At 41.9% G+C, this 119,875-nt stretch overlaps 7 protein-coding genes across 22 annotated transcripts; 5 read left to right on the forward strand and 2 right to left on the reverse strand.

Moving 5' to 3' along the window:
* The first annotated feature begins 17,527 nt into the window (after positions 1-17,527).
* On the forward strand, positions 17,528-25,192 carry vstm4a (V-set and transmembrane domain containing 4a). 2 transcript variants are annotated; one of them, XM_034552184.1, is made up of 9 exons: positions 17,528-17,673; positions 18,952-19,407; positions 22,307-22,360; positions 22,471-22,578; positions 22,692-22,725; positions 22,916-23,061; positions 23,807-23,874; positions 24,638-24,799; positions 24,951-25,192. In XM_034552184.1, the coding sequence occupies exons 1-8, from the start codon at positions 17,625-17,627 to the stop codon at positions 24,788-24,790; spliced, it is 1,068 nt and encodes a 355-aa protein (XP_034408075.1). In that variant the 5' UTR covers positions 17,528-17,624; the 3' UTR covers positions 24,791-24,799; positions 24,951-25,192. The 2 variants fall into 2 exon arrangements, with proteins under 2 accessions (XP_034408075.1, XP_034408074.1); XM_034552183.1 differs by having other exon boundaries at positions 24,638-25,192.
* A 1,612-nt stretch (positions 25,193-26,804) lies between these two features.
* wdfy4 (WDFY family member 4) lies at positions 26,805-66,788 on the reverse strand. 9 transcript variants are annotated; one of them, XM_034552735.1, is made up of 65 exons: positions 66,553-66,779; positions 65,536-65,763; positions 64,022-64,270; positions 63,025-63,136; positions 62,118-62,245; positions 61,603-61,731; positions 61,291-61,480; positions 60,279-60,468; positions 59,900-60,060; positions 58,466-58,698; positions 58,245-58,384; positions 57,848-57,978; positions 57,480-57,581; positions 57,160-57,350; positions 55,278-56,005; positions 55,062-55,152; positions 54,764-54,978; positions 54,542-54,639; positions 54,158-54,386; positions 52,872-52,948; positions 52,564-52,782; positions 52,260-52,438; positions 51,946-52,177; positions 51,558-51,709; positions 51,367-51,478; positions 51,086-51,276; positions 50,816-50,968; positions 50,590-50,663; positions 50,110-50,271; positions 49,898-49,995; positions 49,701-49,797; positions 49,374-49,576; positions 48,535-48,701; positions 48,336-48,455; positions 48,076-48,255; positions 47,825-47,983; positions 47,220-47,346; positions 46,964-47,115; positions 45,960-46,198; positions 45,734-45,855; positions 45,410-45,601; positions 45,177-45,286; positions 42,733-42,810; positions 42,406-42,597; positions 42,248-42,323; positions 41,931-42,145; positions 40,280-40,428; positions 40,072-40,186; positions 39,828-39,913; positions 39,671-39,733; positions 36,402-36,444; positions 35,407-35,526; positions 35,190-35,313; positions 34,996-35,105; positions 33,736-33,886; positions 32,984-33,075; positions 31,582-31,791; positions 31,360-31,480; positions 30,055-30,212; positions 29,302-29,460; positions 29,036-29,215; positions 28,634-28,816; positions 28,156-28,243; positions 27,327-27,456; positions 26,805-27,162 (listed from the first exon to the last, which is right to left on the reverse strand). In XM_034552735.1, exons 2-65 carry the CDS (start codon positions 65,554-65,556, stop codon positions 27,099-27,101), a joined length of 9,762 nt encoding a protein of 3,253 aa, XP_034408626.1. In that variant the 5' UTR covers positions 65,557-65,763; positions 66,553-66,779; the 3' UTR covers positions 26,805-27,098. The 9 variants fall into 9 exon arrangements, with proteins under 9 accessions (XP_034408626.1, XP_034408624.1, XP_034408625.1 ...); XM_034552733.1 differs by having other exon boundaries at positions 54,158-54,389; XM_034552734.1 differs by having other exon boundaries at positions 50,110-50,268; positions 55,062-55,155.
* Positions 38,678-39,481, forward strand: lrrc18a (leucine rich repeat containing 18a). Its single transcript, XM_034552436.1, has one exon. It carries the CDS (start codon positions 38,678-38,680, stop codon positions 39,479-39,481), a length of 804 nt encoding a protein of 267 aa, XP_034408327.1.
* A 439-nt stretch (positions 66,789-67,227) lies between the features above and the next one.
* On the forward strand, positions 67,228-71,756 carry si:ch211-223a10.1 (putative ZDHHC-type palmitoyltransferase 6). Its single transcript, XM_034552761.1, has 10 exons — positions 67,228-67,521; positions 68,055-68,190; positions 68,339-68,449; positions 68,569-68,701; positions 69,139-69,317; positions 69,484-69,557; positions 69,708-69,870; positions 69,950-70,032; positions 70,656-70,846; positions 70,966-71,756. Exons 1-10 carry the CDS (start codon positions 67,401-67,403, stop codon positions 71,452-71,454), a joined length of 1,680 nt encoding a protein of 559 aa, XP_034408652.1. The 5' UTR covers positions 67,228-67,400; the 3' UTR covers positions 71,455-71,756.
* A 1,176-nt stretch (positions 71,757-72,932) lies between these two features.
* On the forward strand, positions 72,933-84,075 carry arhgap22 (Rho GTPase activating protein 22). 4 transcript variants are annotated; one of them, XM_034551714.1, is made up of 11 exons: positions 72,933-73,115; positions 73,420-73,518; positions 78,372-78,568; positions 79,319-79,406; positions 80,175-80,303; positions 80,480-80,690; positions 80,783-80,915; positions 80,997-81,070; positions 81,464-81,585; positions 81,690-82,671; positions 82,762-84,074. In XM_034551714.1, the coding sequence occupies exons 2-11, from the start codon at positions 73,422-73,424 to the stop codon at positions 82,979-82,981; spliced, it is 2,253 nt and encodes a 750-aa protein (XP_034407605.1). In that variant the 5' UTR covers positions 72,933-73,115; positions 73,420-73,421; the 3' UTR covers positions 82,982-84,074. The 4 variants fall into 4 exon arrangements, with proteins under 4 accessions (XP_034407605.1, XP_034407606.1, XP_034407608.1 ...); XM_034551715.1 differs by having other exon boundaries at positions 80,783-80,909; positions 82,762-83,305; XM_034551717.1 differs by lacking the exon at positions 72,933-73,115 and adding an exon at positions 73,930-73,970 and having other exon boundaries at positions 73,419-73,518; positions 82,762-84,075.
* On the reverse strand, positions 83,374-93,265 carry mapk8a (mitogen-activated protein kinase 8a). Of its 4 annotated transcripts, none has more exons than XM_034551722.1 (12): positions 93,057-93,265; positions 90,935-91,101; positions 90,533-90,662; positions 90,335-90,393; positions 90,066-90,204; positions 88,829-88,994; positions 88,301-88,372; positions 87,262-87,444; positions 87,022-87,146; positions 86,824-86,887; positions 85,985-86,062; positions 83,374-85,432 (listed from the first exon to the last, which is right to left on the reverse strand). In XM_034551722.1, the coding sequence occupies exons 1-12, from the start codon at positions 93,063-93,065 to the stop codon at positions 85,416-85,418; spliced, it is 1,209 nt and encodes a 402-aa protein (XP_034407613.1). In that variant the 5' UTR covers positions 93,066-93,265; the 3' UTR covers positions 83,374-85,415. The 4 variants fall into 4 exon arrangements, with proteins under 4 accessions (XP_034407613.1, XP_034407609.1, XP_034407611.1 ...); XM_034551718.1 differs by lacking the exon at positions 88,301-88,372 and adding an exon at positions 87,863-87,934 and having other exon boundaries at positions 83,374-85,427; positions 93,057-93,232; XM_034551720.1 differs by having other exon boundaries at positions 83,374-85,427; positions 93,057-93,232.
* A 4,495-nt stretch (positions 93,266-97,760) lies between these two features.
* Positions 97,761-117,207, forward strand: ptpn20 (protein tyrosine phosphatase non-receptor type 20). The gene is made up of 46 exons (XM_034552180.1): positions 97,761-97,884; positions 98,094-98,257; positions 98,809-98,874; positions 98,973-99,152; positions 99,309-99,384; positions 99,819-99,899; positions 100,071-100,146; positions 100,362-100,515; positions 100,714-100,785; positions 100,965-101,139; positions 101,393-101,528; positions 101,616-101,754; positions 101,855-102,007; positions 102,129-102,314; positions 102,415-102,577; positions 102,681-102,948; positions 103,055-103,134; positions 103,439-103,516; positions 103,638-103,745; positions 103,838-103,954; positions 104,055-104,263; positions 104,460-104,561; positions 104,757-104,850; positions 105,342-105,427; positions 106,066-106,237; positions 106,759-106,970; positions 107,535-107,633; positions 107,750-108,213; positions 108,637-109,261; positions 109,613-109,783; positions 109,918-110,092; positions 110,181-110,391; positions 110,474-110,511; positions 110,776-110,862; positions 111,629-111,690; positions 112,037-112,198; positions 112,280-112,529; positions 112,863-112,969; positions 113,114-113,196; positions 113,590-113,726; positions 113,823-113,971; positions 114,356-114,446; positions 115,539-115,873; positions 115,972-116,187; positions 116,935-116,997; positions 117,097-117,207. The coding sequence occupies exons 1-46, from the start codon at positions 97,761-97,763 to the stop codon at positions 117,205-117,207; spliced, it is 7,107 nt and encodes a 2,368-aa protein (XP_034408071.1).
* The last annotated feature ends 2,668 nt before the right edge of the window (positions 117,208-119,875 follow it).

Raw genomic sequence — 119,875 nt, forward strand, 5'->3', positions numbered from 1 at the left:
TATGTATGACTTGTTTGGAGGAAAACTCAATAAAACAATAAAATATCGCAAAGAACTATACAAATATGTAATCTTTTGGCACAATAAACTTACTTTCTAAAGCATTCCAACGATTTGAGATTATTTTCCTCCATCAAATACCATTCCATTTCATGTGGATACAACCCAAAAAGGGCAATAATCCTGCAAGTATCCACATAAACTTCAGCAAATATGCTAAACTGCTTTAAATTAAAAAATTGAATGACATCAGAGGAGGGGGGAGGAGGACTTGGAGGACTGGGAGCTTGAGCAGACGTTGTTTCCGTGATGTTCCAGTACGTGCAGTTTCTCCCTTTTTCTCCCTTTTTCGGGCCTGTATACTGCTTTCAGCCTGTAGGAGAAAGTATGTTAATAATTATTGTTATGTTGGTATATGACTGATGCCGATCCAATTTGATTGCAGCGGGTTGCAGTCAAAAATACTTGCCCACTCGTAGATTTGATTTGTGTCCGTATACTTGAGGTTCACACAGTTCTCACAAACACAATAGTAGTGATGGATAGTTGGATAGTTTACACATAAACAGATAGACGTGAAACTGCAAATGGTTTTAAAACCGAAAAAAACTAAAAAGCCTTTGTGCATTTACTTATTGGAAATTATTTGTGCGGCTCTTCTTTATTTGTTTACCAAATATCATGTATATTATTGATTGACAAGAGTCCAGTGTGCAGAGAAAAAAAGTGGATGAGATTGACATGTGGGGAGTTGGAGGTTGTTTAAAGGGGAGGAAAGAGATTAGTTCAAAAGGGATTACTTCAGCCTTTCCCTAAATTTAGTGAGCTGTATGCAAAACCATCTGTGCGTATTTGTGCGTTGGTGTGGGTGTACACGGAGGAGTGCGACTCCCTTAAGGCCCATGTGTGTGTGTCCATCATACTGCCAGGCCGGCTCTGCATCCGCCAAGAATCCCAGGAAACTATCTGCTCCAGCAATCTCCTATTATAGCAGTGGGTTGTGAGAGGGGCGGGGGGGTCCAGTTCCTCCCCTTCCTCTGCCTTATGGCCTTTTCTCCTGGGGCTAGTGAGGCTGTAGCCAGGCAGCTTATATAAGAATCCCATAATTAATGAACTATAATAAGTGAGTGTTAAATTCATGTTGAAATGAAACTCTCAGATAAGCACCTTGAAATGAAAAACTTCTTTCCAAGGAAATTAATAGAAAAATCTGCTATGGTCATGTAATCAACAGAAAGCTTCATTTAATGCTAAAGTGATGATAGCAGCTGGGTGATGAACAGGAGCCACTTGTTAACACTCCATGAAGTACTTGTCAGTTCTGTTCAACAGAGAAGGTGGATCTCAAGTGCGAGGCAAATTAGTTATTTATAGCTCCCAGAGGAGCACCCAAACTGCAGTGCCTTCCCTACCCGCCGACACTTTCAATAATAACACCCAAAAAAATAAAAATGTATACCGGTTTAGACCCCACAACCTCCTCAGCCAGTTGTAACACTTTCCAACTTGTGACAGTTAGCACTAGCTGCCAATAGCCAACAGTTAGCTGTCCAAATGTATAAATAGTCGAGAAGCTGTTTGTTTCATCCGTCTGACACTCGACACCAAAGGACCCCACAGATCCGCATGTTAGCTCAAGCCCTCATTCTGTCCCCTCGTGGTGGACACTCTCTCTGGGACAACTTTGCTATTTTTGTCTGGTCTCCAGCCCCGGGTCCTGCTGCCTGCCTCTAGTCAGATGCTCAAAGAACTGACTGTGGACTACAGAGGTTTTTGCTTTGGATTGTTGTTATTAGAAAGCCAGAAAAGGCTTGCGTGAGGTGAGAGGGCAGGATCAGATCATCAAGCCTGTTGAGGAGTTTACGATAGGGTACAAATTATGGACTATAAAACTGGAAGGTAAGACAAGAGCTTACTCTATATTCTTGATCATGTTGAAGGAGGGAAAATTCAAAAAAATATATTAAGCCTCTGAGAAAAAGTCAAACAATATATACTCAACCTTCCACACATGCATTGTCATCTTAAATGAATTTAAGTTTTTGTGCAGATAAATAAATGAACACATAAAAAAAATCCCTGCTTTAATCTCCTAAATAATTCACATTCACTGACGTAAGGTTTTGACTGACTGAATTGTATTCGATTCCACTGACTGCTAACAATTAGTCATATCCTTTCTGTTGTCAGATTTGACAGATTTGCTGCGGCTCAGTCTTCCTTTAGACGACAGTCCCTCTGAAAGTGAGTGAGGCCTCTTTGGTGTTAGGTTTTAGAGTGGGAGGCCCGTCACTGGACAAAAATAAGATGCCACAACAAGAATCACCAGAAATCACCCTGACAGTTTGACATGTCATCATTAAAAGGGATCAAATTAGGTACAGTTACCATAACTGTGCATGATTTTTTTTAATGCTACATTCCTGATATTTGCCGATTCTTCTTTCTCCACTGAACATAATGAGTTGTTTGGTTCGAGATAAAGAGACATCTTTGTCAATGCTTATAATGAATTGAAAGAAGATGCTTAAAGTGACTATAAAAAAAACATGCCCTTGCCTATAAGTTGTTGTTTTATGCTTTAAATGAAAGGTGTTGCATGACATCTTTAAATTTCCTTTTATTTCTGCATCAGTTTTATTTGATAAAAATGCTGTGAAGTTATTCTGTGGATGCATATTAGATGGATGACCTCCAGGTCAGAAGATATTAATGAACTACTGGATATTCTGAGCAAGGTGACGGCTGCCTGGCAGCTGCAGTTAATTTAACCAGAACATACCCATGACATTACCTTGTTGCATCTAAATGTGCAAACATTTTATTTAAAAAGCCCAGTACAACAGAGGCAATGAGAAGGCCCCAGTGGAAGGAACACATTATCTTATCACTGAGATGTTGAGCATTGTGTTTAACCATGAGGTTTATATGTTAAGTATGTTCTGCACCATATCAATTTCATTTGGAATCCAGTTTATCATAAGTACAGTTGTGAGGGTACTCCAAAAGCAATGCATACCAGCTAGCTAATTGGCAATGTGTCAGAGTCAAACGGCGAGGGAAAGCACTTTTCAGATTTACAGATCAGTAAACACAAATGTTATTCATTATTTTTTTTTAAAACATTATTTCAGATTAAAACATTTTGAATATTGGATATTGGACATTGTGTACTTTAAAATGTCAAATTGTACCTCTGAAGTTAGCAGCTCTTCTATGGAAGGATATTCTAACCTTCTTTCCACCTGCTCGCTGCACTGTTGTAAAGCCAAAGGTGTTGCACTCCAAGATTAGTTTTCACTGTAATCTCACAGTTGACTGCTCCGACTTACTCTTACACTGAAAAAGAAACAAGTTGATGGTAGTCTAACTGGATGGTCTAACTTATATAACTATTTTAGTTAGTCCCAATCTCTGGTTATTGTAAAACCAACATCAATATCTAACTTTGATCCAAAAGTGGTAAAAATCCTGTACAAATGAAATCTATGCGTCAGTATCTGTGCGCCATCTAAGTTTGTACGGATGTGTCCTGCTTTCCCAAAATAACTCACGTGAGGCTGTCTTTACTGTGCCTAGCAACCGTGTAGTTTTATTCACAACATGTCTCTGAAGGTCATAGTGATTGAGCAGAAGGATTTACAGGGCTGTTTTGAGACCCACATACAGTACATTGCTGCTTAATGCAAAGGGGAAAAGCTTCTTATGACGGCCAGCTATCATCAAATAAGCAACACAACAAACGGGTTACGGCTTTTAAAATTGTCTCACATTAAATAAAACATTGTCTATAGCTCAAGCTTTGAATCAAGGTTGAAATGCATCACACAAATCATGCAAACACTATTATAAAACTCTTATTTTTAAGATGATGAGATTTGAGTTAATGTATAGGACAAAGCTAATTCTTCTTTCTTTTCTCCTGTAGGAAAAGAACAAATTCCTTATTGTTTTGGATCAAGGCCAACTAAAAGGCACAATGCCTTAGGAGCTACAAGACAAATACTAGAAAATCCTGACCCACACTCTGGCTCCTGTAGCTCCGGCAACAGGCAGGGTGTGTCATTTTGAGGTCTGTGTTTGCTTGAATGACTGAACAAATGAGGACAGAGCTCTTTGCTGACGATCCTTCATTATGACTTCAGTTGAGAAGCGCCGCTCAGGCCGCAAGAGTGGCGGCCATCGAAAGCACAGCGATGGAGGCTACAGCGACACCTCAAGTGGTGGGTCCTATCTGGATGAGACTGACCGTGAGGTCAGTAACCTGACAGATCGAGCATTCAGGAGTCTCTGCATTGGAGACGAGGCGGTTTATAATGACTCAGACCTCTGTTCGTCTTCTCCCTGCAGCCAGAGAGACAGACAGCTGGCCTTTAGTCAGAGTGGCCAGGACAGAGACGGAGAGGACAAAGAGAGGGAGGAACTTAAGACAACTGCACATGGGAGATTTGACCTCAGGATGCAGCAGTATGGACAGGACTGGATCCATGGCAGAATGTGTGAGGCTGAGATTCAGAGAGATCCACAGTGGGAGGTTTATGGAGAAAGGACACAAGGGAGGGTTTCTGCCACATTCCAGCACTCCTTTGTGGAAACCTCTCAACAAGAAGAGTCTATGGAGGAAGAACAGTCTTCCTTCTTCAGCAATGGAACCACTGAGTTGAGTACGCAGCAACGCAGAAGCCGCTCCAGAGTTTCTTCTCTGATCAGAGCTTTTAACTCTGAGGGACATTGGGATGGAGCAGGGATGGATGGTAAACTCAGAGAGTGGAATGATGAGACAAGCTGGGACAAATCAGCTCTGATGAGTATCCAAAGGGAACTTTCTGAGTTCTCTACACCTTACCAGCAAAACTTTAACAGTGGTCATTTCCCCTCAGTTGGCTCGTTCTCATCGCCCAACACCAACTTCTACTCCTCTGACATAGCAGGAGTGGCTCAGATGAATTCTGCATCCTCTTTTATGAGATCTTCCCACAGTAAACACAGCATGTCTGAGCAGTTCAACTGTAACTCTAACTTCTTTATACACAGTGAATTTAGTCCCTTTAAGGCATGGAGGGACCATACCAGGTTTCCCTTCCAACAAGCTGAAGTCTCAGGGTTTATGCACTGTTCAGAGTTCCCTAAATGGTATGAGACACCAATGTACAGGGAGCTTTCGCTGGATGCCCAACCACAGGGTCCTTATCGGTTTGATGAGAGGGGTGTCAAGCACCCAAGAAATACCTTGGCGCCTGTGGTTCCTCCCACTCTTCCACACGCCACCTCAACTTCCACAATTCTGCAGAAAGCTTCGGCCGTTGAGAAACGCTGTGAGTCAGAGTTGACGGGTCATTACCCCCACAGGACGCGGATGCAGAGCCTGGGAACAAAAGGGTTTCCATTGCAACGGCCATCAACGGCATCACCGACCAGCGAGATGTCTCGACGTGTTCAGGAAACCATCAGCTCCGTCAAAGCCCTTCAGCAAAAAATAAAAATGATGACAGAGCATAATAACGCAACAGGGATAACAGCGAATCAACAAGGAGTGCTTTGTAGCAATACTCATTTAAATCCTTTATGCAACAATGCAAAAATAGTGGCATCAAATGCTGTCAGCAGTACCACAAGCATGACTCCCTTCAACATCAGCCAGCTGCTCACACCTTTAGTCCATGCACAACAAGAAGACGAGACACCAGAGGTCCGGCAGTCTGCAATTTCCCCTCAACCTATGGAGCATCCTCCAGTGCAAGCAGAAAGCAGGGGAGCCACTCCTGATGTTAGAATGTCAAGCTACAAATCCAGGGCCACAAACCTACTCTTCAATCTCAAAGACAACCGGAAAAGAGTGAAAAGCACCTACAGCCCAACCAAATTTAAAGGATTGGAGACACTGGAGAAGAACAAACGGTACTCTACCCAGGAGCCTAGAGACACTGTGATAGACATCCCTGATTTTCCAGACTCTCTACTTCTCCGGGTAGAGGAATCCATCAGGACAAATGCTGCCTCACATCAATACGTAAACCTGTATAACAGCCCTGGATTGTTTACAACACCAAATTCTCAACCCACACATACAGGCCTATATTCAGAATATACGCCAAGTGATTACCAAGGAGATCAGATGCCAAGTGAGCTTGTTCATCACTCTGGATTCACTGGCTTCATACCTGACAATTATGCCAGTTATCAGCCCGCTAATGGACAGGATCTCCATGAAGACTTATCATCATTTACTCCCTATAAGCAAGGCATGATCAATAATGTAGAAACTCTGGGAGGAGCTCCATCCAGGTTTAAACCATCATATACAGCTACAGAAATACCAAGACTAGATGCTGACAACAATCAACCAAGACAATATTTTTTAAGTAAGGCAAATGCTGAACAACATTTTAATGAAACAATGGGAAGGGGCTTCACACACGTGGATAGATATCAGCAGCTCAAAGAAAACAAACATGATTACAGTAATGTGTCCTCACAGGATAGCTGGAGACAAACAAACAGCCAAGGCACAGCAACTCTCAGTCTGAAAGCCATCTCTCCATGGAAACAAGAGATAACTGCTTTAATGGAAAAAGACCAAGATGCACAGGCTCACCAAAAAGCAGAGGCAGTAAAGGAGGAAGCAAATTCACCAAGCAACAAATATAGAGGAAGAAATCTGAAAAGTATAAATAAAGAACTTGAGAAAATAGAGTTTAGGGAGAGTTTTGGTGTTGGTAAACAATCTCATAAAAAGGCTGAGTTGCTCAATACAAATATTTCAAACCAACTGCCACAAAATGCACCATTTAGTAATGATACTATTGAAAAACCAGGAACTTTAAATAACAAATGTATACTTCAAAAGTATCACGGAAACACTAAGGAAGATGAGATGAAGGATAATTATTTGACACAGAGGTATAACAAATATCCTGAGCAAGAATACAGAAACCAACACACATTGTATTCTAATAAAGACAAAAGTATGGTCTTGCAAGAAACATGCCAGAGAAAACAATATACGCTGATTCCAAAGGTGTATGAAATGCAAACTCTACAGCCAATAGAAGCTAAACCACAGCTTCAACATAATATGCAGAAAAAATCATTATCAAACACTGACAATGCCTCGACCCCCACAATGGCAAAGCAGGTTAAAGACAGACAGTTTGTTGAGGTTAGGACAGAACAGGCCATGGCAGAGCAAATAAAAGCACAACACGCCCAAGCGACGCTGGCAAAGGCTCAGCACTGGGCTCAAGTGGAGCAGCCTAAAGCAGAGTCGGCTCGGTTAATTATAGCAGGGCAAACTGGTTCAGAGAAAGTCAAAGCAGATCCACCCAAAGCAGAACTAACAGAGCACGAGAGAGTAAACCAGGGTGAAGCAGAACATATTGAAGAGAAGAAGAGAAAAAAGGAACGGCCAGAACAGCTCACAGAAAAACAACCAGAGGAACGGAAAGAAACAGACCAAACCAGAGTACAGAAGGTAACAAAGGAGCCTAGAAATATTAAAGAGGAAGTAGGAGCCGAGCACCTGAGAGAAGACCGAGGTGAGCAGGTCGAAGTAAAGAAAGCTGAAGCTGAGAGGCTAAAAGAAGAGCACATACAAACTGAACTGGCAAAGACTGAACAGGCAGCGCAAACAAGATTTAAAAAAGTTAAACCTGAGGAGATACAAGAGCAACAAGCTAAAGAACAAGAAAAGACTAAGACAGTTGAAGTGGAAAAGGTCAAAGCAAACAAAGCTGAATCTGCAACAAAACTAATAGTGACACAACAGATCAAAAGTGAGCCAGACAAAGTTGAGAAAGTTAAGACAGAGTTGGCAAAAGCTAAATCAGAATTGGCTAAAATAAAGGAGAAAATGAAAGGAGAGCAAAAAGAAAAGGTCAGAAATACAGTTAATGGAAAGGAAGATGGGATTAAAACAGATCTTACTTTAAAGTTAAATATAAATATGAATGAAGAAAACAAAGATCAAGACCAGGCATCCCAAATGCATCAACAAAGGGAAGACATAGTTGTTATCAGCGGGCAATATTTAGATCAAGCTAATAGAGGGTCTGACGAGTATGAGCATCTTCGAGAGAAATATGGTTTCATTGATACAACTTCTGCAAACCGAAACAAAGTGTCAGACACTGGAAATGTTTCTTCAAAGGATGCCAATGAAACACCAGCTGTATCTCTTGATAAAGTTAAGACAACAAATAACGAGAAATCAAAAGACAATTTTAGTCCTGCAAGCAAAGTGGAGAAAGCAAACACAGAAAATAAGGAGGAACTCAGCTTTAAACCCCCTGAGTTGACGGAAAGCCAGTATGTTTACAATGAGTCATGCAAAGAGTTCAAATTATCTGATGAAAATCATTTACCTAAAAATTTAGATACAAGAGCAAATAGGGACATTGTTAGGGATAAAGTGAAGGATGACAATGTTGAAAAGTTGGAACAATGTGACCTCTTGAAGCACACTGATATTTCACAGCACAGAGATTCTGATTCAGCTAAACTGCCCCTCCCTGAAGGAAACCTCAAGTCAACTGAGCACAGTGCAGGTCTAGGTAAATATCAGCATGTTACCCCTCCCAGAGCATTGTCCAGTAAAGAGAGAGCTCAGGCCAAACAAGAGATTCTGACTTCCAAGATAAAAGCTCATGCTGAAAAAGAGATTTCTGCTATAAAAGAAAAGGGTTTTGCTGTACCAGAAGGGTTTATATCCAACAATTCTACAAAGCAATTATCAGGTAGTCAGAGTAATAATATAATACAGAGGCCACCATCACAGGAAGTGCCTGAAAAGCATGAAAGCACAATGCCCAGTAATATGACACCAAAGCACCAGATAGAGCCTTCAGGAATACAGATAGAAACAGTCAAGTCTGCTTTACCTCCCAGCTCTGCTCCAATACATGTTAGTTCTGCGGCAACCACCAGTCAGCTAGTAGACCAGTTACTCAAACAAGTCGGCAAAGAACCAATGAAGAGCAATGACACCGTGCCAAAACCACACAGAGAAGAAAACAACATGGGATGTTATACCATGAGCATAAATGAAGACTTGGTAGAAAATGGAAAAAAAGAGAATTCATCTGAAATGAAGTCAACAATACAAAGTAAAGAGCAAGCACCGAAGAACAAGGAAGGCAAACAGGAAGCAAATCCAGGAGAAATCTCTGGAAAACAAAAAGAAGGACTTAAAGACAATCCTGCTGTAAACACTGACCATTTGAACAAAAAGAAAGAGGATCCATCACAAGCTACTGCTCTGGTCGAAGCAGAAAGCTCAGAACGTATGGCGACAGAGAAGGCTGAGAGTAAACATGCAGTTCATGAGGACTCAGAACCTTCACTAAATATTTTCCTTGGTCAGAACAAGACCCCAGTGGACAATGACATCTTGCAGATCACAGGAATAATGGTAACTGTGCGGGAAAGAAAGCTCTCTACGGACAATGGTCAGAGCAAGAACAGCACCCAAGAACAAATTAATGTAAAAGAGTGCAATAATTCAGAACAAGATAAATGTCATCCAAGCTCAGGTCTGGAAGTAAGTAAAGGAAATACATATTCAAAGGAAGTTAGTACAGTACAGAACACTACAGTGAAGGAAGATCAAACTAGATTTGATAATCATCTTGAAAATGTGCAAGAAAATCCAACCCTGGAGACAAGAAAGAACAATGTGGCTGAGAACGTCACTGTGAAAAGGACTAATCACCAGCTGGAGAGCTCTTCTATAAATACTAGACCACAACTCCATGAACCATTTGCTGAAAAACATGTGCCTTCCTCAGTCGCTGTACCTCCTAAAAATAAAGATTTTGCTGAAACTCAACCCCTTCTCTACAAACAAGACATAATAGCAATTGAAACAAAAGACTGCTCAAATGAAACGTCCAAAGAAAACTCAGCAAATAACATAAGGAAAGATAAAGTAAAGAGTAATACTGAAGATAAAAATCTACAGAAAAGGCTAATAGCACATACCAATGACAACTTTATGGCCAAAGTGGTGACTACAGCAATCAGCTACACAAATCCAAACAGAGCTGATGCTGAAACTCTAATAAAACATGAAGTCCAGCCATCAGTTAAAGAAGACACGACAACTGTCACAAATCCATCCAAAAGCAATAACCTAGATGGCAAGAATGCACCCCAAGTGGAAAGAAAGGGATGTGACTCAACAACACCAAAGTCATTCAATAAAACCAGTCCATCTAAGCATTTAACTGAGAATGCAAACGCACAAGTATTTCCACAACATCAGGACATAGAGACACACATTGGAGGATATAATCAAATGGATGATACCGTGCATATAGGCAGCATTGCCATCAGAGTTGTGCCAGCAGTAACTGAGAAGGACAACCTGAAGATGGTGGGAAAACATCATGTCCCACTTGTCCCTTGTAATGTAGTTGCTGCTGATGAACAAAAACAAGTTGCATCATCTGGTCTTGAAAAAAAAGTGAACTCTTTAAACAATGAAGACAGAACCAAAGACCCAATTTCAGCAAGCAGTGAGAATCAGATCAAACACGGTTTGGAAGACACATTGGGAGTTCAATGTGTTTTGTCCAGTGTGAAAAAACTGTCCGATTCCCAAAAGATAAGCAATCAACAGAACAACATAAATGCAAACAGTGAGATTACTCCAGCTGAAAATGCAAAGCCTGAAAACGTAAATAAAAACATGAAGTCAGTGGATGAATCAAAGATACGACCAATGCTCCGAGACTACTTTCAAGTGCAAGGGGTAGCAGAAACAAATAATGAATCACACAATCATGCAAATGTTGACGATATGTCAGAGCTTGTTTCAACGGGAAAGGATCGTCCAGGATTACCACCAAACAAAGCAGCGATCAGCAATGAATTATGCTCTGAAGGAAACAATGAAGATTTTATGTTGGATCAAAGTAAAAGTAAAACAGTGGAATCAAGTTATGTGAGAAAAAAAAGAGAAACAGATGGTAACCTGGCTTCAAAACCAAGTTCTGGTCCCACAGAGAGACATAGTAATACAAATGAGAAGACAGAGGCAGGTCAAGCCAGTCATATCAGAAAACATCACACAGAGAATCAGTCCAGTTTATCAGCAAGGGAAAGACAGAGCACAAGAAAGTCAAATACTACAAAGGACAATATGGGTAAAGAAAAACCTGAAGTTAAACCAATACCCAAAGAAAGGGTATCCACAATCCCTGATATTTCAGCAATTGCAGACTATGCCAGGTTGAAAGTAATTGTTTCAGAAGACGAGGCAAACACAATTCAGGAATTCCCACCCAACAAAAAGGAGGGATTCTTTCCGCTGATACAAAGTCGTCATAGCAGACGTCCAGTGTTCACTGCTGACCCACAAGACGTCTCTATGAAAGATAAACGTTTGCCAAATAAAACAGAGGTCAGCCCTAAAGTGAACAAAGAGCCCAAACCCTTAGTATTTCCCATAACAGAGAAAGAACACAAAAGGACAGGGATGTTCAAACTGGCAGACAAAGACAGACAGGAGAAAATGCCTTTAGATGCCAAAGCCAATGAAGGTGTTGTAGACACAGGGGCAAAACATGCACAACATCTCAAAGAAAGAAACACGTCGCCAACAACTCCTCTTAAGAACCAGGGAAGTGAAGAACAAGTATCTGGAACGGATGCCCAAAGAGTTCATCAAGTAGAACAAAGTATGCATCAGTCAAACAAGCCTCTCTTTCAACCTGCAACCTCATCTTCTGCAGTGAACAGGCCAAGAAGCACTTCTGTGTCACAACACCTAAAGCCACTCGATAACGCCACTGCTCATGAAAAACTTGTGGGTCAAGTGTACAACATGGAGGGGTGCACAGCAACTCTAAGAAAAGATGAGAGGACTGAAAATGCACCGGTTAAGGTTGAGGAAGAGAGAACAGAGAGAACAGAAAGAACGAGACAAGAACGGCTTGCAACTCAGCATGAAGAAACCAAAGCACAACAGCAGAAAATAGCAAAACAGTTGGAGGAAAGACAAGCTTCTAGGATAGAAGAGGAGAACAGAGCAAATGTCCTCAGAGTAAAACACTTGATGGAGGAGAATAGAGCCTCTCTGGCTAAGGAAGAGAGAAGAGCCGCTCGGAGAGAAGAGGAGAGGAGAGCAAGAGAGCGGGAGACCATTGCTATGAAGATCAAGGAGAGGCGGGAAAAACAGAGAGAAGCAGAAAGAAAAGCAGCAGAAAAACAAGCTGCTCAAAAAGAAGAGGCGATGAGAGCAAAGCAAAGAGAAGAAGAAAGAAGAATGAACAAAATTGAGGAGAAGAGGAGAATTAAGCTTGAGGAGGGTCGTAGAGGAACAGTGAGAGAGGAGGAAGAGCGGATACAAGAGAATGAGGAGAGGAGGAGGGTAAGACAGCAAGAGGATGAGAAAGCTGCACAAGAGGAGCAGCAGAGGAAAGCTGATCAAGAGGAGCAGCAGAGGAGAGCTGATCAAGAGGAGCAGCAGAGGAAAGCTGATCAAGAGGAGCAGCAGAGGAGAGCTGATCAAGAGGAGCAGCAGAGGAGAGTTGATCAAGAGGAGCAGCAGAGGAAAGCTGCACAAGAGGAGCAGCAGAGGAGAGCTGATCAAAAGGAGCAAAAGAGGAGAGCTGATCAAGAGGAGCAAAAGAGGAGAGCTGATCAAAAGGAGCAAAAGAGGAGAGCTGATCAAGAGGAGCAAAAGAGGATAGCCGATCAAGAGGAGCAAAAGAGGAGAGCTGATCAACAGGAGCAAAAGAGGAGAGCTGATCAAATGGAGCAGCAGAGGAAAGCTGATCAAGAGGAGCAAAAGAGGAGAGCTGATCAAATGGAGCAAAAGAGGAAAGCTGATCAAGAGGAGCAAAAGAGGAGAGCTGCTCAAGAGGAGAAGCAGGTGAGAGCTGCTAAAGAGGAGCAACAGAGGAGAGACGATCAAGAGGAGCAGCAGAGGAAAGCTGCTAAAGAGGAGAGGCAAAGGAGAGCTGCTCTGATTGAGGAGCAAAGGCAAGCTAAACAGATTGAGGAGAAGATACTTCCTGACATTGAAGAGGAAAAGAAAAGAAAACAGAGAGAGGAGGGGAAGGAGGAGAAAGCTGCTTACATTTCAGAGAAGGAAAGGATCAAACAGGAGCAGAAGATTGAAGAGCAGAGGGTAGAAAGACATAAAAAGGAAAAAGGGATGAGAACTCAGAGAGAGAAAGATGAAGGTACAGCTGTTGAACAAGAGAAAACAATTATGAAACAAAGAGAAGAAATTCAAACAAGAGAGGAAAGGAACAGACGCCTTGAGGAGAGCCAATTAGCACTTAAAGAGGAGGAAAAGAGAGTAACACAAGAATTGATGCTAACTCAAAGAGAAGATGAGTTTCGAGCTAAAAAGAGAGAAGAAGAAAAAGAAAAAGAAGAGAAGTTATCAAATCACATAGAAAAGGAGAGAGACACTCGGGTGGGGGAGCAGAAAAAAGCTGCACAGAGGATGGATGCTCTCCAGTACTATGCCATCACCTCAACTAATACACAGAGGAAACCAAGAGAAAGACACAATCCATCAGGACTTGGGTCCAGTGAGGACCCAGGATCCCACACTAGGCCTTATAGGACACATGCTCCTGCATCTCCAGCTCCATCTCTGCCCCGCTCCAACACCTCATCTCCTGCTCTGGGAGGCAAGCCCTCAATGTTCAGGGTGAAGGATAACACCATTAGAGGTTCCTCTTTCAAGTCAGTCAAACCACGCTTCCATAAGAACTTTGGGGAAGATTTCCGAGTAGGTTCACCTATGGAAAGGGGGTCAGAGAGAGAAGAGGATGAGCAAGAGATAATGAGACGCAGTGCTGGAACCCCGGCCTATCCTGACACAGGGTTAAACCGACTTGCTGCAATCAAAGAATCGTCCACTTTTCAGCCGGCATATTTATCACAGGATTACTCAGCCCTTCTCTCACAATATAAGCCTTACACCAGGAGGAGCATTGCCCTGGAAGAAGACGACTCTCGCTCTGTCTTCAGCAATATGTCAGAGGGTGGGGAGAGTTTTGCCACCAGTGCAGCAGACCTGGCAGATTTACGAGGCCTATATGACAACGAGAGGCCAGAATCAGCCTGCAGTTTCAGCAGTGATGTCTCTCGTTCTTTCGGCAAGCCTCCAACTGTTCCCCCAAAGAGTGAAAAAGCCTTGCGCAGAGCGCAAAGGTTGACTACTCGTAGAATCAAGAAGGAGTTGTCCAAAATTGGAACTGACAGCCATGCTGGAGTTGAGAAATCTCTTCTAGATACCTCCAGTATTCCTTCCTCCTCCTCTATTGAGATACGTTCCTCCAGCCGCCAAACTGTGGCTTGCCCTCATTTTTCCTCGCCCGTCTCCCTTGCTCATGCTCCAACATTGGGGTCTAGCTTTCCATTTTCACAGACAGAGCACCAATCTTCTCATAGCGCTTTCTACGCTTCCCCTCATGCCACCGGTCCTATCTCCCTCCCAGTTGCTCCCCATCATGCTACTGACCCCGTTTCCCTCCCTGATGCCTCGCCTAAAGCTGCTGGCCCTGCTTCCCAGACTGCTGCTCCTCCTCAGACAGTTGCTCATGTTCCCTCTTCTCCCACTGTCCATCATGCCAACCACCAAGCTCCAGTGACACAGTACCATGTAGAGTCAAGCTACCCCCATTCATACCCACTGACCCAGCGTAAGGTGCTGCAAGACCTCGGCTCTGGTCAGTATTTTGTGGTGGATGTGCCTGTTCAAGTGAAAACAAAGACTTTCTTTGACCCGGAGACAGGAAAGTATGTCCAGTTGAATGTGAGCCAGTCTGGCCAGAGCACCGCCCTACCACAGCCCCAGCAGACATACTCACAACCTCAGCTCCAACCCCAAATGCAAATCAAGCTTCAACAGCAGCCCCAGGCCTCTCCAGCTGGCAAGCCCTTTGTCCTTTATCAAGGCAACCATAGCTATCCCCAAGACTACCAACCTCAAACGTTCACCTCTGTGCCCTGCCACAGGTCATCAGCCCCTTTGACTCTCCACCAAGAACAACTGCCGGTCGGGGAGAACTACGGATATCCAGCCCATGAAATGGAACAGAAATCCGAAGGGCATCGCTACAGTCCAGAGAAAACTCCATACATGGACACAGTTAATGACAAAGACAAAACATATAGCACAGTTTACAACACACATGGACCAAATGAGAGGTTCCCAGAGAGTGACACAAACAGCCAGCTTGCAGGAAGCTCAGTTTGTGAAAATGATAACTCAGCTCTCTCACAATGTCAGTCCCGAGATATAATAACCATGAGTGAGCTGGACGACTTTATGGAGATGTCCGACTGGTGAGAACAAACACTGGAAGCTTTTACTTTCTAAGTATTTGATCAAATAAGGATACCCAATCATGGATCATGATATTTAAGTATATATTTAAGTATTTGTAAATTACTTTTTCAAGTGAAAATAGTTTCAGTATGTTTTTGGTTTGTGGTTTAAAAAAAAGTCCCCATGACATGCTGTTAAATTGCTGCTGTTGATTTTGGAGAATCACAGTTGAGCTATTTATTGTGTTACAGAGAAATTCACCATTCCATTTGATGTTTAAATGTGAGAAGCTAAGATATGTTTCTTGTGTATAATGATCAGTATCCCGTTGCCTCCTGAAGCTAGAAGTATGTTATCATACACGAAACAGCAACTGTGTGTCAATAGTGTTGAGTAGTTTGAAGAAACATTGGTTTCTTCTATGAACATAGGCAGGTCTGCTTGAGTTTTTATTATTTTTGTCTCGCTGGGGAAAACCTTCTTCTGGCAGTTTGTGATGCATGAAATATTGTCAAACCCACAGCGTCAATCAAATATCGGCAGATGGTGTAAAGAATAGTTTGTGTATTCAACCACTGTGTCAAAGTCAAAAAAAAAAAGATGTGATTATTGCTGTTTTTAAGGTTTAGTTTCATACAGTAGTCCATTTTTAAAGTTGGAAGTTTGTGAGAATGTTTCTGTGGTGCTGTGAAACAGAGTAGAGTGGCATGTACTAATTCAGGCAATAAAAACACACCTAATTCAACCAAATAATTTCTCACCACAATGATTGTTTTTCAAAATCCCATTGTAAAGGTTATAAATAAACAAAAAGGAAATATAAAAGATTGCTTCTACATGTTGATTTAATTTTACTAGCCATATGGCTGTAATAACAATATAATATTACTACCACTGCCATCCTGTTTTGTTGAAATGTACCCAGGGTCTGAATGACTCACATTCTTTTTAGTGCTTAAAAAGAGTGCATAAGGCAATTACAAAGTGTTATTGAGAGAGCACAATGATATGTCCTTAGAGAGTTAGTTAACACACAAAGAGAAAATAACATTTTGTTAATGACATGTGTGTCTTTGCCTAGTATACCCATGGGATCCACTGAAGGAAATAATGGTATGAATATGTCTTTTATTTGATTGGCCTAGATTCACCAACTCATATTAAATGTACAAGGCTATGGTGAAAATTCCTGCTTGCAAATATTGTTGATCCACGGAGAAGCAGTAACCTGCTTTGACCACTGCAGGGCAGAAGAGAGCGACTCCTTCACTGGAGCAAGACTTGAACTTAAGACTTATGTAAAGGAAAACTTGAGGGAAACCCCAAGTAAAAGATGTAATTAAGAAGACAAAATATTTTTGTCCATTTTTACTCAATAGATAAAACTCGCACGACGACTTCACTGTATATACAATATTTCTTTCTTTTTTTCCAAAACAATATATTTTGTCAAGGTCAAAACAGATTAAACCAGCTTATCAACACAGCCAGTTCATTTTCCACATGATCAATGCTTTTTAAGACAATGCAACCTGAAGGGTTAAATCTGATGTGGAATTCCATTTGGCTTTGGCAGAGCTCGAAGCGCCAGCAGAAGCCCTGCCTCAGCAGTTTAGCCTGCCCAATAAAGCAGCAGGCTCCATACCACTGGGACAGGCTGACGACCACAGCCAGAGACAAGCCCATGCCACTCTGTCCAGCAGCCAGACAGGGAGAGGTCCCAGCACACGCACGCATGCACACATGCACACATGCACACATGCACACATGCACCTCCACATAAAACATATATACATGAAAGTTAGCATTTGCTCTTTATACACTTTATTGGGACATGTCAGATGAGGATTACTCCTAGACTTTGAGAGTAATTTGGGTGATGGAAATGCTTGTTCAGCGCTTTACTGTATAGGTTTTTCAAAATGACACACAATGTGACGGGCGCATGCACACACACAAACCACGAGACTTGACCATCGCTTTAGAGTTCTGGGGTTTGGGGCTGCAGTCCAAGACTCTTCACAGGAACACAGGAAATGACATTTCCTACGTTTTGCAGGACACACAGAGAAAGAGAGGGAGGGAGGGAGAGACAGTCGGAGAGAGAGAGGGAGAGGGAGAGAGTACTGGGAGAGTGAGTGGGAGTTTCTAAGAGGGAACAGAGCATTTACTGTTTCATATTACACAGAAAAGAAGAGAAAGAGGAGAAAGAGGAGAAGAGTTAATAGTGGGTAAGGGCTCTGGTGGGTTGTCCAGTCAGGCTCTGTTTTGAATGTAGCTGCTTCTGTAAGTGCTGTGCAGTTGTCTGGGTTTATGGATTCGCTGATTGTGGAAAATGTACTTCTCTATAGTGGTCCTTGTCCTGACTAAGGCTCTGGTCACAGGTAAGTTTAACTTGTTTACAGCAATAACCAGTAAGAAAGTGAGCAAGCAGGCAGGAAAGAGAGTAAGGGAATGTGTCTGAAGTAGTAACTTGATCTATCATCTAACATGCACCAATGTGCAACCATACGTTTTGAGTTTACTTTGTGGCATGAAAATTATGTCAAACATTGGAACAAAAACACATCCTAATAGTCAGCGTATCTAAAACAACCAAAAGTTTGAAGTGCAATAATTATCGGCAACAATATTGACGTAACAGAAGGTTCTTTTGCAGACTGGGCAAATATGGCTTTGTTTTAAATGAAACCAGTTGTGAAGTTAAGCAAGTTTGTTCCCTGTGATCAGTGAAAAGCTCAGTATTTTCATTCCATAACGGATCATTAAGTGGACCTATAACTCATATTTCCTGCCTTATGATCTTTTGATTTAGTTACGTTTTGTGTTTGGTTTGAGTCCCTCTTTCTGCTTTTGTTGTCACATTAAATAGTGTAGACAGAGCCTGAGGGAGATTCCCCAACTCACACAGCAACAAAAAAAAAAAAAAAACCACAAGGCAGCCCATATGGTCCCTGTTATCTTGTCGCGCTTCTCTTTGCCTGTTGCGTGCCGTACTCTACTGAAGACGAATGTTTCCCACCTGTAGATTCTCTTTGCCGGTCTGCTTTCACATATTGTGTCCAGACTTCATGTCTCTTCTAATCAGACCTGACCCAGCTGGAGGGAGAATAAAAGTACCTCAAAGGAAGTGAAATATGGACACACAAAGTGTGTTTTAGTTTTCGGACTCTCCCTTTCTAGCTGTAACAGACTGAAAATCTAGTGATGGAATGCCATTAAGGGAAACCAGTGTGATAATGAGAGATACAAATCATAAATCCCAGCAGCCACTGTGGGTGTGTATCTAAACATACTCTGATTTCCTGCCAATTAAACATAATTGTAGTATTTAGACAAACATCTTGCAAAAATAAACTCAGACTTTCCCCATGTGAGGCTCATTAGCAACTGTAGTTAATTACTAATTTAACTAGCAGCGAGGGGTCACACAAGCTACCGGATCACAGGATTCTGAGTTTTCTTAGGCTTGGAAAGCCTATGTTTTAGAGCTTGGTTTGGTCATAAAACAAAAAAGATTAACCATACACAATAAAACAAGCACACAGAGAAAAAAGTAACACATTCAATAGAGTATGTGGTATGGAATCTTATTTATTTCTCACTAAATAAATATAACAAAAACAATGACCGTTCATATATCCTGTGTCTTTTGCCAACAGAGGTATGTCATGGCCTCAATGTGACAGTGACCCCTGGGCCTGTTGTCATGGTAACAGAGAACGACAACGTGACACTCTCCTGCATGGTATCGCAGAGGAAGAGGAGCGGCAGCGTCCTCATCCTACGCTGGTTCTTTTCTCCTCTTGCTGCTTCCACTCTCGCGCCCCCTCCAGCCGCTCCATCCCCCTCTCCTCCTGCACTCGAGCCCTCTCAGTTTCTTATTGTGAAGATGGGCATAAAGAAAATTGAGCTGTATGGGAACTACACCCGTCGTTTCCCCCAGCCTAAGTTTCATCTGTACGAGGAAACGGAGGGAGAGATGTACCATTTGTGGATTCTCAATGTGACAGCAGGGATGGACCAGGGTTTCTACACCTGCAGGGTTCAAGAGATTCGCAAACACAGAAACATATGGAGAGCATCATCCAATGGTACCAGCACCACACAGCTGACAGGTAATTCAATGTTTAACACATGTCATATTGTCTATTGAAAGGGCCACAACCCCTTTTTGGCTGATAATGGGCTAAAAGTCGTTTTTTGTGAGGGTTTGAAACCCTTTCTCAGCGAGCATCTTTGTTGCCTAGATGTTCTTATGTTAAGCCCTTCTGCATTTGGGAGGTATCTCCTGATGGAGTGAATCAGACAGTGAAACAAAGCACAATAGGGGTCAGATTGCATTCACTTTTTAGCCTTTTGTCAGATCAAATGCAAGGGAATTTATTCAACATTAATCTTCGCTTGGTCAGGCGAGTAAAGAAAACCAATTCTATCTCTCATGACCACCTGGCAAAACAGAAAAAGTGTGCATTGTGTTGTACACCATTTGGCCTTTGACAATAAATGAATAAAGTCTTTAAATTTTTTCAAACCCAAAGGGGACTTCTGGGGTTATTAATCTGACAATGTTTTCCATGGAATATTCACTTCCAAGGAGTTCCCTTACAGCCACACACACTCAGCTGAGACATACTGTCCATGTTATCTGGCAATGGAAATAACCGCATAAAGGACGAGCAACAGTTTTATTAAAAAGACAAGGCCAAATAGAAAAGTGTTGCATGTATTTTCTAACACTGGCTGCGCTTTGCTGTATGTGTGTCGGAGTATGACCCCAATCCTCTGGCATTTCCATCTCAAAACAATGAGCTCAACAGCCAAACCACACTCAACAATATCACTCTGTGTAAGAGTGCAAGGAGTAAAAGGTGCTGCTGAGCTGGCTTTGTTCAAAAACTCTGCAATACATGACGTCAGCATTCAGGCTTTACTTGTATTTAAGCCTGAGTAGAACATTTACAGGAGAATTTGGTTGCAGTGGAACTTATTTAGTCTGTGCCACAATGTAATAAACAACTTGAACAAAAACAGGTTAAGAACTAATTAAAATCACATGCAGGAATATATATTGATTTACACTGTATGAGCCTTCATCTGCTTTAACTGGATTCATCGGAAGGCCACCTGTCTCAGTGGGATGCACTAGAGATAAAAGGGGTTCAATAGATATCGAAGACGATACAATACTGTGCTATGAGTGTGGCTTCACCTGACACCGTTTACCTTTGACTAGTTGTATCCCAGAAAGCGCAGTGGTTTGAGTCAGAGAGAACCATCTGACAACGCCCTGCCCTATATTCAGGGCAATGTCCCACGAAGGAAGCCACACAACCTCAGGCATCTCCGACATGCATTGACCACAGAACCAGGGACAAAAGATCTGACATTGTGAGGGTAAATAAAGAGAAAACTAACTTGTAACTGTCATCTAGGGAACCCCTGTCTTAAATTCAGTTTGCAGATCTCAGAGCAAAGACCACACGCCACTGTTATAATTGTATTTGAGACGTTTGTCCTCTTCCATAACTTCAGACCAAATGGTTGAGTGAATTCTGCTTTTCTAAACTGGAAAAATGAGCCGACCATCTGTACAGTTGAAATTAATCATATTTAACTCTTTGAGTTCAGGTTTCTAACCCTGCCAGTTTTAGCGGTTGGTTCATTTTTTCTGCGTCGTGTCTGCACTGATGGGGTAAAGCAGATGAGCCTAAATCTGTCCCTGATGGTTTTCAGCTTTCCATGAAAACATGTGCATTATAAACTTCAGCTTGTGTAGACACATCTGTAGAGAGCGTGTACTTTAATAACTCCCTAACAGCCAACCTGTGAACCTGGGGCTGATGCACCGATCAGCTGTGAGGTTTAGCATGCGGTTAACCACAGTGTAAAAGGTCAGATATGTGGCTGAGTTATACATTAACTGTTAACTTTTTGTAGTCAACAGGGGACACTATAACAGGAATGACATCCAACCTAAAGCAGTCTAATAAAACATAATAGATTGGCCCTCCGAAATGATTGTGACATTAAATTAACAATTCATTTAAGAATGAGAAAAACAGCATATTGCATGCCCTTGTATGGCATTGCATTGTGACACAGCCTCCTTCCTTGTTATGTCTATAATACAATTTTTGTTGTTTTTATCTTCTTCTTTTTTCTTGGACTGGATACATATTTGAGAAATAATTAGGTGTATAAAGATCTAATCAAACACAGTATATTGAAAAACACATGCCTTGTGTTGCATTATACGTCTTCTGCTTTTTCTGCTTGTAAAACTGATCAAACATCTGATCCAGTTTTACATTTTTGCTCACACAAAAGCCATTGTGTTGCTCCCTGACATTAATTAACATGATATTCAGACTGAATGGCCGAGACCACATTTGACAATTCTGCAGGCAGTTCAGCAGTCTGGAAACCGGCTAGAAGTCAATTAGAGTTAATATCTTATCATTTCTTATTAATATGTTTATCAACCTGTATTTAAAAGACATATTAAAAACCCATTACGGGGACACTAAGTAATTTATGTACATAGCCTCTGCTCACACTCTCCTCAACCTCTTGCTAAATACCCCTGACCTATATACAACCCATCATTCAATGACACACACTGACAACAACTTCCTTATTCATTCTCTTATCCCACTTATAAGCACACAAAAGCCAATTGCAACATTAAACGATTGGGAAGCAACCAACAAGAGGAAGTGGGGATGCAGAGCAATGGGGAACCCCCAAATACTGTCCAAGAACAGCAATACAACCAGGCCTCTGTGTGTGTGTGTGTGTGTGTGTGTGTGTGTGTGTGTGTGTGTGTATGTGTGTGTTTTGGCTGATGTTACAGTAGAATCTCCCTAAATGTGCAGTTTTGATATTTATGGAAACCACTGAGGCTGTCTGCTGTGTTGAGACAACAGCAATTTAAAAATGATACGTAGTCTGGGTGCAGTTTTCTTCCCTCAACGTACTTTTTAAAAAACTTTTTTATTTTTTATTTTTCTCAAGTGCACTTCACTGTCGAGGATTGTAGCAGTGAAGGACTGTGGCGTTTATATGCAGGTACCATTTCAACTCTAGTTTTTATTCTGTTCTACTTCAACACATACAATAATTTGACGAATAACGCAGCTGTTGACCATTTTAAGGAGTTCCATGTTTTTGTGTTATAGATGTGTATTTGTGTGCTGTGCTGATTTGCTCACTGGGCCTGCTGTCCATCTTCCTGTTCACTCTGGTTCTCACTTGCCAATACTTTCACAGAAGACACAGGCTCAAAGGTGAAACCATCATTTGTTTTCCGTCTGTAATTTCACATTTCTAACTTTATATTTCAGTTGTTCTATTCAAAACAATAAGTCAACATGATTTTTTTCTGCTACTTTCTCCACAGATAAGTACCTTATAGTAAAGTGTCCAGAAAGCAGGTGCAGTTATTTAATAAAAGCTACATGCTGTAAAATGTATTCATTACTTTGTCATTCTATTGATAACTTCTCAAACGTTTTCAATTGAATATTTTTGGTTTTGGATTGCTCGTTGGAAAATTATTATTATTATAAATGATCAAATAAATAATTGACAAATACATTTGAATACTCATTGATGTAATTGCAGCTCAGGAGAGACTGTGACCAGCTCCAGCAGTTCCTCCAGTTCCTCCCCAAGAGCCCAAAGGAAAGACACCAGACAGAAGCCTGACAGAAGAGCAGCACCAGCACCTCAACTCCCCCAGGTGCCACCACCACACATACCAGCCAAAGGTAAAGGGGGCATTTTAAGTGCAGAACATATCCTCTGCGAGAATATACATGTTTCAGTGCTTCCCCAATTTTTTTGCCTTGTGACCTTTTAAAAATAAAGCAAAGTTATGACGCCACATCATAGGTTAAATATGAGCTTAGTGTGGACATGAGTTATGAGCAGAGTATTTTTTCCTTTTCAGAATGTTTGATTTAAGGGTTGTTTTTATCATCCTGCAGAGGTACACGTGTCCAGTATTTCACAAGAATTGGAGAAAAAAACCCAACATCATTAGGACTTTGATCACTACATTACATTACATAGTCAACTTTGTTATTTTGAACCACGGAAATACTTTCACACACTTTTTTTTTCGAGGTGCTCAGTGGCTCAGTAATTAATAGTGTCACCCCACAGAAAGAGAGACAAGTTTGAGTTTTCACCACATATGGAAATACATTGCATAGACTCCAGCCCAACAAAAACAATTAGTGGGTAAAGAAAACTAGAAATAAATGAAGGTATCCAGCAAGTACAGAAGCAGAACATTATATATCCAGCAACATTTAATTGTCCTGACAGAAACAGCTTAGTTTGTTCGAGACTGAAATGTGTAACTGTATTTGGGTTGAAGCCAGCTGAGTATATATGATGTAAAATCAACACTGATGCTGAAAATGACAGGACAAAAGCTCCCTTTTCTGTAGTAAACTACACCGTGACGAGGTTTAATATAAAAGTCTTTTAAGATCATCTCTTTTTTAGTGCCTGTTGCTGCAAAGAGACCTCAGAAGCCCAGAAGGTTAAAGACTCAGCTCAGGAGTTCCTCCACTGTAAGTCTCCTTGTTCTCACCCATAATACAAACACCAATGTCAACTTCACCCATAAAATGATTTACAAAACATGTGCCCTTAATATAACAATTAAAATGTATTTGTTAACATTTTGAACATGTGTTTTTCCATGAGCAGAATTGTTATTGAGGCACATGCAAGACGGAGGGAATATGTCTCACGACTGCACGATTGTCTACAAGAGTTTATTGCCGTCTCTTTATTCAGTTATGAGCTTGATAATTCTATTTAGCTTTATTGCTTCTCACACACAATTATTTATTTAGAGTGCTTCGTTGGTTTTATATCTACAATAAAAATGTCAAACAAATATATAACAACTCAAACTAAGGATCATCAGTATTTCTACCGATGCCGTTCTTGTGATTGTGTGGTGAAACAAAGCTCCGGAGATGTGAGCATTCCTTTTGCCTGAACATATTGATTGGATTAGTGCAACTAGGAGGACCTAGGGATGTTGGGATGACTCTTATTGTACCAAATGTTATTCGAGTAAACTGGATGTTCCAAGATGTCCCGTAAACACAAACCTTCTGGAGCTGAAAAGAACAAAGAGGAGGTTTTCCATGGAACGTGAAATAATACTATGTTTGCTGAACAATATTAAATGCAGACAAGATGCATATACTCTCTATACACATCTTCTTTTTCCTGAAATGCTCATTAAATATATTTTGATATGATTTTGACTCAAGTCTATATTCCATCAAGATTCTCTCACTCTTTCCCTCCCTCCTCCAGCCTCGGGTCTCACACGAGGATAGTCTGACATATGCAGAACTGGAGCTGGTCAGACCGAGGCCGGAGCCCCCAGCCTCCTCCAGTCTGGACCCCACTGCCTGCAGCCCAGACACTGTGTACGCTCAGATCGTCTTCCAGGAAATACAGCTGTAAACACAGCAGGTCTGGACATGTGGATGGCATGGTACCTCCCAGGAGGGTTAACTGAACAAAGGACAATATTTATGAACTATCAGTATTGCATTTAGCATTTATGTTTTGGCTGTACACTACAACTGTTGGTAAATGAGGGTTTTGTATTTCCTCTGCACAGGTCCATTCCAGCACAGCAGTTTTGGGATCTTATAATTCTGTTGTTTTGTTTGTTGACATTGCTGGCCTGTGAGCCAGATGTTTATAGAACGCTCTTACTGTTAACTATTCTGTATAAACTCAGGAGACCATTTGGAAATAAACTGTTGCCCGGGCTCTCTTACTGCAGTACGACACTGCAATGTAACACTTTTTTAAATGCATTTATAATCGTAGTACTAATATCCCAAATTAATAAATATATGCCCTGGGCCTGACATTCTTTGATTCATATAAATAGTTTTAAATTACCTATTTAAAGTGTAATTTATCTGGGGTCATAACAAGCAAAATCTCTTTTACACAACAAAAGACAAACTAATGGAACATTACAAGCAACTGCAGTGCATTCAGCGGTGCTGGTCGGTGGATTTGGTACAACACGGCACAGGCATGAACAGAAAATATGAATCATGGAAGCAGCACACAATATGCCTCAAGTACCCAAGAAAGGTGAAGGGTGTAGGCCATTTTGTGAAGGTCAGTGAGTGAAAAATGGGATGAAGATAAAAGGGTATGGATGTGCATCAGTCTCTTTCTCCACGCTCATCTCTCTGTGAGTGGGAGAGATCGAGAGAGAGACCATCATCCCCCACAGTTCAGACTCACTGACTTGGATGAACCCGCTAATGACTACATTTATTCAAATTAGACTAATTGTAATCATGGTTAATAATTAGCTTTACAGTGCATTATAATTGGGTTAGGCTACAAGATGGTTCTGCCTAGGTGCAATAATTTATTTGATTTAATTATTCTGAGGAACCCAATGGTTTGACATTTAATATCATAAAACCAGCGATGTAGAGAGAATGGAGATGGCCGTTAGCTTTAGAGAAGGTCATTGCTCGCTCTCTGGGAAAATTATGAGGACTATTTTCCACTCTATTAAGCTACTCCACTTAGCACAATTAGCCACACACACAAAGGTTAAAGAGAAAGACCTCTTCCTTTATGATAGAGAGGGCTGGTGCATGTGCGTGAGAAAGCAAGAAAAGCAGTCACAGAAAGACAGCAAGCATCCACAATCTACCATAATTTGAAACACTGACTTATTTATTAGAACATACGTGCATTGATGAAGGAATGCCAGTATTGTACTTTTCCACTGAAAGATTATGATCAATATTTGTCTGTCTGATGTGGCTAAAAAGACATTTGTCCGTGGCGCACACACACACACACACACACACACACACACACACACACACACACAGAAAAGCAGTCAAATGCTCAAATACTAAATACCACATTAGAAAGCAGATTTAAAACACATTGTGAAAAACAACAAAGTAAGCCAAATAAACTATTCACAAGTAACTAAACATCCAGAATTGTTCATACCACAAACATGTACCAAAGCAAAGCGCTACAACCCCCATAGCACAACATGCTGACATGTGCATAACTAACTTTTTATGATCACGGATACTTGTTGTGCATTTTGTGAGAAGTGAACTGCTCAAGCTCTACAATGCTATCAAGAAGCTCCATTTCTCAGGAACATTGGTTGAGCACGCTCTTGTTCATCATTCACACACACACACTTCCTCTCGCTGTCAGCTTGAAGCTGCCCAGTTCCAGTGCACACCTCCGCTGTGCACCCTCGTTAGCAGCAAAGGTTCATTTGAATGATTGTTTTGAAGTCAGTTTTTAAATGCTTTTTTTAATGTAAATTCACCCAGCCGCTCTGGAGAAGTTTAGCCAATATCCTTCTGGATTCACCTTTATGAATCACCGATGAAAATAAAATAAAAAATAGAAATACTGGCCAACCAAGATTTCCAGTAATAATCAAAATCACTCACAGGAGAAGTATTATGCAAATAGTTGTCAATAGTTTTATTCATTTGTTGAAATTCAGTATTTACAAAGACAAATGCAGAATTAGATATCAATGTAGGAGATAAACTATTCCATATTTTCTGAGGCTTGAATGAAGCAAATATTGTAACAGTTCTTGTTGAATGCACACAGGAAACAGCACTGAAGTACAGCAGGTCTCAGGGCTCAGCTGGTGTCAGACCTGAGACACTGATGGATTTTCTGTGTCAGAGTCTGTGTAGAAATGGAAGCTGGAGGCAGGATGGTGTTCAATCATTGCCCCCCCTCACTCACAGGTCCAGGTGAAAACTCTTCCCCAGGCATCGCCTGCCAACAAAGTAGCATGGCTCCTGCACAGAAGAGAGTGTGCTTAAATGATGAAAATCATTGAAATCAGTGAGGTTATGTCAATGTTTTCTGTTATCCAAAAAGTGTATTTGAATTAAAATAATAATAATAATAACTAAATCCCTCACCCTGTCTGCTGTGATCAGGTGCATGATATGTACTGTACCTGGATATGGCCAGCGCTGTGATGGACGGATTTCTCTTGCTGCGGCGCTGTGACACAGCCTGACTTCTGTTCAGCTCTTGACATAATACCAGATGTCTCTCCCAGCCTTTAACCTGGCATGAGCTGCCCACTGTGGAGACATCATCAACACTCATTCATTACTAGATCACAGTGCAGGTGACCACCCTCTAACCCTGAACCAGTGGTCGACAACACACTCACACTCACACTCACACTCACACTCACACTCACACTCACACTCACACTCACACTCACACCAAAAATAATATTTTATCTGCTGCTAAAGGGAGAAAAATCCCTCGAATATAAATGCTTCAGTGTTACGTAAAGACTGGCCTCAATGTAATTTGCCAGGTATAATACCTCTATGAGGTGACGCGAGGCTGTAACCAATGTATGCCAAATTGGATCTGGGTATTATTGCTTTCTAAATTATACACGCACACACACGCGTCAGCAGAATTACTCATCAGTGTTTACTGCCTCTATGTTTAATAACTTTATAACAACATAATTCCTGCTAGCCCTAATGCTAGTGAGGGATGGGGTAAGCATTACAAGCTCTCATCTGGAACCACACTTTCTAGCTCCGAGATGAGCGGTTAAAAATCATCATCTCACACTTAAGGATTTATCTAATTAGATAGCAATGGGCTTCTTTTGAAACACAAAACACAAGAATAATTTCCTTTTGTGCGGTCGCAATAGTGAGTAGCACTGTTTCGCTACTGTCAGACACTCCCATATTCTGTGTGGTTATAAATAAAATACCTATATGTATATCCCATCCTACTGCCAGTAACATTACCGTCTTTCTCTGTTCGGTCTTGCCCCGGGGACACAGGCTCTTCTGGAGGGCCAGGTAATTGTGTTCTGGTGTACTCTGTCTTCCATATCTGTATGAGAGACACATAACGAGTAGCAAAATCAGACATAATTCGACATAACAATCACACAAGCACCAACGTGTGCGCGATCACACACGCACACACACACACACCATAACTCAAGGTAATAACAAAGTAATAATACCATTTGTGTGTGTTGTGCATGTGGCATGGGCACCCACTCCCAAGTGAAGCCCAATTTAGAGTTTGCAGCTTTGATTGCAGAGAGGCAGTATGTGCTTATATTAATCTCTCTCTCACACACACACAAACACACACACACACACACTGCAATACCATATAAAAAGAAAGCAGACTCTCCCACTGATCTATTAGTCATACTGTGTGTATGAGAGACAATGTCTATTACATTATTACAGGCATATAAAAAACACTCACCCGTATGATGCCGTCTGCACAGCCAGTGACAATGACGTTCTTGGCATCCCACTCGTGTCGCTGTGTGAAGCTGACACACAGGATGTCTGCCTGAGGCCCGCAGGACGAGTCAGTACAGGTCAACAGCTGACCCTTCATAGTCCACAGGTAGAGCAGAGGTCCTGCACATGATGCAATCTCACCCTTGGACAGAAGAATAAAGTATTGATGCCCATTTGCTCAAAGACAGAGACGCACACGAAGCAAAACACAAAGAGGAACTGCACAGTGTCAACAATGAGAAGCCTCTCTTTCAACATGACAATACTAAGCCAAAAAATGGCCAAGACCAGAAGAACAATTGATTTCCAGAGGAGAGCAAGTAGAAAAACACAAAGAAGGAGATCAAGAAGGTGGACTTACAGTGAGTTCATTGATAGCCAGTGCAGAGATGCTGGTCGCGTGTCCTGTTAACTGGGTGATGTAGCTTAGCTCCTCTGTATCCCACAGGATACAGGTGAGGTCACGGGAGCCACTTACTATCATGCTGTGGACCTCGGACACGGCCAGACATGTCACTGAGTCTGTGTGACCGTATAACGGCTAAAAGGAAAAATAGGGTCAATGTTCTACAGAGTGCGTATGTGCATCCTGGATGTCACCGTTCCACATTTCTGTTGCAAACTAACCTGTCTGAGTTTCATGAGAGTGAGTTTGTCCTTGTTGACGGCCACATCCCACACACAGACCACAGTGCTGGTCCCTGCAGTGACGATGGTTGTCTGGTTGGGACAGGCGGCGCACAGCGTCTCCCCCCAGGCACACAAACTCTCACACACAGCAACGGTCTGGAGATGGACATACATGAGTGGACCATTACGACTTTGTGTGTGAATTAAGTATCCGCGATGGAAGGAGTTTATGGGTGTGTGTTTTTATTTCTTAGTTTCATAAGATGTGATGCAGACACATTATTTTTTAATGTGTTACATTATCTTGTTAATATTACCCTTGTACCTATGCTCCCCAAAGTATCTTAACGCATTGGATGTATGATAAACTCATAAAAATACACAAATCAACAAAACAGAATTCAAGACAATGCTGAGACTTCAAGCAAGAGATGGCCAAGAGGTATTGTTTATAGGTATATAGTTTAATTACTATTTAAGTAAGTACGTATCTAAATAGCTGTCAAGGAATCAGTGGACACAGCTAACACAGCAGTGTGCAGCGCTCTGAAGTGAGTTGAAGCCCGGCAAATCAGAGAGATCGCCTCGCTGCTTTGATTGAGCATGACTAGTGACGTCAGAGGCAGCTGATACTGGTGAAATGCTTCATATGCATGTTGGGTAAAATGTAGTTTTCTAGTTGGAAGGTTGTGCAACAATACAATACAATACAATGTCAACTTGAACAACTGTGTCGGCTGACAAACATACCTTTTCCGTGGCACAGTTTCCAAAGGCACAGCTGTAGTCAGGGAAGCCCCAGCTGAAGAAGCAGCCGGACAGAGGAGGCAGGAAGAGACGGTTTCTCTCCAGGACCAGAACCTCTTTTTCCAGACAGAGTATCTGACCTACTGGGCCTCTCGGCAGCTCTGCAGAAAGGTTGACAATGATACTGAGATTTCTGCACCGTCAGCAGGAAATTGTAGAAGAAAGTAAGATGACTTGTTTTTTTTTGTTTGTCAGTTGAACCATAAAAAAAGTTAGTGTAAAAAATAGAAAGAGCCTGAATGAACTAGCTTTGCCGAATAAAGATAATGGCTCTTCAAAAGAATCACATTAAAGAGTTTGGTCGCTCAGTAAACTTGTGAAGAATTTCATTAAACTGACCACAGAAAACTAGGCAATTAAAACAGCTATTCCCGGGTCACAACAAGCTGAGGCTCTGTCCGGCGGGAACACCTGCATCCTGGACAGCACAAGTTATGTGTGTGTGTGTGTGCGTGTGCGTGTGCGTGTGTGATGCAGCGAGAAAGCGGCTGTAATTGTGCCTGTAAATGACCTATTCATGCAGGAACAGGCAGACATCATTATATCACATCGCCAGTTTGGCTTCTTAAATCCCAAGAAAGAAACTGTGTCTGCATCAGTTTTAGCATTCTTCCTCCTATTCATCTCTATCTGCTTATTGATCAGATCAGACACACTCAGATTTAATATGAAATGTAATATGCAGGAATCTCTCCCTGAACATTCGCAGATTCATCTCCTCTCCCTCAGTGGGCCTGTAGGGATATTCCAATTATTAAGTAGGGCTCAGCGGAAGAGCCATCTCCATATTGTAGCTCTAACAGATAGCTCCTTCTATCCTTCCATAGTGTAAATTAATCTATGGACATTCTTGCTCTGTTTCAACGATCCCCTTGAGACCTGGGCACATCTTGTATAGAATAATTTAGATCAAACGGTGTGAAATAGAATAAAAGAGGAACAATAGAAAATGGTGAAATTACTTTAGTGTACTTAGCAGAAATGTTAATTCAGCTATGTTAATTGAGTTGTTTAGAAATTACTGTTGTTTATAACGCTATGTTATAATTAGCTTTTTTTATTTTAATTTTGTCCCTTCATTTAACATTTTGGCTGAGTGTACGCTAAATATTCATAGACATGAGAGCGGTATCTATATTTTCATCTCACTTTTGGCAAGAAAGCATAATGGGCACAATTTCAAACAATTCCTTTAGGATAAAGACATAATTTGCTGTCTAAACTCCTCTTTTAATTGTTTAGCTGTACCTCTATATGGCTGCACAGTGGTGTTCAGATTATCCAGTTTAAAGAAAAATGGAGTCGGATGGGGTGGTGATGCCCCGTCTTTCTTAGTGCCACTGCGAGGTGGATGTGGCTTGGTGAAGAGCTATTAAAGAGACACAGATGATTCACAAAAATTATTTTCAAAAACAATATGAAACACTTACATGCAGGAAGTAATGTATTTTTGCAGCTTTTTCTTTTTACCTGTTTGGGAACTTGGCCAAAGTTGCTGACGTAACCCAAGATTGTGCTCTTGATTAGCGGGTCCTTACCATCCTGCCGGCCTCTCTTAGCATAGAAGTAAGGGTGGAACGTGTTCACACTCTCTACTGCAGCAGGGCCTTGTTGTTGGTACCCAAAAATCAGGTCGATCCACAGGTGGAGGTGGGCACTCACATAGTCACTTTCCAAGGCCTAAGAGAAATTGTGGCATAAACTAAGACCACCTCATCGAGAAATATTACAAAACTACTATACATGCACTGTGCAGTCTTAAAATACATCTGTGTGGAGTTATTGCAGTGGGACCAAAACCATTAGTCAAAACGTTAATATGAGAGTTTAGAAACACAAGAAACTTCTTCAAGTATGCACAACCAATCAAATTATTCAGGTACAGTATGATTTCTTTTAAAAGTCAATTTAGAAGTCAAGAACAGCAAGGCGCTGCACAGCTGTGTTATGAACATATCTTTATGTCTGAATTAAAGAAGGATTTGGGTGGAATTAGCCAGAGATTGGTTTTGAAGAGTTAATAAGGAAAAGTGGGCTTTATGACCAGCATGTGTATCCAAACATCCAATGTTAATAAACCCATCATGGAAGACCAGAAAACAGAAAAAAACATCATAACAAGGATATATTGTCCTGAGTTAATTTGTCTATGGAAGAAAAAACAATCTCCTAAAGTCACTAATTTTATGAGAATGGTGGGCAATATGAGTCGTTCAGTAGATTACAGAGTGATAACCATCATAGATGCCCCAGGAATTGAAAAAGGGAGGTTCTCAATGAAGAAATCAGACCAACAGAGAGAAAAAAATAACAGATATACAATAATACCACACAGGGAAAGAAAAGAAAGAAACATATTCAGCCAATGAACAGCTGGCAGAAATAATGTCATTATGAAAAATGGAGAGTCTTGTGCCTGCCCTGAATAACAAGAGAAGGACAGCAGGCCCTTAAATGGGCTTGCTGTCCTTCTCTGTCTGCCATCTAAACTTCAGATGCCTTTCAATAGAGTGTCTTGATAAGCAAAACAATCTGTCATTATATTTGAAAACAGTCAGTGCTCAAAGTATTTAACTGAACCAAGCTTTATGAGACAAGATGGCCTTGAGAGAATACAATGAATGAGACGGTGGCTGCTGTGAATAAGATCTGTCTCTTATACTGTGGTAGACAGAACGAAGACAAACAGACTGATGCCACCAATACGATTATAGTCCGACTATTACAGTAGAGACTTGTTTAAGATAACCGTGCACATGCATCAACAAGTATCGACAAACATTATTAGGTCTCATGGGAAAGGTTCCTGTATGCAATAGTCCAGACTGGCCAACTGTAACAGACAAGCCCGGTGAGGTCGAGGCTCACTGACCTCTCGATGGATTCTAATGAACTCCTGGGGGTCGCCTTTTGCCCACAGGGGCAGCTCCACATCTCCCAGAGTGGTACCATCCTCCATAGCGCCTATAGAGATATGGATAAAAAAGGAGTTAAAAAGATACCCATAGCGCAGTGTCTTGATGAGTGGTTCCCCGTTTTGTTTGTGGTTCATGTACGTGCTCAACTAGCACGCACAAAAGGACACACATGTACGTGCTTTAGCAATTGAGCAATAAAAACTATGTTTCGTGTAGTCGATTTAAACAATGCAGGTTCACACAATTACATTTTTCCAAATGTTTGATGAAGGAAATGCATTCCACACGTTTGTAAGGCTTCTATGTATTTTGTTAATTGAAAAACTACTGAATGTAAACAGATGTGTGGTTGACAATACCTGCTTTAAAAGTACCCCCTTTTCTTGTATACAAACGCTTCAGAGTTAGATTACATTCTAAAAAATTAGATTTGCTCAAGAATTAAAATAAATAAAAGACAATAAAAAGAAAGCATACATTCAATAACCAGCTATAGTTGAATATCACCACAGCAATCAAAACACACTATCATCAGGCAGACATGTTTTGCCAACACTTTGGACTAAAACAGACGGGATAGACGGACTAACGCAGTGTTGGTTTGGTTAGGATTTGTTGACAAATAAGTACAAAAATAAAATAATCATAATCCCAACAGTGCTCTAGCCATTAATTAGATACACAGAGGATAATTTGTGTGACTGACCCAGCTGGATGTGGTTGGAGTTTAGCAGGAAGTCAGACAGGTAGAAGAATTCTGGGATGAGCTCCCTGACGTCCCCCGTGTTGTCTCTGGAGGCCGACTCCCACTCCTTCTTCACACTGTAAAACATCCGCTCTGGGATGTCAAACCCTCCCTGTGGGAAGACAAGGCACAGCGCTGTCAGACCCCCCGGCGCACTGCTGAACCAAACTTCGCAACAGGCATATTAATAAAGTAGTTATGCTTGATTCAGTGTAGTGAACTATATTTTATATTCTGCATTGTATTACGCAAGCAGGAAACATTTGCTTTTCAACTTTCTGTAAAATTCCATAATCTATGATGGAAATCTCATGAGGAAGAATGTAATTTAAAGTAAAACAATTACCTCAATGAATGAAAATAGCATATATACTGGTAAATTCGGTTAGAGATGTAAATCCAGTTATGGATATTACTACACACCCGCTATGTGCTTCAGAAGACAAAAAGCCACTGTAATTCACCAGACTAACATCTTTATTGCTTTATTTTGACTATCAAATATGCATGCATTTTCATTATAATCAATTGGATGCTGTATTGTAATTTGGTAACATCTGGGGCTATTTGCATTGGCTTCTTTTCGATGCTTTCTGTAATTATTTGCATATATATTGAAATCTCTCTACAATCTGCTTTCAGACCAAAACAGCATTGAAACAGGATCTGCAGTGCTGAAAATAGCTCACGTTAGAGGCAGATTATCAGGAGGTTTGAAAGTAAAAATAAGTGATGAATATCAGTGTGCATCTGGAGCACTGGGTTTGAGGAAGGGCATTTGGATTTGTGGAAACAATTAACTATTCAGAAAAATCCACAGCAGTGATTACATTCAGAATTCGTAGATTTGTACACATAATGTAATTCATGTGTGTGAAGAACCGATACTGAATCTTTGATTCATCAACGAAACTCCTTCAAGTTCTAAAGGTTATAGATTCAGAAACACTTTATCCCAACTATCATCATTCAGTAAACTTACTGTATTATTTATATCATTCTAAGCTTTTATGTTTGACCTTTTGATGTTCTGATAAAAGGTTTGCTGTGATATAGTCGCACAACTCGTACTGCCTAATTGTTTAGTATTATAATGCTGTATTTTAGATTACATTTTTTATTTTACGTTATCCTGAACTTAAAAAGTTGAGTTGTTTTTCTCATGGCTTATTTATTTAAAAGGGCATACAAATGACCAAGAGTGAGTGTCCCAGGCCTAACCTGCAGTGCCTGGAAGGTGTGTGAAAACGGCTCCATCCTGACGAGGAAGGAGGATACGATGATGGCCGAGGAGTAGTGGGTACAGTAGTGGCATTGTGCCGTCAAATTTTCTACAGAGTAAAAGGTACGTGGAATAAAAGTTCAGTAAGCAGCAAAATACAAGAAGAATGAAAAGTAAAGGGCTGAATACATACCTTCACCCTCAATGATCTCAACCTCTTCATATCTTTGCATGAATACCTGTCTCCTCTTCTCTGTCTGAGCTCCCATTGGCTTAGACAGGTCACGGAAAGTTGAAGGATTTGACAGATCGAGCGCCTATAAGGGTAGAAATTAATCAAACACTTGCTTTACACCGCCCGCCTACAATATGAATGTTCAAGACAAAGATGCCAATGTGTGTGACCTAACCTCTGACTGATAGTCAGCTAGGACCCAGGGGAAGACTGGGTACTGCATCAGGTCATTATATGTCCTCCCAGAGATGGTGTTCAGATGCATCAAGTACTCAAAGTTACTTATTTCCCCTCTCTGGAGGACAGACAAAAGGAATATGAAGTAACACATGAATATAGTTATAAACTGTGATGGAGGAAGTACTACTAATTCCACACCGTATAAAAACATTGTACATTAACTGAAGTGATGTGTTTTCAATGCAGGACTTTTACTTTTAACATAGCACAAAATCACCCAACTTTAAAGTACATTTTCCTTATTATAGCTATTTTGTTGAGGACAATAAATCTTTTATTATAGATTTATCTTCTGGTTATTATTTCCATTAATAGATTGATTGTAAATAAATTACTGTCACAATGTTTGTTTTGTCCAACCATGATACACACCTCAAAATTATATATATATATATATATATATATATATATATATATATATATATATATAAATAAAATGACAATTATAATCATAATTCAAATAAACACATACATTTTGATGTATTAAAAATAATTTACATTTTCAAAACAGCTGCAAATAAATGTTCTGAAAATCGGCTAATTGATTAATTATTTCAGCTGTACTTGTACTGTTAAGTAGTTGAATTTATAACAAAACATGATATTTAATAAGCTCATTGCATGTTTTGTATATATCAAAATAATTTGTAAAGTAAAGGTGTCAGAAATGTAGTGAAGTGAATAGTACAATATTTCCCTTTGAAATTTAGAGTAGTAGAAGTATAAAGTACAAATAAAGTAAAGTACAAGTACTTAAAAATTGTATTTAAGTACAGTACTTGAGTAAATGTATTTAGTTGCATTACACCACTGGGATTGAATGGGTTAGTATCTGTTCAACATTGTGACAGTCTTTACTGATGTTAATGGAGTTAGTTTATCTTTAAACACAGAAAAACTCAAATGGCTGAAGTCTGTTTATTGCATTACCTGCCATTTAACCAGGGCTGCCTTTTCAACCACAGGAGTCTTCCTAAAGCACAATAAAAAAATAAAAAAAAATGCCATGAATTAGCATCAGAGGCTGATCACTGCCCACCACACAAAGTTGTGTGCTTGCTCTGTTGCCTAGCAACCCATGTTGAAAAGTAAAACTGAAGAGTTCCGAAGCAGCAGAGCTGAGGTGAGCGAGGGAAACTGAAACCGTGCGTGTGCACAGCTGTAGGAGCAGTTATGGGATTGAGGTGAGCTACACTTTGAAGCATGGACAATGAGTAGAAACGTGGAGGATGTAGCACACGTTGCCATCTGGAGGTTGTGACACTGTAGGTCGGACTCGCCTCCATCAGCACAAGAGGAAGTCATATTGTCCTCGTGCTAGGAGTTTTCAAATGACAAGCAGAGATTAATAATTACTGGTTCAACAACACAGAACAGTTCAAGAATAATTTGACTTCCTGCTTACACAAGCTACGCCAAGTCAAACTAGTTTCTTTTCCAGCTGTCTTGTCATTTAGTTGGTGTTAACTTAGGTGTTTGTTCAAAGACTGTTATAAGGTGACACAGACTCAAAAGTTTCTCTTTCACAAAACGCAGAGAACAAAAACTGCTCAATCAAAATATCTTCTTTCCAATGAATTTACCAGAACGTGTTTGACTAAACAAAAGATCGATACTACAGCAGATACAGGACAACGTAGTTCACTCACATAACACCCGTCTAAATGTGTTTAATCTAAATTAGTAAAGCATTCAACTGCTTCTTAAATCTCTTTTCCCTCTGTGGCCAGTAACACAGCAATAAAGTCCTGGCTCCAAGCACTCCAGTTGCTAAGTAACGATGTTAAACAAGAAGAAGCTTGACTGTTTGGAGTAGAGAGACCACGGAAATGGTGACATACACAACACTGCTTTCCTGATCTTTCCTTTTGATATCGCCGCCACATATAGAAGGATTACCAGGTATATTCTTCATGCAACTTCTATATGCTGACCAAATTGTAAGGTGTTTTATGTTTTGTTGCCGTCTCCATTGTGACGCCAGTATTGGTGTGCATTTGTGTTTTCAAGAGCGAGAGACTTTGAGCTGAATGGCGAGTTCACAGGAGCCAAAGCTGTTCTAAAACCGAAGACCCTCTCGTCATATAACGTCATATAACGTCATATAACGTCAACTCAGAAAAAGAAGATAAAATATGGTAAGTTTATATCTTCATTTATGTTTAAAATCTAGATACACGTTTTTAAACTACAACACATTAGAATGCAAACTGAAAAATTAATAAGGATGCAGATAGTAAATGGGTTGAGACAGCGAGGGGCTACTTGAAGTGCATCCAATAACTCCTCCTCTCGTCCAATAACTCCTGACCAAATTATTTTGCAAAACTACACTAAATCAATCATTGCATTTGGCCCAGTATGTGTTATCTAATTGCAGGCAATAATTTCATGCAATAGTTTTCTATAGGAGGTTATAATGGGAACAAGCACCAGTGGATAACCTCTCTCATCCTGAGGATGATGAATGAGGCGAGAGAGGGCCTTGGGGTGTAACACAGACACAAACCGTGCTCTTTTAGACAGGGAGGGAAGGAGAGCGCAGCCCTCATCGCACTCCCAACACTCCCCAACTATCATTTATCAAAGTCCTGATTTGACTCTTTGTGCATGCACACATGTACTGTAGTAGAGTACATCCATGTCTGTCAGTACACTGTGTGTGTGTGAGAGCGACATCCACATGAAACACACACACACACACACACCTTCCTTGAAAAGAGCCACAAAGATCAATCAGTTGAATGGTGAGGGCGCATCGGCACTCATTTGTATTTGCTGTATTACCCAGTGTCGCCTCTCTCCCATTGTTCCCCTGCATTAGCCTTAATTAGAGAGCTGTGCTCTTAAATACACCCATGGGCAACACTGGGTGAGCGCGCCCTAGTGCAGACATAACACTGCACACACACGCATGCACGCACACACACACACACACACACACACACACACACACACACACACACCTCAAGCTCTCATACCTCAGAGAGCATGCTTTCCTTACTGCCCCGGGCCATACATAAGCCCTTGTACCTGAATAAATCACATCATCCTTACACACACACAAAACACATTTATTTGCTGTAGCACTATGTGGTGGTATAGATAATATTAATTATTGAAAAGTAGCCTCTTGGGGGCAAAAGTGAATGCGAGCTGAAATTTTAAACTGTCCTGTTCAGTAATTCTATGTGCGTTGCAGTACCATGCCCAAAGGGAACGGAGCCAAAGGGGAAAAGCTGACCCTCAAGGTTATCAAAAAGGCAATATGGATGACCCTGGATGGACATCGCAGACTCAACCTTAGCAACATGGGCATAACCATCTTCCCAAAGTGTGTCCTAAAACTGACCAACGTGGACGAGTTGGACCTCAGCCGCAACCTGATACAGAAACTCCCAGATAACATTGGGAGCTTCTGGTCATTGAGATTGTTGGATCTACACAGCAATAAGCTGGAATCTGTGCCCGAGTCCATCGGCAACCTGGTGGGACTGACCCACCTCAACCTCTCCAACAACCGGCTAATCTCCGGAGGTTTACCGTCCACGCTAGGTTCTCTCACCAGCCTGAAGAGTCTCAATCTGGGAATGAACCAGCTCGACACCCTGCCTCCCACTATGGAGGCTCTAGATGGTCTTCAAGAGTTAGGTCTTTTTGATAACCTCTTCATCAATCTACCAGAGTTTTTAAAAGTCCTACGCAACCTCACAAAGGTGAACATGAAACGAAATCCTCTATCGTATGTTCAGGGGGATAGTGAGGGGATGCACAAGGAACAAGCAGAGGAAGATGTGTATCTGGTCCATGAGAGCAGCCTGTGTAGGACATGCCTCAAGAAATGTCAAGAGCAGAGGGAAGGATTTACAGGAGGAGGAGGAGGAGGAGGTGACGTGTTTGAGGAGAAAAGGATAAGGATTTATCACGGATTGATGGTGCCAAACTCAGTGGCTACAGTCAATCAAGATGTGTGGAGAATAAGAAAGGTGGAACACAAGCCAATCAAATGACCAAACAGTACACTATCGTACACATGGAATGAATGTCACTTTTAGGCAGCTCTAAAAGCTTTAATAATATTGCATAGTATACTTACTATATGTCACAACAATTTGATTTTCTGCAATAAAAAGAGTGACTACATGCAACTGCCTTACAATATTGCTGTTGGATGACTGTGACTAACAGTGGACACTTACCTGGCATTAGCAATCACCTCAGCAGCCCCTCTGCCTTTTAATGCTGGCACTACCATGCACAACCTGAAGGGAGAACAAGAAGGGAAAGAATAGAGATCAGATTCATCATAATGCTGAAAAGAAAAATGTTGAACCTCCAGTTTATATAATGTGGCACCTTTTATATGCAGAGACATGGTCTTTATTCAGGAATACAAGGAAGGCTGAAAGTCCGTTTTTCATGAAGACTTCGATAGCGTTGTCCTGAAAGTAACAGAGGCACAGTGGCTCTTTTGAAACTTACACTCAAGTTGCAAGTCAAATGCAAAACAAATCAGATGTATATAAAATAAATCCTGTGTAGTCTGAATATAGGATGCATGTTAATACAAGGCATCTGGTTGAGCATCAGGCTATCTGACCTCTAAAAGGAAACGTATGAAGCGAGCATCCTTGATATCCTCATAGAGCCACCGTCTGCAGCGAGCTGGTGGCAGCTCTTTACTCAGCATGGTGGAAATAAAGGAGTCCCTCACACTGGCAGAGACAGAAAGGGACACATAGATGACTGATCGGAACAACTGAAAAGCTTAATATCTGCTCACAAATGCACGGCACACACAGCTGTACCTGCTGGGGTGATGTGTCCTGCAACAAACGTCTCCAGCAGGACTAAGAGTGAATCCCTCACACAAGAGCAGGCTCTCTTTCCCAAACAGCAGCACCCCCTCTGTCACTCTGAGGCCGCTCACCGTCACTACACACATCTTAGCCTTTACCTACACAGACAGAGACAAGAGAGACAGGGACACGCATTGGGCCCTGAGTGAGAGGCACAATACACATCAGCACACTTCTCTCCCGGGACATGACATGGCAGCAACGCAGGCACTTCAGGCTTTACTTGATTGATCATTTTAATCACATATTCTAATCATTATTAAAAAGACACAGTTGAACACTTCATTATCAGAGCTGATTGATGGGGAGCGGTGTGGCTGTGCGTTTCATCCAGCCCCAAAGTGGACCCACATGCTGCTTTCAGCGCCGGTCGTGGCTAATGCTAACTGCATTGTGATAATGTGTGGCTAATTCTATTGTCTCCCCTCATTTCACAGTGAGTGTGTGCACCTGGCTGTCTCCCTGTGTTGGCCCCGCTGCAGGCCCTCTGGGACACTGCGCCCCAAAACCATATGGGGCCCCCGACACACCCACAGGGCCCACACAATTTATACTAATCAAATCAGACGCCCTACCCCCAGAAAACAGAGTCACACACTCGGTAGAGGAGGAGGCACTGCGAGGCCATTATTAGGAGAATTAATCCCTGCCAGACACACAATAGGAAACCTGCTAAGTGATCAGAAGCTCTTGTATGAATGCACACAGAGACATGCGATGATGAGTAATATTTCTTGTTGTGACGTGAAAGCGTTTCATAAGATTCAAGGTGAGCGGTTCTCAGCCTTACGGGATTCTTACATAGAGCTACAGTATATCATGGTCAGATTGTATGGCAGTATTCCATCAGTGATTACAACTTGCATCAGGACCACTGTTCCTAACAATGACTTCAGAAAAAAACGAGTTACATTTATTGTTGTCAAAAATTAAATATACAACAATAAACTTGTTTCCTTATCTCCTTAGTGTGCACTGGACAGATATGTGTTATCAGTCTGTGGGTGATTTAGCTGATGATGGGAAGAAGGAGAGAAAAGGAGGACTTTTATTGACTAAGAGCCTAATGTCGGACCATTGATTTCTCCCCACACACATTACTGCCATAATCACACTATTGGCGCTGGCAAGCTAATTATGAGTGGATCTCCCTTTGTGTGTTACTGTGTGTTACTGTGTGTGTGCATTTTTCAGAGCTAATGACTGTGTTGATTTGACAGGAAGCTCAGCAGGACTCACACTGAACCACTGCAAGACAACAGGACACACTTCCACACATCACACACTTACTAAGCTGATGCAAGACAGCTTGCATCACCTCCTACTGTTTTTATTAATACTTCTGTCAGAAACATTAAAAGCCGCCGCTGGTTGCCGGAGTGATGAGAGTCCCTGTCAACATGTTTCTAACTCACTGGAAGAATGAGAGGAGCTGAGCTGGGTCTCGATATTAAAACATTACACTAATGAGGAAAGATGAAATTCTGATAGCAGCGCTGGGCTATTGGAATCCCTTAGTCTACATCAGATAATTATGATTGTGAATATCAGCAGGGTGGGAAGGAGGCATGTTGTTTTTAACCAAGCACACACCCAGTACCTCCTCTCCATGGTGCATCTCCTGAAGAATGATGCGTATGTCGTGGCAGTCTCGTGTGTGGGAGCAGGGTTCAGGAGTCAAGGGGTCGGGGGGACCCTCAGTGACAGCAGGTTTCTCATTCAGGACAGGGAAGAAGGTCAAACTGTGAAAATCCTGTCGTCCCTCCTCTTCATCCTCTTTAGCCTCTGCTCCAACTTCACAAAGGATCTTGGGCTCTGTTAAAAAGGAAACATTTGTCTCTACTGAGCCAACATCCAAAATCCACATTCTGGTAAATGCAAAAAAAAGAAGAAAAAAAAAGAAACACTTTTCTTTACCCATGTCACCTTCCGGCCTATTTTTGTTCTCCTCTGACATGCCAGTCCTTAAACCCAGACAAAGCGTTCCGAGCACCTGGAACAACATACGGCACTGATATAGGTTCAACACTAAATAGGACCCCGCTCCACAGATCCCGCTCGAAACTGAAATATACCCGTTTGGAACGTCTCAGAGCCTTTCTGCGAATGCGTGATCTGGTTCGGTTGGGTCCTTCAGCAGCATCTTGCACCCAGTCTCGGCTCAGCAGCACCCCTGGGCCCGGGCCGAAAACAGCTCTCTCCCTCAACAGCTCGGCCTCCACACGCAGCCACTTGGAGCTCACTCGATCCCACTCACTGGCTCTCAACTGGGATGCAGAAACCGGGCCGGATAGAAGGAATACCCGGATAGAGGGAATACATGAGACAGAGATAAAACATGATTACAGATTTTTTTAAATCACATTTATTTCAGTATATTCATGGTCACATTTCTGTCAAACCTGTAAGTGGTTTGTCCTCATGTTCTCAAACATGCTCTGGCCTCTATGTCGATGCGACTCCATGTAGGACAGAAACTCCTACAAAGAAAGGAGAGTAACCCGTTGGGTGCAAATGAAAAGAGCAAGCGGCACAATCGCTCTTCCTCTAGCTCATATTGTAAACACACAACATGTTCACAGAGATTGTATATTCATAATGGTATTGTTGTTTCCTCATGCAATTACAATGCATTCATACAATTACATCTGTTCTAAATTGCATTCACTGGGCAAAATAAGCTAGTGGCTACAGTCTTACAATAACCCTGCCTGGAAATGTAATCATTTGTTGGTGTGATCTAATTAACATAAACATTAATATCACTGAGCCACGCCACAGTCAAGGGCAAGGCTAGTGTATGTGTGTCTTTACTGTGTGCCAGTGTGTGTGTGTGTGTTGATTAAGAAAAAATAGAAAAACCCAAAACAGAGCCGTGTTGACACTGCAGGATGCTCATGTTCAGCAGACACACTGGGATCATATTCTGACTGTTAACTGCTTCATTAAGCCCATCATCACAGCAGCGCTCGCTGAGAGACTAGTGAAACAACATGTGTCCATCCTCACAGCTGACCCAGGAAAGCCATTTCATTGACTGAATGAACATGCAGTAACTTTTTATATCTAGTCTTATTTACAGATGCTAATTCAGTGTTTTGCGGAATAACCTCATTAATGCAGTAATTGACTTCAAGTACAATAAAAACAAACAGCTACTTCAGTAATACTAGAGATGAATAAATTCAGAAAAAAAAACAATGCGTAAAAGTTGACAACAAACTTTGACAAGCCCTCTGGAAATGAAAACGGGTTCTCTAAATGACTGACTGCCTATCCAAATGAGAAGTTGTGCAGAGAAAGAAATAAAGGAGTAATTTGAGGGGAGATTATAGAAATATTAGACCAAAAAAAAAAGAAAAAGTGTAATAATGAAGTTTGCGAACTAGAGCCGTGTTGCGAGAGATAAACAGCAAGTCGGCGTCATCATCTCCTAATTTCATTCCTTCATTTGGACAAACATAAGTAATATATAGCATTAATTACCCTATTTAGCAGATAGGAGCCTCATTGGCTTTTTAAATGCTGCATTAAATACATAACTCATCTCTTGCCTCTGCAATTAACATCAGAACATCACACTCATTTCCATTTTAATGACTTCCCAACAATACGCCACCTTTGATGATAAGGCAACATAATGTCAACTTCATTCTGGGCTGGCAGTGAATGTGTAATGAACTTAACGTGATCATTAGTGCTGTTAATTATCTTTCTAATATGAGGACACAGATATGATTATGGAAACTGCATTCGCTGATGAAATAAATCTCTAGAAGAATTGCACTGAAGCTTGATTTAGGACACAGTCTGTCTACCAGCCTCTATATTCTCATTCATTACCTACAGTAGGCTTTAAAACTCTTTTTTTTGTTTAATAAAAGTAGATATCTGAAACTATGCTTGTTCGAAATACATCACTATGGCTCCAGTGACTGAGAAGAGACTCCCCATAAGCTCATGACTTGTCAACTAAAGGTCATAAGTTGATGATCCAGAAATTAATTAATGACTCACTTGTTTCTTTATGAAGATTAATGGAAAATGAACAGACTGACTGACCACTACTGATGATTTGAATATCATTTGTTGAACACTCACTGCATGCTGCAACCTATTCAGAGCAAAGTGGTGCAACACACAGAAGAGAGGCAGAAGGAAAACATCCCTCCCTCTTCTTCCCTTCCTCTCAGATGGAAAAACCATTCATCACCCTCTCTGATAGCCTGTCAAAAACTGATATGATAAAGAATAACATCAAATGAATAATGTTTTCATCAGATTGGTACCACTATAATTGCCAACCCGATTTCTGTCGGCAAGAGGAGCGCACAAACAAGAACACACACACGCTTTGTGGGGGTGAGACAGACACACAGACGTGGTAATTTCATGCCTGTGTGCCTGAGTAATATGTCCCCGCTCCCTGCTCCAGATGGCTCAACGTCTTAAGCGTTGTGGGGGAACTAATGATGTGGGCCACGTGTTTTGGGGGGAAAAAACAACAATAAACACGTCTTTAACCTTCAGCAGCAAACAGTGTGTTGTACTGAGTGTTCCTGTGGATAGGCCTAACAGATATCAATTACTATGCCCACTCAGGGGCAATCAGCTGTGATAATCCAAATCCATTTAAAGAAATAATCAAACACCCCCACAGGGCTGGACGGCCCACAACACAAATACAGCAGTGACTTTGGGTGTTTGGGCACAGCGCTCTGGGATGCTGGGGCACCTGGGAAAAGGTAACGACCCCACACTATGCAAACAGTCACAAGAATACAAATCTCTCAATACTGTCCTTTGCCAAATTCCAAACATGTAGGAAAAGTGAGTGTGTAATTACCTCTACTGTTGCTGACTCTTTGCCTAGTCTGCCCAAAGCTGAGCGAACTGCGCTGCTGATCATATCAAACTTCTTCTGAGTACTACTGGCCCCATTCTTCTTCTGAGACTCTGAGAAGAGAAAAAAAAAATATATATATATATATATGTTGTTTTTAGATTTTCTTCCCCCCCCATAAATATAGACCTAAAATGTAGGCATCTTCTTCTTCTGCAGTTATTAGTATAGTTGACCTGTGTGCAGCAGCCAGGCTTTGTGTGCCATCTCCTCCCAAAGAGGGCTGATGTCAGTCATGCTGACGGGCCCCTTCTCAGCCGTGTGGCTCGCTGAGATCTCCATCTTAGAGGTTTCTTCAAGCATGTGCTGCCTCTCCACCATGACCTTCGACCAGCAGGCCTCCGCTAAGGACACTAGTTCTCTGTCATCTGGAACACACACACACACACACACACACACACACACATTACTTCTGAACTCTCTCATTAAATCTCCATAGAAAATCTACAAAAACGTCAGGCTAAAGGGATTGACGTAAATAGACATACCGGCCTACGTACCTGTGGTAATGTCTGCTCCGTTGCTGAGACCTGCAGAATGTGTGGTTCTTGTTGCAAACAATTGGGATGAAGCTTTTCTGTTGAGCACTTTTTGTGCCACACATCCAAAACCTTCGGGGTAGCTAAACAAAAAAAAAGTTGGAATTGTTTGAATTAAAAAAAAAAAAAAAAGTAAACCCGGGTTTCAACCATATGTTTGTGTGTATCTTTTTGGTTCCGCCATTACCTGCCCGATCGTATCAGTAACAGACAATGAAGAAGGCATGTAATGAAGTTCCCGTTAGAGTTGTAAGTCGCCATGACAACATCCCAGCGTTCCATGAAGGTCTGCAATGCTCCGATGACGCAGTCCTTTTCTTCTTGGGAACATCGCGGTTGGGACAAGAGATAAAGCAGGACTTTATTGGTGCACGAGTAGAGTGCAGACACCGTCTTCTCTTTCTGAGTCTGGCCTTTCTCCAGAGCCTAAAAGCAAACCACAGTGTATCTGTAATCAGCATAATAATATAATGTAAAACTGGAGTGTTAAGTATTAGTAGTATTAGTGACCTGTGGGCAGATTTACACAACCCAGTGCTTCATTGGTAAAAAGTAACTGTCTCCAATGAACAGATTTTTACTTCAATTTACAGATTGACAGAAACTAGCACATTTATTGATGGATTATGAACTATTGGACAAAGAAACAAAAAATATCCAAATGGTAAAAACATACATAGAAGCTAAACAAAAATGATCATGTAGTCTTTCAATCAGGGGGTTGGCAGTTCAATCCCCGCCCTAGTCGATGTGTCCTTGAGCAAGACACTTAACCCTGCATTGCTCCCCGTAGCTGTGTCTACGGTGTATAATGTAACATGTAAAGTGTCTTTGAGTATCTTGAAAAGCGCTATATAAATTAAATGGATTATTATTATTATTATTATGTAATCCAAAAATGCGTCACCACAATTTAGGAAAAATACAAAACACCTACCACAAAAAACAGCTACAATCCCAATATCATTGCACATTTACAATAATCTGTTCCCCTGCTCCAAAGAAAAGCCCTAAAATGACTATTTTCATATTTTAAAGCATGACATGGACCATGATGTAAAACAAAATTAAATTTAAAAAAAAGGAATACTAATTTTCAGATTAATGGTGAAAACATGTTTTTCCATATTAAGCATCTATATGGAGGTGTGTGTATGCTGCTGTATGTTCATGTCTCTGTGTTCGTCTCACCACAACAATCTGATCTGCGAGGAAGTTGATCAAACTCTCCGGGTCTCCCAAGAATGTTCCGCTGTAAAGTTTCTGCTGCAGAGTCTGACTGAAGAACACCACGTTCTCCATCAGCGTGCCCATCTGGCCTTCAGGCGTCTGCCTTTTGCCGTCTGAGAGATCAGATGAAAAGCAAGGGATTCAAATGACAAAACGTCCTCTTCTTTTCTGCATGATTCAGTTTGAGCTGCGAGTAAAGCATGCATTGTTATTCTACCTTGTGAGATGAGATGAGTGTTGTTTTCTTCCTCATGGCTGAGCATGTGGATGATGTCCATGGTCAACTCGAGCAGCTCAGTCTGAAAACTCTGCTTCTGTTCCAGTGATGCACCTTCAGGCGAACACTGTGACATTTATGCAGTTTATTACTTTAAAAAACACGATTTAAACTGATCAAAAGAAAAGAACATTTTGATATGCTTACTTCTAATATGACTGATTGACACCTTTTTTTAATGTTGCCTCAAGTGTAGGTTTTAGTGTGTGTGCATGAAGGTTCATATAGCTGAAAAGACCTTTACAGAAATCTGTAGTTGTGGCAGCCTGCTGCTGCTCTCTCCCTCCTAGTGGTGAGCGATTTTATCAACAGTACCTCTGCTCTGCCATATTTAGTAGCTGAGCAAAGAGTGGCACCTTCTGGAGAAATTAGAGGTTTGCAGTGTTTTACAGTTTAGTTTACTGAAGAGCCTTTTATCCGTGGGAATGCCTTTTGACAACAATGCGACCCAGTGTGTTGCATGTATAACACTATTAGAGTGGGTTCCGTGAATGTGCAAAATACAGGATCAAATTGTTTTTATTCATGCGTGTCTGTGCATTTACCTCCAGCAGAAGAATGAGAGGATGTGTGCTGGTGTTGGCAGAGACATTAAAAAGACTGTCCATTAGCAGAATTCGGATGAAGTCGCACACCGGCTTCCTGTTTGCAGGACTCTTGAATGTGTCCTCAGCTTCACCCATCGCACGAGACTCAACCACACCCTGAAAGAAAGGAACAAAATGACCAAACCAGTGAATAAGACCATGGATGTGAGAACTGTTTGGGCTTCATAAATCCAGAATAACACACAAACCTCTGAAACGTCCAGAGGATACACAACTCCAGCGAGTGCATGGAGGAACTCTGGTGATGCCCACAGTGGGTCTCTGGGTCGCAGGTTATGGAGTAGACAAAGGAACTGCATCACACTTGCTGGGAGCTGCATCTCCCATGATGCATCAGTGCTTGAAATGTCCTTTGTTGGAGGAACAGGCTGTTAAAACATTAAAATAATGCGTTATACATGACTTTGTGGTGAAACATACTGAAGGAATACGGCTATTACGTTCTCACCCGAGTGATGATGGCTTTGACTAATGCCAGAAGTATTGTCGCAGCTTCAATACAGAGCTGCTGAGCAGGAGTTTCTGCTTGGCTGTCAATCAATGACTGTAGGAAATCATCCAAATGCACCTGCAGATGACACATTAGAGCATTGTGACAGGGATGATGAAGATGATTTACAAGAAGAAAAATGATCAAAATGACCCACCTTTCCCTCTGCAGTGTGACTGGTCTTCTTTTCCAACAGCAGAGAAGCCAGAGCTTCAAACACCTGAGGCCGGTGAGTGTGTCTAATCAGCAGCCCTTGGAGAACATCAAAGCCTGGGCACGTGGTGCTGAGGCACTCAAAAGACCAGGAATGGGCTCGAAGGTTGTCTGGTGGCAAGGCAAGAAATCAATGAGAGAAGTTGCTTTTTTAACCCTGCATGAGTGGAATATTGTCTAAAAATGCAAGTCTATCAAAAATAATCCAAGACATGGTATGACCCTGAGGAAGACTTATGGCGGTCGCAACGCATTAGTCATTTAAAAAACATATCGCCATTCAAATAACAGCATTTGGATTTCAAACAGCATTCCTTGGGAGTATTTTGGAAGGAGACTTGTATTTTATATTTTTGGAGACCATATTTTACCTATGCAGTAATGCCTCTACAAGACTGAATAAGCACACCTGAAGGATCCAAAGACCCTGCATTGACACTCAATACATTATTGCAGACTTAAATTGTATTAAAGTTTAAGATGTTTAATACATAAAAGCAGTATCACAATAATAAAACTATAATTTGCTAATTGATTTTCATATTCAAGTCATGATGAGGTTTATGTATGCAAATGCGTGTTAAGTGCGTGTTTATGTCAAACACCAACCCAAAATATTTCTTTCAAATACCATATTTAGTCAGTATGTAAATACAATCATTTTACACATCAGAATTGTGTATTAAAATTTAAAAATAACTTTATGTCCTCACAATATGACTCAAAATAACAACATTGAATTATTATCCTGCTTCACTTTGAGAAAGTATAAACTATATGTACCCAAGACAGCGAGGGGTTCCTCCATGCCTTCTACGAGTGTTGCTGGGAGAACCCCCTCTCTGAAGCTGCTCTGCTGGCTGGGACTCGACAGAAAGTGTGTGAGCAGGACGAGACCCAGTTTCAAGGTGGAAGGGTGAAGGTGGGGCTGAAGGAAGAGCAGGAACCAATCACTGCCCAGGGCATCGAACAAGGCCTTCTGCCGACTGGTGGGGAATAAGAACATGATCAAGTAATTCGGTTTAGTTTCTGCCATGACAAGGCACATGAAATACTGTGAAGTCTTTGTTCCAGTTTCGGTTCAGCCAAGTAGTATCCAATGCCACTCACTCTTTGATTAGAAGGTTGTCCGAGTTGAGGATTTCGCAAAGAGATCGTAAGAGCTGGTTACGGATCCAGATGAGTCTGGCTGGTTCAGACCTCTGAGCTACAGCACAGATAAGACAAGTATGGGTCAGTACTGGTGACAAGGGTCATGAGACATGTAATGTACTGTGTAAGCCGTAGTTGTGTGGTGTATGGTGTACCTGGTGTGTCCTGTGAAAGATCACCGCCAGATATCTCACTGCTGCCTTCATTAATGTTACTAAGAGGAGGAAGTGTGTAGACCAGGAAGAGCCCAACTCTGACCAGATAATGGGAGATATTTAAATCTGATAAACTTAATTGCTCTGATATCTTAAATGAAAAATGTATGACAGGAGCACTTATTGGGGGCTGGAGCATTCCCAGACTGTACCTGCTTGTGTCCAGAGGGGTCAAGTGAGCTTTTAGGAGGGATGTGATGACACAAGAAATGATCTGAACCTTCTGAACGGTCACAGCAGGATCAGAAAGCTCGAATAGCAGCGTTGGTAGCAGGCCCGTACTGTGCATGACCGCTGCATTCCTGCCGTCACTGCTGAGAAACAGAGAGAGCATTAATATCAATCACAATCTGTTCCCACAGACAGTTAAACTAATTCAGCAATCCATGCACAAGTTCAGTCAAGCTCTTCTCGTCTGTCCTCTGTTGAACATTCCTTTGAGGGTTTACATGTGCACATGTACATTTCTGTGATACTGATGACAGGCTGCTGCAGATGTTGACAAAACAGCCGACAAAGTCTGTCCAACACCCTTTTTATTGTGGCGGCTAACTTGTTGGCCATGTGACATAACAATTAATTAGATTAAAGCTACAAGCTGTTGGTCACACGCTGAGAGCTGTGGAATTTACCTTGAGGAATTCTGGAGTTCAGCGAAGTGTTTCAGAACTGAAAGGTCGAGATTATCTGATGTGTTCTGCCACACCTGAAAGCATGACATAATGAGAGAGAAACAACACGTTAGCAGTTAGCTTCCAGATGCCCTTAAAAACATGCAAAATAAATAACGGGGATGAGATAAAAAATTTGCCATTTCCTACATCCACTGAACTTTTATGCAATGATTTGGATGCTCACCTCCAGGTCACACAGCAGGGCCTGGAAAGCAGGTATGTTCTGGATGCAACCGGAACCAGAGCTCAGCTCCACTGACCTGGAGAGATACAGAACCAACTGAAAGGTTCTGTAGCTGAGCAGATTGTGCTTCATCTTCAGCAGGAAAGCTAGCAGCTACAAGCAGAGCAATATACTTTTAGGGAAAGATTACAACAATAAGATGGCAGATTTAGATGTGTGTTTCTACATAACGTGTAGCTATTCCATTCATTTTCGAAAGGTCCGACAGACCTTATATCCATTGATTCGGTGCATTTCCTGCTGCATGGCGAAGTTGGTCTCCAGCACAGAAAGAAGAACTTTGACAGCTGCATACAAAGAGCTATCATCTGGCGCCATTGCAACTAGACTGAGAACAACTGCTGGTCCGCCGACGTACAAGAAACCATTAGATGCACTGCAGGGGGTGAACGTACGCACGCCTAGAAGAAAGAGGGCCGAGAAGTTACGAAGTGTGCCTGTCAGAATAAACTAAAGTGCAAATAAACTTTTCAAAATAATGCGATATTTACCAAAATGTCCAACCAGGGCTGCTCCTATGGTCCGAGCTGTACCCCTCAGGTGCTGGCTGATGTTTGGCGCGAGGAACACAGGGGTTGATTGATCCCGGGATGTTATCCCCATCTACACACACACAGAGAGAGAGAGAGATTGCTACTCTGTATCAAGACAAACGCATCAGTTCAACATGGACTCATCTTACCTCTTTAGCAATCAGTCTGCAGTCCACCTCATTGTAATTTTCTCTGATCTGCACCACAGTTGTTAATGTCGAAATTGCTAGGTTGATGCCAAATGAGATTCTCTCCTCGGGAACCAGCCTGAGAGGGAGAGACTCAGCATCTGAATCATGCTCTGGGGACAAACAGAGGGGGGACAACACAGGTGCATGTAGTAGAATGGTCTTACAGATGGAACGTGTAACCATAATGATTACTATCACTAGCTAAGAAAAACTTAGATGTGCAATTGCATTAAATTGCATGTTATTTGTCTATTAATTACAACATATTTATATGTCAACATTGTCCTCACGTAACACATGTTAAGTTGCTCTGAATCAAATTCTTACACAAGATCTTGTGACTCACCTGTATTGCCCAGAGCCAGGAAGTTGCCCTGGTAGGCGGTGCCTTGCGTGTACATAACACTCACAGCCTCAGGGCTCAAAGCTTCTTCAAACAGGAACGATGGACCCACTCGCCACACTAGAGCAGCATGCTCCTTCCAGAGAGCTGGCGTTCCTATCAGTCCGTACACATCAATCACAGCTGCGGGGTCCATGGAGACATACTGACCAGGGAATGGCTGAATATACCTCATCTGACAGAAAATGCAGAGGCTATGATACACGAATACAATAATACCACACGTCAGCTCTTCAGTTTCCCTCCTCTTGTCATACCTTTCCTGTCCCCACTGCCTTGCCGTTTAAGTAGGCTGAAGCGATACAGCTCTTCTTCATGTCTTTGGCCATGACCACAGCCAGATGGTGCCACTGACCTGGGACCAGCATGCCGGAGCAGCGGAACCTCAGTGATGTTGGCAAAGAAGTGGGAGGGAAAACTTCTGGCTCCATCATATCTGTTAAACAAACATGAAGAAAAACATTTGGTCAATCTCTACAGTATAAGGTCGAGATGTAACTTTTATTGAATACATATGTATTGATGACAGTTTTCAAATGTTGAAACTTCTATCACTCTTGCCCAAGTATGTAAATGCTTCCTCCTCTGTGGAGATCACCAGACAGCCGTCATAGGCTGAGAAAGAGATAGACAGGCAGATGTACTGTTGTTCAGTCCGGGACATGTGGCGAACCACTGACAGGAGGTGGATTGGGTGGGAATCACAGGCTGAACTAAATCGGTTGATTTGGAACCAGCAGGAAAATGAGAGACCAGCTGAAGGGGGAAAACCCCGGCAGTCTAAAATATGAAAGAAGGAGATGATTAGACATTTTATTCAGATATATTCACAAATATGTGGGTATCAAACATTTAGACTCATCACTTACCTCCTCCAATTCCACCTGTTGAAATTGAATCAGCAGTCACTCCTTTCACTGTAGCCAGAGAGGGTAGGAAAAGGCAGCTGCAAAGCATACCGTCGTCACATGGCAAGAAATTAGTGAATGAAAAATCTATGGTTTTTTTCCAACATGTTTGCAAAACAAAAGGCTATGTTAGATATAATCAGGTGGTGAATCCCTGCAAGCCTTTTGCAAGAGAAGGTCCATTGCACCAGATTCAAATCCTTGTCCACTGCAGGCTATACACTGAAAAGAAAACAGGCAGCGGCGATGTGCGGCTGCAATAATTACATTCTCCTGCGGCTGGAAGGCGTGTTTATTTGTTTCAGGCAGACTTTGTAATTCAGGTCACGTGATTGTCAACATGTCACAGGACATGGTTTACTGATGGCTGCGGGTACCCCAACATCCCAAATTGCTCCGTAAAGGAATGTGCAATCTCTTACCCATCAACTACAGGCCTGGTGATGAATTAGAAGGTTAATCAAAATTACAAGTTAAAATACAGCCAACTTTTGGTCGCTGCAGAGTCAAAACAGCTGCAGCTCAATGAGCTATGAGTGGCCGACGCAGCTTTCCACATCGCATGGGAGCTCGCTGCATGCCACACTTTTAATTTTTTATGTTAAAAGTAAATTAGCAAAAAGGCCTGGATTTAAAGGCCAGAATAAATATGAACTTTGTCTTGAAGCTAACATCAATATGTTATCCTCAAACAGATCCCATATCACATAAATCTCTTTGTCATGCCTTGATTCAAATAAAGAGAGCCTCAAGACGGGTAAATATGTTTGATTAGTACATTAGTAGGAGACAGCATGGATTTTACACCCCGTCTGTCCACTCAGAGATCTCGTGCTGCTCTTCAATAGAGTTGCTAATGAATAGGTAATTCTTCATGGGTTTTTTTGCCCTACATGTCATTAAGCTCCACAGAGAATCCTGAGAGCATGCCCAAGAGTTCACACAAGTTTCAAGTCTAAGATCATGCGAGTGTACCACCTTTATCGTCAGGAAACTGCAGTGAACTGTCTTGATCTGTTACCATGCCAGATACATTTTGAGAAGTATCTCGCCTAGTAAATTCTTTTATTTTTCGTTGTGTTTTTATTCACTTTAAGGAGGGATTTCCTCACAAGCCAAACCTCACTGAGTTTATTTTTGCAGCACATATGTTTCAAGATGAATTTATATAGAGCATAAATAGAAGTTCCATCTAGTCTATTTGATACTGCAGGACTAAACAGGCAATCAGTAAATCAAGGACTCACCCATATCCACTCTCACTCATGTCAAACTCTACAAAAGCCGGTGAGGAGGAGACTCGATGTGGTCTGAAGGTGCGTGGCGACGTCATGGAAACCAGACTGACAATCTGGTGGACAGGGATTGCCAGACCAACACAGGATTCACTGAGAGTTGTAGACTTTAACAAGCTAAAAGTGCGCTTCAGTTTCTTCACTGAAGATCCTGATGAGACATCTGCTTCTGTACTGTGATCTGCTTTAGAAAACACAACAACAATGTGACCTGCATTCATGTCTGTGTCTGAAAGACCTAATTCAATTTTTAGAGGATTTAATCTAACATGTATCATCAGTAAAGAGCAGGCATTAATATAAAGATGAAGTTATTAGAATAAAACAAGTCTGTACCATTTGAAACAGGAGGTTTGAGTAGCGGGGCACATTCTAGTTGCATGGCTGTTTTGTCTGCCCAGCACATTAGTGGGTCCCCTAAACACAGGAACTTTCTGAGAAGGAAAAAGTAACATGTCAGAATACTGTAGCACAATTAAATTTAAAAAGCAAATCAAATCCAAAAGTATCTTCATCTTCAGTGCAATAAAGACATGGATGTGTCTGAACTGGTTTTACCTGAAGTTTGAAGGTGTGATGGCCTGGGAGGCGAGCTTCTCCAAGATACGAGTAACAGGTAGATGTACCGGATGGTTCGGAGCCAGCAACATGCTCCAACAGTGGGTCAGGAGTGTTGAGACCAGCCCCCCTTCACACACTATTTGGCGGTTTCGCTCAGATTTAACCATGGCCTGGACATGGAGCGCCAGTGAGAGCTGGACCTCCGTAGAGAGCTGGGAAAGAAGGAAAGAGGATTTGGCTCATACTGGTGTGTATTCGATAAGGGACAAGTGACATGTTCAGTCTAGGAAGTTACTTGTGGGTCCTCGGAAGTAAATACTGATGGAAGGAGAGTCATAATAACACGAATTGCTCCTGGATGAAGAATAACATGATTGCAGCTGAACCTACTGTAAGCAAAGCAAAAAACACAAAACAAAGTATGGGTTGACACTTACGAGATCACATATAGACCACATTCATCAAATACAATTTTAGCTTCCACCACCTCCAAATGGTTAAAAACATGCACCTGTACTGAGACTCTGTGCAGACTGAGGAAATACTGGGTGCTGTGTTCCTGGAGTTTCCGTGTGTGTCCTCAACGGACTGCAGGCCTGATCCCAAGTGGACAGGAGGGGACCCTGAATACACTCCTTCGTGACCTGCCGGTCCATTTGCTTTCTCTTTATCGCCGTCACACCCATCCTCAGGCTCTAGTTCCAAGTTTAATTCCAGAGGAGAGTAGGTTCCTGTGGCGAACTGGTCGAGATACGAGAGCAGCCTGATACATGTCCGAAGAGTGACCGGCAGATTGAGCGGTGGGGTGGAGGGAGAGGAGGGAGCTTCAGGGGCCTCTGCAAACTCTACAAACTGGTGAAAGCTTTTTCCAGGAGACTGGTTGTCCTCTGCAGTCTTGAGACAGGAGCCCTCGTATTCATCAAATTTCTCTTTCGGAGGGTCTTCTGCATGGAAGCAGCCCAGCTGGAGAAGAGCCTCTGCCAGCCTTTCATAAAAGCCACCGGTCTCAAAATGGTGTGCATTTACTGTGTGAAGATGCACAGGCAAGGCCAGGATATGGAGAGTGAGGAGGAGGAGGTCCAGCAGCGGCTGGTGCCCCAGGGACTTCCACACTTCTCCCTGGGGAGGGTCAGACAGAGCTCCTTCCATGTCGATCACCAGAGAGAGCAGTCCGGTGAAGCCTCCTGCTCTCCTGAAGGCGTCCCAGCTGTTGGGACTCTCCAGCACCTTCCGCACAGACTGAAACAAAGAAGTGACGAGTCAGACCGACGACTTTCAGCAGTGAACATTTGGTATTGTTACACACTCGAGAGTCGAATCATGTGATAAAAGCCAATTCTATACTTTAGAGAGACTATATGCTTTGCGCCAATTTTTAAAAGCATCTCCCTAGTCAATTAAAACAATGTCACACAAATGAATTAAACATATAGATATACCATAAATCATTTCTGGTAACTAGTTTTTGGAGGTGAACAAAATTACATCAGCTTTATTCAATTTAGAGACCTAATCCATCAGGTAGGTAATGTGTGAGGCAGAACGCAGGCATAAATGTGATTAACTGAAACTGGAGTAATCACAATGGCTCTTAACACTTGCCAACCCAGGTCGTACCCAATCTGATTGCCACCTGCTTTAACCATGTTAGCACAAAGAACACACACACACACACACACACACACACACACACACACACACACACACACACACACACACACACACACACACACACACACACACACACACACACACACACACACACACACACACACACACACACACACACACACACACACACACACACACACACACACACACACACACACACACACACACACACACACACACACACACACACACACACACACACACACACACACACACACACACACACACACACACACACACACACACACACACACACACACACACACACACACACACACACACACACACACACACACACACACACACACACACACACACACACACACACACACAGCTCCTCTCACTGCCATCTATAAAAACGGACACATACAGTGGGCGTGTAACTTAGTTAGGCTTAATCAGATCTTTGTCCCATTCACTGATCTGATAGAGGTGGTAATCTTCAGAGTGCCACAGCACAAGGCTGCTGGCCTAATCGAATCGGTCCAGAGTTAACAGCTAAACCTGTTTTAGCAAATCAATCTGCATTTGTCTATAATGTCATCAGGGTCCCACATGCTAAGAAAATAAATTCACTAGCTTATTATGTTTTAATTGCATTACAATGTGTTGGAGTGGCGACTACGTTCACAGTTCAGCTGAGATCACTGCATATGTAAGTCTTTCTGGATGTGTCGGTGTGTTGTGTGCTGTGGCTGCAGGTGCGCGTAAAATGTACGTACCTGCAAAAGGTCCCGCTTCAAACCAAGTTCCTGCTGTGTAGAGGAGCAGAGGGCTCCTATGGCTGTACTCATAAACTCATCTGGGTTAACTTCAGCTAGCTGCTCCAAAATGCTCAGAGTGGGACCTCGATATTGATCCTCATCCAAGAAGATCTTTATGTAAGGAACCATCCCAAGATCTCGCACTGAAACTGGAATACGCAAAATTCAGTGAACAGCAGTGTCTCGCATTGACATGAATAAAGGAACATGGTTGCAGAACATGACAGAATAATGGAATTTCACAAAGAATGGTCATTAAAAGAAGCAAATGTGTATACTTGTGTTTTTGATTGAACGCAGAGTAAGGGTTGACACAACTTGAAGCATACACGTAGTGAGCATTCTCTCACTGTCCTCCACACATGGCAGCTGCTGGGGATCTAAAGAGCACAACAACTTCAGACACAAATTACAGAGTAAACATACAAAATTGTTGTTGTGGCTGCAGATCCATATTTGCAGGCCAAAGTTCCACATCAATTTAATTTCAAAATCACTCAATTTCAAAGATTGACGATAGTGATTCATGACTGGGTGTGTTGCTCAATTTCTATAATGACGTGTTATGTCACAACAATCAACTCTATGTCTGTGTAGTACAATCATGAACATCAGAAGTTGAGGAAACAATTATGTCGGTTCATACGTATTTGAGGGGAAGAGACAACGCCGGCCTTCCTGAGGATTTTAGCTCTCCTACGAATTTCGCTGAGCAGCAGCTCCAGCAGGCCCCAGTCACTCAGCACCTCAGCTAGCATACCACTGTGCACTGTCATCCTGCACAGCAGAGCAGACAGATCTTTGAAAAAAATCTTTATCTGGCATAACCTGTTGTCTATATGTCTCAATGATAAGACTAACCAAGCAGTTGCAGTAATATTTGGAGCTTATATTTTTGGCCATTTTTTACCTAAACTATCTTTAAGTGTGCTTATCAATTGAGAGGGGAACAACACATTCTGACTAGCATCAGATAAATTAAGGTTATATATTTGAAGCAGGAGTATTTATGAGTAATATGTGTACAAACTAGCACCGCCCACCTGTGAAAACACTTGAGAGCCACCACTCCAAACTCTATGCCTGCCACTCCTCCAGCCAGTGTCCCAGACCAGCTCTGCTTCAGCACAACCAGCAGTGCCCGCAAGGTCTCATGGGGAATGTAGTTAAACTTAAATATCACCTGTAGGAAAGTATTTAATCAAAACCTCAAATGCATTTTGTATTAAAAAATAATTATGCACAGGGACATACCAAGTCATACCATCTCGAGCAGTGAAAAGAATCGTTTTTGGACAGGCGCTGGTTTACGCCACACACAGGCTGCCAGCTGGGCCATCGACTGCACCGTCCACTCTAAGAGGAAGAAATTGGCTGGGTCCCTCTCCCATATTGTCTGCAGGGTTCGAAGGAGCTGACAGCATAGCAGGGAATCATGACAACGCAGCAAGGAGGTCTGCAGCAGGTGGAAGGCTTGCAGGTTTTTTACGGCTAAACCTGGAGACAAAGGTAGGAGGTGAAGAATCAAAAATGTGTCAGTACAGTTAACTTGTCAAAGGGGGTTCCAGCCCTTTAAAATGAGTCATATTGAATAGAATATGTTCTATGTGTTTGTTTATCAAACTTTTAAAATTTGGAAACAATGTTTTCTCATCTAGTCTATGACATAAAGTATAACAATATCAGTCTGAGGTCAATTTCGCCAAAAGATGTTTTGAATTTAAAGCTCAATTTATCAGATTTTGCTCTGGCAAGGTCAGACAGTCAATTTCATAGAACAAGGAGAACCAATAAATTACAAACAACCTTTAACACAGAGCACATGCTGAATCCTATAAGTCAATCGAGTTATATATACATAGATAGATTGAAAACAAACAACACAACATGCACAAAGGCAAACGAAAAGTAGCATAATCTGCCTTGATAGAGTTTGTTGGCTGGATTGTCAAAATATTTATAGGAGGTCTTAAGATTTGGGAGCCAAAACACGCTTGTGTTTGTTGCGTATAAATATATACCTGGTTATAGGAATAGGATTCATTTTCACACTTAATCAAAATTGCATCAAAGCCAAATAAGATCAGCAGAAAACAGTCCCTGGTCCCTCTGCTGGAGAGATCTACTCCTTGATGTGATGGATGGGCGCTGAGTGTGTGTGTGTGTGTTTCTGTGTGTATAATTGAATGGGTGTGTGTGTTTATTATGGACACTCTATTTATGAGTGTTGGATGGAGGTGTGTGTGCATCTATGATAGATGGCTGGTTGCTATAGGCCAGTGGTGAATGGATGTGGAGCATCCTAACAGAGTTAGAGGGGAAGCCTCCACTTCATCATCTCAGACATAATCACCTCAGCTTCCTGTTAACCTGAGGGGTGTTGTGCACTGCAGCGGGGCAGCAGTGGGGGAATGGGGAGTCAGGGTGTGTAGGAAATCAGGTGAAGGGAGCGGCGCAGTTAGGGTGAGTTATATGAGGGTTAAAGTGCAAAGGAGGGATGAACTGTGTGGTCATTTGGGGGGCCCATTCTCCTCCCTAAGCCTATCTTTGCCGAGTCATGCATGCAATGATAATTAGAAGGTTTGGAATATGAATATGGAAGGGATGGTTCAGGTTCATGGTACAATCAACTGTTAACAATAATTATTGAGGGGTGGTCAGAGAATAACAATGCAGAACTGCAGAAGAGTTAACCTACCTTTGGTGAGTGGCGGGTCAAACCTAAAGGCTGGAGGTTGAGGATTCGTCACACAAAGAGTCACTTTCAGCTCAGCTTTTCCAAGCAGGGTGAAAGATGCAATGAGAGCCAGTAACTCCTCCACAGGATGCAACTGATCCACAGAAACACCTTCCTCACAGCTTATGATGGTATGATGATGGGAGACAAAAAAAAGTTAAGTTAAATTAATAGCAGAGATAAATGCAGATTTATCTTTACCGACTCTAAGAGCAGACAAATTTAATTAATATGACAAATTACACCCTTTGCAGCGTTTTTTATTTACACAATGCAATTCCAGCTAATTTTAAAGAGTGTTTATTAATTTGTTTCCTTCTTCTTCTGCATTTTCTCTCACCGTTTCAGTATGATTTCAAGGGCCTTGTAGCCGTTATTGTTGTCAAACTCCACAAAGAGGGCTGGATTGAGAGGGTATGTGTCTCTGATGAAGCTGAACACAGCCACAGCCACCTCAGCCAGCAGCGACCCCGAGACATCAGCACTGATGTGCAACAGGTTCTGGATGCAGATACGCACACAGTTCTTGCCTAAAGAGGAAACAACCGTGTTCTTGGTTAGTGAAGTGGTAATTTGCTCAGAGATAAAAAACAATACAGATAGAGATCAAGAAATATAGAACAATAACATCCACACACTCAAAATTCAAAAAAAGATTAGCACCACAAACAAGTAATGGTTCAAGCATACTTCTTTTAAGACCATGTTTTTGTGAATGTATTTGTAGATGTATAGATTTTCTTTTTTTAAGATGTTGTAAATGAGTATTTCCTAAACACGGTGCATCTAGTCCTTGTGTATGAATGTATGTTACAATCAATGCTACTGTGATGTCCAAATCAAACTTAACTAAACAACATTTTCTACGAGATATAGTATATGCTACAATAAAATATACTGTTTTCATCCATTTCAACTGCTAGAGATTGATGATTCCGTAACATAGAGCAAAAATATCTTGCTGAAGAATACCGATAATTTCTTGGTGTCCAACACAAATCAACGAAAACTTGCGTGTCCTAGAACATTCCCATTTAAGTGAATTATCTGGACTGATGGAGGCATCATGTGAAACAAATTTGCAGTATGTTGCTCTGCTGGGATGTGTGATCATGTGTCCCTGTACAACCAACCCTTGACTGGAATAAAAATATCTTCCTGCAGAAATAATTTTCCAGAATAAAAGATCATTAATCCCTTTCTATGCAGCCTGTGTTCTAATATATTTAATAATGTATTTGTTGAGTGGAACTGATGAAATATAGTCTATTATAACTAGGAAGCAGAACAATTAAATAACTACAAGATAAACAGAAATGTTACTGGTCCCAATAGTTTGGAAAGTACCTCACCTTGCAAGCTCGGGACAGTGTTGCTTGTTGCTGCAGCAGAGACTGCCTTGAGGACCCGGGAGGCCTGATGTCTCCATGGAGCGCTGGTCTGGTCCCATAGTGATGTGAGGCCAATGATGAGACACTGCAGCTCCTGAGTTTCCACCAGTCTCTCCACATTGACTGGCTGCCTACATAGCTGGAGAAGAACCTGGAGAATAGGTTTAAAGTGAGAACCACAGAATCTAATGAAACAGAATAGAAGCAGCACAAGTAGAGCTTGCATGGTTAGGAGGAAACATGCAAAGAGTGAAGCTATTTGCCTAAACTGACCTGAGTTAGCGGCTCCTGAAAGGTCTCTTCTATGGCCAAGTTCTCCTTTTCAGCTGGAAGGCACACTAGCAGGTACAGACATTTCACCAAAGCAGCAGGGAGCCCGGGGTTTATGCAGGACAAAATATCCTACAAACACACACATAAATCACACCTTAAAATAATTCATTATAAATGATGACAATTTGAAGAAAGAAATTCGAGAAAAATGTCCAGCTCTATATCATTTACATTTATCATTTTGGTTTAATACTAGTTTTAACAACTTGCCTTGACAATAGAAGTTATTCTAAAACAATGTTAAAAGATTTTCACATCGTGAAAAAATGTGTGTGGTAGTTATCAATATAATGAATGTCCAACATCCAAATGCCAGTCAAGGATTCACATGCAGTAAATAAGGGTAATTAATTTCCCCATGAATGAGTGACTCCCATCAAATGTAAGAAGCCTTCGACAACATTGATCAACTGAAAGTACGGAAACCTGACGTCCCTTCACAAACTTTCACTCACTGAGCTGTCAGCGGTCAGCAGCAGCAGAGACTTTAACAGCAGCCATCCTTGATTGTCTCTGGCCTCACAGTTTGTCTCCTTCGTATCCTGCCTCTGGAAGAACCGCACCACCTCACCACGAGCCCCCTCTGAAAACAAAAAAAATGGGTCATGAACAAGCCCAAGACAACAACAAGGCATGCTGAACATACTGGAGCCGTTTCTCCTCCCCCTCTACTGCAACAGATATCAGTCAAATCGAAATCCGCATTTCAGTCAAGTGTGGGCAAAAGTGTAAAAGTTTCATTTCTATGTTCAGAAAGAAAATTTGGATTCCGTTTCTATTTTGGTCAGGTTGTTGTGCAACACAAGGGTTCCTGTGAAATTATTTTGAATAAAACGCCTAAAAAAGAAAGAAAAGTCACACCTTTGTAAAGTAGTTGAAAAGTAGCATGCGCCAGGTTAACGCCTCATTAAACTTGATACCAGGGACTGCATCACAAACTAGAAGCATCTACTTCCCTTAAAACAAAGAAAGGTTGTCCTTCCTGCCCCCAGTAAAAATACACTGAGTGTGTGGATGCTATTGTTACCAACCAGCATTAAAAGGGACATGGAGTGAGGCCGAGGAGGCACAACAAGAGAAAACTGGTGTTACATTGATCTACTAATGCTCGGTCAGAGAAAGTGTCCAAGCTTCAAGAAGGGAACTACAGACTACGTCGTTTCCGCATTTGTGTGAGCAGCTTGCTTGTGCTTTGATAACATGACACCAGTGACATTTACAACATGAGAAAATAAATTCTGGAAAAGTACCGCATCCAACTGAAAATGCAGAAGTAGATAGCATTGGTAGAAAGTCCCTCCACCTGGAAAAAAATAAATAACGGTGTTGTATTGGCTATCAAATATGAGCAGCTGCTAGTACCTGCAGGTCTTTCAGCCAGTCTGCTGTGGATGTTATGGATGACAGCATCAGCAGTGAGAGCTGCAAGCCCCTTTATGTTCAAACTTTCAAGTCTGCCACCATCCTCACAGACCTGAGATCAGAGAGGAGACGGTCCATCATACACAATACACTGGAGAGCAAATACAATCTTTAGAGTCGTGATTGACTGACACACATGAGATGAAGTCTCCTGCAAAAAGCATGTTTAAGTGAAAATGGTATCTAAACATGTCTGTAATATGAATTTTTTGATATGAACTGTGTTGGTATGGAAGTATTAGCATAGAATGTTGTTTTCATTGGGGTGTACTTTGCCATGTACTCATGTATAACATATCAGCTCTACAACAATTGGTAAATTATGAGATGCAATAAAACAATGTAACTATATTATAGTTGAATATCAGCTGATTTGGGTAATGTACGACACAATAAATAATGCTCTTTTCAGTTCCATAAGAGGATATCACATTTCACTGAGGAGAGAGGACCTACATTCTGGTCATGAGGCTCATACAAATACACACACACATATATACACACACAAAGAGTGATTACGTCAGCAGCTGTGTGATCAATGGTCACACAAACACGCAAATGTTTCTTCATAACTGGGATGCGTTTTAGGTACAGATAATGATAAATTCCTCCTCTTCCAGTTAATTAAAAGCAAGGCCTGAATCCACTTTGTATTTCATGTGACAGTAAACTGACTACCATGTCATGTTGTTTTATTCAAGCGGTCTGGAGCAGTTTGACCTGAAGCTCTCATGATACCTTTTCAAGGTGGCTTCATTTTAAATTATCAGACCATAATCAAGTATGGATTCCCCAGTTGATAGTCTCCATTAATTTCAGGATAGAATAAAATGATTCACTCGATTGACTGATTAACAGCAAAATATAACTCTGCAAAAGGATGCATGGAAGAACAATGAGCGATAAAAAGGCACGTTGTTGTCCCAGAGGTTCGTACCTGTATGTAGAGAGGCAGGACTTTGACTAGATGCTCCTCTCTCTGTTCTAAAGGGACATGGTCAGTTCTGTGGTCGGGACTCGAGTTTGTGTGAATTCCCAGCTCCTGTAGTTGTTCTCTGAGCACTTGAAGGAGTTGAGGGCTCCTACAAGAGCCCTCCACCTTCAACTCCACAGAGACGGATAACTCCCCTGAAGCACTTAGCTCTCCGGTTTCCTTATTGATCCTTTCCCCATTAGCACTCTGGTCCTGGAGGGAAAGAAAGAGTCAAAAGTGACACATCTTCAGATTGTTCCATCTTTTTGTGTTATTTATTTTTTTCGATACCCAGAGTTTACATAATATTCTGAATGTCTTTTCTTAAATCATATTTTCTTGAATTGTCTCACTTCCTCAAATAAGTTTGATCCAAAACAAACCTCCCCCCCTCCTGAAGCCCACATATCTGCATTGAGACAAAAAACAGATAGAAGAATAGACTTCTGGCAGTCATGTGCCATGTTTATCAACCAGTTATCAACCTCTGAAGGATCCACATGTTCTAATTGATACCATTTGTTTAGTAACTGGAAGCAAAAAATGGTTGGGCCTGCCTGTTGAGCTTTCTGTTGTTTTATTGCATTGCTTTTGCTGCTTTATCTGTCAAAGCACTAAAAAGGTGCTATATAAATAAAGTTATTATTAGTAGTATAATTATAAAGTAAATTCAAGCTTCAAATTCACCATTGCATGGACATATTTTACTACATATGTTTTAAACTGTTTGTATGTCCTTATTTTCCCCTGTTTAGACAACGGCAATTGTGCAGCGGTTTGGGAATACCTAATCATTCCTGTCACTTACAAGTGAAATCTATTTGACAATTTGATGTGCTCACATTAAAAAAGATGGCAAATTGGGACCTTTTGTTGTACAAAATCAAATCCATGTGACAATGATTAAACCCAAAGATGGTCTGTCCCTCTCAGTTGCCCCCAACATCGCTAAAGTTAATCATGTGGAATAAATGTCTTCACACAGGAAGCTGCTAATATGTGTCACATTTCTCTGTCTCACTAACTGTGGATGAGGAGTCCTGCTCCCAAACAGGCATGTTTCTGTATGACTGAAGCTTTGACGAGGGAATCGTTTCCTCATTACAGTGATACTCTTTTAGGGACTTTCTGTTTAGAGTCACACACACACGTGGTGAACAATAAGGGACATTGGTAGATGTCGGCTGCTAAACTGATAAGCCAGAGCTCGGTTAAGTAAAAGGGAAAGGCAGTTCACATTCCAGACAAATGTTTCTCATGCGAGAATGTTCGGTGTGCCGAGTGGGTGAGAGACACTGATGGCAAGAAGGTCCAAAAGCATCTAAAGTTACTTGTGAAATAGAAAAGTAACAGATATCCCTATTGACAATGACATACAACCTAGTATGTGAAATACATGATCACGGGTACCGTAGCCACCTTGGCTATGCCATTCAAAAGGAACATTATTCACGCACCACACGCTTAAGTCCTCTTACCTGTACTTGTGTGAGTGCCATCTGATTTGTCCTAGCTCTACAAGGACGCTGTCATCTGTGTTGTGTTAGTCCAGAATACAAGAGATCTGCTCAGACATGACTAGCGCCGACTGTGTCGACCCTTCTGTAAAATGACCCGCCCCTCGCTAATCTGCACCAAGCAGACTGAACTTTGAACGAGCAGAGCAAATCAAGTCAGCTGGCCCAGGTCATGTGAATTCTCACTTCCTAAGAGAAGCAGAAGTGAAACATTGTTGTTTAGCTGGTTGGATTGGGCCCTCCTACCACAGCCCAAAGACAAGTCCATAGGCTTTTTATAGACACAGTATGACAGTAATCTCAGTGACAGGATCCCATGATCCAGCAAAGATGCCAACAAACTGTTTGTAATAACAGGTTTAATTGGAGAGATTGAAGGCTTTGGGGAAACAATCAAAAACAAATTAAGTTTGTATATGTGTCTGCTGATTATATCCTACTGTAAAAGCAAACCGGTCCAAACAGGTGTTGTTAGTAGTCTTACATTATGTAAGTCAGCAATGGGGACGCTGATCGCAACGAGTGTGTCAGTGTAGTGTGAATGCTTGTGGAGTGCAACTGCACTGAGATTGGGAAACTACTGGGATTGTATTGCCGACATAGAACTGGAAAGCGGTGCTGATATAACGTAGCTAAACAGCGCCATCTTGTGGGTTTTAATTATATAGAAATATGCGGACAGATAATAGGTTGGGAGAGTAAACACTTCCCCTAAATGGTCCCTAATAGACAACCTTCAACCTTTTCACTGGTGTACAACCACACACAATATATCAGGACGACTGCAGGTGTACCCATTCGAGCTGTTCTGTAGATGCCATGCGCTGGTGTGATGCTAACTCAAGTGTCTTATTTGGCTCTTGAGATTGAATGCACGGGCAGCCATCATTAATGTGACTAAATAGTACACCTTCTTCACCTAGTATGAAAAGTCAAAAATGGCTACAAAGAAAGGACAGTCACATGACTCGTCATCACCTGCTGAAGTTGAAGACACTCTCTCTCTGAACCCTCTCGAGCTCCATGTCGAGCGTTACCATTCATTCTCAAGCCATTTTATTCGCTCTGCAGACCTTCTCCTCAGTGTTGTCTCGTGACGAGTACACGCCTCGCTGCTTTAACAGGGCGTCGGCTCAATTGTCGCATCGTTGCAGCAGTGTTAACTTTAATAAGCAGACCGCAGAGCACGTGTAATGGATACAACGTTTATTGCGTCCGAGGCACAAAAATAAAAGCAACGCCACTCATTTCAGCCAGTGCCGCAAAGAGACCTGGACGTCGCAAACCTGTGCTCTCTGAGCACTGCGGGTTCAAGTCTCATTGTTTATTTCTAACTTAAGTATCGCATGTTGCAGTAACAAATCAAACGTTTGCAAAATGAATAATAATAAATGCATGGCTTGCCTATCACGAGTTCACTTACAAAATATATCAAACAAGTATTTTACGCAACAAAAAAAAAATCCAACATTTCAGCAAATAAAATGTTTTTTTTTTTTTAATTCTGTCCCGATATCTTCATGTCCAGCATGCTGCAGAAATAAATGTTGAGGTCTTATTTTATTTATAGGGCCCAAGTGCTGTGTTGACAAGGGTGACATGGACGGTCATGTGACCTGCTGCAACCAACGAGGTGTCCAGGGCGTGGTCTGCCTCGATCCGTTTAGCACAACGAAAGATCCACGTTACGTTGAAGCGAAAGATGATCTCCTTTCTCACTTTACATTATGATGTTGTAGCGCTTCGTCCAAAGAGCTGATTTTTGGTTTCCGTTGCAGTTTCTGTCGGTGGAATTAAGAGCAGGCCGTCTCTGGGCACCCGTCATAATGCATCCGATGCCCGTGTGCTCCGATAACCGAGGAGACATATTTGACTGTATACAGAGAGGGAATATTGAACTGTGTATACAGTGCCTTCAAGATGACCGATCAGTTCTCAAGCTAAAAGGTAAGGTGGAATAAGATCGTCAGGGTTGCTCTTTTAATTACAACATATTTGTGAAACTACAGGCCACTACTCCTGTGTTCCTGTCAGTATAGTTTTTAACCTTAAACTGTGATGGTATTTCCTGATTGGCTCAATACAAAGCCAGACAACTGCCGATAAACGTTGTTTTCCAAGAGCAGAAACTATTTAATCCCATGTCGTATGTCTGTCATTCACATTTTGTATATTAAAATATATATAACTTGTAAAAATAGTGAGGCATTGAACAAGTAGCCTATGTTGCTATTTTCAAAGGATCACTTTAAACTTGATTGTGCTCCAGTGTCTCCTGTTGTGATTTTGTCACAAGGCCAAAGGGGAACTTAACCCTTCTGCAGCTCGTCACATTGTGCCAAAGGCAACTCTATCCCCGGACTCCAGAGGGTTTCAACGATCAACAGGCTGACAGACCTTGCATTTATGTGAGGCCTATATTGCTCGTCCCATTTACTGCAGATCTGACTCTTAATGTTCTTGTGTTTGTCTTTATCCAGGCTGGGGTGGTTTCACTCCGCTCCACTACGCTGCACTCCACGGTACCCGCGCCCTGGTTGACCTTTTCCTCGGTAATGGAGCTGACCCCAACCTGTCATCTGACGGAGGACAGACAGCCTTTCATTTTGCCTGCAGGTGAGCAGTAGCTGCATATTTAGGTCTCTATGGTGTCCAACAAATATGTCCGGCTTCTCGATGGGACACTGTCATGGTGTGAGCATCATGCATTTAGTTCTGTAATGGATTCAGGGTAATAACAGTTTGTGCTTTTGACGCTCATCAGGCAAGGGAACATCTTTATTATACACCAAATGATGCAGTATGGAGCCGATTTGCGTCTCATCGACCTGCAGCGAAAAACGCCACTGCACCATGCAGTCACGGGGGGCAGCATGTGAGTAGATAAAACGACACATTACAAACATTGATGTTTTCGTCTTGTATTTGTTTGGCTACTCAGTCACACACAAATATATATCCTTCATGCACTGACTGTTATATTATCTTTCCCAGTGTTGCAGTGCACTATTTGTGGGAAACAGGAATGTTCCGGTTTTCAGACACAGACATGTACCAGGTGACACCCCTTCACATGGCTGCATCCACAGGCAACACAGAGGTGGTACGGTATTTGCTCAGAGACCAGGTATGATATGATGGCCCTTACTCTCTCACTCACTTACTCACTCACATGCTCCAGTTTGCCAAGAATATGATACAACTTTATAGAGGACGATGTGAGAGGGTATCTATTGCTGCCACAACCACTGAGAATGACATGCAACTATATACTATGACTTTACTGAACTTTTAAATGCTTTTAGTTACTTTTAGCTAATGAATTGGTTCTCAATCCATCTTATTTGCAATGTGGATAAGCGTCACTGTCATCAACCACTCATATACAACTGGAGGCAAATAAGCTTAGTACACAACCTAGTACAACATTTTCAAATACAAAACTGCATCCATACTTGGGAATGTGACAAAGATCAGTTTAACCGTAAGATTCATTTGTGAAACTGGAACCAGTGCAGATATGTTTTAGCAGCCGTGCAGCTCAACCCTCTGTTTGTGTTTCAGAGATGTGCTGTGGATGCAGTTGACCAGCAGGGAGCCACCGCGCTCCATGTTGCAGCAGAGATGGGTGGAGTGGAGGTGTGCTGGACACTGCTGCAGAGAACAGGGTGCAGGATGCTCTGTCAGAAGAACCACAGTGGCCTCACGCCACTGGACCTCTGCAAACAGGGGAAGACATTTAGGTGAATCTGCTGTCTCTAGAAATTACCGACTAGCGGACCACTGCATGAGATAGAAACACCCCTCAGTGCCTTCAGATATCCAGAAGGTTCACATTTCCAGAGCACTTCTTTCTCCTGTGATCCTGATGCTGAATATTATATTGCTATTCTGTGTATTTTTCTCTAGACATCAGCAACTCACCAAGCTACTGAGACGATACATTAAGGAGCCAATACACCACCAGCCCAGGGAGTCTCCTGGTGAATATTACTCTGTAGTTTTACAAGGGTGATGATTATTATCATGACAATGGTGATGATAATAATGGCACTGTTACAAGTGCTCTGTGTGTGTTTTATGAGTCTTTCATACATCTTTGTATGTTTGTATCGTGTGTCTTTTCTCACCAGTTTTGTATTACTGGACACTGTGTTTTCCAACCCTGAGTGGAGCTGCCATCCTGTTGATAGCAGCCACAATGGGAGGCTATGGGGGGCTAACCTGTGGTTTGCTCTTCCCCTGGCTGGCTAGAAGCATCTTCACACAATATCACCGCATGACCACATACCAAAGGTTTGACAAAAATGTTCCATGTGAAATGTTTAGCATTAAGTCAACTTATTTCACCGTTGGTTGTATCTCTTTGTTCCAGGTTACCAAACCCAATCTACTTGGGAACCCTCATAGCTGGCTTGTTCCATTCCCTGCTCTGCTTCTATGGAAAGATGATGCTTAATATCCTTCACAAATGTAGCACACATTGAGTCTCATGCCCAGGCATATTAACATATGATGAAAATGATGATTAATGATGATTTTCTTTGCACTGCTAGCAGTATGGCATAAGGGTCTCAATGATGGTTGGTTTGTCTGCCCGTCCCACACTTAGGTTCAGAGAGGGATATCTACACCAAAGGCCAGATTGCTTAACAATGTTGTCCATAATTATAATGGTCTAAACAGGATGATATCAAAATATTATGGTGCCACCCTTAGGTCAAGCAACATTGTGACTAACAAATTAAAGTTGGCTTTTCCTGTAATTATCTGTGAATAGTCCCCAGATGTTGAACGCCAGTGTTTTTCATTATCCTTTGTCCTTTCCTCTTGTGCCACCATTGAGTCACATGTTGCACTTGTACCCAATGGATATTCAAAGGGCATTATGCAGGAACCCATCCATGCTCCCCAGGGAGAATATTTGTATTGTCGATACTCCACAAGCTTTCCTGTGAAAATTGTCAACATGGCCAGTGCTCTCGTAGTTCTTTTGCTCGCCCAAATAGACACAGTAAGGCAAATGTATTCTAGGATTTTGTAAATGAAAATGACGAGGGTTCATCCTTAACATTTTGAATGTGTGTGGTCAAACAGTGTTGTGGTCCATGTGTCGATGGTCCACTTCTCCGTAGTCCTCGTTTTGTTCTGCAAGGTTCTGATTCAGGACCCTGGGACACTGGACAGAGCAGATGCAGATCCCCGGTTCACCTGTATCGCTGACCTGGTGGAGAACAATGAGAGCCCTCACAGGTTCTGTCCATACTGTGAGGTAAGACGTTCACACGGATCAGAGAGTTGCCGATACATTTATAGATGCCACACTTTTCAGTTCATGGGCTCCATCATACCAACAATGCATTGCTCTCCTATGTCTTATCTTCCTCACAGTTGTTTGTGCCGGACTACACTAAACACTGCAAGCTGTGTGAGGTGTGCATCAAAGACTACGACCACCACTGCCTTTTCCTCAACCGGTGCGTTGGCCGCAGTAACCACCGCCTCTTCCTCATCTTCATCCTCTCCATGGCGGTTGCTCACCTGCTTTTTGTTGCCACGGCAACAAGTTACCTGTGCGACAAGATGCCTGCGGGCAATCGCAGGTTGTCGTCGTGGCTGACTTTGTTCGGGGAGGAGTTCTGGGTTGTGGTAATGATGACAATGAATGCACTGACACTGCTCTGGGAGGTGTGGCTACTGATTGAGCAGTTTGATGCCGTCGCCACGGGAACGAGCACCTACTTCAGACAGTGTGAAAGCTCCGCGCGGCAGCGGTCACTCGCACAGCGCTGGGTTGTCGTGCTGTCGTTTCTGCTGGAGGGTCGAAGACGGGTGGGAAGAGCACAAATAAGAGAGGATAAAACTTCTATAGACATTTAAAATTGTCAGCTTGTCTTGTGTCCAGTAGTCCGTTTACAGAGTCTTTAATGCCATATAACATGTTGTACTTAAATGTAATTACATCCTAATATTCTATTTTAATACACAGTAGGCTGCAGAATAGATTAGTCAGCAGATTTAGCTTTAGGTTTAGATGTTCGCCTAGTTTTTAGAAGCCTCTCAGAATACTTTTGTTCCAATTAATGTGTTGGTTTACTTTGTTCTGTGTTGTGAAGTACTTGATTCCAAAACTGTGTTTTAGCAGGGAGCACCTCTGAAATAATGCTCACTTTTACACCGTGTTTTGTCTTCGACATCAGCTTAAGTATTTTGAATGTCATTGTCATAATTGTTTTGAAGAAAAGTGTGTCATGGTGTTAAAGCATTGTTTAAAGTTGCGAAGATTTGTGTAGGCTCCTCATAACATTAGCAAGTCCTGTGATTAGTAACAATGGTTTCTAGAAAGTGCACTGAAAGACTTTGTTCCAGACATAACATCATTACCTCTCTGACCTGCTCCCAGTCATTTGAGCCATGACACTTCCTCTGCTCTCACTAATGAGACATGCTCTTTTCATGCTTTCAATTAAGCACACTCATTTCCTTTGTTTCCCTCAGGACCATATTTCTAGATTATAGAGGATGTTCCCCACATCCCTCAGAGGCTTGTGTGTCTGGACTATTTGAGAGGCTACATCACGTGATATTATATGGAGTGGTTAAGATGAGCGCATGTAAGCCATGTGACTGCTGTTGTATGTTTCTGTCGTTGGATCAGTGTTATTGTATATACTACCCCATTATATTTTATATGTGTTAATGTATTTTATCTGTGGTTACATAATTTATTTTGGTCTCTGAGATGATACCTAATTAGTGCCATGGTGTTTTTATGCTGAATAAAAAACACCACGGAAATTAGTAAATGTTAAATGTTTCTTCTTTGTATTTTAAAGGGGTAGAAGTGCTGATATACTTAAGTATAAGTAAACATAACAATACCATAGTCTAAAAAATGTATCCAAGTTAAAGTCTACTTAAGTTTACTTGAGTAAAAGTACAGTATTATTATCAGGATAATGTGCTAAAAGTATCTAAAGTAAAAGTACTCATTATGCAGAATACCCCCCCCCCCCCCCCTTTCCTAAAAAGTACAATATTTTTAGGTATAAAGTAGCATAAAATGTAAATACTCAAGTACAAGTATGTGAAAACTGTACTTAAGCTCAGTACTTGAGTAATGTGCTGAGATACTTTTAACCACTGAATGTGTAGCAAGAAAGAAACACGTTGTTCAGTTTTTTTTCAAAGCTTGTGACCTTCCCTCCTGATTTACGTTGCCAAATCACAACCAGCCAGAGCATAAAATTCTACCCTCTCGTGAGTGGGGGAAATGTACAGTAACAACAGCTGAAGGAGAAACTCATTCTATTTTTTTACACAGACATCAGCCGTTTTCACTTCTCCATCAAGGCAGCTCACTTCCTCAGTGAGAGTCTGACTGAAACATTCAGAAAAAGAGGGCAGCAGGAGATCATCGTCAAGCTATGTTTTATTTCTCTGTAAAGCAGTAGCTACACAGCAGCTGATTTGCACTGTGGTGCTTTAGCACAGAGAGTCTGGCTCCATGGTCGTCTGGTCTGCCCATCTGAGATGACATGGCAAGTAATACTCGCATGACTGTCTTTAATTCCCTTCTATCAGAGTCTGTTCACATCAGCATTCTTCGAGTGCACGTCATTGCTGTGTTACTGATGGCAGCAATAGCAGTCCCTTCTCTTTGGGAATGTGAATGTCATTTGATTAGTTTCTTAGTGATTATCAATCCAGCAGAGGACTGAGATTTCAGTATTGCTATTGTTTAAAGCCTGTGTGTGTGTGTGTGTGTGTGTGTGTGTGTGTGTGTGTGTGTGTGTGTGTGTGTGTGTGTGTGTGTGTGTGTGTGTGTGTGTTTTGTGGCTCTAGAAATGGCCCCAGAGGAGAGGGATACACTGTGCAGACGAGTCCACGGCCTTGAACCATCCAGGACTCGTCTGACCGGTGACAAACCAAAGGAATTAACAGGTAAAGCTCTTTTTTAATTAGTTTTGCAAGAATGATCATTGTATCAAGCAAGGTGAAGATGTATGTTGTTTCTGATTTAACTTTCTGATTATCTGAGCTCTCATTTAAAGTTAAGATCTGACTTGCAGATATATTTATCTGTCAGGTTAGGAGCTGATATTTATTTATATTTAAGTATTAGGAATTACATTCCCAAAGTTTAAGGAATGTAATGCTACCCCTTTATAAAACCTTTATGAAGCCTTTATTTAGCGAGTGTATAATAGGGAATGTTTGCCATTGTTATGTTTGAGCTGAGTAGGTTATAATTTCTTATGAAAAAGCTTAGTCAGCAGTGTTCCGGTACTGCATTTTAGTCTCATCCAGCCTCTTGAAGTGCAGCATTAATCTGCTTTATCACATCTTCTACAGACCAACCAGGCTGAATGGATACAAGAACATCACACCCCTGAGTACTTCAGCTTTCATCATACACATTTTGAGTGACTGAATAATGTGACATTTCAATATTAAATATGAGTCCCTTACACTGGCGTTTTGTCAATTTTAAACACATGTCTTCCTAAATGTATAATACATCTGGTACAGACAATACAATAACTTGCAACTGTGCATCAAACATTTGATGGTACCAATTATGTTAGTTGAATCAAATGTATTGATTTGAGGTTGTACAGATGAGACCATAATCAAATCTCCATGAACAAACAGCCAGAGGGATTGGGAAGACTGTGGCGAGATTGCGGGAGCTAATGTAAAGAAATGGTTGACAAGACAGAGGACACACAGCCAGACATATTTATAGACGGTGAGAAATTGATACTGAGAGTGTGCACCAAAAGGCCGAGAGACATATAGCAAAGGGGGGAGAGAGAGAAAGAGAGAGAGAGAGAGAGAGAGAGAGAGTGGGCAGGGCTCTAGGTACAGTATGTGAGAACAACAGCACGCCGGGCCGTTGGGACAGACGGGGGGGAGTGAGACGAAAAAAGGAGGGGGAGGAAGGCGAGAGTGTGTGGTTAAGTGCTTGTCCGTGTGTGTGTGTGTGTGTGTGAAATCAGACAGAGACAGTGTCCCAGTGCAAGACAGTGAGCCAGGGAGAGAGATGCTCGGAGAGGATGAGGAGTAACAGGGCGAGGCAGCAGCGAGAGGCACTCAGTGTGTGTCTGTGTGTGTGAGGAGTAGTGTGTGAACAGAGGGATGCAGTCATGTCTCTGTGAGAGGGAGCAGCACAGCAACGGTAACCATGCTGAGCCCCAAGATAAAACAGGCACGCCGGGGTAAGCACAGTCCCTCCTCCTCTTTTTCCATCCCTCCATCTCTTTTCTCTCCTTCCTTGCTTCTTTCTGTTTTCCCTGCAGTCCTTTTCTTTATCACCCTCTCTCGCTGTGTCCGCAGAGCTCCATTTGTCCTGCTGTCTTTGTAATAACGTGACATCAATATCGGTGCCAGTACTTTCATTGATACTGACATCAAAAAGGTGGAACAGTGCCATATTGGTAGCACCAGTGTCATTCTGCATCCCAGTGACCATTGTTGTCAGCGGTGACCTGAGTTTTCTTGTATGAAGTGTTGAGGCTGTATCTTCCATGTCTAATTCTCACTGAGAGTTAACCCGGCTTTACTATAGAGTGATGTAATCCCTTGTGTCTCTTGATTATACCGTCCTCATTGCTAAAAGATTTGGACCCGGTGGGGGACACAGTGGGTCGTAGTAAACGTGGCTTCTGGAAGGATGAACCTCCCTTCAACAATGGTTTGCATCCTGACATTTTCACACCTGAACACGTGACTACATTTAGGGTTTATTGGGCCAGTTTTTAGTTTGCATGGTTTTGACAGGAGACTCTAGATCAGAGGAGATGAAAGGAATGCAGGGTTTGCCACTCGTTTAAATCCCAACAGCTGACTGTCAAACATAGTTCTTCTAGCGCCGAGTAAAACCCACCGGTGACCGCTGAAGTCGGGACGCCAAATATACATGCCCATCACGTGACTGTGTGAAGATGAATAAGGAAGCTCTAAATCACATGAACAACTCCTGGCACTGAGATTATCGTGGGGCAGAGTATAGTGTGTTCTTCAGAGCAGCTGGTTGCGATAGACAACTCACACATGCTGTTTCAGGTGGCTCGAGTTGTGACAGTTGTCAACTTATCTCGAGGAAATGGACTGGTATGGTTTTTAGAAAGGAGTATCCACATGACATTTCCACCCTGACAGGAAGGTATTTCTAATCTCTTGGAATTTATTTCACATATTTGTATGCAAATGGTCACAACCGGGCAATATATTAGCGAGCAGCAGCTTCAAGAATCCCTACTTTAGTGTGTGTTTAGGCGGGGTTGTGGCTTTATTCCTCCCTTGGCAGCCGTCTTATTTGAGACCAGCAGTGAAAGTAATACCATAAAAGATGGGAAGGACAACTGCCTCTTCTTTCTCCTTCATGAACACAGTTGGAGAGTGCAGTGGCCACTTCACTTCGCTTGCCACATTTTGTACGCATGCCACCTCTCATTTGCTGTAATGGTATTCTCCTCTGATTAGATTTCCAGCTCTGCTCTCCTCTGATCCTTTTATGCAGCATCATACAGCAACACAGAGCTGGGTCTGCACTCAGAAGCTGAGCTATCACAGCTGAATCCTTGAGCAGTTAAGTTGTGTAGAGTCTGACAGGAAACTCTGAGCTGTGGTTGAAGCTTTTCTCATTTTCTGTGTGGCTGAACAAATGTCCATTTGAAGACATTTGGATAAATTACGTTTTTCAAGTCAAGAAATGGTGCATTATATATGTAGGCGCAAAAAATACCATGAAGACTATGGTCTCATTCATATGTAGGTTATACAAATACAATGAATACATGTGTGAACATTACATTTGTTGATCATCTAATAAATGAGATGAGTAATTCCAACATTAGTTGAATAATTAAATTACTGGTAGTTGCAGAGTTGAATATCCAAAAGGTATTATTAGCTGTGGTGGTGAATTGGTATATTTATTTAAGTACTGTACTTGGGAGCCCGATGAGGTACTTGTACTGGAGTTAATTATTTCCATTTTATGCTGTTTTAATCGTTCCACATCAGTACATTTTAGACGTACTCACAACTTATAATGAGCTCAAGAGGCGATGCATTGTCAACAGTAAATAAAGTAGTTTAAATTTGCTCCACTGCATCCAAACATAACAGCAAAATGATCCAATACTGCATTGTTAATAATTAATCTGATTATAATATAATGTAACACTGACTGGGGTCACTTTCCTAATGGGTACATAATGAGTACTTTAATGTTATTGTTTTTCTAAGTGGTGGAAAGTAACTAAATCCATGTACTCAGGTAGTTAAGTACACATTTGAGGTCCTGTTCTTGTACATAACTTGAGTATTTCATTTTACATGTTATACAAAAGGAAATATTGTAAATTTGTACATCTATTTACTAATTACATTTACAAGTTTCTTTCCAGAATAAGATTTTACACACAAAACGGATGATCAATTTTGTAAAATATTATGCATTGTTATAAATTAATGTCCCTAAAGTATAACAAATAGTTGTTGAGCAGTATCCCTCCTAACAGATTGATAACTCAATAATATATATATATATATATATCTGTGAAACACACTCAGGAGCCATTTCTCTGCTTTATTAGTACTTTTTACTGTTGATACTTTGAGGACATTTGCTAATAATAATGAGGTACTTTTACTTATCTAAAGTAATGAATGCATAACCTTTACGTCTAATGGGTATTTCTATGTGCTATTGTAAGGGTAGTGAGTAAAGGATCTGAATGTTCCATCACTGATTATCACTATTGAGCCCATATGTGTATTATTTTATTAAATACAAAGTGATGCACTTTGAGTAACAGTGTATTTCCTGAAAAGATAACAATTGTATCCTTGTACATGAGTTCTTTGCTGACAGTGGATCAAAACACCAGTTCTTTAAGGAGGTTCAAAAACCCGTTCACGTCTGCTGTATTTATAGATCCTGCTGTCTGCTCCTGCTGTCAGTTTTGTTAATGACTGCTTTGCGTGGTCCCTGGTCTTCTCCCTTTCCAGCAATCATGACTCTGCAAATGAAGGACATCCAAAATGGGAATAAATTAAATGAGAGATGCAGACAGAGAGCTGATAAGCAAGAGAGATAGAGAGATTTCAGCCCAGGCCCTTGCAGATACCCTCCCTGCTGTCCTCAGCAGAAAGCAAGAGGCAATTAACAGGAAGAAAAGACACTATTGATTTCTCTCTACTGTCTCTCTCTTTCTCTCTCTCTCTCTCTCTCTCTCTCTCTCTCTGACTCTCTGACTCTCTCTCTCTCTCTGCTTTCAGTTTATCTCTCTTTCTCTCCCTGTGACTCCCGAGGGATCACTCTACTGTCGCTGGTTTTGCTCTATACTTTTGATGCTAATATATAATCCATGCTTGTAATCAATCTGTAGCAGTTAAAGTGCAACCTGATCCAAAGCAAAACTCCTCTCTGTGCCGAAATGAAATTGAAAATGATACATGCCCTCATCGATATCCAAGACACATAATAAAATGTAATGGAATAGATAGATGAATTTCATCTTCAAGCCATGCCTTGTTTCATTGACTTAGGAGGGAATCTGGATGCAGAGTCAAACCTGTGGGCTTAGCTGCGCCCAAGAAAGACTTTTGTGAATAATGATTCAGGATTGTCTGTGGGTGAATCTTTTAGAATAATAGCAAAACAAAGACAGAAAATCCCCAAATAACATTGTGTAATCTCTATTTCTTTATCACTCTCTGTTTTCGCTCTAATTATGGTGCTCTAAATCCTTTGCCTCACTTTATCTCTATGTGTGTCCATGCAGCGCGGTCCAAGAGCATGGTGCTAGGAGAGTTGTCTCGGGTCTCCAGGCCCTGCTCTCCTCTGGATCAGGAGAAGGCACTGAAGGCCGGCTGGCTGAAGAGACAGCGGAGTATCATGAAAAACTGGCAACTGCGTTGGTTTGTCCTGAAGACCGAAGCTCTGTATTTCTACAAGGACCAGGATGAAACTAAGGCACAGGTGATGCTCACAAAATAACACACGCAACACATGTAACTGTTGTCCCTGGAGGCTGCACTGCTGCATGTTTTGATTCATTCTGATTCGAGGCCTGATACATATTCAAGCTTCACAAATCTTTCTGATTAGTATTTTCCACCAGGGCCAGTCGATCCATTTTGTGTTCTCCAGCTCTGAAAATAGCTTATTGATTCTTTAAAATTAGGCGACAAAATACATTTTGCTGCCCTCAAGTAAAATTAAACCCTGTTCTGCATTATGTACCCACGATTTTTAAAGGTACACGCTCTTATCTTTATTTTAATGTAAAACTAAAGCTGGATAAATATCCAATCATCTTTCACCCAAAAAAATCATCCCCATAAGACTACTCCACACATTAAAGTCGTAGTGTGTTGTTATTGCCCTGCCACAGACACTGATAATGTGGTTACTAGGTGTCCTGCTGTTCTGCTGTCAGCACTTAGTAGCTGACCTTTGACCCTGTCCATGGTGAAGGGATCAGAACTGCAAAGTACAGGAAGTACCAGAGTGATAAATACTGTAGATGTTTCCCTGAGTCATCCCTCCCTCCACCATCATTACCTCCCTATGTTGGACAAATGCCCAGAGCTCAGTGTACTCAGAACTCTATAATGTTCAACATGCACTGCACGTCCAAGTCCAGAACCACTAATTTATTTCTTGTTTGGCCCTTGAATACACATGATAGAGGTGTTTACCTCATGCATGACTCTTATTTTGCTCCAGGGTTGTATTCCTCTTCAGGGCAGTCAGGTCAATGAGCTGCCTGCCAATCAGGACGAGCCTGGTCGTCACCCTTTTGAAATTGTTCCAGGTGAGTTGGCATGGTGACAACTCTGTGTGTAAGGAAGTGAGTGAGTAAGTAAGCCTAGTTCAAATGATGCCATCTGTTTTATGCTGTAAATTATAGAAAGTATCACACAGTATGTAATATGTTTCTTGAAATTAGGATCATATTGTAAATTCAGCAGTTGCTGGTGTCCACAGGGAACACTATTCTTTCTGGGTAATTTCTCTCACACAACACGCCGTGCACCACAGTGCACAACTTAATAATGAATGCAGGTACTGATATGTAGCCTACACAGCCAAACCTACCAAATCCACTTACAAAGATCATTGTCTTTTGGATTGCATCAGTAAAAAAATGTAACAACATCAACAAAAGCAAGCGGTTGCAACGTCACATGAAGGGAGAGACTTTCTTATAGTGAAATCAAAGCTAAACTAAAATCAACTCAAATGTCAAACTGAAATGTCAAACCAGGTGATATCAAGCTGAGGAAGGACAGGCAGGGAGGCAGAGCTGCATGGCTGCGTCTTTGTACTTTACAGGGGTGCTGGAGTTAATAAGGTTATTGGAAATACTGATAGTTCTTGTTGGTAAAACTGACTTCTTTACAAATGATACAGTTTATGTGTATGGAAAAGTCATTTTAAAAGTGGTACCTAAAAAAAAAATAAGAAGAGTGGTACCTGAGCTATGTCCGATTCTATAGTGAAGGACTGTGGCTTTGAGATGTGTTGTTAGTCACTTTGTCCTATTGATCCAGAAAGTAATGAAATATGTTTGGGTTTTCAGGAGTGGCTGGAGAAAAGGATCGATCGGGCATCAGCCACGAGTCATTACTGCTGATGGCCAACTCTCAGAGTGACATGGAGGAATGGGTCAGAGCCATTCGTAGAGTCATATGGGCTCCTCTTGGAGGAGGTGTGATTCTTACGCAGTTGTATACATACAGTATAGACACAGATGTTCACATAAAGCACTTTAAGTAATTAAGCAAATATGTTTACTAATTTTTTCAAGAGGGGACCTTGGCCCACATAAGGAAACATTCTGTTTATTAATGACCTGACTGGTGTTCATTTCCTGTGTGGATGCAGGTGTCTTTGGGCAGCACCTCGAGGAGACGATGTTGTACGAGTCCCAGTGTGGCCCTCAGCGATTGGTCCCTGTGCTGGTCGAACAGTGTGTGTGTTTCATACGTGAACATGGGCTCCAGGAGGAGGGCCTTTTCAGGGCCCCTGGACAAACCAATCATGTTCGAGAGCTGCAAGATGCCTTTGACCGTGGCGAGAAGCCAGTGTTTGACAGGTGACGCAGTGGGAGGGGGCATTTTATCAATAGCAGCATGCCAAGCTATAATCTATGCTGGCTAGTACTGTATGTTTCCCTATCTCTTACAGTACCACGGATGTCCACACAGTGGCATCACTGCTAAAACTGTACATACGGGAGCTGCCGGAGCCTATAATCCCTTTCTCCAAATACACACAGTTTCTTTCTTGTGCTCAGCTTCTTACCAAGGACAAAGTAATGGTAATCCTGTCTGCTTAACACTTTACTGGTACATGTCCAAACTCTTGCCTCCACAATTAACATGTCTTATTTTTCTTCAAGGGTAAAGTGGAGCTAGGCAAACAGGTGAAATCCCTGCCCCAGGTCAACTACAACCTCCTCACATACATCTGCAAGTAAGTCCACACTGTTTTGTCATCTGCTGTAAATCCGTAGTTGTTGAGCGATGTTCCTTTGATGGGCTTTACTGTTGCTGCTGTCCCATTCACTGTTTGATGATTTATTAGCCTGTCATACAAGAGGAATAACATTCATTACACCCACATCCTCGTCATCAGGGGAAGTGGCATCAGATTGATTGACTGTACATAATTGCATGTCTTCTCTGCCTTCTGCATCTATTCAAATAGCTTCAGCTGAACCCACACACCACAGACTCATGACTAAGTCCTCATATTCTTTAGTTTGGTTTTAGGAGATAAAAAAAGAAGATGTAAGCAGAGCAGTCAACACTTTTGATTTTACATAATAAGTGGAAATAAGTTCTGGTTTTGGTTCTTTCTGCTCAGGTTTCTGGACGAGGTTCAGTCTCACTCCAATGAGAATAAAATGAGTGTTCAGAATCTTGCCACTGTGTTTGGACCCAATATCCTTCGGCCCAGAGTAGAGGATCCAGTTACCATGATGGAGGGTTGGTGATAGTGTTAACATATGGACAAACAGCAGCACAATCTGTGGCACAAACATGCTTTCTAATCAATACTAACATGTATGTGTATTTGTCATTATAAACAGGAAGTTCACAGGTGCAGCACCTCATGACTGTGCTGATCAGTGAACACACCAGACTTTACCAGCGGGAGGAGACAGAAACTGAGGCCAAGATTCCCCCACAGCAACAGCAGAGTCCTATCCAACGGTGCAAAGTGGAATGGCTCTCACAAGAAGAAACTGACACCCAGCCCTCCAAAATCTCAAAAGAGGAACCCCAACCTTCAACCCCTTCTAAAGACAGTAAGCCGACTGCACTAAGCCCCATTATAATGTCGGAGAAGTGTGAGTATGGTCAGATTGAAGGAAATGGCAAAGGTAAGACAGAAGAGAAAGTGGATGGACAAGCAGATAGCAAAGCTGAAGCCAGAGGTGGAAGTGAGGTAGCCGTTAGCCCCAGTAAACAGGCCAAAGCCTTGCCCTCTTGGAGGAGCTCCTTAAAAGGAGGTGCAGCATCTGGGGTGCAGAGGGGGAAAATAGGGGGGTCTGCGGGGGATGTGTCAGCAGCTGGTGGAAGCAACTGGCTGATGAATGGCCTGTCATCCCTCCGAGCTCATAGGCGCACCACCTCATCTGGTGAAAGACTGAAAGATTCAACCCTGTCCCTTAAAGAGACCACTCTTCCACTTAAGGATACACAGAGAGACTCTGATGAAGACTCCTCTCAAACAGCCCTGTCTCACAGAGCCCTCCTCCAGTGCCACAGACTGTCTGCCTATGACAATGTTGGCCCCTCCAGTCTAAGCCTGCCTGCTGACACATCCTCTATCTGGACGTCCTTTGAGATCTCGTTGGCCGAGCCAGAGGGAAGCGATAAGGCAGTTAAATCATGCCAGGGTCAAGAGAGACCCACCGAGGGGAGGGACAGTACAAGTCCTCTGGATAACAGTGCAAGTGGTACTGAGGATGATCTCACAGGAACAAATGAAGGTCTCACCAACATGCTGACCGAGCTCAAGCAGGAGCTGAAGAAACAGAGGACAAGCTACGAAACCTGCATTTGCAAGTAAGAATGAGTCACTTGTCACTTCCTGTCAAACAACCAATTCAAATCAGCATGAGTTGTTATTTATAACCTCTTCTTCTCTTCTTTGAGGCTGGAGGAGTCCTGTTCTAAGTACCAGTCCCAGGTAAACCGCCTCGAGGAGGAGCTGGACCAGGAGAAAAAGAAGTTTCACATGCTGGAGATCCGACATAGGAACTCGGAGAGGGCACATCAAGACGCAGAGAACCGAAATCTTCTCCTCCAGGAAGAAATGGAGGAGTTCTTCAAAACCCTTGGAGATCTGACCACAGGAGCAACACGGACCAACTAGATGACACCAACCTGCCTTCATCTGGTCCATTAGAGGAGGAGCTTGATTACTGGGGCAGCCAGTCCGCTCAAAGCTTTGAAGACCAAATACCTCTAGGGCAGTACTACTTGCCATCGTGTCCTCTTTAGTACAGCCGTCTTGTGCCTACACTGACAAGTGCCGGTGCCAAACGAGAAGTCCTCTGGACCAAGCAATCATTTTACCATTCCGCACACATCCTTACTACATCATTTGTCATGTAGCTGATTATTTATGAACTTAGTGAGCAGAAGAAGACTTACTGAGGATATGAGGTAGAGTCTTCCCATACACACCCTGTTCATTTCCCCTGAGAAATCCTATTCTCAAAGGAAATGTTAACTTGACAGTGAAGGAAAAAACAATGCGAGACATTCAAATTCTACTGTTTTATTTGCTGGAGTTGAATGTAGACAGTTTCCATTTTTGATGTATATAATTGGTCTGTTAAGAAAGGCCATTTCAGATCCATAGCTGAACATTACACAACTGGCCCGATCAAAACACGCCACAACAGGTAACTCTTTGCTGACAGTGTTTGGCCAGACCATTAGAAGATTGCAGCATCATCCCAGCAGTGCTGGATGGCCTTCCCATCTTTCCTCTAAATGTACCTGCACTAAAACCAGATTTGCTCAGAGAAAACTCATGCGTAGTCTATTCTATCTTATCTCTTTTTGAGGAGATGGAAGAGAGGAAAACGACAAAAAGAGGAACAGTCAGTTGACATTGTGGCCCAAAACGGGTCAGGACATGCGTCACAATCCCCAAAGTGCATTCTGGGATCTGATGCTAGGGGTTACTGCCTGGAGTGCCCAACCATGAAAAGGGCAAAGGGACAGGTTGGGAATTTGAGCCATCAAATACATCCAAAGGGTACCATGGCAGGTAGCAAATGACTGTTTCCTGACTCTCAGAAAACATTCATCTACAGTAAAAATGTACAGATCAATCACTGACTATAGTAATCTATGAATTATATTGCACAGAAAATAAACAAAAAATTAAACAAAATGCATATAAATAGTACTTCTGAATGAAATGTACATTACATACAATAGATGCCTCCTAGCTTGAAACAAATAAATAAATAAATAAATAAATAAATAAAGCAAATACAGAAAAAGAAAGTCTTTTTTTCGCATTTCTTATGAATGATGTGTGCCATGATATGCGTACTGTATCTTCAAAAAACGTGTATGTGTGTGTGTGTGTGTGTGTACATGTGTGAGGTAGAACTCAGAAAGACGCTTTACAGAAGAGAGGAGCATCTGCAACAAAGAGGACTGGAAATTATTGAACCGAGTAAGGGCACTTAAATTAAATGTGAAATATCAGACAGCTGTAAATAATGTCTGAAAGAACCTGTCAAAAGGGTGAAGCGACTAATTTAGACTTAGTCTCTGGTGACAATCCCCAAATACAGAACTCATTCTAGCCAGTGGAGTGGCCTATATTAAAATGTTACAGTGCTAACAGTTATCACTGGCTCCTTACTACGCCATATTTCTATTCACTTACATTCACCCTGTTCTTCCTCATCCAACAGACCATCGCCTACAAACTACATCTAAGTATCTAAACAAGTTCAAACACAGTCAGTTAACAGTATGCTAGAGTAAAAAAGAAATTCTGTGTCAATGCAATAGATCATTTGACTGCTTGTCAAGATGCACACAATCAAGAAGTGACATAATACTAAGAAGTAGGTTAACTTTGATACAACAAAGGACGCTTTCTACAAGAAAGATGAGGAACAATATCAAAATAAAATAAAATCAGTGCAATCAGATCCAAGATGAAGTGCGCTATCGTCGACTGTTAAAAAGAGAATTGGTTTAGATTCATCCAAATGTCCCAAAAACAATAAAGAAAATGCCAAATGAAGACTTACAAAATATAGTCAACATAATATTGCAATGCTAACAGTGTGGTAATCGACTGTGTTGCAGCAGCTAAAAACAGCAATGTGTAAAGTACACTCATACCACTCTCTCATCACAGATTCACATCAAAACATACTCTGATTCTTCGCTGAAAAAATACAGTAATAATGATACAATTTCAAACACAATAATTTATAGCAGAATAAGGGGAGGGAAAATAAAAACAAACTGTACATTAAAAGCGCAGCTCTACAAACTAACATGAGAAGTTCCATTGGCCTAAATCCTCTCCCATCAAACACACTGATGAGGAGAGGTTTGCTTTTTGTGTGCAGGTGTGTGTACATGTATTGTATGTGTGCGTTATCTGCAGCAGGCCAGTGCACCCAGAGAGGTGTGGCTGTCCAAGTTGCTGTCTGTTTCAGAGGTCATGGTGGGGTCACTGCTCGGGTCAGTGGGCTCTGTGGACATGGACGAGACGTCGTTGGCCGAAGAAGAGGAGGAGGACGTGGGCTGAGGGGGGCTGTCGATCACTGCTGCACCTGTGCTGCGAAAAACACACGTCAACGAATAGGTTTCATTGAAATACACAGGACACTCCCTTTGTCTGCTGGGTCACACATGCAGATGTACACAATGCCTCAAACCAGTAAGCACTTTGACTTGCAGGCCAAAAGAGGCGCAGTTTAACAACTTTATTCTGAAAATATTACAGCTTTATTCTGAAAATATTCAAATTTTACTCTCAAAGTCGTATGGCTTAATCCATAAAATATATTTCAACTATATGTGTATTCATGAAATATTACAACTTGATTCCCCAAATCTCTGATTATTGCCCCAATTCACGGTTTACAATGTACTTTACACTGAAATATTGAAATGCTGTGGAACTTTTAAACCACATTTATCCCAGATTGAACTTACTGTAGATATCGGGGTTAAACCTGCAATCATGAATGCATATATAAAGTATTTAGTGAATAAAATAAAAAGTATTACGGTCTTTTCATTACTTAATAATACAGAATAAGACACCCATCATGTGATTCACAAGTTATCCTTCCCACATCTTCTCAAAGTTATAATGATTACTCACCTAAAGGAGGTGGCTGGCCTCTTATCACACCATTTCTTGTCCACTCCTCCCAGTCACTGACTTCCTTATAAATTAGCACTAAAAAAATGAAACATCAGAAAAAGGTTAAGTGGGGCAGGAGAGACAGCGAGAACTCATTGATGTAAATATCACAGAATGTGATACACTTGTAGAGCATTGCATACTGTGCAGTCCTGAGAGCATCAAGTTCCCCGGTTAGACGCTGTGCTGGTGTGACTCTTCTAAAAATGAGTGAAGGGTCATTATCACCTGGCAGGGGTTAGGATGAGCTCATCCTGCTGCTCAACTGAAAATGATATTTACTCATAATTTAAAGTCCTACCATGCTCCACAGAATCAGGTTCCTCACAGTGGAAAACACTAACTGAGAGGCTTCAAAAAGGGGGTTTTAAATCATGCGACGCACCTTCTGGCAACTAGAGTGGAGACACAGAGCTCCTTGGGCAACAATGTCTGTAAACAACTAACTGCATATCTACACATGTACTGGATGTCAGACTGGGTTTCTTTAGACATGGTTTATTTTTATGCTTTCCATAGATAGTAAATAATCATGTCACCGCTGGTCAATTATAGAATCTGACCAGCAGACCATTTCTATTTTATTGTAAACACATTTGATTTGCACAAAATGCAATGTTCAAAACCAAAATCTTGTAGTTTTTTGAAGTAAAAAGTATTTTTTCAGATTTTTGCCTTGAAGATTTGCCTTAGGAAATCCCTGTGCTGCCTCATGAGCTGAGGCTACATAATACACTGAAACATGTGAAAAATTGCGTGCCGAGTGAAGTGTTAAGAATCTTAGTATGCCGTCTCACCTTTCCACTCTTCCACGGTATGCTCCCTCTCATCCAGCTGTTTTTCTAGGATCCTTGGAGGGGGCTGAGAAAGAGAAAAAGGCTTAAATGGCACATTGGTGGTAGAAGAGCATTGCCAACTTTCCACTTTAAGTGATGTCATTAAAATCTCATGTGACCCATTTAAGGATCATGCGCTCCGGTCAGCGATCCACTTACTGCTTCGACTTCAGCTGGGTCGTACCAAACGTTAATATAGGGGTGCTGCAGGGCCTCATCTACAGAGATGCGTTTGGAGGCATCAATCACTAACATCTTGGATAAGAGATCTCTAGCTTGGCTCGCTGAGGAAAGAAACAACAAATACATAAGATGCTGCGCTAATAATCACACGTCTACAAATGTATTTGATGAAGGAGTTCTGAATGGTTTAGGTCACGGTAGGAAAACACACAGTACCTTTCAGTTTGTTGTGGTCAGAGTCGGCAGGGAAGAGCACATCTGGGAAGAGTTTCTCAAAGCTGTACCCAGCATAGCGTGGCCTGTTTTCGACATACGTTCTCACTGACTGGTTCAGCTTCATTAGAAAATCCTGAGTTGGAGTGCCTAGCTGCTCAATTACCTTGTTCCACTGGTCAATGTCTGGCGTGTATATGTTAAGGAAACACACACCATTTACTCTCACACACGCATGTAACACACCATTAGGGATACCTGACATTTAACTTTCTTTGGGAGGTGCACACACCATCACCTCTACTTACGTAGTTCAGACACACACACACATACTTAGATCACAGGATCTAGTGATACAGCCACTCACTCCTTTTCTATGCAGCTAATACACATCTATCGTACATACTCTCTCAGAAACTACTACCCTTTATTAACTGGTTTGGCTTGACATTCTCACAATAGGTGGGTGCAGCACAGCAATGATGGTGGAAACTTGAGAATGGATAACAATTTGACAGAGGGGAACTCTCAGGATGGTGTTGCTGTTCTATTTACACAGAATGAAGGGATGACACAGCGATCAATCAATGATGGGGAAGGATACGATCAGTGCCGGGGAACAACACGCTTCCCCTGATCATCTCGGCCACTATGCAGCCCACTGACCATACATCCACTGGAGGCGGACGTTTAGATGACGGGAAGGTGGGCATGCAAACAAAATGGTAAATAAAAATAAAAAAGCAGAATGGCAGCGGTGTTGATTGAAATGAAAATGGAGAACATGCAACATCAGCCAGATATATGAGAGAAAGAGCAATGCAGTGTTGAAGCAAATGACAACTGGCATGTTTACAGCCCACGCCGGACAAAAGGCTTCCAATAAGGTATGTTATCACAAGTCTCTATAGCCTGGCACAACATACTGTATGCAAGCCCAAAACTAACCAGGGAACAATCTAATAATCTAACAGCACAAACCCTTTACAAAGACTGTTAAAATTAACAGCCCGAAGAAGAATTTAAAATGACCCAAGGATACAGTCCCTTCCTGGGAAGAGGATTTTATGGCGAACCATTTCTGCCAGTATGCAGCCCACAGACCATATGTCCACTAGTGAAGTGGGACACGGTAAACAAAGAGGATTAAAGGAATGCACAACAGGTTAGTTACACAAAAGAGGTCAGTTAGTGAGCAGTTTCTTACAACAAAGTCCAATCAAGTACAGAAGCATCATGCGGATTACAGTGTTAACAGCTAGATTCATCTTTAGGCTCCTGTGTATGGGTTATAATGGATCTAACATGCGATTTAATAAACCTATATATATATATATATATATATATATATATATATATCTTTCAAAATGTCTGGTTTACCCAATCAAGATAATATAAAGTACGGCAGTAAAAATTGTTAGGAACCTTCATTCACTCCTCTAAAGATTTAGAGACGAGTTCTTTTGTGAATTGGGAAAAAAAGTTTAAGAAACACTGTTTTACATCAGTAAAAAAAATAATAAACAAGGGTTGACAGTGTAGATTGCCAGATACAGTAAATGTAACTAACCATTGGCTTGGTAGCCCATCCCCAGGATGACCTCTGGTGCTCTGTAGTAGCGTGTAACCACATACGGTGTCATCAGGAGGCCCGTGGCAGCCGTCCGAGCCAAGCCGAAGTCCAGAATCTTCAGTGTACAATCTGACTTGACAACTATGTTACTAGGCTTGAGGTCCTACAGAGGAACACATACCAAAAACATTTGATTTATTTTTTGTAATCTTAAATGTTCTCACTAAATAGCAATAACACAATGATGTAGCGACAGCTTATGCACTGATTTATCTTTAATGTGTTCAAGTAGGAGAAAGGGAAAGATAGAGGGAAACCCCGTCTGAGACAAAATGGACTCAAAATTACAACATCTTGGCAGATTTTTGTGATCCCAATATTATCTCCACAAAGTCACATGATAATAGCATGCTACATTCTCCATCATGACTCAAATCTAGCTGATTGACTGCAAGCAGCTGGTTCCTAGAGATTACATGTTGTCTATGTCATGTTTCTCTCTGCAGTACAAATTGTACTTAAGGTGTAGTAGAAAAAGATCAAGCCCCTGGACTTACTTCAGACACACTTGCACTGAACCAAGGATGTAGTTAAAATGCCTGTTTTTAGTTTCAGATGCGTCTAAAATAAAAAGATACTGCAGGAGAGTGGCGACCGGTATCGCACCATATTGGGTCTTCCTCAGGGTGTGGCGGGAAGGAGGAGTCCTGAAATTGGAACTACATCCTTTGGCTAGGTGCATGTGTTCCTTAATTAAGCCCAAGGGGTTCCCTTGTTCTAACTAGGAATTATGATTTACATCCCCATAATACAGGCATTATTTCTCTTCATGATTAGATGCAATTGTATATCACACTTACCACCTGCTTATTATTGATCCATATGGGGAAATTATACATTCACCTCAACTTCCGCCAGGTCAGAAGCCTGTACCGACTCACAGCTTCCATAAAGCTGCTAGTAAATTTGTGTTTTGTTCAAAGACATTTCATTAAGAAGGCCAGCTTTTAATTTAGGTTTCACATTTAAAAAAGTGAAACAAATATTAATAATTTTCCATCTATGTTTTTTTATAGAGGCTTTATATCTCCAATATATTTTCAAGAGGGTTTTGTTGGCAATCAAAAGACTATATTCATCATCTAATAGTGTGCCAGTTGACTGTTTCCCTTACAATTCAGTGTGAAGTGTCACAGAGGGTTTAACGGTTCCTCTCTGGGACACTGATGCTTACCCTGTGAATGATGCCAGCAGCGTGGAGGTGTTTGATACCACACAACGTCTGATATAGCAGATAGGACAGCCTCTCATGGTCCAGCTCCATCTGAATGACCTGGCACAGGTTGGCATCCATCAGCTCCATCACCAAGTATCTGACAGAGCAGAACAAGTTCACATAAGAGGCTTGAGAAGCTCTTCAGCAGGAGAGAATAACTCAATTTCATGTACAATACACACCGTGTGCTATAAAAACTAACACACACTTCACATATAATTACTTACACATCTTGGAATTCCTCTAATGATTTTTGTGGTGTGAATACGTTCAATAGGCCAATGATCTGTGGGTATTAAATGAATCAGACATATTGTGTCTTGTCATTTACTAGGACACATTTAAGCAGACAAAAGGCATTAAAAAAAATTTGGAATACCACTTTCCCACTGGTCATATGACAATGAATATATTATCATACTTACATTTTTGTGATTGACACATTTCATTAGGACTAGCTCTCTGTACGCCCTCTTGGCATGGGTTTGATTCTGAAACGGCCGACTCAGCTTCTTGATGGCAACATTTCGTTCAAGGTTTTGGTCATAAGCAGAGCTTTGGAAAAAAGTTAGCGAACAATTTAAAAATATGGTCAAATGTGTAGCATAATAGGTATTAAACATTACAGGTTATGTTAATTCCAATAGTCTAAACATCTCTGCCTTTGTCATCAACACATTTGAAAATACAAAGAACAAACAAAAGTATGACGATTTACATTTTAAATGGATTAAAATTTTAATTTCTTGAGAAGACATTAACAGAAATATGACCCCTATTTCAGCAAGAGGCTGTTGACTGAATATGGACAAGGTTGCAACACTCACCAGACGATTCCCTGAGCTCCTGAGCCGATGGGTCTTAGATTCTGGTATCGCTTCAGTACTGTGAACGTTGAGTCCCCAACATCTAGGCTGTAGAACTCTCTTTCTTTTTTGTTTTTGTTCATGGCGAAATCTTCAATTACAGCTTTCTGTGCATCCAAAAATGTCCTCTGTGTACACAAAGATGGGCACACCATTTAAATATTTTGAAATGTTACGCCACAGATATCAGCAGACCAGCCAAAACACACCAGGATGGACAATTTGATACCATCAGCAGTGGTGGCAGAACAGCAGACCACGGGGAGGTCTGCTCCATATGAAACATGACTCTCAGAATGACTCAGTTACATTGGAAAACCAAGCCTGTGATAATTCCTGTGCGCTTGGACCCCAGCCCAGTTCGACAAGCGGGTCTTCCACAGGCTCCTGTTAACTGGTTCAAGTTGCACCATGCGGCAGTGAGCCCAGATAAGACCCAACACAGAGACGCACAACATCCGCGTTCATGTGTCATTAAAACCATCTAACATTTAAAAAAGGAGAAAGCTCTGACATCGTCTTTCTTTCCCCAGTTCTTATGTAAGCAGCGTAATCACCCACTCCCCACTCTTCCACCCTGCCGACACACAGTCCATATGAGGAATATAATTGACAGAATAAAATGAGTCAGCTCTCCTTCTGTTCCTCCACCGTCACAACGACGTACATAACATCCACCTCCCTCACAACATGAAAATAGACATGCCGCCTTTTTTTATACTTCAGACAGGAAGACAATTACACAAGAATTAATTGACAATACAGTACTGGTGGTAAAAACAGTTATATGTTGCTCTGTGTTAAGGTCATCATTGTATTAATGGCTATCCATAAGGATAATTAAGGTCAGATCAGTGCAGGGAGGAAATCACATGCTGATTTGATCTCGTAAATTGTTATTTAGTCACACACATTGTTAACATTACTTCCCCTGTTGTGAAATAACTCGTATTGATGCGTACGACTACATGCCGCATCAACAAATACCTCTGAAATCAATGGCACAATATTAGATTGCAGTTGTGTGTCAGCTGCAGTATTTACACTGTGCAAGGAATGCAGCAGCCACATCAGTAGTCTCAGCAGCACATAAGAGGTCTGGACCTCATGGCATAGAGCTCTCATACATGCAGGTGCCTTGTGTGTCCTGCAAAAGCAGCAAAATAGCGAGGTCATTCCTAGAGCACACTGGTCCCTAATGACTTAACTTGTTTTCTCTAAACAAGCTTCTACATGATTTAATAAGCGGCTTCTGAATCACACACTTAAAGGGCCATCCAGATCCTTAGCAATGGTGGTTCCATATATTATACTACAAATGAAACAACACATATGTCAACAAACAAAAAAATATGTGTTCACATATTCACACAATATAACAAGATCTGGTGTAGCTTATATACCATAACATTAAACCCAAATCAAAGCTAGTAGCACACACATAACTGATAGCCTAACAGGTTGCATAATATATATGATTAATGTGGACTACCATCTCCCAAAGTGCATGCACCACTCACACTCTCCTCATCTGGGTGGCTGCTGACATGCAAACTGTCAGCAGGGCGGACACGGACACAGATCGACCTAGCTCCATCATCTAGGCTCCGATTAACCGCAGAGGACCACTATCGACCCGTTATGTATTGCAACTCGATGGGAGCGTGTTAACCTTGGCCACGCGACCCCTCGCCTCGTCTGGTCGGCGGCGGAGGAATACACGACTGTAAAAACGGCGGAAAAGAGGCCGCGCATGCTACAAACGTAGCAGCCAAAAAGAGGAAAGATATTGCAGCGATAACGACGGCGGCCACATCGTGCTGTGACGAGGCCCGTTTGAGAAACACAGTGGCGCAGTCGGGTGCACGAGCTACTTCGCCTCAGTCTGTACGCGATCTGAAGGCTGGGGCCGTGGCGCCGACGGACGCGTCGCTATTTTAGCTCGCTGATAAATGAAGCTACCGCGTAACCCCCGTAGACAACAAGCACGTCGTTAAGCAACATGCACGGGGCGACATGCGACCCTCCCCCATGGCAAACAATAAGCACGTCTGAGGAGCAGAGGTGCGAATCCTCATCTTACCTCTGTCATCAAATGATTACTATCGGTCCGATCGGCGGTGATCGTGTTTGTCTGTGTCGCCGGTAAAGGATGATTTATTCCGTTGTGCGGCTTAAAAATACATGACCTCACCGAATTCACTTGCCTATGTTTCCATCTGGCTACTACTGACAGGCCAGGACGCGCAGTGCGCACGGGGCATGCGTCCCAGCAGTACGTCACTCATCCACAGAGGCACACCCACCTCCTCCTCCTCCATCCTCCTCCCTTCCTTCCTTCCTTCCTCCCTCCCTCCCTTCCGCCTGTCTATCTAGCTATCTGTAAATCAAGCTTTCTATCCATCTAGCCCACTTCCGTTTAATGTTATGTTATGTTATTATGTCTGCAGTAAATCTATTGTAGGTCTGATTGGCCACACTGGAAATATAGACCCTATAATGCATGATATTGGCCATATTTATGTCCAGTTCTGTTAAGTTAAATACTCATTTCTAAATGATGAAATGAAGAGTGGAGATGAAGAAGGAAGCTGCCTACTTTCTTTCTTTATATTTCGTGACATTTATTTATTCTGATGTCGATAACAAAAATGACTGAGAGAGGTTGGCTGTATGATTCATGGATCGGAAACAGATGCCCATTTCATAAACTCACAAACTGTCCTTGCTGCAGAATCTGTCATAGAGGTAAATGCAAGTGCAGCCCAATGTCCACATAAAGAGTGTAGTCAGAGTGAGCTTCAAGATAAATAGTCAGATATGGACACAATTTACATCAATTGTCAAGTGTAAGAACTTCAGGTTTGTCAATTCTTTCTGTCTGTTTTTCTTGCTTTGTCAGATTTAAAAATATGTTTTCTTGTTTTTTGAATGTTTACAAAAAGGTTGAACTGTAACCCTGCTATCATGATGTACATGTATGTTCCATGTGCAGACTAACAGACACCTAGATAGTTATCACATTTTCCTTGTGGTGTCAGTGGTGTTGGTAAACACAAGGGGAGAACAAGTCCATTTCAATTAAGCTGTACATGCAGTAAACAAACATTATTTATGTTCTACCATAAGGTACTGTATGTTTTGTATCAAAAGAAGAAAATAAAATGTGACTGGGCTTCCAATAACATTAACAACATGTACATGTTATTCCTAAGTTAGTTAGTCAGATTTCAGACTGGATGCATGCAGTGTCACCTATAAATGAACTGAGGGTTCCTGCATGATCAGTAGGCAGTACTCAGGGAAATGATCAGCTGGCTTTTCTTTCACCCGGTGGATCTTGTCCACATTAAACTGTGCGTTCATTTGTGGACATGCAGAGGCTCTGCAGAAATCCACAGCGTAGTAGTATCGGTACCATCCGGAGTACGTGCGTCAGTTTCTATAGGCTACGCTACAACAACGGATGTGTGCACGGAGCCATGCTCCTCTGTGACTGAATAGGGACATGAGGTAAAATGACGTGAACTTAGCGCTTGAGTAGTTTAAATTCTCCCTGCACCCACCAGACAGCCCTGGATGGCTGTTATGTATCCTTGTCCCTGCGCAGATACCCCGGGGCCTGCAGAGACAAGCTGCACAGAGAATTGCGCGGCGTGGATAAACGTCCCAGCACCGACTCCCGCAGCAAGACAACAGCTCCGACGGTTTCTTACCCCTTGTTCAAAGAGAGCCCGCAGTGTTATGATCATTGTGGGGGAGCAGCCTAATACAGCAGCGGGCTAACAATCCACTGGTTTGACGGAGGTCGTTCGTCCTTCCAGGCTTCTCCGTAGCGCACCTACCACCGGGGATCCACCGCACCTTTGGGCGTCAGACGGATTAGTTCCATCGGTGTAGCTGATTCCACGCCACCCGCTATTGGCGGCGCTGACCTGTCGATGTCAAACCGCGAGGCTAATCCAATTAAGTGTTTAAAGGCGAATAGCTAAGAATAGACCCAATTACAGTCAAAAGTTTCAGATCTTCAGCGTGGTGCTGTTGTTAATAGAGCAAATGAATGGGGCACCATGTATAGTTGCTGTCATTGATGAGTTACCTGCCGGAGCGGAGCAGCCTTTACTGAGAGGACGTCAAAACAGCAATGCGATGATCACAAGGATTATTTTGGATCCGTGGAGGGAGCGCTGAAGATAATACAAAGGATCAGAGCGCTGACATAGGTTACATATGGTACCAGGTAATGTGTCGACAGCTATTCTTCATCGTCGTAGTCTTCCTGTAGTGCTGTTTGACAGTTTGGTGAATTGAAGTGGGTGTCTTCATGTTCAAATATATTTGTTCTGAGATTTCAGATGCAAAGTAATTCACTGTTCGCACTAACCCCTGGCTAAACATTTACAGTGCAGTAATGATATTTACATTGAAGAGTAATAATGCAAAGTATAGCCTTCATATTCAGGCCTGTGATGGCAAAAGTCATCCTGGTCAAATGTGTTGTTAGAGGCTGCTTATGTTGTAGCTATAAACTGAACTCTGAGCAGCAGCTTTACGTCCGCTATCACGTTTAGTTGCTCATGGTGCATGAACGTGGGAATATATTTTCACTTCATATTGTAGTGAGAGAGAAGTCGACTAGAGACCTAGATCTGAAAAAGCATGTTGTCCCAAATTCCAAAGGATAGTGTACATCTTCTCCTCTGTCTGTGTCCTCATCATGTCTGCTTAATGGATCACTAAGGTGGTTTGTATTTAACAGGTCATAAGGCCGGTTGTTGACTGGTTCATGCGCTGACATAATGACAAACAAACTGAATAGGAGACCAAATATGCTTTTACAACCAGGGAAACAAAGATAGGCAACTGGTGTGTAAACTGGACATGGCATCAGCGTATTAGATACTAAAAAGAGTTGGTTCCATGACATCAGAGATCCTCATTATGCTCTATAATGTCATCTCATTTTTCAAGTTTTAAACGTTGTGATTTAGGGAATGCGGACCCAGTAATAGGATGTGTAAGTTTAATGTTAGTGGTGAGAATGGGCAGGAGAGGTCACACCAACACAGCCAAATGTTTATCCAGAAGCCATGTTGTTACATGCACAGTTACTTGTGTTTTTGTTATGCCAAGTGATGTCAATATAGCTAGCAAGCAATAAGCAGCTTTCTGCGTTGGTTCCCTGCAGCAGTGTATGGCTTCACAACAGTAGCTTTATACCTGTAGACAAAATACTTTGAGGGAGTGCAGCTGCACAAAGTTTTGCCCTTGAGTGGACAGGTGGGTGCACCTGGCTGGGTTCCTACTCTCTTCTTCAATCCCCTCTATATCATAACAAGAAACCAGCGTGCAGGGATACAGTAGGAATATTTCATATTCCCCATCAATATAATGATGTAATCACTGAATGAAATGTCCCTAATCTCACAATGACATTGGTAGTTTTGTTTTCAGGCATTTAATCTCATTCGACTTTCTTCGTATTCAGTCGACAGTCTAGGTGTTACAAGCTGAGGATGAATACTCTTTAAGTGCAGGTTAATCAGGCCTACAGTAATTGGGTTGGTCTATATCATTGGAAGCGTGTTGCTTTATATGTGGTTGGCTGTGAGTACCTTATTGTATTAATGCTCTGAAATGTTTTACAGGAACAGATAGTCTCCATGCAAAGATCCAGTGTAATGAAAAGCATGGTGCTTGGGTTTCACAACCGTGACCCCACATCAGGAACAGCCTGATTCTGTTTTCTGGTATTGTTTGAGAAAGTGCAGTTAAATCTATCAACCTGGGAGAAAAGAGCCTGTCAGTTTCTACTCAAAGTATATTCTCATGCCAACACTTTGTCTGTCGGTATGCAGTCAAGTATATCTCAGACTGATTAGACATCAATGTGTTGCAGTTATTTCTGCCTTTTGTGACAGATACTGCTGTGTTAGTTTTTATTCTAATCCTCCAACATTAATTCACATTACAAGTCAAATCTAAGTGGGTGTTTTGATCGTCCCAGATTTACAACAACATGCAATCTTTTGGAAAATTGAAGATATTTTCGTGTGTGATTGGTTCTCTTTTAATGTGTCTTCTTCTAATGTGTTTTAAAATAAAGCCAATTGGAGTGAAAATATATAATATAGTCAAAATGATGAGTGTTATACATTTAATATAATTTTAATATTCATTAAACAATATGTGTAATATAAGTTCTCATCTGTGTATAGATGTGGTAATATACACAGCATGTGACAACATCTAACATGGGATCATGACACAGTGGCTCTGGAAGCACAGCTCCCTCAGAACTGGTCTCTGGTCAGAAGAAAGCCTATTAGGAAAGGGGAGGGGCAGTGAGACTGATAGAGTAAGATAATCTAATCTGTCCAGTCCAGTACAAAGAACAGCTTTTTTTTTTCTTAGTACGATCTCATAACTGTCTCTGAAAACAAAATACTGTTGACAGGCTGTGACAACAACAGGAATACCTTGCAGGGACGTAAAGGTGGAGTATGTAATGAAGGGGATGAGAGGACAAGAAGCTTGACCATCAGCCAAGAATATCGGCCTCATGCAGTTTACTTTGTTTACATGAGTGTTGAAAGACATACAATACATTCATCTGAATGAAGTAAAACCTCTCTCTCAGAATATTAACTTGACCAATACCTCTCACAAGTTTTGGGTTCGTACATGTGTGTCTTATGTGTGTGTTTGTGTGCGTGTGTGTGTGTCTGTGTGTGTGTGTGTGTGTGTGTGTGTGTTTCCTCAGGTGCGTGCTTGGAATGTGTGCAGGATGAGCAGCACATTTGTGACATTAGCTGAAGTACTGGAGGCACGAGGGGGACCTCTGCTGGAGGAGGAGGTCTGGTCCCTGCTGCTGGGCACTGCAGAGTCTTTAGTGGACGTCTCTTATATGGGTAAAGCACTTTAGATAACCCCTCTTATTGAAGGCACATGCATTGCATCTTAATGCTCTGACCATACCATTATGGTATTGCAATGTAACATAATCATTTGAATATGCATTTCATATCTGTATGATTCAGTATTTCTGCTTCACTGTGGCTTTACCGTAGAACTGTTTCAGTAGCATCATATATATTATGGACTTCCTACTTTTTTTCAGGTCAGAACAATATGTGTAATATCATAAGCCCCTCCTCCTTGCTGCTGTCAGCCACTGGTACCTTAGCATTTAAGAATTGTGGCCTATCAGATGATGTATCCACCTTCACTGCTCCAGAGATGCTGCAGGGCCGTGCCAGCTCAACCAAACCTGCCATGGAGAGGGTCAGTGCACACATTATCATACCCGTCCTCATAGCTCGCATGGAAGTTGATGACAGATTTGACAAACTCGAAACACTATCAGTTCATATTGGTGTGTTTTTTTTATCAGTGACTTTAAACTCTCCTGGCATATCCTCACATGTCTTTTAGTCTTTAAATCTCAGGACGACAAGAGTTGAAGGTCGACTATGGTAGAAGCCCGCCATCTAGTGGCCGAGCAACGAAACCACTTACTTGAATCCGGCACTTCAGAGCCCTATTTATAAACATGTGTTACACAAGACTCTAAAGTAACTCCTACAAAAATGATTAGAATGTCTTTACGAACAGGAATGTTATCCAATATATGTGTTCTTGTTTCACCCACACTCTGATCTGCCTTCATAAATGCCTCATATTCGTCATCACATAATATGTCCTATTTATGTAATGGATAGGTTAGCATTTATGTCTGAAAGCTGCAGGAAATGTCACCTCCTAGCATAACACAAAATATAACACAACATATGTTTAACCTGTATTGTCATTAACTAGTTAATTGTGTTGCACAGATGCTAGTGTATTCACTGGGAATGACTCTCTACTGGTCAGTTGATTTTCAACTACCTCAAAATCAGGTGGGATCCCCTCATACAAAGCTGTCTTTTCTAAATCCGTACCGTCAAGGTCCCACACCTCCATTGTTATAATGTCCTTACATTCTCATTCCTCCCAGCCGGTCCAGTTGAGTGACCATCTAAACAACCTCCTGCTCAGCATGTGTGAGGACCAGGCCCATCGCAGGGTAACTCTCAACACCATCCTGGAAGCCTGCGAATCTCAACATAAAGCCACCATCCTGCCGTCACCCACCAAAGTCATCAGGCAGCTGGTGGAGGAGGTCTTTCATGAATCAGTGAGTCTAGATATCTATCTACAGTATGTTCCTGTCCGTAAGCTCTTCAGTTTCTTCTCCGCAGGCCATTGCGTATGTGTCCGAATTTAAAAGCATAGTCTGTATAATGACAAAATATAAGTAAATTGTGAATACTAGCAGTTTCTTTTCCTTCAGATGGAGCATGGCTCTCTGCCAGACAGTCACGTTCCTTTGAGTGGAAGAAGCCAGATGATCAGAGAGAGACTACATGGTGAGCGTGCATGTTAGAGACCTAATGAACTTGAGCTTTTAAATACACATTCAGGGCACAACACTGGGATTTCTTACTACTTGACTGTACATCAGTGCGTTTTTAAATGGAGCTGATTTTAAATGTCTGTCAGCATGAAAATGGAATATGTGTATTGTACAGCCTATACTGATGTATTGAATACATTTGACCTTTGACCCTACATATTTACAGAAAGTAGTTTCAGTCATTGCTTTTGACTCAAGTCGCGTACAGGTCAACAGGATTAACATATTAACCTAAAGCAAGGCCAGGATTAGGCTCCTGCGACAGCCAATAATCAGATACAGAGTGTAGGTGTGTGCAGGATAAACCCTCCGTTGGCCTCCTGGGAGCACAGGGATGGACCGGAATCAAACATTGCTGCCATCTTTCATTTCTTACCTGATTGACAGGAAAGAGAGGGCAACTTTCAGACTTCAGCGAAGGCAGTGCTGAAGAGAGAAGATACTCAACAGACTCTGACTCAAAGTCAGGTAATGAAAAGAAGTCAAAATGGTAGAAATAAGTTATTCTGTCTTGCGTTCTCTGAATAAAGTCCTTAATTCGGTGCAGATGTAATCCTGAATTAAATGCAAAATGTTTCTTTAATGTGTGTTCCATAAGGTGCCTGTTTTGACAATGCAAATTGTATGTCTGTTTTCTAGGGAGTTTAACTCAGAGACCTTGGAGACAAAGCCCAAAGAGCTCTCCCACACCGTTGTACCAATCCTCTTTAGACCGGTATGTACGATATGCATGCACACACATCATCACCACTAATATTGTAGTTTTAAAAAAAGTATTCAACTATTTGAGCTATCTGAGTGTGCACGTCAGCTCATTCATTGTCTTCAGTGACTTTAAGGGACATGACATTGTCTCAGAGTTTGACTTTTCCAACTTGTCTGCTCACCTATTACACAACCTCCCTCCCCCACCCCTCTCTCTCTCCTCAGACTCCCTCGTGGAGTCCGTCAGAGGGACAGCAACTGCAGTTGGCTTGGAAGGAGCCCCCACCACGACATCTCTCCGAAGACATCAGGCAGATCTCACAGTCCTTCCATCACCTTCAGCGAGTCCTCGTTCAGTCTGAGCCAGAGAAAGGCTAAGGTATTTTTAAAATGTTTGTTCAGTGACATAAATGCAAGAGAAATGTTTTTTTCTAGAACATGAAAGTGGATGTTGTACTCCAACTGTGGCGTATTTAGTGCGAGTGAGGGACAGATTAGCAGAGCCTTTAGAGAAAAAAAAGCATTTTGGATGTGTTGCTGCTTAAAGAGTTTATATTATAAATGTTTGTTTTGTCAGGCTTTGGGTCCAGAATTCATCAGAATGGCAGACGAACAACACATTGTTCTTGAGCTTCCAGGATCTATCGTGGTAAATTTATGATTTCTGTTCATCTCCTCTGCTTCTGATCAATATCAATGTAAATTTCTGTTGTTGTTTTTTTTTCTTACAGTGTTTGAATTTGTCTTTTCTTGAATGCTAAACTGCGTCTGTTGCATGTCAAGTATCTGTATATCATGTGTGAGTGTGTTTGTGCATGTCCACCACAGTCCAGGAAGGGCCGCTCGTGTTCGTCTCAGAGGGAAGTGACTGTCGTGCTGCCTAACGGACAGTACGTGGTGGTTCGCTGTGACATTAAGTCCAAAGCAAGAGATGTGTTTGACATGGTGGTGGCTCACGCAAACCTGGTAGAACACTTCTACTTTGGTCTTGCCTTTATAGATGGTAAGATGTTAACCTGGTCTGGACTGCACTGGTTCTACATCACATTGCAACATTCAAAATGGAAATTCATTTTAAAATATCCATGGTCCAACTTGTGATATTGTGCCATGAGGGGTGAACTTGGGACACTATTTAAATGTTTAACAACCTTTTTCACTAAGATAACGTTTCATTAATTTCTTAATGCATGTTGTGTTGTTTCAGTCACTTTAGACGTCTGAAGTTAAAGAGGCTTTTCTTTGTCATTCTGCAGATGATGAATATTTCTTCTTGGACCATGAAACAAAAATCTCAAAAGTCTCACCAGACAGTTGGAAAAAAGGACAGATATCCTCCTTTCTGGTGTTTCTTCGAGTCAAATTTTATGTTGATGATATGTCCTTTATTTTGTAAGTACAGTACTGGCGTTAAACAGACTTTTACAGAAATACATAGTTTAAAAACCCTTTGATTCATCTTTTTTTCCTGTTTCCTAGGCACAAACTGACTCGCCATCAGTACTACTTACAGCTGCGGAGGGATCTCTTGGAAGATAGGCTCCACTGTAATGAGGAGACAGGCTTGTTTCTGGCTGCTCTTGCTCTGCAGGCGGAGTTTGGTGATTACATGCCAGAGGTACAGAGGACACAAAGAACAGTGTTCCCCTTAAATACCAGCATCTACTTTCAGTGTGTGTTACAGCAGTGCATTTGCTTCTTTTGTCTGTCTTTTTTAGCTGTATGGTAAGAATTACTACCAGCCAGAGCATTATGTGTCCAAGAGGATGCTAGAGAAGCTGGCCTTGCCCAATGTCAAGGAGGAGTTGCCAAGACTACATGCAAGTCATGCCCAGATACTGCCTGAAGAGGCTGAGACAGAGTACCTAAAGGTATCCAGACTACAAATGCATCCACTCACACGACATCATTTGATTTACTGGCACACTGCAGACATAAATAGCAACTATTTAAAATTGAATGCATGTAAAAAAAAAAAAATGTATCTCCCAGATTGCCCAGCAGTTACAAGAGTATGGGGTTCTCTTCCACCGTGTGGGGAGAGAAAAAAGGCCAGTGATGGGAGAGTTGGTTTTGGGAGTCTGCTCCAAAGGAATCATTGTGTACGAGATGAAGAACCACCTGCGGACTGTCACCAGACGCTTCCTCTGGAGGGAAACCGACACCATATCCACTGGGGTAAAAATAAATGCCATTTTGGTCAGCTATTTTTCTTCATACAGCTCAATTAATTATGAAGATCTAACTAAATGTTTGATGACTTGTGTCTGTCTTTCAGCGGCGTAAACTGATTATAGAGTGCGGCGGGCCCAGCGGGAAAAAGCACAGTTTTGTAACAGAAAGCTCAAAAATAGCACAGTACCTTCTGAACCTCTGCTCGGCGCAGCACAAGTTTCATAGCGAGATGACGTCACGACAACTTAACCACACCATGATACCAGGTGGGTCAAATTGGACTGATTGTGCAGAATTGATTGTTTTTGACTTTGGCAACACCGATGCTCACAAAGGTGAAGAATAGATAACACAGGTCTGTTTCTCCAGATGAAAACATGGATAAGTACATGTCTGTCTACCGGGGCCGTAACCTGAACCTGAAGCAGATGTCCTCCTCAGAGGGCATGTTGCACCATATAGGTTTAACACTTGGTCAACCAGACTCCCTCTCCAAGTCCTGTGATAACCTGACTGAGAAGCTGGAGGCGAGGCTGCGACAGCAGAGGGAGATGAGGAGGGAGATGAGCAGAGAGCTGAACAAGGAGCTCACTGAAACAGGAGACTTCGGGGATGTGAAAGAGCGACAGTGTTGGAGGTAGCCGATGATGATGATAACATTCTTATTCTTGTTACAGGAACATATTCTCTGTGAACATTAAGTAAACAGCTGTGTAATGTGTAACTGTGCACATGTGTTGCAGCACTCAAGAGTCGATTCCCAGGATGATGTCCAGTGTCTCGCTACATAAGCAGGACTCTGACGCCTCTTTCCCCATACGAGGTGAATATGTCTCATTTTTGTGAACTACATATGGGTGACAAAGCAAAAGGGAAAATGAACTCTGAGCATCTTTAGTAGAAGTATGGAGCGGCACAGTGTCACATGTCTGTATGGTCAGATATGGGTGGCATGGTGGCTACTTGTTTTACCCTGTCATGTCAAGAAGTAAGAATGTTTTCCTCATGTGTTGATATAAGGGTTTTTGGAATTTCTAAATTACCCTTAATATGACTTTTTGACCTTCCCCCTGGGTATATAAAATATATAAATTTACAGTGGCCCATATAAAACATGTGCTTTGCAGTTGATACACCAACCAGGACCCCGCCAGAGAGAGAGATAGTCTGTGTGACCCTGAAGAAAGATCCCAAACTGGGCTTCGGTGAGTTTATGAAGGCGGACTTAGCTGTGAACCTGATGTAAAATGAATGAGCAGAGTACCACGTATCTGATTATTCACCAGGACACTTTTGTCTTCTACTTCCTCTCTGGTCCTGTTTCAGGCTTTGTGATAGTCGGCGAGGACAACACAGGTAAACTTGACCTTGGGATCTTCATTGCCTCCATTGTGCCTGACGGGCCGGCGGACAAGGATGGACGAATCAAATCTGGTACAAAGCACCATTAACTTAACATCACTCGAGACCAAATTGGGCTGTACATGACAAACTATAACAAGGACGTGATTTGTTGTTATTTTCAGGTGGACGTCTCATCTCCCTAAACAAGACGAGTTTGGAAGGAGTGATATTCAGTGACGCTGCTGCCATCTTACAGAACAGCCCTGAAGAGGTGGAGCTCATTGTGTCCCAGCCGAAACGTAAGATCTGCTCAATGCATTACCATTACAAAACATTACTTGTGGAACTTAATACAGCCTGTATGAGGTCCTTTATCCCACATCGTTGTTTTCCTATCAGAGTCTTTGAGGGACCGTTCAAATTCCTTGAGTATAAGTACTCTCGGTTTGGCGTTGGAGAGGAGCTTTGGGTCGCAGACCACACTGAGTGGAATTGAGTATCGTCCCGTCATGGAGGAACTGGAGGAGGCCATCAGTCTGTCCAACCTGGCGACCCCAAAACTGAGCAGGAGGCTACACATTCCTGTTGTACGAATACATGACGCCCAGGTAAGAGATTACTTTGTTTCCATGGAAGAAAAGCATGAGGTCAGAGCTGATGAAAGAGTTCAGCCAATCCTAATTGTTAAATGGATTAAGTGCTCTGAGTTTCCTGACGGCACACTTCTATCTTGCCTTTGTGTATTCTTCTCTCAATCTAAAACATGTTTGTTTCTGTTGACGTATTCTTGTTCTTCTTTTTCAGGATGTGTTTTCCAGGTCCCCCTCTATCTGGAGTTTGAAAACTGGGGAGCGGTTTATAGTGGAGCTTAAGAAAAACAGTGGTAGTCTTGGTATCAGTGTTGCTGTGAGTGAATTATTTATTTAACATCATGCACTCAGTTGCCAGCTTATTAGATACACATAGCTAAAACGTATTCAATTACCATATAAATTATGGAATGTGCATCATAGGTAACAACCTATGATGCACATTCCCCTGAATTCTAGGTTTATTTCAGGCCTTAAACATTGATTAATTACTTCTCGCTTTTACCAAAAGGGAGGAATCAACACCAATGTGCGTTATGGAGGAATCTACATCAAGAGCCTGGTGATTGGAGGTGCTGCAGAGCAGGACAGGCGCATTCAGATAGGTAACCTTTTTATTTTAAATGTCCATATTCAATCAGGTGGCTGCCAAGATTTGATTTTGTACCGGATGATCATTCAACTTCTGATTTATTTGCAATTTCACATCTGTGAAGTTTTCCTTCTGTCTTATCAAGAATGGCATCTCCCAATCCCTTTGCATCATCAAAAGGATATGAGGAAAACGTTGTGTAGTATTTATACCACGCCGTCACGTTTGCTTAATGTAGATCGTCACCGTCCTTCGACAAAGTATTTAAACAAGTGACTGTGGATTGAATCCGGCCCAACAACATGAGCGTGCCACTGAGGCCACTGTGTCTGTGTCTGTCTCCTTGATTCATGCTTCACTGAGCAGGAACGACTTTTAGATTTGTTGACATGCCCATCAAATACATGTACTCACACACACACAGACACACACACACACACACACAAACCGTTTATGTATTGATGTTGCTAATGATGATGAGATTTGTGTTTGTGCATATGACAGGTGACAGACTGCTGGAGGTTGATGGGTCCAACCTGAGGGGCGTGACTCACCACCAAGCTGTAGAGTGCCTGAAGAGGACGGGGGAGGTATAAACAAACACACACACATGCCACAAACTAACTCCATGCACGCACGCACGCACGCACGCACACACACACACACACACACACACACACACACACACACACACACATGCACACACACACACACACACATACAAAAACACACACGCACACAAAAACACACACACACATACAACCATACTGTTGCTGATAGTATTACATTATACATCAGTTCAATATGACTACTCTCCAGAAAGAAAACATTTTTAAACAGCATACGTTTATGTTCAGTGTCAGTGTTATCAGAGTCTCGGGTTCAGCTCCTATTTTCTATCATCAATGTCAATGTTTTTCCTTCACTAATGATGACACTCCTTGCCTAACCATGATGAGGTAGTTTTGGTTACTTGTTTTGGAATAAACCATTTGATCATTTAGTTGCTTGCTTGTTGGACCCTTGAGACCCTCCATCCTTATTTAGAGTAATCTAGAGTAGCTTTTGCACTTCACTCAATTCATTCTGATTGTGAATATGTACAGAAAGCACAGTAGCTGGCAGTACTGTACATTACATTCAGTATTTTACTATGGCAGTGCATGTTGAAGTATAAACTGCTGAACATACTGTATAAATGGGTTGCATGTGCATCTGTTCCCGATAGGTGGTGAATCTGCTGTTAGAAAGGGAGCCCACGGTAGTCTTGGAGCCCAGACCTGACTCCCCCTGCCCCCCCCTGGCCCACAGTTCATCACATTCACATCCCCCCTTGACTGAAGTCTCCATGGAAACGACCTTGAGTTGCCGAGCCAAGGACTACAGCTTTGTGACTGATGGTGAGAGGCGAGAGGAAGGGGCACATACGCTCACATAGGAGAAAAAAAAAGAAAAGATAGACAGTGTCAGGAACACACACACATACATACATACATACATACACACTTGCACACATGGCCCAGAGGTGACTGTGAGTCATCTGACAGCTACATTGTGGTTTCTGTCAGAGTCATCTAGGGCTGACGCTCCCTCAGTCCCCCGAGACAGCGTGCACTGAAACCTTGAAGCTGCCTGTTCCCTGCCTGAGCTTAGTTAAAGGGACAGTTCCTCATCTCTACAAAGCCTTCCTTCCTGATATAAATGTGAGACAAAATGTGGGGGAAAGGATTGTCTTCTTGTTCAGATTTGTCTTTGGAAAAAATAAATACTTCTCATTGGAAGGCATGTGGGTTGGGGTGATTGATGAATATGTTTTCTTTTATGTTCACAGTGTACCAAATCACAGCCCACATTACAGATTAAAGATTACACAACAGACATTAATGCTCAAAGATTGCCCTCGGTCTCCTCTCATTCCTAGAAAACACGCTTGAAGTGGTGCTGAAGAAGAGTTTGTCTGGCCTCGGCTTCAGCTTTAACATATCGCAGCTGCACTTCGGGCCAGACCGTGGCAGCGTAGTCCGCATCAAACGTCTGTTCCCTGGTCAACCGGCGCTAGAGAGTGGCCTGCTGCGAGAGGGAGATGTCATCCTGTCTGTCAACAAGGAGCCCGTCAAGGACCTCTCTTACCAGGTAAAGGGGTTGGGGTATTTAAAATGACTATTAATCCTATCCTAAGTATAAAGCAAGCGAATTATGAAGCACATTCAGTGATAGAGAGTGGTTGTTGCATATATATAGGTGGTTTTGTTGCATCTTTTTTCCAACATTGAAAGAAAATGTCTATAAAAACAATAGGCTGGTTTATAAGGTGCGAACTGCAGTCTGGTGGTAAGATTGTATTCATGAGTGGCAGCACAGTGGGTCATTTTGCCTGCAGATGAATAGTTGTGAATGGTCTGTGAGTGTAGGAACAGCACTAGTGGTCCTGCTCTTTCTTAAGATCTCGGCCACGTCATTGGTTCACTAATCCTTTAATCTCATACCACCGAAAATAGCAAACTGGTTGTCTCATTTGATTTGTCATTTAATCTTGTGTGCTCTGCCAAGGAGTTCTAGAGGTATTCACACGGGTGCTTTTGAACATACAGTAACAATGAAAAAGATGTGCACATTTTCAGTCTGTCTCAAGCTGTACCCAAACATTCCTTCATCAACACACATAGTACACTGTTTTTTCAAATGTTTTTGTTCCAGAGGGTTTTGTTCCTGCTACGTGGAACTCCATCTGAAGTTCATCTGCTGATCTGTCGACCAGGTTATGGAGCGCTGTATGATGTAGATGACAACACACTGGTGAGCTCACATGTACGCAAGTAAACACATATATATTTACATATAGAAGAAAAAAACCCCACCTACATTAGACTCAGTAATCCCGACAGACCCTCTTACCTCATGTCTGACTGTAGAGTCCTGCAGCCTTCCGTGAGGTTCGATCTCAGTCGCTGGACATCCGACTAGGAGAGGACTACAGCCAGCTCCTTAAGTTTCATTATGATCTCAAAATACCTGCCCAGAAGCAGGCCCCCGCCCGTGAAGAAGACCTGACAAACACAGGAGAGAAAAACCCAGATCCTCCTGCAGCTCCAGCTCTCCCGGAGACCCAGGAGAGTCTGGAGGGTAAAGTGCTGGCCAAACAGACTCCCCCATCTCGTCCACGCTCACCCCCTTTGCCCACTTCACCTACATCGCCTCCATCACCAGTCTCCCCGGCATCACCTGCCTCACCTACTTGTAGCTCACCAAAGGAACAACGGGAAGTAGAAGCAAAGAAGAAGAACAAGGACAATGAAGAGGAGGTTGCAACGACAACACGCTCAACTGTGATGCTTATGGACGTCTGTCCTAAGACTGGTTCGAACGTATATGCCAGGTAATGTATCAGAAGTAGACACACATGAAAACATACATAATGATATATTATATCAATGATTGCCTGTTGTGCCAAATGAAAAAAGTTTCACAGCGATTAGATCCGCAAAATATTGCAGCCATTTCTGCAACAAGAGATTTGACTTTGAACTGCTTTAACAAAACAGGATCAAAATGTGTATAGAAACTGCTCAACGGGATTATCAAAGTATTATATGTCATATGTTTAGTACTGCATTTGTAGCTTTTAGTACCACAGTAATGACTTTTCAATAACTAATGGCTGTCAGCAATATCAGGGCAGCTAAGGAGTGAACTGGTGTTTCATTATAATCAAATGATGAACTATATATATATATATATATATATATATATATATATATATATATATATATATATATATATGTTGTCTGTTTATCTGCAGCGGAGTCCGAGAGGAGGCAGATGGAAGTGTGACCTACTGCCTGATGGGAAATGGACTGACTATCATGGCAGATGAGGAGTACCTGACCATCAGCTCCACACTGGAGCCTCTTCACAACCTTCCCTCCAGTCTGGCCACTCACACTCCAACTACCAACCTCACAGGCCTCCACTCTCAAACCTCCAACAGCTCCTCTGGTTTCAGCTCTCAGAATCCAAGCCTCGGCCTACACGTCCCCTCTAGCAACATCTCGGCCCTCAGCCTCTCATCTGACACCCCGACCACTTGCACTCTGGCCCGCCCATCCCAGCCACCGAAAGCCAAGCACCACCCGATACAGCAGGGGCTTCTTCCAAGTCACTACAAAGCCATCTCCATTAACAGTAGGCATATGGTGCCCCCACCCCAGCCTCCTGCTCCACCATTGACCCCCATCACAGCACAGGTTGTTCCCTCTGTGCCTGCTTGTGCCAGTCCACCTGCCCCGAGGCTGCCCCCCTCAATGCTGCTCCTTCCTGCCCAGAGCCACACACAGCTCAGAGAAGAACCAGAGAAGAAAGGAAGGGAATACAATGATGATTATGATGATGATGATGAGGAGGAGGAGGAAGAGAGTCGGAGAAAGGTTCTTGGCTCACTTTATCTTTGCCAAAAAAAAAATAGATATTACCCCAATAGATTTGTCTGCCAGCAGAAAACTTAAACACATCTGAAAACATTTCCAGAAAGTTTAGTAAATATAGTCAAGCTTCGGGTCAATGAACCAGTAACTATAGTTAGCTAGGTATTTGGCTTGTGACCAATAATGAACAGAGATAGAGATACATCAGCTGCATGTTTGTTTGGGAAAGGAGCTTGTCTTTAAAGTTTAAGCTTAAACATGATGTGATGTAAATTATGTCTTGTTTTTCAAAGTTATTCGATGAATTTCTGTAGCTATTAGATAGATAAATTGTCATTGTTTTTTGCCTGTCAGGGATTGGTTAAAGAGTTTGAGCTGACAGTGGTTCTGACCAAGTCCAGGAGTGGAAGCTTTGGGTTTACCATCGCTCGAAGCAAGCTGGACAACTGCTACTACATACAGGACATACTGGACAACCCAGCCAGGTCAGATGGACGGCTCAGGGCAGGAGACAGGCTCGTCACAGTACGCACAAACACACACACACATCCGTACATTTCTGCACACTTAACTAACAACATTATTTTTGCTCTATTTCATTTGGAGTATGTGCTGCTCAAGTTGACTCAAGTGATTATTTCTCGGTCATTTGTTTCCAGGTAAATAGACACGATGTTACCAGTGTGGCTGATGATGTTGCCATGACGATTCTCAGGTCATCTCCGAGAAGACTGAGTATGACTTTGGGGAGGGCTGTTACAAACCTGGTGGCCCCGCCTTCCTGTGACAGCCTGCCTGATATAGTTCTCTACAAGACACCCTCAGGACAGCTTGGTGGGGCACACTTTCACATATTTTGAAGACACAGGCGCACCACCAGTATTATTTGACTGTATTTACGATATGTGTGTGCCCTCTCCAGGTATAAAGCTGACAGGAGGTATTGGCAGCAAATGGCAGGGCATCTACTGTCTGCAGGTGGTGCCAGGCTCCCCAGCCAGCGAGGAGGGCAGCGTTCAACCCAATGACAAGATCCTCTACATCTGTGGCAGGTGCACCCTGGGAATGACCCTGGAAGATGCAGTCAAAGCCTGTGAGATCGCCCCTCGTAAAGTCAAACTTAAAATCTTTAGGTATGTGCCCTCAAAGCATTGAGAGATATACCCTGAAATGTGTGTGGTTCTTTAAATGACTTTATGTCTGTGTCTGTTACAGAGAAGACCAGCCAGTGAACCCCAAGGCTAAGTGGAACGGTAAGGGGGTCTGAAGGATTCATGGGATGGTTTCACCTGCTTACATTAACCCAAGGACACATACATAGGCTAGTGTGGTTGTTAAATGCACTGACAGATTGCCTAGAAACCACATATGTTTGTGCTCAACTGGACGATTATTTAAGTTCAATCATTACCAGAAACAGTTCTTGGGAGACACTGGCCTTTTGTTTTTTTAGATTTAGCACTTTAAAATAGAATTGTTTCATTGTACAATATATGTATTTATATATCATTGTGTAGGTCTGTTTGACTGGAAAAAGGACAGGAAGTTCTTTGCTCGTTTGGAAGAGCCCATCTCTCCAGATAAAGACTCTCCTACTGAAGATGGTGAGTGTTTTCCCCTCCCAACTCTCTCATGTTCCATCAGCACCATAACTGGTTCCCTTTCACTCTTTTGCTTGTTGCTCCTCTTTGTCTGCACGAAGCTGGAGCTTGGTGTTGAAAGATAGTTCTCTTTGCAGCTTTGTGTGTGTGTGTGATTGCGTGTGTGTCTGTGTGTGTGTGTGATCTCAATGCTGACAGACAGATCCTGGGCTCTCACAGCAGGATTAATAATTAGCAAGCCTCAGGCCCTCCACTGGTGTATTGGACTGCAGGGCTGTAGCCATCACAAACACACACACACACACACACACACACACACACACACACAGAGTGCCATACAGCCAGTGGTCTACAGGGCAGGTAGCTCTGTTGCCTGGTGACGGTGCATGCAGCAGTAAGGGACAGTGGAGAGGGTCAGTCTAAAAAGACCAGCCTTGTTCACCTGTCGTAGAAAAGAGACGTACCCATCAACACTTCTCTTTCAAAATGGCCAAAGAGGTGGGAGGTTGGTGTGTGTGTTTATTTTCTGTCTGTCTGTTACGGTAATTTCATTGGCCGAAAATGGTCGCATGGATAGAAATTAGTACGGAAGGGATGTTCTATTGTTAGCTTAGGGCAGAAGTCCAGACTATTCACTTTATTTATCTTTTAAAAAAATGTTAAACGCTTTATCAATATTCACTGAAAACACAATTGTCGATGCAATTGCTTGATTTATTTTTGTTTGCACTGGCTGCTGATTCATTGATGCTTTTTCTAGTTTTTTCAGATGAAGATGTGTGTCGGACTGCAGAAAAATTTAGATGTCTCTCCCTCACAAAAGAAAACGATGTAAGTTTCTGAACATATTATTTATCTTTGTTCAAGAGCTCACTCTTTCTGGGGTACCTCTTCATTGTTGTCACCTCTTGCCAGCTCTACTTTTTCTTTTTCTTAAACTGCACATATTTTGAAGAGTCTGTTGAAACACATACCGTAACATGAGTCCATTTGTGTGTCAATCTGCGAATGCATTCTCTACTGGGGGGGGGGGGGGGGTCTCTCAGGTTTTCTTTACACTTGATTCATGTATCAGCAATACAATGGCCTTTTCTGCCGAACATAAGCTGCTTCTGTAAATACAATGGAAGTGAAAACTGACTGATTCCTCATTTTGTTTCTCCTCTGGTCCCTGTAGAGTTGCATCATGCAAGTGGGGTTCACAAAACCAGAAGGAGGAGGCCTTGGCTTTGCTTTGATTGGGGGAACCAATGGCAGCATGCTTCGAGTGAAGGAAATCTGCTCTGGTGGATTAGCTGAGCAGGATGGTCGGCTGAGAGTGGGAGATATTCTATTAGAGGTAACAACCCATCATGCACCTTGGCTTTTTTATTACTCTCCGTGGTGAGGAAAACCCTGACCCTTACTGTGTAATTTCTAGGTAAACAGTATGATTGTGTCCGGCCTGAGCCACAGTAAAGTAGTGGATATCCTGCGTAAAGCTGAGGGCACTGTACAGCTCACCATCTGCAGAGACATCCTGCCCCTGACATACTCCGAGTCACCGACACCGCCCAACATGTCCGCTCAGACTGAAGCTATTTTAGCTGAGCAGCCGGCTCCGGTGTCCAGCCCTGATAACGGTCCCTCTCCTGACGTCATGCTGAATAAGCCAGTTAAGCGTCCCTCTGGTATGATCTATGCCAACTGTTCTACCTTTTATCGTGAATATTTAGAAGGATAATAGTACTGAAATAAAGAGTTGTATGTATATATGTATGTGTGTATGTATGTATGTATGCTACTAATCTTTCTCAAGACTTTGCTGACACAAGAATTCAAATTCAAATTTGTATCTGGTAAAATAACAAATGGAGGAATTGCAAAGCCGTTTACTCATTCTTAATCATTAGGACTATTCACTTGAAACACCTTTAGATATGTAAAATATACTGTAAACTGATGTAAATTAATTAAAAAAGAACATATTGTGAATATATTGCATCCCTCTATCATTGTCTCAGAGGCGACTTCAGACCCTGTGGTCAATGAAGCTGGTGTGTACGTTACCTCACCACCTCCTCCACCACGCCGACTGACTATCGTAACAGATGACACTGCAATTACACAGGTATCATACATGCACACTAAAAAGCATACACACGTGGAGCAAATATTATGTAGATTCTATGTTTGACTCCTTACCTCTTTACAAACTACTAACGTGTTGCTCCTTCTGTCTGTTGCCTCCTCTGGCTGCTTGTCTGTGGAACAGGAGAGCTGTAACAGCACCCCTTCTCATCAAGCTTGCTGCCCATCACTAAATGTCACTGACATGTTGCATGGAGCTTCTGACAGGTAGTAACTTCCCAAACTTCTATCCTGTATTATTTTCTACTTATTTCCTCCCCACTTCCTCCTGCTGCTTCTTTTGGGCTGTTTGAGTTCCACTGTGTACCACAAGAAGGCAGCAGAGAGCAATATAAAAAGTACCACCCTGGATAAATTCTGTCGCTTATGGGATCTGAACCCTCATGAGACAAATATAGAGTAACAATTAGGAATTGTATAGTACTATTCTCTGTAGCTGCAAAACAACAAGTATGGCAGTAGTATAAAGATATTTTAGCCTCTTGTCTATACTGTATTTTAGGTGGAAAAGTCGCAGGGAAAGGAAGCTCTGCCTTGCATGATTTCATCCCCTCCTACCGAAGAGTAAACATGGTCTGGTCTCACCCCTGACTCCCCCAGGAAACGAATTGTGACCAAACTTTTGGACCAGTCCTGCAAAGACATCCGGAAAACACAGTCAGACGGCTGGAGCAGCGAAGAAGAAGAAGATGATGTATTTGATGCCACCCGTCTGGACATGACCTCACCCCAAACAGGTGTATATTCCTCTACTCTTGTGCTGAAGGGTCAGAGTGAAAATCGTATCTTTTCTGGTCCATTCTGACAACTCTTTTCCCCTTTTGTTTCTTCAGGCCCACCCATAGTATCAGAGGATGAACTGGCCAGTTTAGCTCTCATTAGCCCGGCTAAGACCAGCAAGTATTCAGGCTCCAGGGTCAAAGCTCTCATCCGGATTCTACAGCATCAACTGGACCAGCACGAACTGGTCAAAGAGTTCATGGTGTGCATGTGTTATGGACAAGATAGTTCATGTACAATGTATCAGTGTAATTCATAGTTGTAAAGTTGCCTGAACAAAGGGGGAAATTACCCATTGACAACTTAGTGTGCCATGTAATCTTTTCCTACATTGATCCTGCCATTAGAACTATGCATAGGAGCCTAATTTAATGTACACTGAGGTACATTTAGAGAACATCTGCAAAGAAAAGGACCTGCAGACACACACACACACACACACACATACAGTACACACATAGATTATCTGTCATTATTAAAACATTTATACTATTTAGACTACCATTATGGACAGACACACTGTGACGCAGATGTACTATTGAACATGTTTGTATTTTCTTTTTAATTGTGCTCATTTTCATTTCAGGCTCTGGAGCATCTGAAGCCCTCTGACAACTGTCTGGTGGGAAAAGCCCCTGAGAACAGAGATAAGAACCGCTATAGAGACATCCTACCCTGTAAGTCTGAAAGAGGACTTCGGTTAGCTTTTACTTTCTTCCGGCATAATCTATAGTTTAACTTTTTATTGGTGAGCTAAAGCTTGTGAAAGCGGGATACTCACAGGCTTTGCATTTATAGAAGAGCCTGTTTGTTACCACTTTTCTTAGCGGAAGGGAGTGCAGAGGTTTGTTTGCAACACTTGTATACGCAACAAATCATTTCCTATATTAGCATCAATAATTTACTAAAGCCGTACTTATAAGTTTTATGGAGTCAGCCAAGTATGTGGTGATGAAGATGATTTCATTTGGCAAGACCTTGTAATTATCTCAGATTTTTATTTCAGGGGGTAAATACAGAGACAGGATGAAAAGAAAAACAAAAAAAGTGAATTGTGGTCAGGACTAATGAAACTGAAGAATGTCAAATAAAAGCTGGAAACACACACAAATGGATAAAAACACGTACAGACACGTACAACACGTTACTTCTCCAGCCCTCAGTGTGTTGGAGTGAAAGGGTCAGTGTTGAAATGAATGAGCATGATGAAAAGGATAGTGACCCCCAGTGGAATGCTATCGCACCTCAATGCCTTGATGTTTGCAGCCTGCTACAAGCCGGGTATTAACCAATCCTTTCCATTGCTTGTAACTATTTTACTTAGCACGTCTGGTTTCCAGTCTGTGGCTTTTTTGGCCTTCAAAGCAGGAGGTGGGGGACCAACCCCAAAAACATTCCTAACTGCCTTCAGTCTATCACCCCTCTCATCACCAACACACTTCTTCACAGCGCTGGGTTGTTGAGCCCGGCTCCAGACCCCCTGGGCTGTTTGCTTGTCCTTATTTACTGTGCACTTAGATTGCATGCTTTTGACAAAACAACAAAGTAGCAGTGTTTGTTGTTTGTGGTCAAGAAATGAATGGATTCATCGAACATCGGGAATGAGCATGTCAGTCTGTTCTGTTTGTGGGAGGATACTGCAGGAGGTGTAATTGGTTTATTTCAATTATGAATTCATGCAGTGATGCATGCTCACACTCAAAGCAACACACATGCAGAGAGTTTAGGGTCTTTTATATGTATTTTCCTTCTTTTCTCTACCCCCATAGATGACGAAACTCGTGTTGCCATTGGAGACAACCAGGATTACATCAACGGCAGCTACATCCACATGCAAGTTGGAGATGAAAAGTTCTTCTATATCTCCTGCCAGGGGCCTCTGCCTTCCACAGTGCCGGCCTTCTGGCAGATGATCTGGGAAAACAAATCTGATGTCATTGCCATGATGACCCAGGAAGTAGAACGGGGAAGGATCAAATGTCACAAGTACTGGCCAGAGAAGCTGGGCGAGCCTCTGGACACCGGCAAGTACCAGCTTCACCTGGAGAACCAACAGTTCCTGGAGTACTTCCACATCAAGGTCATCCGCATGGTGGAGATAGAAGTAAGAGATTTGTGAGGAATATTTGCCTGCCTGTCAAACGTAACTAATCTTATGGTATACTCTAAACCTCACGATTCTTAAACATATTGTTATTCCAGACCAGTGAGACACATTTTGTTCGTCATCTGAAGTTCACACACTGGCCTGACCACGGAGTGCCGAAAAGCTCCGAGCAGCTGGTTCGCTTCATCCGCTACCTGAGGGCCGTGCACCATATGGGACCAGTCACTGTGCACTGTAGTGCCGGAATCGGACGCACGGGAGTTCTCATCAGCACTGACGTTATCCTCAGCCTCATTGAGAATGATTTGCCTGTGAGTGGAGCCATTTTGTTAGGTTTATTAATTAGTTTACCACACCATTTTTTGTATTTTAGCTATGCCAGTGGCACAGATCTAGCGATGGGAATGATTTTTTCCCCCTGATTAAATTACATTTTGCAGAATACATTTTCTTTGTCTAGCAGCATTATAAGGTCAATCTTCTACTTGTCTAATTATGTGGTTTATGACCAAATACCTGAAGAAAACCAATAGCATTCCCTTCAGCCTCAGCTGTACTTTTTGTTTAGTGCTTATTTGTAAATGTTAGCATGCTAACTTGCTAAACTAATAAAGTGAACTTAGTAAACATTAAAACTACAAAACATTACCTAACAATTGTCATTGTTAGCATGTAGTGACCTGTCAATCACAAGTTAGCCACATCCTAGCATACCCTGCTTTATCATCTATTTTACTAATAATAATTAATAGGACCATCATTTACTAAATGGACATCATGCTGTATTGAATAACTCTTGAAACTATAGCTATTGAGAACATATACTCATGTTTACAATGTTTTCCTGATAAATCAAGTGAGATGTAATTTTCTCAAAGCCAAAGACATTGGCTATTTGAAAGAGTGCACATTCAAGGCATTTCCACATTGGCTCCACATTTCAAACTGAGGTTTCCACCTAGTTAATCTATTATTGACATAAGAACTAAACTATAGCCAGAGACTTGTTCACAAACATGCTGTAGTTGTGCCTAACAACCGTTTGTTTCTGTCTTCAGATCAATGTGAGTGACGTCGTAAAAGAGATGAGACTTCAGCGACATGGGATGATTCAAACCAAGGTCAGTAATAACAGAGGGATAATAGTTCAAAGTTCAAGCTTTTAAAAAGAAAAAAGTGTTACCAAAAGCTAGACGTGCCCTTTGTCTCTCTCATTTCAGGAACAGTACTTCTTCTGCTACAAAGTCTGGTTGGAGGTTTTACAGGGCATTTTACAGCTTCACGGCAACCAATGGCAACCGGAAAGTCCTCGAGACCACAATGTAGTTTAAAGTTTCCCACCTTCAGTTCACCTACCCAGAAAGCAAAGACTGTGATTGAGTAACCATGTGCAGTCTATTACAGACTGGCGAGACCTTTTTCTTTGGCTGTATAGTTCAGTTAGCTATAATAAGAAACTTGTACTTTTTCTCTGTTTTGATACTTTGTGTTGAGGAGGCCCATTGTTTAGTTACAATGACGTCAACTGTAATGTTTTTGTTCTTGTATGTGCTCTCGGTGCTGTGATTATGTGAATTTAATTTAGATCACTGAGGTTGTTTTGCCTTTTCAGGCTTAGTGATTTGCCTTCTGTCTTTAGCATCTTTTTTTTTTATTTTGTTCAACTATTTGAATGTATCTCATTTTCTGTTTTCCATGTCCTTTAATTTGCAAATCACATTCAATTTTATTTATTCAATATTGCATGGAATGTAAATGGTAATCACATCTCTTATCTGGCAGTAATGTAAGATCATCAAACCAAAGGGAGTATCTGTTTGTAACCTTGATGAGTAGCATTTGATTAAGCATTGTGGTATCATTTCATTAAGTGCATTTGTACCCTGGAGAAAGGGGCATGAGCAAAAGAACACTATTTATTTTTCAGTTCATCATCTCCAGAAATGAAAAGAATCAAGTGCCTTGGAATGACTCACACCGCTGGCTCCATACTGACCCCGAGTCACTTGTCACAAGTGGTCGGAGATGGAGAGCAAGAAACTGATTTGAGAGCACTCGGCAGTGGTTAGATTGAATGTGCAACTTTGAGGTCTGAGGTGGATGGTTGGTTGATCCAAACCGGAGGGGGATTACATCTCACCTTTTAGTTCAATGTGAAGTTTGCACACCGCCTGTCAATCTTTTTTTGTTTGTGGGCCCATTTTATACAGAACACTACACATAATCACAACTTGCACATCCTGATTCAGATAAAGAATGATCCAACATAACACATTTTTTGATGAATTCATACATTTTCAATTCCCTCTTTTACGAAAATTTGGACGTCAATACTAAATGTTCAGATTTGTGGAGTTATATGCAAAACTGATTTATATAGCTAGTTGCAGAGTTTCTAGGTATAATTTGTTATGTGGTAACATCCTTTGTCTGTATTCCATAACTATTTTAATACAAAGTCAGCCAAAAAATGGAAAAATATATTATGAGGTTTACAAACTTGCCATTTTGCCACATTAGATGTAAATTATGTACAAAAAAATGCAACAAAACTGCATTTCCAAGTCACAGATCAAAGATGATGTATAGCTGCTAATTTGAACCTCAACCTCTGGATGTAACTGCTTGTAAGCTTTGTTCTTTTAGCTGCTATCACACACACAAATACACACACACATACATTGCATGCAGACTCTCAAAGTACAGAAGTCTGAGTCTGGAGTTTGGTTAAATGACTTGAACATGATCAAAATGTGCAATGTAACAAAGCAATACTCTCCATGAGGAGGGGAGACCTCTTTCCCGAAAACATCTTCCAAACCGTTTGGAGCATGTTGGTAAGACACATGCAGTACTGTACCTTTGTCATGTGGATGGTTACGCAGAGCCATCAGTTTCTGCACTGTGTATGCAACATCTGTTCATCAATGCTGGTTGGTTGGTTCCCTACGTAACCCTCTGTCATGTGCAAGTTGATGTTCTCTTTGAGATCCTGTCATTATTTTTTCTCCTTCAGATCTTGGAAAATAATTATTCTTGAAAGAACAAACAAAAGCACATTTTGCATTCATCTGTGAAAATGCATCGTGTACAGCCACAGCAAGTGATTATGCAACAGCATTGTGGAACGTAATAACCATTAATTGCACAACTGCTTATTTATGCTAAATTAATCTCTTGTCACTGTACCAGCCACTATGTAACCAATAACTGAGAACAATGTAATACCTCTCTCTTTAATTAAAAACTATTCTGGAACTTGTTTGCATGTTGTACAGCACATTTTACCCCCTGACTCTGAACACAACATAACTCAACTTGAACAACGGAACAAGAGCAGCAGAGTGGGTTTTCCCTGACGGCACACACAGAACAGAGAGCCGGAGGCGGCCCTAAATCTAAATCCACTGAGCCCCCTCTCCACTTTTACTGCAGGGTATACTCCCTCTCGGGTTTTACTGCAGGGTAAATAAGCTGGTCTCACAGGGGTCTTTGTGACAGCATGGAAACCCACGGAAACACACTGCACACTCCACTCACATATAAACCCTATAGCATGGGGGAAACCATAGCCGCTGATTTACTCTCTCTCTCTCTCTCTCTTTTCTCTCTCTTCTCTCTCTCTCTGTGCCCTTGGGCACTATCTCTACAGCCGCCCCCCTCACACACTCAAACCCCTCCTCTCTCCCCTTTCTCCTTACTCCCCAACTCAGACCTTGTTATTGCTGTAAGTTATGGCAGGAGCGACATGCAACTCGGTTATTCAAGGCCCATTCCCATTTACAGTTCCATCATTTTATTAAATGGTTGTCCTTTGAATTTCTAACCACAAGAAGAAGGAAGAATGAATGACTGCCTCACTTACTCAAAGGTAATATTTTAAAGTAGAGAGCATGTTAACTGAAAAGATGCTGATAACATCTGCATCAGAGGAATCTGAACAAGGACCAGAAGGGACTATCGTCTGTATGTATTCTGGGTCTGACAATGCAGTAACCA

The sequence above is a fragment of the Cyclopterus lumpus genome, chromosome 15, assembly GCF_009769545.1.
Source record: "Cyclopterus lumpus isolate fCycLum1 chromosome 15, fCycLum1.pri, whole genome shotgun sequence".
Taxonomy (NCBI): Eukaryota; Metazoa; Chordata; class Actinopteri; order Perciformes; family Cyclopteridae; genus Cyclopterus; species Cyclopterus lumpus.

What these genes read in the sequence shown, in the direction of transcription:
- si:ch211-223a10.1 (XM_034552761.1), top strand. Translation starts at nt 67,401, where the DNA reads ATGCATCCGATGCCCGTGTGCTCCGATAACCGAGGAGACATATTTGAC. An exon ending in GCCTTTCATTTTGCCTGCAG is followed by an intron (nt 68,191 to 68,338) that starts GTGAGCAGTAGC and finishes GACGCTCATCAG; the next exon opens with GCAAGGGAACATCTTTATTA. An exon ending in GGTATTTGCTCAGAGACCAG is followed by an intron (nt 68,702 to 69,138) that starts GTATGATATGAT and finishes TTTGTGTTTCAG; the next exon opens with AGATGTGCTGTGGATGCAGT.
- lrrc18a (XM_034552436.1), top strand. Translation starts at nt 38,678, where the DNA reads ATGCCCAAAGGGAACGGAGCCAAAGGGGAAAAGCTGACCCTCAAGGTT.
- ptpn20 (XM_034552180.1), top strand. Translation starts at nt 97,761, where the DNA reads ATGAGCAGCACATTTGTGACATTAGCTGAAGTACTGGAGGCACGAGGG. An exon ending in GATCAGAGAGAGACTACATG is followed by an intron (nt 99,385 to 99,818) that starts GTGAGCGTGCAT and finishes CCTGATTGACAG; the next exon opens with GAAAGAGAGGGCAACTTTCA. An exon ending in TGGTCTTGCCTTTATAGATG is followed by an intron (nt 101,140 to 101,392) that starts GTAAGATGTTAA and finishes GTCATTCTGCAG; the next exon opens with ATGATGAATATTTCTTCTTG.
- vstm4a (XM_034552183.1), top strand. Translation starts at nt 17,625, where the DNA reads ATGTACTTCTCTATAGTGGTCCTTGTCCTGACTAAGGCTCTGGTCACA. An exon ending in ACTGTGGCGTTTATATGCAG is followed by an intron (nt 22,361 to 22,470) that starts GTACCATTTCAA and finishes TTTGTGTTATAG; the next exon opens with ATGTGTATTTGTGTGCTGTG. An exon ending in AGCTCAGGAGTTCCTCCACT is followed by an intron (nt 23,875 to 24,637) that starts GTAAGTCTCCTT and finishes TCCCTCCTCCAG; the next exon opens with CCTCGGGTCTCACACGAGGA.
- mapk8a (XM_034551718.1), bottom strand. An exon ending in CTGCTGGCATCATTCACAGG is followed by an intron (nt 88,995 to 90,065) that starts GTAAGCATCAGT and finishes GTTCCTCTGTAG; the next exon opens with GACCTCAAGCCTAGTAACAT. An exon ending in TGACCACAACAAACTGAAAG is followed by an intron (nt 87,147 to 87,261) that starts GTACTGTGTGTT and finishes TTCTTTCCTCAG; the next exon opens with CGAGCCAAGCTAGAGATCTC.
- wdfy4 (XM_034552729.1), bottom strand. Translation starts at nt 65,556, where the DNA reads ATGGCACTCACACAAGTACAG. An exon ending in ACCGAATCAATGGATATAAG is followed by an intron (nt 50,969 to 51,085) that starts GTCTGTCGGACC and finishes CTCTGCTTGTAG; the next exon opens with CTGCTAGCTTTCCTGCTGAA. An exon ending in CCCTGCTGTGTGACCTGGAG is followed by an intron (nt 50,664 to 50,815) that starts GTGAGCATCCAA and finishes TCATGCTTTCAG; the next exon opens with GTGTGGCAGAACACATCAGA.
- arhgap22 (XM_034551714.1), top strand. Translation starts at nt 73,422, where the DNA reads ATGGCCCCAGAGGAGAGGGATACACTGTGCAGACGAGTCCACGGCCTT. An exon ending in TTACCAAGGACAAAGTAATG is followed by an intron (nt 80,916 to 80,996) that starts GTAATCCTGTCT and finishes TTTTTCTTCAAG; the next exon opens with GGTAAAGTGGAGCTAGGCAA. An exon ending in TCCAGTTACCATGATGGAGG is followed by an intron (nt 81,586 to 81,689) that starts GTTGGTGATAGT and finishes CATTATAAACAG; the next exon opens with GAAGTTCACAGGTGCAGCAC.